General features: G+C 33.5%; 1 protein-coding gene and 1 long non-coding RNA gene across 2 annotated transcripts; one reads left to right on the top strand and one right to left on the bottom strand.

The window, feature by feature from the left end:
- The first annotated feature begins 37,292 nt into the window (after positions 1–37,292).
- Nlg3 (Neuroligin 3) lies at positions 37,293–111,825 on the top strand. Its single transcript, XM_070109392.1, has 11 exons — positions 37,293–38,850; positions 48,620–48,783; positions 90,677–90,904; positions 95,603–95,800; positions 95,865–96,251; positions 96,624–96,660; positions 100,850–101,062; positions 103,989–104,127; positions 105,508–105,659; positions 105,854–105,969; positions 106,119–111,825. The coding sequence occupies exons 1-11, from the start codon at positions 38,051–38,053 to the stop codon at positions 107,381–107,383; spliced, it is 3,699 nt and encodes a 1,232-aa protein (XP_069965493.1). The 5' UTR covers positions 37,293–38,050; the 3' UTR covers positions 107,384–111,825.
- LOC118683780 (uncharacterized) lies at positions 45,259–69,050 on the bottom strand. The gene is made up of 3 exons (XR_004979660.2): positions 68,778–69,050; positions 46,398–46,645; positions 45,259–46,304 (listed from the first exon to the last, which is right to left on the bottom strand). It is a non-coding gene; the product is annotated as an uncharacterized lncRNA (long non-coding RNA).
- Positions 111,826–144,179: the final 32,354 nt, after the last annotated feature.

Here is a 144,179-nt window from a genome sequence, read left to right as displayed (position 1 = left end):
CTGACCGCTTAGCTCAAAGTTCACTGTTATGTTGTGGAAAATTAAACTTTATAGTGAATATGCTTACAGTTGCCTCAACAAGAATACTTTTTAAACAGACAGATTTGTATATTTTTCAAAATTGAACGCCATTTATATAAGAACAAATATATAGTACACTTATCATGTATATATATAGTTATTATCACTTCTATATATATATATATATATATATATGACGTATTTTCTTAAGGCGCATACATAACATAGAAACTAAATATTTCATAAACTTTGATACTGTTTATTTATTTATAAATGTTAAGCAAACTCAAGTCTAAATGAAATACTAAATTTTAAGCTCTCATTTTGTCTGCCATTAACTAGCTTCTCCTTAACAATGTCATATAAAATATTAAGTTTCGTCGGCGTCAAAATAAAGCTATTTTCAAGATTTTCATATCAGCTGATAGCTTATAGCTTGTTGCAAAGTAGTTTAGCGACTACTAAATTTTATTTTACGACTCCATGCATGAATTCAACGACGCACACAACGATAGCGATTGCGTCGATCACACACAAATGTACACGCATAAAGTACCAAACAGTATGAGTGACTTAAGCGTAATCAAGTTAAAGTGAAATTGTTGGTGTGTTAAAAGTGGATTCATCTGATTGTGGTTGAGTGGGAAAGTGTACTTATGCTGTATTTTATAATTAATGTAGAACTAAACTCTGACTGACAAATATAATTGGTACGTATGTGCAAAACATTTCCCTATTGCCCAAATCTTTGCAATTATGTGAACGCCACAACTAAGAGCATTTCTTGTGGTCGTCTTAATTACTGCACCACACACACTCGAAGGTAACTGCCGTTGCCCATTCGCTGCCAAAATATTGAGCGCATTACCTAAGAGTATATGCTCGAGAGACTGCAATCAAATGTTATATAAAACGTATCTGTTGTTCTTATGAACTTTACACAATTTAACCACTAAAAACTTGCTTAATTGCTTAACCACTATGGCCAAAAGTTGCCGCTTTGATAATTGTATAAAAGCAACTCAAGTCACGAAAGGCTGTTATTGCTGTTTGTTGCTTGTCGAAAATGCTAGGTTGTGCCATTATAAACTTTCATACCAATTATTAAAGTAATTTCCATATAGAACTTAGCCTGTTTTATAAATTATTTATCTCATACCAGCAATCATATAAGAATTCAAAGATTTGCAATCGAAAAAGTTTTAACTCTTCAACTAATTGTCGATGGATTTCAAGGAGGACATTTTGCATATTACAAAATAGTCGGAAGATTCACATTGCTTTGCTAAGCAACGAACACTGGCAAAAGAGGGAAACCATTAAATATATGTTACTATATTCGCTTCTATAATTTTCGAAAACCTGGAAGTATAACTCATTAACCATTTATATAAGGCGTGCTAAATTCTGTACTCGCCATATGAAATATATAAAAAACCAATAAAATAAAAAATATTCATAAAATGATTTACGATGACGATGACTTACGAATGTATTGAGCTTATCGTTATCATGCCAAAACTCTCCGCTAAGTCATGGCTTCGATCTTAACGAATTAATTTTCCGAGTACTGATTAGAGCAGTAAAATAGTAACAACAACAAATCTATCGTCAGATCGGCTAACTCTGTCCTCCTTAAACCACAAACACCACAAACAGCTACAACAACTAGCTATATGAAATCACGGGGATACTTTCCTTAGTTTGATATAAAGTTTCGCCAGAACCTGAAGATATTTCTCCGCCTATGTTCCTTGCAAGTTGCAAGAGTATGAAATGTTCGGTTGCACCCGAACTTAGCACTTCCTTTTTGGTTCAGAGTTGTAAATTTACTCGCTTAAAGCGAAATATTAAAAAATGCCATGTTATATGCCTAGGAAAATAAATATGATTTAAGAACGGTTTTAAATAAAATTTCAGGGGGCGTCAACTTACGAAATAACGGACATAGTACCTACATACAAGTATTATATGTGCATTTCTTAAACTTTGTGACTTAATAGATGTATGGTTGTGATAATTATAATTGTTTCAGATAATCACAAATCAAAAATTGTTGTATTTACAAAATATACAATAATTACAACTCAAATGGCGAATTGTAATCCTCATCAAAAGGCAATCGCCTTTGCCTGTGACCACAAAATAATTCAGCAAATTTCTGCAAAATATTCACCGCGAATTTCGCCTTGCATTTGTAGTTATTTATATATAATGTATATAAATGCGTGCATGCATCAACAGATGCCGCAACCGCAAATCAATCACAATTCTATATATTTGCTTTATTAGCGAAAATACAAGTACTTCGGTGAAATTTGTGCAAACAGCAGGTCGTTGAATACATACTCACATTAAGGCTTATCGGTGGTAGTAAATGTTTAACACGGCGTATACTCATATGATGTGTACATACTTGCAAATGCAAAGTTTTTGTATAATAATTCCTAACCGTAATGGGCAACCGCAACATTTACTTGCGCTGTGGCTTTTATGTACACCACAAACCCACAAAAGGCAGCGCAACACCGCACTAAAACACAAATACACGCGTACCCGCATATGACAAGAGATATGCACATATGTATATGCACTAAGGCAATAGTTTAACCAAATAAATAATAGAAATGTGTACGTGTGAATTTGTATATAAATAGCTTAGCTAAATGCAGCAAAAATGATTGTATACTAAAGAGAAATTCTGTGGCAAGTACAGATAAATACCGCACCCTTTGCTGCATTACGCACATACAAGTACAGGGAAACAATTTGTATACAAATGCGTCTTAGTATGTGCACCTTTGGCTTATCGTTTGTGTCAAGCAAAATCAGTTATCAATAAGTACATGCATAAATATTCATGAATATCTAGTATAGCATATAAACGAAGGTGGTTCAATCATTATTTCGCTTATATAAGATGTACCGATTATTCACCTTATTTAACCGATATGCTCACCGTGAGAGTAAAATTTCTGCTAGGCTTAGAAACGAACAGAAATCGAATGCCAAATCTGGAAATTAAAGCAAATGTAACAGCCATTCGTAGCTACAATAGATCAATTTGCCAACGGCGCTGATGTTAGCCGATGCCCTGCTATGACAGAAGCGCCCTTTTTACGCCAAATGGAGTCTTTTTTTTGCCGCTTTGTGTCGAATTGGTCCACTATCTTGATCAGCAAGCAGTGTATGTTGATCACACCTTGTGAATCGCAGAAATCGTTGATCATCTTCCTTCCCGACTGATGGTACAGTCTTTGCCTTCTTCGGAGCAAGTTCGCTAAGTTAAGTTCACTGTTTCAACTGCTGCTTGATCACTAGTGATTACAACTCTTTTCCAAAAACAAGACTCGAAATGATGCGAAATTATAATTTTTAAAACCACGCGGTCGATATACAACTGCGTTATCGTTTCGACTAATATCACAAGATAGCGCTAATATCAAAAAAGAAATCTGTTATCGTGTAGAATTTTCTTATAGTAGACGATTGTGTCTTGTAGTAGACGATTGTTGAACATTATACACGATAGTAAATTTCTCTTGTGATATTAGCGCTATCGGGTGGTAAAGCCAAGTCATTATCGGACCGCCCTTTTACGTATGTACATATGTGTACCTTTCAGGTCGCAATTATGCGCAGTTTCAGTGAGCTTTTCAGATTATGCATTTGTGCGTTAATTTCGGGCATATTGTTCGCTCAAATGCAAAAGGCATTTTGTGCTTCACTAGATATATTGGCTAATAAACCACATATACTATAATTACCGATTATTAATCAATTTGCCTAGACCACTGAAATTAATTAAATTACGACTTTATTGTAATTAAACTTCCATGACGCAGTTATATCTTATTTTGATTAAATCAAATCTACTCAAAGATTATAATTTTAATGTTGCGTTTAAACATATTAAACATTACTCATCAACATGTTCCAAACAACTAATTTTGTTGTACCAATATCCATCAGTTTTTGCTGTAGAAACGGTCAATACTACTTATATGTTACACATAACATTTACCATAAATGCAAATTTTCCCAACCTTCGCAGAACATTTTTGATGTCTAGTCAATACATCACTAGTTTTGCAGCATGATCGCATCTCATTGCTAGTTGTTCTCTACTCATAACAGATAAGAATATTAGGTGAAATTCTGTGTTTCTTAAATACTCTTCATATGTTCATAAATGCGGAAATTTTAACTCGAGTTTCTGGTGAAACCTTCTTTTTTTTGAAGCCAGAAAAATGTATTAGACAAACTTGAGTTTCTTAGATATACAACAGATATTCATATATTATTATATGTGTATATTTAAATGATCATTATGATGAGAGGAGTTGAATTTTCGATGACTGTCCGTCCAACTGTCTATGCAAGCGATAACTTAAGTAAAAATTAAGATATCTCTATGAAACTTGGATTGGCGTTATCGAATTACTGCCACGCCCATATAATGCCTTTAATCGAAAACCTGTAAAGTGCTATAACTAAGCTCCAAATAAAAGTATAAAACTGTAAATTGATACAGGAGGTCGCAGTAGTGAGCAGCACCTGAGGATTACAAAGTTTTAAAAAGTGGGCACAACCCCACCCCCTAATGCAATATCTCTCCAACAATTATAGGTATTTCACAAAATTTGCTCGGCACAAATATTCTTTGCACCTCCTTTGACAGTGCGCAAATGGGTGAAATCGGATTATAACCACACCTGTTCCCCTAAACTCACTAAATAAGTACGTCAGAAGCATATTTATACCCCGAACTGGATATATTAAGTTTGTCACGAATTTTATAATATCCAGCAGGAAACATCAGAGAAATCATTAAATATATAAACAAATGTTCAGCGAGATAAACTGAGTTGATTTATCTCTGTCCGTCTGTCTGTATATACGTGAATTAGTCCCTCAGTTTTTGGACTATCGATCTAAAATTTTGGACACATCCTTTTCTCCCCAAGAAGATACTCATTTATGGGAACTGGCGATATCAGTAGCTATAGAATATAGCTGCCATATAATATTAACGATCAGTATCTAATGATTTTATGTAAAACTTTTTCATTTGTTGAGATATTTTTATAATATTGTAATCGTGCAATCTCCGAAGAAATTGTTCAAATCGAGTAGCTGCCATACAAACTGACCGTTCTTGTTAGAACTCGTTTGTATTTGTTAAGTATATTATGGCTTCGGTGCAACCGAATCTTATTTTATATATTAATGTTCGGTTACACGGCCACTTAGCGCTTCCTTATTTGTTTCCCTTATCTTAATGGAAATGTCAAAAACTACCTCTAATTAATATGTGTAAAATATATTATATATATATATTGCTAATAAATTTTTATTTTTAATATATATTTTCTCTGCTTTCTTTCAATTACAGAAAATATTTTTGATAAAAAGTGATTTAAAAAAATCTCTTATTCGAAGTGAGTCAAGGTAAATATTTGTATATATGTATATTGAAATTACAAAAATTTCCATGATTGCAAATACTATGATTTTTGAGATGATTAATAATTGGTTATGAATTTCTGGAATCTAGTAAGATGGTGAATGGTTTACTGGCATAAGACGATAGTGAATAATATAATTTCTGCTAAGCTTTATAAATGCTATAATAAGATCTTCAGTATGCATATTGTAAGGTTTTCTGTTAAAATTAGGTCAACTGCAATGCAATTTTCCTTTCAAATTTCTATTATCCTTAAACTTTTCGCCAAACATTGAATTTACAATTGAATTTTGAAACACTAATCTCAAAGCTATTCATAATTAAATTCACACTCTACACAATGTGAAAGTTATCAATCTTATTAGATAAAATCCACAAACATTTTCAAATTGCGGACATTTTTCAGGATTCAAAACGCCTTTCAATAGTGTGCGAGTAGAATAATAGCTTTTCGATAGCACGAAGAATAAATAAATTCATAAGCTTTTACACATTTGAATTTCAATTTCTAACTGTCAACTGTAGGGTAGAAAAGTGAATGCAGCCAGCACATATGGCAATCATAAAGCGTTGAATGGGAAGCAAAGTGGAAAATGTAAACAAGTGGCTGTTTGTGAGCAACTCGAAATGTGTTGTTGCTGCATTAGAATTGGATGGCATGCAATGTTTGTGTAAAGACGAACACTGGTAGCAACTGCCCCAATAGCAACATTACACACTGCGACGATACACGATGATTGCGAAATATGCGTGTTGCAAAAGTGGCACACAGCAAAACTTGATGTACAACCGACCGAGTGACACATACGAACACAAACGCACACTCACGCACGCGCATGTAGAAAAATGGTAAATCTAAATGCAAGCGCACTGAAACCAGTGTAAAAGAAAATTTTTAACAACTTGAAGATGCATAGCGGTTGAGCCAGTTGCTAACCCAATATTAGTGTGCGTGTACGCGGTTGTATATTTGTGTGTGTGTGTTTTTATACTGTATAGCTACACACTAAAGCAAGTTGGTCATATGAAAGGTAACAAGAGCGCATAAAGAGCAAACACTGTAGAGGGGTGGGTAGTCAGTTTGAGAAAAGTCAAGGACTAAGCCAGCACACACATGCAAATACAAACCTAATACACACATGCACAAATTTTCACATTCGTAGGGTACTGCAAAGGCCCCTAAAATGGCGCTAACCAACCGCAACTCACTTTAATTTAAACAGACAGTTTTACATCTTTTGTGGTTTTGTGATGTTTGCACGGTTGCTTTTTTGGGGCGGCTTGTGGCATAAAAACTTTGCTTAGCTTGTTTCTCTGTACATACATATGTATATATTTGCTAATTTACATACTTACAAAAGCGCTATGCTCGTTTATTATTTCTCTAAGTGTACACATGGAAATTTGAGTAGATTTTACTTATCTACATGTTGGCTTCTATCAACATGTTGTCATTATGTGCCAGAAAAGCTAGCGTCATGTGTACTTACACACATAAATATTTAGTCTATGCCCATTCATAATTTGTAGGTCAGGGTTTTCCTTTTATCATTTACAAATGAAAGAGCACAAAGTTCATTTATGTTGCCAAATGGAGTCTTTTTTTTGCCGCTTTGTGTCGAATTGGTCCACTATCTTGATCAGCAAGCAGTGTATGTTGATCACACCTTGTGAATCGCAGAAATCGTTGATCATCTTCCTTCCCGACTGATGGTACAGTCTTTGCCTTCTTCGGAGCAAGTTCGCTAAGTTAAGTTCACTGTTTCAACTGCTGCTTGATCACTAGTGATTACAACTCTTTTCCAAAAACAAGACTCGAAATGATGCGAAATTATAATTTTTAAAACCACGCGGTCGATATACAACTGCTTTATCGTTTCGACTAATATCACAAGATAGCGCTAATATCAAAAAAGAAATCTGTTATCGTGTAGAATTTTCTTATAGTAGACGATTGTGTCTTGTAGTAGACGATTGTTGAACGTTATACACGATAACAAATTTCTCTTGTGATATTAGCGCTATCGGGTGGTAAAGCCAAGTCATTATCGGACCGCCCTTTTACGTATGTACATACCTATGTGTACTTATCAGGTCGCAATTATGCGCAGTTTCAGTGAGCTTTTCAGATTATGCATTTGTGCGTTAATTTCGGGCATATTGTTCGCTCAAATGCAAAAGGCATTTTGTGCTTCACTCGATATATTGGCTAATAAACCACATATACTATAATTACCGATTATTAATCAATTTGCCTAGACCACTGAAATTAATTAAATTACGACTTTATTGTAATTAAACTTCCATGACGCAGTTATATCTTATTTTGATTAAATCAAATCCACTCAAAGATTATAATTTTAATGTTGCGTTTAAACATATTAAACATTACTCATCAACATGTTCCAAACAACTAATTTTGTTGTACCAATATCCATCAGTTTTTGCTGTAGAAACGGTCAATACTACTTATATGTTACACATAACATTTACCATAAATACAAATTTTCCTAACCTTGGCAGAACATTTTTGATGTCTAGTCAATACATCACTAGTTTTGCAGCATGATCGCATCTCATTGCTAATTGTTCTCTACTCATAACAGATAAGAATATTAGGTGAAATTCTGTTTTTCTTAAATACTTTTCATATGTTCATAAATGCGGAAATTTTAACTCGAGTTTCTGGTGAAACCTTCTTTTTTTTGAAGCCAGAAAAATGTATTAGACAAACTTGAGTTTCTTAGATATACAACAGATATTCATATATTATTATATGTGTATATTTAAATGATCATTATGATGAGAGGAGTTGAATTTTCGATGACTGTCCGTCCAACTGTCTATGCAAGCGATAACTTAAGTAAAAATTAAGATATCTCTATGAAACTTGGATTGGCGTTATCGAATTACTGCCACGCCCATATAATGCCTTTAATCGAAAACCTGTAAAGTGCTATAACTAAGCTCCAAATAAAAGTATAAAACTGTAAATTGATACAGGAGGTCGCAGTAGTGAGCAGCACCTGAGGATTACAAAGTTTTAAAAAGTGGGCACAACCCCACCCCCTAATGCAATATCTCTCAAACAATTATAGGTATTTCACAAAATTTGCTCGGCACAAATATTCTTTGCACCTCCTTTGACAGTGCGCAAATGGGTGAAATCGGATTATAACCACACCTGTTCCCCTAAACTCACTAAATAAGTACGTCAGAAGCATATTTATACCCCGAACTGGATATATTAAGTTTGTCACGAATTTTATAATATCCAGCAGGAAACATCAGAGAAATCATTAAATATATAAACAAATGTTCAGCGAGATAAACTGAGTTGATTTATCTCTGTCCGTCTGTCTGTATATACGTGAATTAGTCCCTCAGTTTTTGGACTATCGATCTAAAATTTTGGACACATCCTTTTCTCCCCAAGAAGATACTCATTTATGGGAACTGGCGATATCAGTAGCTATAGAATATAGCTGCCATATAATATTAACGATCAGTATCTAATGATTTTATGTAAAACTTTTTCATTTGTTGAGATATTTTTATAATATTGTAATCGTGCAATCTCCGAAGAAATTGTTCAAATCGAGTAGCTGCCATACAAACTGACCGTTCTTGTTAGAACTCGTTTGTATTTGTTAAGTATATTATGGCTTCGGTGCAACCGAATCTTATTTTATATATTAATGTTCGGTTACACGGCCACTTAGCGCTTCCTTATTTGTTTCCCTTATCTTAATGGAAATGTCAAAAACTACCTCTAATTAATATGTGTAAAATATATTATATATATATATTGCTAATAAATTTTTATTTTTAATATATATTTTCTCTGCTTTCTTTCAATTACAGAAAATATTTTTGATAAAAAGTGATTTAAAAAAATCTCTTATTCGAAGTGAGTCAAGGTAAATATTTGTATATATGTATATTGAAATTACAAAAATTTCCATGATTGCAAATACTATGATTTTTGAGATGATTAATAATTGGTTATGAATTTCTGGAATCTAGTAAGATGGTGAATGGTTTACTGGCATAAGACGATAGTGAATAATATAATTTCTGCTAAGCTTTATAAATGCTATAATAAGATCTTCAGTATGCATATTGTAAGGTTTTCTGTTAAAATTAGGTCAACTGCAATGCAATTTTCCTTTCAAATTTCTATTATCCTTAAACTTTTCGCCAAACATTGAATTTACAATTGAATTTTGAAACACTAATCTCAAAGCTATTCATAATTAAATTCACACTCTACACAATGTGAAAGTTATCAATCTTATTAGATAAAATCCACAAACATTTTCAAATTGCGGACATTTTTCAGGATTCAAAACGCCTTTCAATAGTGTGCGAGTAGAATAATAGCTTTTCGATAGCACGAAGAATAAATAAATTCATAAGCTTTTACACATTTGAATTTCAATTTCTAACTGTCAACTGTAGGGTAGAAAAGTGAATGCAGCCAGCACATATGGCAATCATAAAGCGTTGAATGGGAAGCAAAGTGGAAAATGTAAACAAGTGGCTGTTTGTGAGCAACTCGAAATGTGTTGTTGCTGCATTAGAATTGGATGGCATGCAATGTTTGTGTAAAGACGAACACTGGTAGCAACTGCCCCAATAGCAACATTACACACTGCGACGATACACGATGATTGCGAAATATGCGTGTTGCAAAAGTGGCACACAGCAAAACTTGATGTACAACCGACCGAGTGACACATACGAACACAAACGCACACTCACGCACGCGCATGTAGAAAAATGGTAAATCTAAATGCAAGCGCACTGAAACCAGTGTAAAAGAAAATTTTTAACAACTTGAAGATGCATAGCGGTTGAGCCAGTTGCTAACCCAATATTAGTGTGCGTGTACGCGGTTGTATATTTGTGTGTGTGTGTTTTTATACTGTATAGCTACACACTAAAGCAAGTTGGTCATATGAAAGGTAACAAGAGCGCATAAAGAGCAAACACTGTAGAGGGGTGGGTAGTCAGTTTGAGAAAAGTCAAGGACTAAGCCAGCACACACATGCAAATACAAACCTAATACACACATGCACAAATTTTCACATTCGTAGGGTACTGCAAAGGCCCCTAAAATGGCGCTAACCAACCGCAACTCACTTTAATTTAAACAGACAGTTTTACATCTTTTGTGGTTTTGTGATGTTTGCACGGTTGCTTTTTTGGGGCGGCTTGTGGCATAAAAACTTTGCTTAGCTTGTTTCTCTGTACATACATATGTATATATTTGCTAATTTACATACTTACAAAAGCGCTATGCTCGTTTATTATTTCTCTAAGTGTACACATGGAAATTTGAGTAGATTTTACTTATCTACATGTTGGCTTCTATCAACATGTTGTCATTATGTGCCAGAAAAGCTAGCGTCATGTGTACTTACACACATAAATATTTGGTCTATGCCCATTCATAATTTGTAGGTCAGGGTTTTCCTTTTATCATTTACAAATGAAAGAGCACAAAGTTCATTTATGTTCTTTATGCTGATGGGCAGTAGATTTTCGATTTAATATTAATTCTAATTTCAAGTTTTGTATGTCACATAGCAATTTTAAACGAACTAGATGACTAGAAGTGAAGTGATTTCAGTTTATACAAATGCACACAGCTTAGAGGATAAACGTATGCAGGCGGGTGGTGCAGCAACAGTTCTTAAAAGGTTTAAATTTTTAAATTAGTTTTCAAATAGCGTTTATGTGCTTTGTAGTCATGCCATGTTGTAAAACTGGTCCAAATAGCAACTCTCACCTCCCAAGCAACATTTGGTTGAAAACTCCTGTAAAAGTACAACTCGACCTAAAACCACGCTCTGTTTTCATTTTGCGTAAAGCCCTAGATATTCTTGCGTTGGCAATAGACGGTTAAAAAACAAACAAAACAAAAAAAAATGTTAACTTCGTTTGCAACGAAGCTACATAAATACAAAGGTTCATTACAAGAACTTGACTCCGATCGTTCATTTTGTACAGCAGCTATTTGCTATAGTTATTTGATCTATACAATTTTTTTGGAGATTATCATGTTGCTTTAAGCAATAACTCATGCCAGATTTCGTGAAAATATTAATTAAATGTTCGGTAAAAAAATAGCCACATGCACTGGGGTCAACACATTTGATGTCTGGGTCCCTGAAAATGTATTGTCTGTATCCGGCAATTTTTGGGCGTAAGATGATATAACGTGAAGGTTATTTTTGTGAAAAGTTTCACTCTGATAACTATATTCATGTTTGATTTGTATACTGTAAAAATGAAAAATAAGATGGAATTTAGATAGAAGAAGAAGAAAAGAAATATGGAAAGAAGGCATGGTTGTCATCCGATTTCACCCATTTTCACAGTTTGATAGGAATGTTTGCGTAACCGTACACACTAAAATTGAGATATAAAATTTTACCCAAAGGAGGGCGCTACCCCGAAACTCTATGAAATTTTTACACCTGTTCCTATAAAGCTTTTCCTTACCACACTGATTGTGAAATTTAATGCTTGTGGCGAATTTAGTTTTTTCTTAGCAAGTTTGGTTAAGTTAGCTCTAGCGGGTTAAAAGATATCTACATTAAACCAAATAAGGGGCTGGGCTATGCCCACTTTAAAAAAATGTTTAGCCAATTCGGGCCTTAATAAGGTGCCATGGAATATATGTACATAGTGTCATCAAGATTTCTCAAGTTTTACTCTAGTTATCGTTTGCATGGACGCCCAATCGGACAGACAACCACTCGGAATTTAACTCGTCTCGTCACCCTGATCATTTATATACATACTTACATATACAAATATACATATTCATCACGATTAATTTTAGAAAATATAAACAACTCAACAAATTTATTATATTCTATGCAACATGTTGCGAAAAGTTCGGCTGTTCGCAAACTTAATTACAAAATTAAAGCCTCATCGAAATTAGAGCAGATGACAGACATTATTATTATCTTGAAAATACTGAAGGTATATTTTTGATGAGTTACTATTTTGAATATTCAGAACAGTGATTATTTACTATGTTTGTATGTGTGTAAATATTACTACACTGATACACCGTACACATACATATGTGCCTATTAATTATGCAGTGAGGCGTACTCTGCACTAAGTGCAAATACGTTAAAGCGAATATATTAGTATTTACTTAGTACGCCTGTGTGTTTATCTGCCAGAGGTCGCCGCTTATTAATATTTACGTGCGCACCGGTTTCGATCGCGCTGCTTAAGGGGTACCATGTTTGTTATATGAGCCACTGACTCCCAGAACCACAGCGTATGATTTACGTATGGCAGTAATACATATCTATGCACGTCTTTATAAATGGTGTGTGTAAATTAAATTTTGAGAAATTTAGAAATATAGCTACTCATAATTCAGATTATTTTAGCTGACAGCTGATTTTTTATATCTTACTCGAGCAAAATAAACAACCCAGCTATTCCAGACAAACTACTTATTTTAATTTGAATTGTGCATTTTTTTTTAAATCAGAATCTAGATAATTACTATTTTTCCTCTTGCATATGTTCTACACATATAAAGAAAAATAAGGTTATCCGAAGTTAGAATACCCTTCTCATGCAAAGAAGTTACCATACAAGAACTTGATTTTGATCTTTCAGTTTGTATGGCAGCTATACGCCGTAGGAGTCCGCTCTAGAAAACTTCTTGAAATATTGTAATGTTGGTCTAGAAAGTAATCTATTGTATACAAAATTTCGTTCATTCTGGGTGTTGGAAACTTCGTGGCAAATTCAATATACCCGCTAAGGTTATAAAAATGAGATAGATATTCGAGCAATAGGAACATCAAAAAAAAATATGCATACAATTATATATCCGTACAATGAAAATCTTCCTTAATTTAAAAACAAAAAGGACTAGTCGGAAAACATGCTGTAATTGAAAGCTTTGCTGAAATGTCTACAAAGATAAATAAATCAAATTATAACAGCAAATATAAATCAATCAAGATAAATACACTAGCTTTAAAATTAAATTAACGTTGTGACATTTTCAGGGTCTGTATACGAAACTCCTATATTAATATATACCGCACATAGCTAATGTAAATAATAGCTCCACTCACATTTTAAAATTATACACAATCGTATGTGTAAGGCTTCTTGTATCAAATTGTTGCTACTTTCCTGAATCATTGAAAGTGCGTATTTTGTATATTATATACACATAAAACCATCAAGCAAAATACTTAAGTCTTCGAGCATAAATTAGAATTCAATGACTTGCACTGACAACAGCAGTGGCAGCCATTTAAGAACAACAAAAAATGTATATCGAATATAAATAGCAAGCGAAAATACAGATTTTGATATAACAAGTGTAGAACAGTGGGACACTTTGCTTCATAGTATTGGGTCGTGCGGTTGCCAAGTAGTGGCGTAACTTGATTGTATTCCGAACATGCCTTTGATAGCTACTAAACAACAATAATTCTTTTCACTAAAATATTTCGAATTTTGTGCCTGGAAAAGTATTTTTGCGTGGAGTTCTTTTGCGCTAATTTTATATGTAGAAAATCTCAGACGAAAGTCATCGTCTATTGGTAGAAGCATATGTATGGTGAACATGCTATTGCTAAGCGGACGTGCCAAAAGTGGCTTGCACTATTTGAAAGCGATGATTTTGGGTTTAAAGACGAAGACTGTGCTCGCAGACATTTTGTAAGTCACTCAAGCAACCATTTCAAAACGTACAAAAACAGCCGGATACATTTAAAAGTTAGGAAAATGGCTGCCATATTAATTGAAGCCAAGAGACGTTGAAAGACGATTTTGCAAGTAGAAATTCAGTTAGAACGCTGCAAAAAGAGTTGTTTTTGCATCGAATTGTGACTGTCGATAAAAAATGAATGACGAATATCATATGCGAAATCTAGCCAACCAGCCAAATCAACAGCACAGTCAAATATTCTTCACGTCTAGGTAATGTTGCTTGACCGTTTAAAAATTATTTGGGAAAAAGCGACTGAGAAGTTTTGCCTCAGCTGCCTTAGAGTTCGGACCGTGTCTCATGACTGTCGATGAAGAACGCACTTACTTGAATAAGGTTCACATTAAAATAGGATATCAAAAATTAGCTTGATTCATTCGGCATGGTCGCCAAGGCGGGTCAGTTCTTTTGGAAGGAAATTCATAAATTGCTAGAAATGTGGAAAAATTTTTATAGATAGATTCAGATAGGAAATATTTCGAATACATGTTTTTCTAAACAAAAAAATTTCAAATTGAACAAAAAATGCACGAATACGTAATACATAAAAATTTCTTCCGGAAATGACTTTGAAAAGGATTGTTACCGGTAATTAAGAGGACATACAGCTGAAAATATTAGTGAGATTTTTTTTTTTTCAAAACTTAATATCAAGATGATTTTTAAACTGGTTGAGAAAAGATTTCTTACGGAGATATCTTCTAGCAGGATTGCACGTGACCGGAATTTTTAACGAATCAAAGTAAATTATAAATTACTTAAAGAATTTTATAATTAACCTATCCCTATCTAATGGGTAATATTTATTTTATTTTCATATTTTTTAAATAATATATTCTTTATATTTTACCATGTTTTTATTTGTAAATGGTACATACCGAAAGTATTGAAATTAAATGGAATTATCCAAATAGATTTTTTCAAAGGTTTTTTAACTTTCCCAAAAATATCAATATGAAAAAGAAAATATGTCAACTTGGGTGCTAGAGTTCATTACACTGCATCTTTTTTCAGTAAAATCACCCACTGCACTTAAAATATATTACACATATACTTTCAAAGATGCAAACATATTTACACACAGTTTTTGAAGCTATTTACCGGTAAACGATTGATGACTTATCCGATCTTGACTCTCTCTAACGACCCAAACAATCATTTATATATGTATATAGTTATATATTATATACGTATGTAGGTACGTATATGCGTTGCCGCCCTATATCCAAGCACAATTAAATTGCATAATAAATATAATAATTTTGCTTTTCAGAGATAAATGATCGGATTTCAAATGCTACACAATAAGTCAAAGGCAATTGAAAATGAATAATTGGTTTAAATGATGACATGCCCTTAAACAATTTGGCTTATAAAAGCAAAGTGATTGATTGATTGAATGCTGAAACACATAGCGAAAATAAATTGACTTACACTTATTTCATATTAATTACATATCCCGAAATTTAATTAATATAAACTTTGTTCAAAAGAAACTTACACTGACGAACACACACAATTTGAGAAGTATGAGTGATTGTTATTTACTTTACTGCGCGAAAGGATGTGCTGTTGACGCTAAATGTGCAATGAATTAAGCTTCAATAAAAAAAAAAAAAAACGTTGTATTGTTGTTATAAAGATGGCACAATTTTCGCATTGTTCATAGATAAATTTGTTTTGTTTAACAACGATTGAAAATTTAGGTAAACTGTGATTATTAACTTAGCTTAGAAATTATGTCAAGAGAAATGGGAATATCGACCAGACCAATGTCAAAACTTATTCGGTTGAGAGCCTACCGTCGGCCCACTGGACATCTTCTGACAGCGCTGGAAAAGATTTTCACTGTTGAAAAAGTTTTTAATAAGCAAAACGACAAAATCTACTCAAAAACTTTCAAAAAGGCAAAAAATATTATTTTAAGAGTTCTACGTGGTCACATACGCGCTGTAAAGCCCTTACACCTGTTCACATCTGTTAAAACTGGGGCAAAAGTAAAACAGCAGGATTTTCGTTTAAAAATACCTCAATTATGTCTCAAAGACACTATTTGTCCAAAGTGTTGTCTTAATGTATTCTTTGTTGCTTGATTTTTGCACTGGAAAGTGAAAGAATCATATGGAATTTAAAACTGTGCTAGATAGGAAGTAAGCGTGGTTGTAATCGGATTTGGTCATTTTCATATTGTAAGATGGAACTATTAAAGATATTAATTAATTTAGTACTTAGTTATGGCGTTTTATAAGTTATCGATAAATAGCGTTTTATGGGCGTGACAGTGCTCCGATTACGCTCATTTACGAATGCGTCCTTACATTTTTGCCAAGGTCTATTTGCGGATACAATTCGCAGAGGTCTATTTGCGTATATAATTCATAAAATTTCGCTTTCGTATGCAGTGATTTTTGACACAGTGAAGCGTTTGATTACTAACTCGCGCAGCACGCATTTTGGACAAAGCTTTCGCATCCCAAATATTCACGAAGAATATGGCAGACACATGCCTTTCATACGTTTAGAGCATCAGCTATCATTTTATTGTACTTTTACATTTTAGTATACTCAGCCGCTATTGATAGGAAGTTCTCAGTTTGCTGGTACATTTTACAGTGAGCTTCTTGGTGTATTTGTAGGGAAAGCTTTAACGATTTTCCACATACATAAGGTCATACACATTTCTAGAGCCTCACGAAGCACTACTTTTTTCAATTGCCGGTTACTGCGCGCAAATATACACACTAGCAAGTTTGACATTGTCAGCTGATGGGCGACTGTTAGCATAAAAACTCTGTTATGGAATATTCCGCCTCGAATTAGATTATAACCCACAACAGGCAAACACAAACTTGAATTTTTTCTTCTTAAATGGATTCCATTGACTCGATTTTCCTAGCAACAAAATACAGTAAATACTTTCAAACTTCATTAAACTTTAAAAATCAGTGAAATAATTGTAAATATCTACGAAAATTCAAACTCAATAATAAATCTCATCAAAATTAATTGCAATTTCCCACAATGCCGAGTACGCATAATCGACAAACATTTATTTGGTTTTTAAGTAAATGTATGCATGCGGCGGCGTATAAAAAGCTGCCGCTGCCGGCGACATATATAAAAAATTTTGCACAAGCATTCGATGGTGTGGCATAATTTTTGCAAATTTACGCTTTGCATATATTATTTGGTTACTGCCACTGTGCTGGTAAAATTAATTTGCAGTGATTTTCACCTTCGAGCGTGTGCACACAAACACATACATACATGTGTCTACATACGTGCGCACATAGAAATTTCTTCAGTGTAGTAGTATATGCTGGTAGATATGTGCATGAGTATACATGGGTATACATATACATATATGCATATTTTCAGTTCAAATTATTTTCGCAACTTTGCTCAGACAGCAGTTTCAGACGTGGCACACCACAAATTTTCGCTAAATTGTAAATGTTGCAGACTTTAGCGTTCATACATGTGTGGATAATAATCGACTTAAATCTTTTAGTATGTGTGCATCTGTAATGCTTAAAATCTAATTTTTTTTCTATTATTTCTTGCCATCAACTTATTCCATTTTAAATGGGGAACATAATAAGCAGCTTTGGCTTAAAGAAATCTCATTAACTTTTTACACTTGTACATATTTACTCATATGCACCTCTTCTGCTGTGCTGTCGTAGTTTATTTTACTGTAATTAATTTCATTTACTTTACGTTAGAATGCGTCTTTCAGTTTAATTTCAGAAATTTAACTAAAATATACAGCGCTGTACGAATTATGGAAATCACAAAATGTTTCGACTGACATGTCGTATGAGTGACACCTTTTTGCTGTACGTCCTCAAGGCGAAGGCATGCATAAGCTGAAAACTTTTTCTTGATGTAATTTTAAATAAAATCTCCTTTTCCATTTATTCCTATTCCATTTATGAACAGGGTGTATTAAGTTTGCCATTATGTTTGTAACACCCCAAAGGAAAAGTAAGAGACCCTATAAGGTATATATTAATCTATATATATATATATATATATATACAATATATATAAGTCGATTTAGCCTGTCCGTCCGTCCCTCTGGTTTTAAGATATCAATCTGAACTTTTGCAACCGATCTTTTCTCACCCAGAAGCTGCTCATTTCTCGGAACAGCCGATATCAGACCATTATAGCAAATAGCTGCCATACAAACTAACCGGCCAAAGTTCTTGTAAGGAATCCTTTGTCTTTATGTAGGGTATTATATAGAAGTTAAAATTTTTTCTTATTGAAAAATTTAATTTTGCATCTGATAAAATTTTCTCCCATAAATTTCTCCCCATAATGAGACTCCGTATACTCCAGACCACCTTAGTATTTTAGCTTGTTTATATTTACGCCTATAAAAAAAAGAATCAATAAAATTTAATACAAATACTAAAAAATAGTACGGTTTCGAAATATCCAAACCCATTTACCTGCTTCTTTTTCACCTTATTGTACTTTATGTCATTACGTGTTGTGTTTTTATTTACAAGCTGTATACTATATTCACCACTACTTGCCAATATTCGATAAATCTACCAAATTTTCGGCAATTGTTCTGCCGTAGCAATAGTTTGTTGATAGAAATTCAACACAAATCTATGGCATGGAAAAACAGTTTATTGTTAGTTGGAGATTGCTATTTCGAATCACAAATTGGGCGCACAAAAAGGCAATCGAAAATCTCAACAATGTAAAAACAAATTTTATACGCAGTAAAACGTAAAAACAAAATAAAAGAGAGTAAGTAAAGCAGGCAACTAGCAGACCAAAAACATGTGTTAGCAACCACTTTTTCCTAACAATATTGTTTCCAGCAATTTTTTCATACCGACGACAATTTTTGTTTTTCAGATTTCTTTTAGTTTTTTATTTATTTTTTACGCTCGTCGACAGCAATAAAGATGGCGCCATGTTGATAAACACTGCTCATACCTAGTGCTTGGGAGTACACCACGCATACAAACACATGTTTACATGTACGCCTGTATGATCAGCATATTTGTGTTTTTGTAGATATGTGAGCGCTGAAGCCGCGTCTGCTTTTAATAACAATTTCAAACTGTAAAATGTTGCATGAGAGTAACAATGAAATGACCATTACGCGGAACTGAATGAGATAAAGAGGGTGGCGGAACAGGCAAGTGGTCATTCTTGATAGTGTTGATAGTGACCTAACAACGGAGCAAGCAAATGAGTTGAAATTGCGATAAAAAAAAAAAACGCAAACAAATTTTATGCGCACAAATAGAACGGAGCAAGTAGCAAGCAGTACGCTTGCATATTATTTTGTCTTTTGCTCAAACTCTTGTCCACTTCAATGGCAGTTGAAACTGTTGGCAAATATTTGCCCAACGTATTAAGCACATCCACTCATACCCATATTTTGGCTACGTTCATAGTCGATTTAGACTTGAAATTAATAACTATTCTTGTGTTGCTAGACAAACGCTTTCGCGAACATACATATATATATTATTGTATAGTTAAGCAAGCTGGAGCCGCGCGAATTGACTTTGAACCACAATTTCAGTTCTGGTAACGGTCAGTGATAGAATTCATTGCCGGCCTTCAGAGCGTAATGTAAAGTAAGCCTAGGAAAATGCCAATTAATTTAGAAAGTTTTAGTTTTACCACATTTCATTAGCACATCCGACAGTTGGTCCTAATCTAAATAAATACAAATATATTAATTTGTCCAGCGTTTACTTAACGTTATTGAAGAAATAAGCTAACAACTTCTACAGCTGCACACCGTTAAATCTTTCGCTTAATTAAAATATAATATTTTTACCCTATTCATGAAAATATTAATGAAAATGTCGGAGACCCTATAAAGTATATACATACTTACATATATAAATAATGAGCTTAACAAACTGCGTCGATGTAGCCTTGTGCCTCAGTTTTTAAGTCATTGATACATATGCAATTTTTCACACGCCCTATTATTTCAAAGAAGTTGCTTATTTGTCGGAACCAATGATGTAGGACCACTATAGCATATAGTACAAGTATGTGTCATACAAACTAACCGCTTTAGCGCTGCATCTTCGAGTATATTATTCAGTTCGGATTGTCACACTTATTATTACTCATTGCAACGTTACAGTCTCCGAACAAATTGTTCAAATTGAAAGCTATATTAGAAGCAATTAAAGTTTTTTCTAAATTTTGTTTTTTTATTTTTTTCACTCTATGCCTGATTTGTATGTAAAACTTTTATATAAACATACATTTAAATTGACGATGATCACTAGAGCGTGCACTCATTATAGTTGTTAGTGCTTCTGTTTTTTGTGAACATTTTAAAGGCAAGCAAAAGTTGTTATAGAAGAGCTCAAGATGTGGCAAAACTTTTGAATAACTCTTTTTTTAATTAAATGATGCACACACAACGTTTTCATTATTTTTTTAGAAAAGCTATAAACTACCTAAAGTTTTCTCGTTGCCAACAGACGCATTTATTTGCCAAGTAAGGCGGCCATAAAACTGTATTTTTACAAAACACATATATGTAAGTAGTTCTATGTCCGCGTATATAGGTATAAACATTAAAGCAAATAAGTAAATATATAAACATATATCTGTATATATGTATATAAATACATATATTTGCTAGTAGAAATTCTGTAATTTATATGCCACGTTATATATTCCGCAATGCATGTCTCTGCTCGTGATTTTTTGGACACCATTTCCCCCTTCAACGCATAGCAAATACGAGCGAGTAAGCAGCAAACTATTTTCCTGCTGTGCATTTGTTGAACTGTCATAATTTGTGCGCTAAAACTTTGACTTACGGCTATACGCTGCTGTAGCCGCATTTGCTGCTCTCTTGCATGTTGCAATATGCCAGCTAGTAGCGCATGTGACCTCACAGAAACCCTTGCTAGGCAAATACAAATACATAGACGAAATGCATTAGTACGCGTGGCGCATATCGGTACTTTGACTTCCGTTGTTATTTGACCCACATTTTATTACTGCGCTACCTTTTCACTGCGACGAAGTAAGTTCAAGCATTTTAATAAGTTTTCGTCTCACTAAATGCGAGTTGATATGAGAAAGTACATAAGTATATTGTTGGTACTCGAATGTTTTATAACGCATTGGAACGTAAATGCTAAGCTAATCTTTTACATTAAGGCTTATATGGTGTTATGCAACATTGTCATAATGTAAACGTTTTCTTAGAGTCTTATTTCAAGTTATCAATAACTCTTTTTTTAGTAAAAAAAAAAATTTAAATCAGTGAGTAATCCAAATTTACGCTTTTCATTATATAAAAGCCTGAGATTGGTAAAAGTTTTTCTTCTACCAATTTCTTTTATATGTGTAAATATGTCTGTCTGTAGCAGTAGACGTTAGATTAGGGTGTACACATAGTTAATATATGAAATGCATATGTGAAGGGTATTATAGCTTCGGTGCTGCCGAAGTTAAGGTTTTTTCTTATTTTAGTCTAAACACCTACGCAACATGCTAACATAATAAAAATTAAGTAAAAGTAGTAAAAGAAATATTAATGAAGGTCAAAATATAAACGAAAAGCTTAAAAATGAAGTGTTAAGCTAACTCACTATTAAAGCATACTCATTTATCATGCATATATATAGATATATATGTATAAATGTATATATTTACATATAGTGTGAAGAACGTGCAAGCCAGAAACAGAAACAAACAGCTCTAAGAGCCACAACAACTCCACAAATATTAGAAGATTTCAGCTAGATAAATTCGTTAGCAATAATACTTGGATGGAAAAATAAATAAACAATAACAACAAAAACAAGATGGCATGTCTAAATGTTCATATGCGCTGGTAGACATGCTTGTAGAACATTACTTGCTGGGCACAAAAATCATTGAGGAAAAAATAAACAAAGTAATCAAAATGCGACATTTAACCAAAACTACAAACAAAGCATGAAAGCAAAATTTTTTTTAACATTCCGTTAGTTTCTAACTTTTTCTTCACATACTATGATTTTGCTTCAGCAACGTAATTTGGTTTCAGCACTTCGGCGCTGTTTGCTAACTTGAGTGACTGCCGATGTTGGGGCGTGACTGAGATTTTTTTCCAGCGAACTTTTCGCTTATGCTCATTTTCTCAACGGAAAAGAAATTAAATAAGAGAAGGATACAAATACATTTAAAATGTTGGTGGAAACATATATATGATGCATGTATATGTAACACACGTGTACATATATATCGAGCATAAAATTATGAAATTTTGTGCGAGAAAAATAATGAACAGAGATGAATATAAATTTATAAATGTAACTCAAGTTCATTAGCACTATTTAACATTTATAACGTAAATATCAGCCTTGACATAGTATTTGTGAACACTAAAGTAATATTTTAAATTATTTTGAGCAATTGATATCTAATAAATAGGCTAGCTATTTAGGGTAAGTTACTCCATTATATTGTTATTCAAAGGTTTCTGATATTAAGAAGCATGTTACCCAAAGATCTCTGACTTCAAGAAGCTGAATATTTATAATAGAACAGTTGTCTAAATTGAAACGCAAAATATGTCTTGTTCACTATGGGGTGCTATTCTGTCGAAAGCAAACATTTCGCAATAAAAAAAAAACAACTTTGACTTACCATAACTTTAACCAAACTGACGCACATAACAGAGCCATAAATATCGTTTTTCAAGAACTCACAACAAATTTTAGTTCCTTAAGCATACTCAGAAGCAGAAATTTATCAAAATATTAGCGTCAGAAAACATAATTTTTCAAAAAGAATATTTTAAAATATATATAGTGTACATACTATTTATATCCCATTTTTCTTCTGCTTACTCAAGGAGACACACACGTTTTAGAGATTTTCTATAAAGATTTGCAGTGAATAGTAGATATAGATTTTAGTGTTTTACCAGTTTAGAATACTTTCTGTGTTTTTGTGCGTAGTGTAAGCTTGCAAAACTAAATCAGTATTGACTGCCACATATTTGCTAAAATCTAAAACATCTTTGGCAGCGCCAATCTCCTTGCAATAGTTATGGCCTATTTATCTTCTCAACCGTACATAAATAAAGTTATATAGTATATGAATATTTTGTGCGTATCACTTACGTAAGTGTGGCAACATCTATGCATATTCGTTTTTGTACATTAAGGTGACAATAAATTGTATAATTTGTAGCTTGTAAAAGGGTCGTAAGAAATTTCGGCTTAAGTAAAGGTAATTTTGCAGCTTTTTGAACACTTTCTTTCGACTTCGAAATCGGACTTATTTTTAATTATGGTATGTAATTACTTATTTATAAGGAACAAGGGGAAGAGCGTTTATATTTAAGTCGAAATAATTTAAGTCGGAGCAAAGTGAGAAGCGTATTGATTACTAATGCAAAGATTATCAATCTCAGTCGGAAAAAAAATTATCAGCGACTAAATGGTTTGATAAATCACTATAAGGGACCTTACAACAGTGTACATATATTGTAAAGATTCAGATTTTGTTTTGAAGTGCACAGGTATGTCTTTGACATACATTATATGTACTCGTAAATGTAGGTGATCTTGTTTGAAATGATTTAGCGATGGTTGTGTGCAACTGTTTGCCAAGATCATAAGTGCGACTGCGCTTTGTTAACTTTAAATTTTAAAAATGTACATTTTTACATTGGGTTAAATCTTTATCACTCTCTCGCTCTTTCTTTTTTTCTATACACTAGAAAGTTTTATCTTAAAAAAGATGTATATAGTAAATTTTTATATACAATATTAAGAAACTAAAATGCTTGAAATCAGATTTGCCATCCACCTGACCTTTTTCAACTAAAACTATATCAACTGCAAGAATGCCAGAGTTGTTTACATAATAAGTATACCAAGTTTTATTATTATGCTTAGACATTTCTTATGAAATCTATTCAATATTATTTGTATTTTTTTTTCTCTCTGTATACCTACAATAAACATGTCCTAATGACTCATATTTATTCCTTATGTTACGCACCAGCTTTCACAATAAACATCAACTAAGCTCAGGGTTGGTCCTTGGAGTTATGCTGCTGTTTACTTTTTTACAAAAATTATTAAAAAGAAAGGTACAACAAAATGTCATTTATATATTTCTATCGTTGATTTGACTAGCCTATTGTATTTATACCGCTTGCTTGTTCGATTTGTCATTCGCTATGCTGGGTAAATGTTTACAGCTCAAGATCAATTAGGTCATAATACTATTATGTTACTTGATTGAATAAAATTACGACCAGTTTAATTGAAGCATACATAGCGCGTAAAATAGAATTTCTCTTTCGTATATAACACTATTTATATTGCTTTAAAGCACTGCCAAAACTGCTCCGAAAAAGAACATCAGTGTGGTCAATAAACAAATCTACTTTACTTATGACATACATGTATCAATATATGCATGATGTGCGTGCACGCGTAAGGAAACTTTTGAATAATATATTTCCGATTTTGGCGTGCATTTGTTTGCGGTACTGTTTCTATTGCAGCTAAGACTATGGTGAATATATACTACAACATACAGACACATATTTACCACAGTCGTATAGTTTACGCGCATATATATACAATATATAAAATATAATGTAATTTATATATACCTATATATATATATATATATATAATGTAATTTTGTAACAGATTTGTGTACGCTTGTTCTCCACAAAGCCAGTGAGTATTTGCCAAAAGCATCTTATAGCTATTTGCGGAAACTTTAGCACGCAGTATTTGACTTGCTTATTTACTTTCATGTATTCTACAAAAATTCGCTGCGTGTTATACTTCTCTTTGTTGGAAATATTTGCGAGGGTGCTATGATAACTTTTTGACTTTATGTTTTATATATTTACTAGGTAGTGTATTTAGCCGCCCATACATATGTATGCCCCCCTGCTTCTGAGGACGTTCTCAGACGTAATACGATGTGTGATTAATCTTCTTTATACTATTTCCTGCGTTTTTTGCTATCTTTTCAGCTTTCTCGAAGTTACTTGAGTCAGGCGACCCTGAGATCCAGCTTTAAGCAAAAGATGACGGCGCACACTCCGTTAGCCATTTCTGATCCGTCTGTGTAGATGTTGTAAGTTCCATGGTTCTTAGCGCTCCCGTTATACAGAGAACACGGAGTTGCTGAATCCGCCCACACGGTTTTCTATATGAGACTTGGGTGACAGCGATCCATCACTCTAAAGCACCGTAAAGTAAGATTGGCTTGATTAACACTGTGTAACACCAATGCATGGCAAACTTGGCCAGGTGATTGGCACCATATAAGCCCTAGCATCTTTTTATGTGCATGCATAGAGGATACCATTCAGCCTCTTAAGCTTGTTAAATAGCGTTTTTTACGCTTTGAGATATTTTCCTGCTTATCTTCTTTTACTATAATAGGTTGTCTATTTAGTAAATTCAAGTGACATCAAGTCGAATGTGAGTTTTCCTAATCATTTGCTACACTAATATTCACAACTCCACTACTATATAAACTTTTCGTCCTCCCCTAGTTTGCTAGTATTGCATATAATATAAAGAGTAATTAATATTTCGTATTTCTAATATATATGTTTATCAATAGACTACATTATAAATGCCGATGTCCTTAGGCGTTGACTGATTAAATTTTCGGAAACACTTTAATGTAACGTCAGCTCAAGGGATGAGGAGGAAGATCTGGTCAGCTTGTGTGATTTACCAACGTCAATTCATGTTGGTTGTTCTGAGCTACAGTTGTGTATTTGTGTGTGTATTTGAAAGTCTGCCATGAATATCCCACCAGCCACTATTGCCCATACCAAAAACTTACAAAATAATCTCGCTTCTACTTGGTTAGTTACTTTGTTCTCGCACTTAAATCTAACCAAATCAATAAATGGGCAAGGCGCGTCTTCGGTGAAAGCTAAACACCATTTATATAACACCCATGCTCCCACTTGCTTTTCACACCAATACATATACATCGCCGCTTCGCTAGTTGCCTGTGTGCGTTTAGCTTCGTTTTCATTTCTAGATTTTAATGGATCTTAGCATAGCCTTACTTTTATCGAGATTTGCTTTCTGCTTATCTGGACATTAATAGTATGCTTTGTTGTATGATAAATGTGATAGGCAAGGCAGTTATACTTGTATGCGTTCCAAAGCGTAAGTATATACGATATATGTATGTATGTGCTATATAGTGGGACAAGTATATACTCGTATTTAGTTCTTAATGGTGTATTCGTGTTGTGTGCAAGTTTCTGTAATTGTGTGCCTTTTAAATGTCTGTTGGTTTTTCCTCTATTTGCCATATTGATTGTTTATGTTGGCATTTCCGCTCTGTTCGCTTGGCATTGTGCCATTGATTTTGCACACTTCATGAGCATTTCGCAAGCAATAAAGCCCAATGGAGGCGCCTATGCTGGCAACGATTAAATCTATTCAATACTTATTTATGGCATACCACATCCACACAAAATTACACACTAAAACAGGGTAAGGAAGGGCAAAGTTCGGACGTAACCGAATATTTTGTACTTTTGCAACTTGCAAAAATCAAAGCCGGCTAAATACCTTTAGGTGTTGGGAAAACTTAATAATGTTGCCAAAGAATTCAATATTAATTTTTCGACAAAATCGTGAATAAATTATAATCAAAGAGTAAATGCCACTAGATGTTTGAAAATTTTAGTATTCGTTATATGGGGGCTAGTGAAAGTATTCACCCGATTTCATTCATTCCAACTCACATATTGAAGGATATATGCGCTACAAAGTCAGCCGAAAATTCGAAATTTTTTTTTTATTAGGTAATTATTTATTGATAGGATTCAATCCATTTTCGAGACACAGGCATATTATTATCAGGAAATAATTCTCTCCGAATTTCTTTAATATATCTCAGAGTTTCACTGATATTTTCGATAAAAATTTTCCTATAGGAACTAAGCACAATTTTCAGTCACAAAATGGCACACTTCAGAGGTAATATTTGTGCAAAGTTTCCTCCCGTTATATTCATGCTTCTTGATTTGTAAACCGGAAAGTGAATGTAAATATCACATGGAATTTAAAATTGTGTTATATGTATAGGAAGTAAGCTTGGTTGTAGTTCAATTTGAACCATTTTTATACTGTAACATAGAAATCACAGTTTTATATTTCCGGCCGAGTTGAGTTTATATCAGTCGAGCAGGTCTCGGGATATGCGATTTCTTTTAAATCACCTAGAAAGCCTTATCCTATCATCTCAGGTGTGAAATATAATGCCTTTGATTCATTCATTTATAGATTTATTACACTGTAAGTACGTACGTACTTTTGGGCGTGGCAATGGTCCGATTACATCTGTCTGTAAACCAACCTTTTAATAGTGCCAAGAAACATGCGTACCAGGTCTATCTACAACCTTACATCTAACTCGATTATTTTTAGGTGATACAAACAACCGTTATATGAACAAAACTATTATACTCCATAGCAATATGTTGCAAAAGTAAAATCACAGTTACGATATTGTAATAGATTTTTGATCTATATATATATTTTACTTATATTATTTTAGGAGCATAATCAAAGTTTTATTTATAAACCATCTACATCATCCTTAGAATATAAGAGATTATTATACCCTAAAAACTACTGAGTTTGCCACGAACTTTTTTGGAGTTTTTTTAGCCATGTATGTCCATGAAGGTCCGTCTGTCTGTAAATACGCGACCTTGTCCGTCAGCTTTTCAGGTATCCGCCTGAAATTCTGCACACGATCCTTTCTTCCCAAAAAGTTGCTCGTTTGTCGGAACCGCCGATGTCGGACCACTATAGCATAAAGGTGCCATACCAACTGAACGATCGGAATCAAGTGCTTGTATTGAAAACTTTTCCATTTGATAAGATATCTTCACCAAATTTGGCATGGATTATTACCTGTGGCAAATATGAAATCTCTGAAGACATTGGACGGGTCGTAATACTATAGCATATAGCTACCATACAAACTGATCGATCGCTATCAAGTCTTTGTATGGGAAACTTTTTTTTGGTCCAAATATCTTCACGAAATTTTATACAAATAACAACGACGAAACCCTATAATCTTTGTATTAACTGACCATTTAAAATCAAGTCTTTTTTCGGAATATTTTGTATTTGTGAAGGGTATTATATATATCGCCGTATATTCTATATCGTCGGTGAAAACGAAGTAAACGTTTTTTAATTTTTTTAAATTTCTTTTTAATATTCCATCTACATCATCTTTAGGATATAAGAGATTATCTTAGTTACTAAACAGTCCAATGATGGTTTTTCATGTCTACGTATGGGCGTGCTGGATTCAAATGCTTATATGACAATGCTAACACTGCTCAAAATGAAAGTAAGATCGGCCTTTTCGAGATGGATGGCGCTTTTCCAAGAATTATAATTTGTAGTCTTCAAAGAGATATCTACCATATCAAATATTGATTATTCTCCACTAACGGCAATGTAACCGATTTCGTACAACTTATCTTCATTTACGTTATATGCAAAATATTTGTGAAAGTACATATATATAGTTGTATAATTGAAAATAACAGCTGTTGCCTACATTTAGGAGCATTGTGGTGTAACTTTAAGGTGCTTTAAGAAAGTTATACTACTTTCTATTAACAATCTCAACACATAAACTTAATATTTTAACCTACTGCTGATTAATATATACATATATATATTACTCCCACTAAATACATATCTACCCATTTGTGTAGCTATTTGCATGCAAAAAAACTCGACTAATTTAATTATTTACAAATCAATTAACAGGCAATTTATCGCGACATTTACACATGACATACACATACACACATATATGCATGAGAAAAGCAAATTTACACAGTCGTGTAAATCTGAACTTTTGTATGTATGATTGCGTCTACATGCATTACCACTACAAGGACAAACTTTTGTAAGTATGAATGCGTCTACATGCATTACCAGTACAAAGACAGGCTTATTCGCCAATTTATTTGTATTGAAAAATAAATTCAATTCGCTTTGACTGCATTTAAATAAGCTAAATCAATTACTTTGCGTTTGTAAGGTTGTTGTTTGGTACTGAAAACACCCTGTAGTGAAGAAATCAATGTGCAACACTATGTATAGTCGTAAATATTCCAGTAGGGGAAAGCCCAAACAGATTTGTTTTGAGTTTACTCAGACAAAACTTGGGTAACCAAACACGAGTTGATATATTTAATTAATTTCAGTTGCTCTCTCTTTTCTGTGGAGTTTAGTAATATTATTTCATCTAATGCTAGCCTATATTCGGAATTTAGACCTGCACTACGGACTTGTGTAACTTGAACCCTCTCATAACACTCTCGCAGGAAGCATTTCAAAGTTCTTAAATTTTGTTGCTATTTGATTAGAACGTCATAACCTAAAGTTGTTTTATTGATGGACTTGATTATCCAGTATAGTTTTTTTTTTATAATAAGAGGATCCTTTCTAACGTAACAGAAAAATTGGTTTGTTTTGAAGCTAAATCGATGCATTAACTATTCCATTTACTTGAAATCCTCAACATAGAGAATAGTAATGATATTCTTAGACTATGAGAGGATGAAAGCTGAAGTAATGCTCTCAGATAGGTCTCCGATTATATCGGATCTCCATAGCATATAGCTGTCATACGAACTGAACGATCGCAATCAAATGCTTAAATGAATAACTTTTTCATTTGACGAGTTAACTTGAACAAATTTGACTTGGGTTATTGTCCAAGCAACGGTGTAATCTCCGAAGAAATTGTTAAGATCGAGCCTTTATGTCAATTGATCAATGTAAGTACTTTTGGATTTGCTTAGGGTATTTTAGCAGCGGGTTTTCTTGTTTATAGCTTCTCCGAAATTTGCTTCTGGGTGTTAAAAACTTCATCGCAAACTTAATATACATACAAGTGTATATATTTCATGCGATTGTATTGAAGGTTACGCTTGTTTTTGGAAGCAAATTTGGAATGACTTATCTTTATTGATGATGGGAAAAATAAAGTCTATCCTTTGTTCATACATTTTACATCAAAATAAAGCTAAGTATATTAGTATGTTGCTAGAAGAAAAAAATAACTAGTAAACTTAAATTTCCTACAGAGAATGTACAACAGATTTTTCTATTAATCGCAGAAAAGAGGAGCAATTTTAAAGCATACAGTGAGGTTTTTATGTAAAGATAGGAAGAAAAAAATTTCATTGATATTGCATCTATGTCTGCTACGTTATTCCTTAGAAAAAGTTGTTGTTTTTGTTTAGGTCTTGTTGACGTTTTGTTACGGCATTATACGCAAACATGCGTTTTAACGGGTGGTTGTGCAGATCTGTATGTGGGCTGAAATTAGTATGCAACACATTGACTGCATAATTAGTTGCGGATTGCTGATGGCAGCCACTGCATGCTGGCGCCAACTTGGGCGACATTGGTGTAGCGCTGACTTAGTAAGGACGACACTGGCAATGGCATAGTTCCCATGACATAATTTTATATTAATCCGCACATACACACACACATAACTCACATTCAATACTTGAACTTTTTCAGTCACAATATTCCGCGTTTCGCTATAGTTTTAACTTTTTCTTGCGGTTACAATTTCAATTTCAATTTAATTTTGCACTTTCATTTCTGTGTTGCACTTGACAGCAGCCACCACATTGGCCAATATTTTGCATAAATTCTCATTTAAGTATGCGGCTTAATTAATTGAGTATACACCGACACAGTTGCTATTTATAACGGGTGATCCAAGTAGAGGTACCTTTTTCGATAGCATTATTAGGTATTTTATTGTGAAAAGTGTTACGTTTAAACAACGGTTGCAAATTGTTCAACCGACGAAAGTTCACGTTCTGTAAGGAATGTGTTTTGCTCGCTTCGCTCAACTTATGGGCAACATAATTGGACTACTGAGCGCAGTATTCGCCACACCATCACACATCTTACGACCCAGCATTCATTATTGGATAATATTCGACCGGATATACCACGTCCAGTACGCAGTGAAGAAAGTATAGCAATATTTGTATACCAAAGAATGTTCTTTCGAATGATGATAAATAAGCATTCTCTGCGTTTTTTTCTTTAAAAAAGTATGAAACCTTGAAATGGATAACCCTTTGCATTGGACATGTTTGCACTTTTTGCATTTCTGCATTTTCGGTTTTACTCTACAGCCGTTTATACTGTTTACGTTACCAATAAGTATTTGCTTCAAGCCACTTACTCTTTCTTTGAGTTAAAAATTTCCCGTTTGCCTTCCAGTGTTAAAAGCTGGCAATTTCAATCTTGTTCCACGCTTATTAAGCACACAGCGCCACAAGTCAAAATATTTGTTGGAAATTCGCTACCATTGCGCTTTGTTTCGTTTTTTTTTTGTTTTTTTTAATTTCCACTTAGCTTTTACGCGCATTGGCTCATTTCCATATTTTACAGCTTTTAATTACGCACAAAGTCTTTGCGCGCCACTTTTACTCGTTCAAAGTAAGTAGTAACTACTCGCTTAAAGATTGTGTGTAATTAATTATTCGCTTGCTTTTATTTGCATCTTTGTTATTGGCTTTATATCCTTGTGCCGTGGCTGCGCACCCATCCACGGACATATACCTATACATACCCCCACACTCAGATCCCATAAATTGCATCGCCCACCTACTCAGCGTCCAATGCGACCGAATATTGTGCGAGTGAAAAGTATTACAATTTGATAAAGTCGCTGCTTACACCGAGTAAATTACTTTGGTAAATAATTGCCAATGAACTACGAATCTTATTGTTTTCGTTAGGACTTTGTGTACGTTAGTAAACAATATTTAAATTGTTAATTGTCGCCGATTGTTGTGCGAAAGCAGCAATCTGATTTAGTGCCGTACACAATTTACAATTTTATTTGTATTTTTATTATCGGTCTGGGGCTAATAAACAAGAAATACAATCGCTTCTTAAGCCGCTTAATTGGCATTTTATTTATTTTCTTATTGTCTTTAAGTACTGGTTTTTGTTACGCGTTAATTTAGTAGACATTTAATTACCTAAGTTTTGATTTAAAAAAGTGATAATTTTCGTCTTAATTTGCTTTTAAAATTTTAAATTTTTGTAGTCTTATTAAAGAGTGCAATATCATTTAAACCTCTCTATTCTGCAATAAATAAAGTGAACCGGTGATGAAATTTGCTCAATTCGGTATTTATGGTTATTGAAACTAATTTATTATAGGGTACTTTTTAGAGGTATTAAATTTCTCAGAGGAAGAGCTAAGGAATTCTAGTTTAGAAGTATGCAATTTAAGTAATTTTTGAAGTGAAAAAGAAAAATATAAATTCATATTTTTACCTTCCTTTTTTTTTAGATATTTATTAACATTACAAGAATACAAGAAAAAATCAAAATTTAAAAAATTTGCAGCTGATGAAGTGGGGTTTCAAAAAATTACATATACGACCACGGTTTCAACACTCCTAGCAATCTTAAACCAAAAAATTATTAATATAGAATAATGTCACAAAGTCTGATACTACGGAAAAGTGGCAGCTATATGCCATAGTGGTCCGATATCGTCGGTTTAAATTAATGAACAGGTTCTTTGGGAAACAAGACTGGTGCTAAATTTCATATATTTCGATATATTAAAAACTGAGCGACTAATTCGCGAATCTATAGAGACAGACAGACGGATATGTTTAAATGGACTCAGAATCACCAACGTTTCCTTCTGGGTATTTCAAACTTGATGGTAGTTTTAATATACGCTGCGGGGAGTATAAAAATATCTATCGCATCTCAGTTTTAAATTAAATAGTCGCATTTCAAGTATCTTCAAAATACCAGTAAATTAATTTATTTCAAATTGAAACTCTTTAACATTCACTATGTCTTTCTGCGACTTAAATGCGCTAACGCATCACACTCTTTACACGCAGTCAAGTAAGAAATTCTTAAGCTTCAACTCAAGTAAGTTAATACAATTCAAATGCCACTTTTACGCCGCAATGAATATGCAGAAAAGTGCTTTTGCACATCAAGAAGCGTGCGCCAGCTGTACGCTCTGCAAAAAACGAGCCTAAAATGTTTTTTCAAATGAGAGCCACGCCAACACACACACATACGCGCATGCACGGCTTGCTATTGTTACTGACGTTCCGTTATGCTTATTGCATTTTTATTGTTGTCTTGCTAATGGTTTTGCTTTTGTCTGATATTAAATGAAATGCAGTTGGCAATGCCAACATCAACACCAACTACAACGACAATGGCAACGGCCTTGTCCTTGTTTGTTGCATGTTGCACACACTCCATTGGATTAACTGGCTCACTACGTACACACACGTATTGAAGAGCTTTCATCTTTACCAGCTTTTATACGAATTCAGTTGCTAGCGCATACCGTGACCGCCTGATAGTAGCGCATCTGTGGCATTCATTCAACAGTAAGGCGCTTATTACGCGCACAGGTGTGCCATGAGTGCGGTATGTACGAGGCACGTTGTGCGCAGGTATAAGTGATTATGCAATTCACAGTATTACAATTGTCGTTGTATATTCGCACGACACTTACAGTTTTTATCCACCTAGGCAAATGTACGTGTACGCGCCACAACACTGCAGAGAGCGCTTATATAAACCCAGCATTAAAAAGTAGTGTTTCTGGTATAAGGACGTGACCTGATTGGGTTGTTTACATATATTTCATCATTTAAAGTTTATGCTAAGCAAATATCTTTAAGTGACAGACTTCTAGACAGAAAGAAGAGGATTGAAAAACCTGCTGTGGATAGTAAATAATAACAGCCTGAGGTAGGACAGTGGAGACCTCTAGGTCAAAAGAACATTCTGGAGAAACTCGAAATTCTAACCGAAAATTGGTATGCAATTCGGACCATAAAGTAGCTGACATAAAGTTTGCGACTGCTTCGTTTGGCACTGTATCGGCCGTTTAATACGCTTTTCTATATTTTATATGAAATAAAAGTTCTACTTGTATACAAAAATAAAAACATATAGTAAGGTGATACATTAGATCGAGTGAAATGTTACCCTTACAGTCCAATTATAAATGTTACTTGTCCATTATGTATCATATCGACAATTTTGACATACATACATTTTTTGTATCAGACTGTGCTTACTCATATTATTTGTCATATTTCAATTGTCAATTAACATAGTTTTCAGATGGGCTACTTTTATCGCTTATGTATAGAGTATGAGTTTATGTACACTAAGGTAAGTCTGAATATTACGTTGTAAATAGTTGATATAGGAACTCAATGTCGCCTTTAGGGTAAACAGGTTGTATGACAAAGCAAGTACTCGTACAGCATAAAACAAAAGCTAGAAAAAAAAATATAAATACTGGTTTTCTAGACGATTTACCAACTGCCAATTTGGTTAGAATATCACTACATTGATATGTGATACAGGTAACTGAAATTACCACACGGCCACACCGAAGCTCTAATACCCTTCACAATTGCATAGGATAAAAGGATCTTATATTTGGAAAATAATCTTTGTCAAATTCGGTGAATATATCTTGTTAATTTAAAAGGTTTACCATACAAGGACTTTTCGACCGATCAGTTTGTATGGCAGCTATATGCTATAGTAGTCCGATCTGAACAATACTTTTGGTGATTGTAGCGCCGTATTAGAGAATAATTTTTGCTAAATTTCGTGAATATATTTTGTCAAATAAAAAGTGTGTCATACAAGGACTTCATTTTAACCCATCAGTTTGAGGGCAGAACTTACTCTGAGTTATGCGCTACAATCATATATGCCTACGTATGCATTTATAGCCCTTAAGCAATGTAAATGCTTTCTGACGATGCAAAAGAAAGTGTCGGCTGCAGGCGCATGCTGTTATTGTCGCCTGGGCTGTATTTGATGTTTGTTTTTTGTTTTCATGTTTTGTTGCTGGCAATGATCCGCACTACAACTGCACTTATTTCACGCTCAGCTGCCTTACGTTACGCTACTTTACGCTCGCACGGATATTTAAATCCCAGCCTAAGGACAATTGTCATACTACTGAAATTGTCAGCTATCATTGCTTTTGTTGTTCTGTTGTTTTCACCGCTCCTTTTGGTTGAGGCTGTTGTGTATTCCTTTTTAGTTGTTGCCACTTTCCTGCTATTTACCTGCATTCTTTATGCACTCATTCCAATCAATTTACATACAGCTCACACAGGCTTAACTTCCCTATTTGCAAGCCAACCCCACGGCGTATACGTAACAAATAACTACTCTACACGTTGGCATTTATTTTCAGGCCAAATTTTTTTGTTTCATATGCACATATGTGTTTATGAAGTGTTGCATATGCGCCTCAGTGCATTTAAAAACGTTTTGTTATTTTAAATGTTGTTCGTGTTATTGTTGTAGTTTTAACTACAATACTCGTTTTTATATATTTTTTATAGTGTTGCAGCACCTGCAGCGACAAATTAACACTGTATGAGCAGCTTGTGAACGCGTAACTGTTGAAAAGGGAAGAAAAAAAAAATAAAGCAGAGATTGTCACAAGTCGCATTTGCGCTGCATTTAAATCAAATATATTTTGACTACAAAAACACTGCATCAGAGGAATTTGCATTAAAATATATACAGCTTAACTCTAAAGTACAATTTGGGTTTTTTGTAAACGTTGTGTTGAATTTTGCTGTTGCAGAGGCTTTTTTTTAAAAACGATTTTTATGGGTAATGCTGCGTCATAGAGATGATCAAAGCTAAATAGGTTTCGGAAAATTAAATATTTTTTCGGTGTGTTTCCACCTTTTTTTTTGTGTAAATAAGTTAATATATTTTAAAATAATTTTAATATTTTATAAATTTATTATTATAAAAAAAAAAAAAAATCCTAGATAAAACTGTTATATTAAATAACAAGAGAAGAATATTTTTAAGAAATGTTTTAATTAAAAGGTATTTTTTCAAGAATTGTAGTCATTTGTTTCCAAATATCGTATATAAAAATTGCGCTGGGAAATATTTTAAGGACATTGTTGAGAAGAATGAAATATTCTAATTATAATATCACCTTTAGATTTGTATACCCTGAAGGACTTGTTTCTATGCAATTTTGTGAAGATAATTCACACAGTGACCGACTTATTGGGCACAAAGTCTGCTAGATGGAATCATTATAGCGCGCATATTGGGACTGATTGTTTTAACCATTGCCATTACTAAAGAATACGCAAGTGTTCTCGCTAACATGTTTTTGTGAAGATATTTTATACACTCTTCGAAATGTTGAACACAAAGTCTGCTAGAATTACAAAAATTATTGATATATACGTGTATTTATATTATTAAACTATAGTATATCCACAGTTATACGTTAAATTGATTTTCCTCAGATGACTTACATATTTAATGATCCACATAAACGCTATAAAGCTAACCGGAAGTTTAAAATTTTTACATTGAGTATATTTGAGCAAGTGGGCAGTATTGGCCCAATTTAAACAATTTTAGATATTAAGACATATCATGTTGTTGTAAAATTCTGATATTAGTTATATGGAAGCTAAAGAAAATTTTCACTTGATTTCATCTATCTTACCTACACTGCCTATGCCCATCTACAATACCGTCCTTGGTCAAATCAAAGAACACGTGTACAAAGTTTTAAGACGATATCTCCATTTTGACTTAAGTTGCAGATTGCACAGACAGACGAAAGGATGGACGGACAGACCGATCAACTCCGCTTGTTATCGTGATCATTTATACATATATAATTTTATATTTAACTCGTTCAGTTTTAAGTGGTACGAACAACCGTTAGGTTAACAAAATTATTATACTCTATAGCAACATGTTGCATGAGTATTAAAATCCGAGCGCTTTCTAAGTGCATTGTGCTTATTTATTACATGATAGTATATATCTAAAACAATATATCTAATAACTTAATAATATTCTCTTAGAATTTTCTATAGTCTGCATTCAAATTTTAATCAATATTCGACTTTTTTCTAGGCTAACTCAGTGAATAACGATTGAAGAGCAAATGTTGGAGAGTGCACTCGGTTACAGAAATACTTTTACGAATATTACGAAGCTCAAACACAAATACGAATGGATCAGCTAAGCTAAAAGACATTATTAACAAGAGGTTTAAGGAGAGTAAAGTATTTAGTAAACAAATACTAAATAAACAAAATTAAATTTAAAGACTAAAAAATGGATATTAACGAAGGAAGAGGTAAAAGGGTTTAAGCTTTGTAATAGTGAAATATGAAGAAAATTTAATGCTCTCTTATATTACAAAAAAAAAAAAACCAGAAAATATAACCTTGCAAACAATGAATGCACTAATTAGCATGGGAATTAGATCGAATTCTACGCCAAATTAAAGCAACTTATACATAATTAAACGAGGTAACTTTTGCAATTAGCACATGAAAAGCCATTTATGTAATAAACACTTGAAATTTTAAAAACTGCCCGCTATATAAAATTGTATGAATTCGTAAGAAAATGGGGTTTGGATCAAATACAACAAGAAGCACCATAAGCAGCAAATGCATGGAATAATTTTACTGCCATTATAAAAGGAATACGCCATTAAACGCAAACCGTTAGGTGCATAAATAGCAATAACAAGCATTTCATTTAGCGCCCAGCAGCCAAAGAGCATAGAGCGGACGTAGAAAGAGCCGCAGCAACGCCAATAGCGGCAGCATCATTAGCTGCACCAAGAGTCAGACATTTAGAAAGGCGCTACATAGCGTCATTATGATAATGTTACTACGTTACTTGCACTTGCTGGAAACGAAAACCACCGTACTTTCCATACTCTTCCTACTATTGGCATGTGTCGGCGATGGCGGCGGTAACAGTGGTACATTCGTCACAGCGTCAACAACAACGCATATCGCGAACAATCAAAATGCCAACACACGAAATTACAGCCGCAGCGGACGTGATATCACTGCTTATGGGGTCAGTAGTAGTAGTAGTGGTGGTAGCTCTTCAGCTGTCTTTCGTGCGCTTATCTCCGCCTCATTAACGGACAGCAACAATCGCCTACAGTCAGCCGCCGCATTAGCGGCTGAAGACAGCGGTTTGCAAATGTCGCTCGTATCCTCACCGATAACGACTGCCTCACTCACCGCAAATAATATATTTCTGGGTCCGTCGCTCTCATTGACAAGCAGTAGTGCCGCATCTGCTACCTCCGGCGCTGGCTCACTGCTACAATCCGCTTCATTGGCGGGTGGTGCCGGTAGCAGTAATAGCGGCGGTAGTGTTAGTAGTAGTGGACGTAGTAGTCGTCAAAATATCGGTGCCGGTATAACCAACAACAATGTCAATAGTCATACACATGGCGATCAACTGCCAGCGCAACTATCCTCGCGTATTATACACACACGTAACGGCGCCATATCCGGTGTTATTGTGCAACTTGAAGGTCGTCACTTAGATCCGGTGGAAGCGTATCGCGGCATACCGTACGCTTCACCACCTGTGGGCAATTTACGCTTCATGCCACCTGTTTCAGCGGCCATGTGGTCGGGCGTGAAGAAAGCAGATAGGTGAGTGCAAATTAGCGAATATTTTATGACGTCAGTACTTACGTACATTAAAGTTTATGGCAGGTTATCTAAGTAATTTAAAAGTGTAATGAAACTACGCAACAAAATATAAAAAATAAGAACGCTGAATATTTATATTAAGTATATGTAGTATTGTATATAAAAGTATTATCGAAATTTTCACCACAAAATAAGTTAAGAGCCTTATGGGCATAACAATCTCCTATCTCTAATGTATATTGACATTTTTATAGTACTGATTATACATACCTGGTTGTTATCCTGACCATGATAAGCAGGAAGGCAGAGCACATGGACATATTTACTTTATTAAAAAAAAATCTTGACTTAATTTCATCTTCAAGAACATAACTAATGCGTATAACAGATTTTTTTGAAAGCCTTATAACTAAAAGTTTATGAACTATTTAAATCAAAGCTCACCTGTCAAGGAATTACAAAAAATTTTGCTTATCTTTTGGCGCGCAGCGGTTATTCATATTTTTCCCTTAACCCATTAAATAGTTAATAAATTTCTTACAAACAGGATTGCTTACTAAATTAGAAAATTAAATATATACGTACACACCTCGTATAGGTATTTACACATATATATAAATATATATATATAACAATATTTTTCTTGCGATTTTCCAATTTTTTTTGGTTTAAAACTACTAAATATATTTACAATAATATTTTGCTTGCGTTGTTTTTTTTTATATATAACTATTAAACATATTTTTTTGTATGCAAATGTAAAGAAACAGTTCTTTGAAAGTTTAAGGCTCAGCAGAAACTTTACCGAAAGTTTTGCATTAGAAATTACCTATGTGCAGGTCAAACAAGATACAACTATAACTTCGATTGCACTGAAGCTATAATACCCTAATACACAAATACAAAATCTTCCTAACAAGCACTTGATTTCGATTGGCGAGTTTGTTGTACAGTAGCTTTATGCTATGATGATCCAATCTAAACAATTTCTTTGAAGACTGCACTATTGCCTTAGACTATAACTCATGCCAAATTTCAAGAAGAGATCTTCTCAAATGAAATAGTTTTCAATACAAGCATTTGTTTCCAAACGTTCAGCTTCTTAGTGAGAAAAGAACGTGCGCAAAATTTCAGATCGATATCTCAAAAACTGATGGAGTAGTTCGCGTCTATACAGACAGACAGACAGATGGCCATGGCTAAATCGAGAGTGTTCGTCATGCTGATCCTTTATATATGTATGTTATCTATAGTATCTTCAACGTTGCCTTCTGGGTGTTACAAATTTCCTAGCAAACTTAATACACGGTGTTCGGGGTATAAAAAAAGGTGTTGCGTAAAATATAAACGTGAAGCAAAACATTGAAAAAACACATGTGGAAGCAGAGCAACTTGTGACTAGCAGCGCATGCTATTAAACCGATGATTATACAAGTACATGGAAGATAAAGAAGCGCAAAAAAAATGATGTGATATCGTGATTGGAAAGAAACACAAAGAAGTAGCATCTTCTTTGCAGTTGCGTATGCTTGCATTGCGAGTAATCAAAAATGGATTTTCTGATGCGCAGCTTTACCACAGGCAGTTTATTTAACGAGTTCAGCTTGATGGCGGCCTTCATACGGCACAATAGTCTAAGAATGTGTCATGAGTTTTTCATCAAATGGTGGTTGCCTTGAACTGCTTGGCATTGAAAAGATCTTAATATTTTCGTTTTACACATCTTTTGTTCAATAAATCATGTGATGGAAAAACACACCAGTAAAAGCAAAATGTGTAAATCATAATATTCCGATGAGGTCACTGATATGGAATGCAAATGTTTGCGTTGTGATTTCGTTTTCTTTTGAGTGAAAAGTGGATTCAAATCCTCAAACGTTTTAGTTCAATAGCCGTCAACTTGCAAAGGTATTGTTAAACCTTTCGGTGAATTTCGAGTTCAGAAAAGTTTTTTCATAACTACTGTAGGATTTCACAAATTATTTTTTAGTACGATTTACATTTTGTTTGAAATAGTTTTCAATCTTGTTAGTTACATTTTGATATTCGCTGAATAGCTTTCTGGCAAGCATTTAAAGAAGAAGATAGTGTATAAGAAAGCCCAAAATATAAACTCATATGAACTTTTCAACCTACCTGGAACACCAAAACACAGATCCCAATTGAAAGACTCAAAGAAAAGTCAAAAATTCTTATGAACAAATTTCCGAATTATATCTCAATTGGTGTGATTATGCAACTCGTGCTATAAATAACTTTTTTTTTCATCCACACATACCCCTATGCACTGATTGCAATAACATAAATTTCGATACTAATACCTCTACCGTAGATTGTTTTATTATTTCGCACACCTGCATACTACCGTTACGCGCGCACATTTATGGCTGTTCTTACGAGCAACATATAACTCTCTGCCGCGCCAACATCGTAAATTGCGTTTGGCGTTAATGTGTTGTAATAAAAATATTTACCGGCTGGTATTCTCCATCGATATACATTTTTGCTGAGTAAACGAAAATTTTATGATTGCCAAATTGCTGCAACGCACTAAAGTGGCGTACACACAGATACTAAACATATTTGTTAACAAAAATGCTTATATGTACATACACACAAGGACATGCATGCGTTATGAGTGGGTGAAGGTATTTACAGCGTTGCATTAAAATTATCGAAGAAATTTCAATAAGTTACTAATATAAAATACTTGAGATTTCGTTCACCTACTACACATATATACATATATATATATATATATACAAGTGTATATAAATATATACATTAGAGTGGATCCAAAAAAAACTAAATACTTTTTTCACATGAGCCTCTAAGAAAAGCTCTCTAAGTATGAGCTCTTTAATGTAGCGGGATGATTATTCGCTTTATATTTTGCTATTTTTTTTCTTTGCTATCAGATAGAACTATTCAAATCTTGCTTAGAACTGCTTTAAACAAAATTTTGTTTCATAGGTTTTGTAGAAGATTTAATGTTCTACAAAAAACTCTATAACGATTTTTTCGTAAACCTAATAATTTAAAAATTAAAATCTGTGAAATCAAATTTTGTTTCAAGCAATTGGAAGAGCGATTAGAATTTTTCTATCTGATAATAAGAAAAAAATAGAAAACTATAGAGCGGAGGAACTTCCCGTTACAGTTAAGAACTCATAGTTAGAGAGCCTTTTTAAAGGTGGCTAAGATCCTATTTTCGGAGTAACAAGCGAAAAAGAAAATGTTTTTTCTGACCAACTCTAATATATATATTTATATATACGCACATACATAAACATAAAAGCAATACACGCGCACGTGTATATTTAAAGACAGCGTTTAAAAACGCTTCAAACTTTTATTACCACCAGCATAATGGGACAAAAGACAAACGGGATGAGCACACACATTTGTGGTAAACATACTGGTGTTGTTAAACGTATGTATGTATGCTTATGTGTATGTAATTCTGCAAAAGTTGACATAATGTTTGCGAACTTATATATTTACAAACGTAATGGTAGGGGGTCAGCAAGGTAGTGGTTGTGTGACATCAAACGCACACACAAATTTTTTCTGCAATAAATAAGCTTAGAGAGCATGCACGTGTATAATTTTATTTGTAAATAAAATTCTGTAGATGTATCGATTGTAGGTGTCTGTTATATTTTAACTGTAATTATGCTTAATACCCACAGTAAATTTTATATATGCTCAAATATAAATAATTGAGCAATTTTAATGCAATCGACTCTTAAGCATTTTATAATGTCAAGCGAGTGATGAAGGTTGGGATCAGTATTGGCGTAAAAATATATATCTTTAATATATAAGTGAAAAAAAAAATGTTAACTTCAGTGACACGGAAGCCACCCTTCACAAATACATAATTATCCTTACACTAACTTGATTTGGATCGCTCAGTTTGTATGGCGGCTGTATGCTCTTGTAGTCCGATCTGAACAATTTCTTCGTAGTTCATAACATGGGCATAGGCAATGACTCGTGTTCAATTTCTTAAAGATATCACGTCACATGGAAAATCTTTCCATACAGGCACTTTATTCTGATCGTTCAGTTTGTATGGCAGCTATATGCGATAGTTGACCAATATCAGTGGTTTCGACAAATAAACAGCTTGGGGAGAAAATTTGTTGTGCAAAATTTTAAATCAATATCATAAAAACTAAGGGACTATTATGCGTATAAACAGACAGACAGAAAGACTCCTTGATGCAGTGTAAGCTATATTCCTCTATTAGCTGAAACCTTAAAAAAAAACTCTCTAAAAGACTTTTGCCGTAAAATTGCTTACAGTCGCGAAAAAGTTGAAATTTTCCCAAAATTTCGTATTTATAAGAGAAAACTATTGAAATATGAAAAATTAAGAAAAATATGTTTTTCAAAATTTCACACTAAGTGTGACTTTTAACAGATATTCATAGCTCTAATATTATGATAACATCCTTCCAACCATTATTCGACTTCAGTGAGCTAAAAAATTGAACATTGTCGATTGGAAAGAAAGAGCAGTATACTAATTTGAAAAGGAGATGAACCTATCAGGCTACTGAATTGCCTTCAGTAGCAATAATGTGTCAGTACTAGTTGATTATATAATATATATTTTGAACAAATTAATAGTTCGAATTTCATCATTATAGATTCATATCTGAGCCAAAAGCTTCAAAAGCTGCGTTCTTTAACAAGGTCTTGGATATTTTCAATTTAAACTGAAGTTAGCGTCTTCTTTTAGATTTCCAACATAGGTGCTTCGTATGACTGCAATGCTTACGTTATGTCGATTTGTTACTTTTAAAGCCGCTCTTTGCATTACTATATAATTTAATGCTTAACATAACATCCCTAAATTGACTTGTACACCCGTATTTAGCGGATAAATATCTGAACTTTTCGTAGAAGTACCTGCAAAGGCAACACTCGTAACTAAATTGCCAGAGACAGTGGAACTAATAGCGTTATAAATAAAAAGCTTTTCACACTTAATCTTGCTTCCCCATTTAGTGTTCTTCCCAGTATCCTACTATGTCTAATGTGGATTATACGCAGCATTAGGCATCTCAATTACAAAATGAGTGTGGCAAACTTGAGAGATATGTACACACACTGTTTGTATGTGTGGCTTTCAGATTCTGCAAAATACTCATTTGGGGATTATGTCGCTGTCGCCACTACACATATACATAAACATGCGATTGCACCATATATTGTACATTAGCGACTGCTTTTCCACCTTTGTAGCTTTTGAGCAAACTGATTTAACATAAGAGATTACGAACAGACAGGGGGTTGCATGAATTTGAGCGCTGAGAAACTTGAACGCCATAGCTACCACTTAAGTCAAACGAACGAAATATTATAACGCTAAAGACCAAACATTTTTCACAAGTATGATTCTATAAGCATTTCAGTTTCGACTTCAGTGACCTTTCGACTACTTAAGTCTAATAATTTGGTATTATGGACAGACTAGTATTCAGAAAGTATGACAAATGACGTGTAAATAAACATGACGGGAAAGTCACTCTGGCCACAAGTTGGGAGTAAAACGAAATTTTGCAGCTAAGCGTGTAAGACAGAAATATGATTCTTACGTAAATTTTATACTTATCTAAGAATATAAGTTTGCTGTAAAGTGGTTTAGGTTATTATCAAAAATGGTCATTCTCCTGGGTTAATAGTTTTCGATTTATATCTTTCAGTCAAACCCTTGATTTCATCAACAAGTCCCGATTTTTATTCAAGGTTTTTAATCTTTTTAGATCTTTTTCCCCAAACTCTATTAAGTTTTATAAAGATAGTATCACACGCCTTCAAAACTTACAAATCTTAGGAATATAAATATTTGGCTTTCTCCCACTCTGATTTCCGCAAGAAAAATGTTTGCAATAGAATAGAGTGAATATATATATCTAGTCAAACACAAACTAATTATGTATGATTTGTAATTATCTAATCATTAGCCGCCACATCCATTAAAAATGATTTAGCTGATTAAATATACACTCAATGTATATGGTTTGCTCTTTGTGTAGCTTTCGCAGTTATATCTAGTTGCCACATTGTAGTGGCGTTTAAGCATTATAATCCATCAACGCAGCTGTATTTTCAAAATTAAATATGAACTAATATAAAACTCTGACATTTTTAAATTATAATTGAATTTGTTGGAGTCAGGCAATGTTTTTGCGGTAGGAAACGCAAATAAGCGCGCATTGTATGCATTTATGGTATTTACCATATCTTAACTAAACGGTGTTTTTTAGACCAGTTGTTTTTCAAGCGCATATAATTTCATATTATGGTCAAGAATTTAGCTTTATTATAAAGATAAGAGTTTGCTATTATATTTTAGGATTAATTTAGGGCAAGTGACCGCCGCGGCTGGCTCGAATAAGTTCCAGTTTCCGAGAGAACACATTTTTGCGGCAATTGGGGACGGAGATCAGCAGTAACGCGCCGAATATATTCTTCCAAGACGTTAATCGTTTTGAGCTAATCTATGTAGACAAGCGACTTCACATAATCCCACAACAGTCAGTCCAGCGGTATTAAATTGCATGATCTAGAACGGCACGCCGCAGGCCTACGGGGAATGATAATGTGCTCACCACAAGTTTTCCTCAAAAAATTTATTGTTTCGTTGGCTGTATGGCATGTAGCGGCATCTCAGCAATGGCTTGTTTATTATCATCACTTTAAATTCGACAATTTTTTATTAACATTCTCATTCAATCAAAAGTGAGCTTCATCGCGGAACGAAATTGTCTTGTGAAAATCGAGATCGGTGCTTATGTCATATTGGGCCCCTTCACCAAACGTGCGGCTATCATAAAGTATATGTGCACAACTTTAACTTTTACGCGCTCGACTCATTCGGGTCTTCTTCAGTACTCTGCTCCACAACAGCAATAGCGTCTTCAATACGCACTGAATGGCGTCTCAGAGCATGCGGATTATCTACTAGAATAAACGGGGTGCGAAACCAATTCATGGTTGCTCGAACTAAAAACTTTGCTGGGTGATTATGCCGACCAAATATGGGACTTAGAATTTGAAGCTTTATATTTTGATAACTTGCACCTCGTCATAACTAGTTCTGTATCTGTTTCAAAAATCTTCCCATTTTATCTAAGCATCTCTGAAAATCTTATTCAAGCAAACACGAAAACGTTTGTGATTTAAATTAGTTTAATATTAGCTGTTTAACTCCAATATTGCTCCATATGTACGTATAAGTATGTACATGCCTTCATGTAATAATATATTGTATATTATGTTTGTGTGTATACATACATATATGTATATAATAAATCCTTTCCTTTATGCCAGTATGGTGCTTTGTGTAACTTTTTAATAATGGCGCTTGCAAAGTCAGTGCTGTCACTTCCTCCTACACTGGCAGCCAATCTGTGGCATAGCGTAAAGCACTCACCGTACTGCAAAAAAAAAAAGGGAAATTAAGATTTTAATGCTGAAAAAATTTTCATTTCATTTTCGCTGAAACAGCGTTACCATCAACCAGCACTTACTTTCTATCTTGCTGAGTTCTTAACTTTAAGTTTAATGTGTACGTTTTACGTTGTTTGTGTTGGAAGACATTTTTGTTGCTATGTGAATTGCGGTTACGCGTTATGCCATATCCACGCTATACGTTGCTGTTGTTGTTGTTGTCGCCACTTAACTGGTGTGACGAGAATATAAACCCATTAACTGGCAAAGCGTGAGCTACTCTGGATTATATTAGAGTGTAATTTCATAGACCGTCTCAAAGTCTTCGCTGTTTTTATTAAAATTACATCAAGTCAAATGAAATTTTATATACAACATTATATGCTTTGAAGTATTTAAGCGTTTAATATAAAATAGTTTATGCAAAAAATCACGTTAGATTAGAAGGCGGATACACCAGAATAGTAACTAGAAATTTCCAAAACACATATTTGCATAATTTTAGGCGCATTGCAATTTCATCGGTCAAATATCCCACTCATTTTTGTACTTTTCCTCAATGAAAATGTATGCATACCTATATGTAATTTAGTTCCATGATGACAATGCTTTATCTATATATTGTATTATATTATATTTAAAAATATTATATACAAAAATTTATTTATAACTCATATACCGAGTTTTTATTAAAGTTAACTGCTTTAAAAACTATTGAATAACGCATTATGCGCTTCAAGATAAGAAAATAGGGATAATGAGTTTTTCGTTTATACACAGTTTGTGCTCTGTCCAATGAAAGAATCTTCATATTGGCTACAGTGCTTTTCACAATTTGAAGTATAATTTAAGGCAATTGCAAACATGCAATTTAAAGTCTCTTTCAGCAGAATATATTCCAAAGAATCGAATGTAATTTAAGTCACTAAGTAGTCTCTCTAAGTCTCTAAGTCTCTAAGAAAAATCTTCGGCTTTATTTTTATACCAGCATTATAAAATTTAATGCATAATTCTAACTCTATTTTTGATAGATGAGCGGGCCTGCCTGTTAAGTGCAATGAATTGTCTCGAGTTATTATCTATGTGCAAACTTTTGTTTCTCGTCTTCTTCTCTTTAGTTGGAAATTTTTGTTTATTGCTTACAGAAAAGATTACGCGTGTCAAGCGCCATTGAAAATTATGTAATGACATTATATAAAGTTAAAAGTGAGATGGTGGTATTTTTATGGAATTAATGGCCTTTTGGGAAATTGCGGAGAAAGTTCAAAAGTTAAGTTAAAAACTTTTTACTTTAAGTTGAAATTAGAAAAAAATTATATCTGTACACCCACCAATATGTCTTATTGCTCACGCAGAAGCTAAAATAGCGTTGCTTTGGAATATGTGCTGTAGCAATATTATTTGATAATTGCCGAGTGAGCTGAATGCTTAAACGATAAAGCAGAGCTCTTCGTCAATCTAAGCTTTAGGCTACCGAACTACCGTAGTGTGTTCCGGGCAGAAATTAATGCAATTAGGATGTCTTTTAGTCTATCCTCACTATAAATAGCTACTTCTCATTCATTGTCCAGCCTTTATAAGACTGAGGTTGAACATCTCGGCAGTCTTACCTTCGGTGAGTCGGGAGACATCGTCAAAACTAACATTAGGTGTCGAAGAGATATAGAAAATTTAGGTAACACAACGAACCGGCTTTTTATGCTGTTCAAGTAAGATCCCCGTTAGGAGCGACCTCATAACCTAGCTCAGTAAAAATATTTATCTGTTTTCTTAAGGATAACGTGAACATCTCACTTGGATGATGCTTAAGCTGGCACTATATGATACAAAGGATTTTCTGAATTTGTGACTAGTCGACAAATTATTTTATAAGTTTTCTTTTCTACTTCTAAAGATTTAAGGGTAATTTTTCGAATACATAATGCTCAATATTGGTTTTAACTCAAAGACAGTCATTTTTTGGTTACATAAAGGCGTTTTGTTGATGTTGAAGAGGAACTCCTTATACTCCTTATTAGACACGCTATATACTTTTATTACGCTTAAAAAATTACACCGTTTTCTTTTTTAAAGAGATAAACTCAATTTTGGACGAAGCAATATGAAAGTTTCCACTTAATTATATTAAATACAATTAATCAACCAAAATGAATAATATCATCAAGTAACGATCATTATTTTTACATTTTCCAACATGTGCTTTACCATACATAGACATTTTAGACATACCATGTTACTAAAAATAATAAATTTATGTATGAGTATATTTTTCTGCCAACTTTTTCTTTTTTTTCACGTACAGATTTAGTCCGGTTTGCCCGCAACGCCTGCCCGATATCGCCAACGAGACAGCCGCTTTAGAGCGCATGCCCAAAGGACGGCTGGAGTATTTGAAGCGTCTATTGCCATATCTGCAAAACCAATCGGAAGATTGCCTATATTTGAACATTTACGTGCCAATACAAGGTGAGTGCTATATATGCGCATATATGTAGTTTTAAATATAACGGTTTTGTGTGAACCCACACAGCCAACTTGGGACAACACAACTCTTTATATGTATGTGGGTATGTCTTTATGGGATTAACTAAATTTGCAAAATTCTACGATTTTTCCGATTTATGTGAATTTCTCAAGGGACTGTTTAACGCAACAACACCGCCCGTTTGTTGGAATTGACAGCTGTTGGTTACAAACTGCCAGCGGTCAAAATAGCGTATGGACTTATGGCTGTAAAAAGGGGATTGAGCGGGCGGCAGCAATGCAAAGTATTTGCTTTTTTACACATTAATAGAAAGGCGTGAAATAAATGGATAAGTTATTTATAAGTTTACTAAAAAACTGTTCGAGGGTATGATGTAATCATTTGGCCGAGAAAAAGCGGAGGGAGTAAGCACAAAATTTAACAACATTTTTGGAGAAAACTACGAGTACAGCGCCTTAAGTGTTGTGAGAAAGGCGAGCTTCTCAAATCAAAAAAATGTTTCAGTAGATAAAATAACAATCACTATAATAAAGGAAAGCAAATAAAAGCAGACCTGGAAAGGTTCACTTATTGAAGTGTTTGTGATGTTTATCCCCTGCACATGCAAGCGTCCTTTGGCACTTCAAACTTTCGACACGCCGTTTGTGCTTCAATCCATTTGACTTTTTGTTCGTTGTCTACGAGTAAAAAAGTATTGTTCTGCATGTATCCCCATAGCTTATAATCCCTTTCTTTTTACATCACCTTTTTTGGGTTTAATTTTTAGCCTGAGGCTGTAGTCTCATTTTACGTTATTACCCATAACAAAATGAAATTAAAATAGCAATATTAAACCGACCAAAATAAGGAATGACCTCAATTTGTTACTTAAAATTCTTGGTTGTCACATTTTTTAAGCAAATATTTGTATTTGAACTTTAGAGACGTCAAATGCGGTGTTTATTCAAAAGCTCGGAAGGGTCAGGACTACAAAAATTTACTTCCAAAATTTTTTTTAGTTTTTTGTTTTTGCCGCCAATCACTTGGCGCATATCTCTTAAGTATGGACTTTGCAACCACAACCTTAATTGTCTTTAAGCTTCAACCGAGTAGTGTGCGCTTGTCAAATGCGGTTGCTTCGCGGCAGTCCCGTCAATATTAGAGATCAAGCAGCTCATAGCCGAGTTCGCCACACACTTTGGTAGCAATTTTCGATATTAATTAATGATTGCTTTTTACTACTTTCGTAACATTTCGTCAACCTAAACGTCAGCCATATTATTTAGCTTTAAGCACTCATTAATAGCTACATATTTTCAGCACTCATACTACTAAAACTCTTCGTGTCATCGACTATACCGCATCAACCCATTTCCTGTCCTCCTTTCCTTTTAACACTGCGTAAACTTTCTATTACATTGCTTAAAGCACGACCCTTTTTTCAACATATTTGTATTTTCATTTAACTCTTCAAAACCAAGTGAAATTGCAATTATAAATAAAAATATTTGAAAATATATTATATCAGTTCAATTGAACCCTGTGCAACTGTTTAGGCTACGACAGAATATGCCTTAAAGATGATTTTTGTTAAAATTTCGGCCAAATAGTTATACCCGATGTGTAAAGGAAATAACTTGAGTTTTATAATTTAAAATTTTGCGGGTTCGGGGAGTCCAATTTCCAAATTTTTATCATGTTTATTTACTTGCCTCTGATTTACTGTAAAATTTGCAGCTGTATTCTTTCCTTACTTATTCTGTAGCAGCGGTAAGACGTTTTTTTATGAGCTTGGGGTCTATAAAAAACTTCGTTGCTTGTTCGTGAGTTCTTGGCCAAAAACAATACTGTAACGATGTAACAAAAGTTCAACCACCATAAAAATGTTCATTAACATGAACGTTCAGTTTTGGAAGCAATAAATAGTTTACCTAGACTGTATAGACTTTGTAAAGATTAATAGTTTTATTCATGACTATTTCCGGACATTAGCTGATGCTTTCACTTTGACTTTTGTAATTTAAGATTAAGTTTCGCGGTATATTAAATACTTTAACACACAATGAATGAACAAAAAGAAATATTCTTTCGTCGATGGCAATGACTAATCCTTAATTAGTTTTCCTTTAAATTATTATTATCTCACCCTTCTTTAATTTAATTTTTAAATTTTATCTAGAAGCAATAAATCAGAATACTAATGAAATTTTAACGCAACTTGCGGTGACAGTCAAAACGAAAAAAATTCCGAGTGTGTCCTTTGCATATTTTATGCTAATTGCTGCGGGATAATAGCAAATAAGCAAAGAAAAATATTACAAGTATATACATAAATAGCGAAAAACGTGAGATGAACTAAGATGAACGAATGAAAATACAAAAAGGAGGGTCGCTTGGCGTAAATAAATTAAAAGATTTTTGAAAAAAGTGACGTCACCTTTATTAGAAAAATGTAAATCCAACAAGCGCCCTTGCTTGCACACACCATCAAATGGAAATTCATTTAAAATATCTAAGTAAATAATAGATCAGCAGAAGGTATAGCTAACGGCGAAGTGTTGGTATGCAATGGAATGTGAAACTGTCGTGAAGTGAGTTACCCGCAGCAGGAAGTTGAGGGGGAAAAGCAAATTAGTCGGTGTATTGCTCGAAATATAAGCGCTCATTTAAGTGTGAGGAGTGGGAATATACTTGGGTTGAGCGATGGTGCATAGACAAGCTAAATGAGTAAATGATTTCATAAGGAAACACGTAAAAGGCGAATTTAATAAATGAAATACATATATCAATTTGATTGTGATAAATGGGTTAGAAAAGGGAAACGCTCATTTAATCTTGGACTTGTGGTTTAATACATAACTGTTTCGCAGCTACATTGGTTTTCTGACTCACACTATTTTACTTCCATTCTTGTAATACACTAGTAATTTATTTTCAATCATAATTATAATTATTATTGTTACCTAGCAGATATGCATCCAACCGCAGCTTTACCGAAAAAAAAAGAAAAAACAGAAAAAAACCTTTTTAGCTCCCGCTCTTTCTTTAAGCATGCATATTAGAATAATTTAATTTGTATTGTATTTTATGACAGTACATTTGTACTTTATTTACACGAAAAAAAAATTAATCAATGTGGATATAATTTTGTTTTTGCGGATTTCGAGACACCCAGTAATAAATCACGGTTGCTAACAGCGGTCAATTATTTGACAATTCATATCACAAGATTTCAATGTATCAGTAAAAACCCATTAAGTCAGCCCGTAAAGTATAGATGTTATGGGAAAATTGAGAGCAAAGCTGTCTGGGAGGTTCCAACTTGAACATGTTCATGTAGAGTATTGACCTCTCTAGAGATAAAATACCATTAGCAGCGAAGTATGCAGATCACTGCAGCTTGTGGTATCGCAAATAAGCAATATGAGTATTTTTTGACAGGTGAGCGATATTAGAGTACTTAGTCTACGAATAAACAACGACTGCAATTAAAGATAACAAACTCATCGCAATGATGTATCCGTGATGGGCATCCGTTGAGTCCAAGTTTGATGCTACACTTCGTGTGGAAATTTGGCGTAATTATTTTGTAATCTATATTTTTATCTACGACCTTAACTGAGACCTCAATTTGCATCTACCTAAATATATCGGAAAATCTAACGTTCTCCTGAGAGTTATTCTTCACCTTTTTTAACAGAAAATACCTATTATTTATTAAAACCCGTATGGAAACAGACGCTAATATAGGGCAGGTACTACTTTTATTTATGAATGACTACTTTAACTATTGAGTGAAGGCTGACTGTTATTGTGGAAGGCAAATAACACGCTAACCAGTGAGCCCTCGTCACTCTGGCTCTGACCTGTCATATTAGCTCATATTTGGAGCTAAGACCGCTAGTCAATGTATTCTGGTGTTTGGTAGTAATAGTTCCTAATTTTTATCGGTAACATTCTAAGCTTTCATGTCTCTCTGGTGGAATGCTTTCTTTAACTATTGCATCCGCAATATTATTTTATGTAAATAAACAGTATTCGAATACAGGTCAAAAAATGCACAAATCAAGATATTTGCTTTTCGTTTATTACGAAACGCTTGAGTTAATTTCTTTTCAATTTATCGTCTTTTATTTGATTTTATTTACCTGTAATCAACTTTTTGAACTAAACTGAAAATATTGTAAAGTAAAATGTTTTTTGGTTTTGTTTTTTGGGTTAATATTTGTTTTTAAAAATCGTCCTACAACTACTCAATGCCACCGTTTACTAACATTGCGAATATTTTTCCAATATACAAATAGACTTACTTTATTTTGAGTTGCCTTTACCTAAAAGTACAAAAATTATCGAATATTCACAGAAAGTTTGCAGCACAAAAAGGCCAAAGACAATGCAAACATAAAGTGGCAAACTTTTGCAAAACTTTGACTTGAGCCGACTGGGTAAATGGAGAAGAAAAACGAAAAGGCAAAATTTAATAAAAGGAAGAGAAAACATTAGCTTTGGTTGCACTAAATCTTGAATACCCTTCAGACATAAAAAAAAACCATAGTAGTATTAGATTGTGATCGTTCTGTTTGCTTAGCAGCCATATCCTATATTGATCCGATATGGAAAGTTTCTTCAGAAATAATACCGTTGCCTTCAATAAGAATTCATGCCAAATTTCGTGAAGGTATCCCGTCAAACAAAAAAGTTTTTCATACAAGAACTTGGTTTTGAACGTTTAGTTAGTACGGCAGCTATGTGCTACAATGGTCGGTGGTTCCGCCAAATGACAGCTTCTAGAATAGAAGAGGATGTGCAAAAAGTTTCAGACGGACATAGTCACATTGACTCCGCTCGTCACGTTGATCACTTATATATTTGTTTTATAGGGTCTTCTGGGTGGTAAACTAGATATACCCTATTAAGGGTATAAAATAAATATGTGTAAAACTAATGGAAAACAACAACGAACAGAAATGATAATGAAAGCAATTGTGTCACTAATGAGTGAAAAGCATAAAGAGCAAAAACAAAAATGTGGCGTATTCAGCAAGTGGAAAGAGAAGGCTATTGTATGTATATGTGCAGTGTTAAGTTTCAACACACAAGGAAATTTATAAACATGACGTTCTAAATAGTATGTACATATGTATTTACGTAGTTAAGAAACTAGAACACTGGTATATTGGCAGCGCCACCAACACACGCGCACACACATATACGCAAGTGTGTCTTTGCACTTCTTCGTAGTCATTTTCGACTACGAAGCAAACACTTTAGTTACACTTCAATAAGTTTGAAAAGACGCATTGATAGCATACATTAAAGTTCACATTTAACGCGTATGTGTATGCGTTAGACATAAATACACTTGCATATGTTGCATTGAATTCATGGCAGCGTATAAAGAAACACGAAAAACATTGTGTATAAACAAAAATTGCAAAGTGATAAGGTTTATCGGCGTGGGAAATCAGTGTAAGTTTGCTTTTGTTACACATTTGCCACCACGGTGGCGTGTTGTTCCTAATGTCCTTCATGGGCGCACAGGAGCTGCGCACACACACATAGTTATGAGCAAACATGGTATATGTGAGTTGATGCGTACCTACAAGTTGTTTAACATTGCAACCATGTAAGTTATAACCAAAGTTTTGCACAACTTGTGTTTGTGTAAAAAGATGTGTGCCTCTACATTTGTGGGTAACTGCACACAGGCCTGATATGTAATTTAGACTCGTTGGTTCATTTGGGAATTTCGATATGCATGTATTTTTGAAATTTAATTGCAAAGTACTGGGTAAATATTTATTTTAAAGTAAAAATTTTAAATTGTTCCTGAAAAAAAAAACAAAAAATTCTTATAATAATTTACTATACTTTTACTTAAGTGTTAGTATACATATGTATATGTTTGCATATCTATTGAGTGCAAATAATATATGCTTGAGAATATATATCTGTATATGTTGACATATTCACCAATATACTTAAAGCAAGTCCTTGGTGTTTACGCTCTATTTATTCTGAGTCTGTTATATCGTTCACTGGAATTCTAAAGATTTATATGTAGCATAGACAATGATTTAGACCACAACCGCTGTGTATATCCGTTAGCAATAAGAAAATGTGTTACATAAATTTTATTATTATTTTTTTTTAATTAAAAAATTTTTTTTTAATTAAAATTTATGTTTATAGGACTTTAGCGTCTTTGTAAGTAATTCTTATTAAAATATCTTTTTCCTGATATTAAAAACAAATTAACGGTCACCCAAGGGGTTGACAGCTGTCGTCAAAGTAGTCATTAGCGCCGTGTAAGAATTTTTCTCCAATATTTTCTGTGAAAAAAAATAGCATTAATAATTATAACTAGAGAAGATTTAAGAAGGACGAAGTGTTCGCGTTGATGTCTGAGGTCCTTAAGCAAAAGATAAAATGTTTTTGGAAAATATTAAGGTGATCTTTACCTTTGACTAAAAATCTTTAATTTTTCAAATTTGAAATAATTTAATCAAAAACAAAATCTTTCTAAAGCAGTTCAAGAAGCAAATTTGACCGAAAAATCCAACGGCAAATAGGGAAGAAAATATTAACATTTTAAATCTTGGTTAAAATTTGACCTCACGACCATACCTGTGATAAACTGTTCTAAATAGCATTCACAGACGTCAGTTTACTTTTACTTTTACATCAAAGGGATACAGATAATTACGGCTGAGGTACGAGGCGTATGAGTGATATTCCCTCGCGGATAAATATAAAAAAAAATGTGTGTCAAAATTTCGTAACAATTTTATTTAAATGCTGAATTACTATATAAACATGATCTCAGAAAGGACGGTTTCTCCTGAACTATCAATATCGGATCACAGAATTATAGAATTCTTCTCAGGTTTATCAATTGATATCGGTGAAGCCATTGGAAATCCTAGCAAAACGGACTGGGCAAACTATAGACCGCTGTAAGATCTAAATCTAAACAAAAATTAACTTATCAATAAAACGTAAAACTTCCAAGGACTGGAACAGAAAGAACCTAAATAATAGCATAATTGAAGCAATTTATTCCAGCTTCAGCCATTCAAGGCCAAAGACAAGACTATCAGCACTGAGAAAAGAAGTCAAGAAAATGTTTCAATAGTTCGAAAAAGAACGGTGGCTGGGAAGAGTACAAATATGGTACAAGCGTACCAGTTACAATGAGGTATTAGGGACGAAAAACGATCAAACTTCAGGAGTGTCTGTGAAGGTATATTGTTAATACGAGAGAAAGCTAGATTACACAAAGCACTCGCAAAATACACAATAGAAAATAAAATGGCACTAAAACGAGGAGATAACGAATACACAAATTATTAATGAGCAACAACTCTGTTCAAAACAAGATTTCCAAGTTTCACAGATAGTATTTTAAATAGTCATAATCAAACCCAACAAACGCCTTAGTTAAGTTTATCCTCAAAAAAGAATACACTACAGCCAAACCATTAAGACCAATAAGTTTAACATACTACAACTTAAGGTGAATGTGGATTAATAAAAACTATATGAAAACAGCTACTCTAAGAAATGTAACTCTGAGTTTTACAATCTAAAGTTATGGAACTATCACTGAAGAAACTCCTATTAACAATGATGAACGATGGTAAAGAGAAGGGAAAGTTTGTGTCAAGCAAAATAGCAACAGAATAAATGAAGTAATTATGCTATCCAAATTTAATGAAGAGGAAATGTCGAAGATTATAATTTTCCATTTTAAGTCCAGCATAATTTTAGGAGATAAAAAGTCGTGGAATCAATTCATCAATTCATATACATACATATCTATCTACTTCCTAATAACTTCCAAGCAAATTCATACATATTTCATATTCGATTGTACTATCAAAGTTTTGTGGCACCCTCCAAACAAAATAATGGGTAAATTTATATTAATACAAGATGTAGATGAAACAAAGAAAAGAACAAAGCTGTGTAACATAAATAGTCATATTTCTTTTGAACTATTTTTGTCAGTTCGGCAGACTCTTTTCAAAATTCTAAGCGCGTAGTCAAACCTAAATCTAATTTAGTCCAGTTTCTTTGCTTTATAATTTTCTTGCTTTTTGCGCACTTCATTTATTTTTTCGTTATTATTATTATAATTTTTTTTTTGCAAGCATAACCATAAATCATTATTTATGTGTCATCAATGTTAAAATAAATTATCCAAAACAACTAAGATTGTACAGCCGATGGGCGCACATCAATCCGGTGGGGATCACTCGTAAAAAAAAAAACGCCACAACAAAAAGTGCGAAGAAGGAAGTATGCAAAAGCAAAATTAAAGGAAAAACAAGTAAACAAATTTATATTAGCCTGCACGATTTCGCATGACTGTCTTTGTCCGCACATAAAATACAATACATAGTTATAAGTGGCTATGAAAATGGAAATCAAATACACTTTAGCGCATAGAAAGCATAAACCTTGAAAAAGATAACGTTTAATGTCTGCATTAATGCAGCAAACGTAAAATCATAAACAAACCTTTGTCATAACAAGAAGTCAAACAGCAATAACGAACGCACGAACAAAAAATGAACGGGAATAATGCTTACTAAGCACTTTGTAAATGAACTAGAGGATACCATAACGGTAATGATATATCACCATGGTAATGGTGGAAAAAATTTAGCTTCGCACAAGGCTTTTAAAATAAAAAGTGTTACATTTTTAATCTCAAGCAATCACTAATTTCTTTCGATGAACAAGGTGAGAAGTGAAGGAAACTCTGCCCAGAGAGAAAGTCGAGAATACGGATAAAAGTATTTGTTGTTTGCGTTGTTGCTGTAAATTTTATACTCCTGCGGCATGTTGCTACAGAGTATAATAATTTTGGTTACCTAACGGTTATTTGTATCACCTAAAACTAATCGAGATAGATATTGAGTTATATTGTATATGCATATATAAATGATAAGGATGACGAGATGAGTCCTTGTAACTGTCTCACCGTCCGTATGTTTGTCCGTCCGTGGCGATAACTTCAGTAAAAATTGAGGTATCTTGATGAAACTTGGTACACATATTCCTTGGCACCCAAGAGAGCTTGCCATTGCAAATGGACGGAATCGGACCACGTCCACAAAACGCCAGTAAACGAAAACTTTTAAAGTGGCATAACTAAGCACTAAATTCAGATATTAAACGGTAACTTAGTACAAGTAATCGCAGTAGGCATGGATAATAACCACGCCTACTCCCAATATAACGTTTATATTGAAAATCATTAAAAGTGCGATAACTCACTGCATAAATGCGCCACAAGAATGAAATTTTACAGTGATAATGGTACTGAAGGACTTTATAGGCTCAGTTGTAAAAATTGAGCATTGGCCGTGGCACCGGTTAAAACCGAACTTAGCTCTTCCTTACTAGTTTGATTATGTATTGCATTTAATGCGTGTGCTGTTATATAGAAATATCTATCTCTCTTATAGGGATTTTGTAAAATATTGCCCGAGCTATTATCAAATATTTTACGCTGAATGGATGTCCTTCCATGAGGCGTATAAAACAATGATCGAGGTTCAGGTCAGACTCGAAAGTTTTTTTGCTAATATGATCAGCGAGTTCTCTCTTTATTGTAGTAGAAGGAAGTGCTTCTACAAATAATGGCTTTTACTGCCAATATAAAAACTTTAACTATATACGTTTTCTCTGTGTATCAGCTAATGCATAGCAATTTAGCCACTCCGTATTAGAAAGTTAGAAAAAGTTGAATAATTCATGCACTTTCTATTCTCTTACCAAGGTTATTTCTTGCGTAAGCCAGTCATGCTGAGCTATAGTGGCCGCATAGCAACAATAGACTTCGTTAATCCGCTTGAAAACATGACAGTGGGTATTTGTATATATTATTGTTGAACTCTAACAACAACAATACAATTATTTAATACCTACTTTAGCTTGTCATATTTTCACAGAAATGCAGAACATTTTTGGAATTAGCTCACAGATAAATTTCCGTTACGCAATGGCAATACAGAGGTGCAGCTACCAGCTGACGAGGGATTAAATATAATATTTGCAAAGAATTAAATGAAGAAGTGCCTTTGCATAGAAATGCAAAATATTATAAAGCTCCTCTTATGACGGCAAAAAATAACTTCGCAGTAAATCATAAATATTTTATATTCGCATGCATTTGCATTGTTGACTCCTGCTAAGTGCCAGTCCTTTAATCCTTTTTTCCTTCACACAATTAAGCGTATATTAAGTAGTAGGCACTTAACTTATGACTTGATTGTTCATGACGATAACGCTACAGGAAGATCACAAAACAAAAAAAATTAAAAAAAAGAAACGACTTATTAGAAATTTCTTTTGTAACCGCGTGCAAAACTTATTTTTAAAAGATAAGGCTTACGTATACAATCTCATGTCGCTTTACGAACAGAAATAAGAGAAAATCATTTAAATAATTTGATGCAGGTTTAGCAGGTGTCAAACTCATAATTAATTGAACAAACTATACAACGCATAATCTAAAGCGGCAGGTGGAAAAAGTCTCAATTATGTGTAAAATATTATTTACTCATATTGAAGAAGATTAATGAAGCCGTCATAAAATGCAATTAGAGGTAAAAGTAAGGCGAGGGAAGTAGACATAATTATAGTTAGTAAATAGTTTAAAACTACCATTAAGTAAGTTTTAAGTACAAGGGGGTAGTTATAAAAGTATTGCTAATGTTAGCAATAATCTAAGTAATCATTGTAATTGATCAGTTATATAAAATTTGTTAGACCATCTATATCATTTCTATGCGAATTACTAGCAGACTCACTACAGGTACTTACCTAACTTTGAAACATAGCTCAGTGCTCACCCATATTCCTATATACGGCATAAAGTTAACCGCATTGACAATAAGATAGATATTCGATATATGGCCACATTTCATTCATTTTAACCCGGAAAATAGCTCAATGACAGCAAAATCTCAAAAACGAGAAAAAACGTTAACTTCAGCTGCACCGAAGCTATAATAACCATCACAACTCAGTTTGTATGACAGCTACATATATGCTATAGTATTCCAATCTGAAATTTTTTTTCGTGAAAACATCACGTCAAATAAAAAAAAATTTCCATACAAGTGCTGGCTTTTGATCGGTCAATTTGTATGGCAACTATATGCTATAGTGGTCGAATATCGCCTGCAAAATTTCAGAGCGATATCTCAAAAACTGAGAGAAATTGGACTCAGCATTTTTCGGTCGGTCTTTAACTCTGTATGTTTTGCATTATCACGAGACTTAAATATAAGGCTATATAAACTGCATACTACTATGTGCACGGATTCGTGACTTATGAGAAGCATAGCGATTTACAAGCAATTCACAGATTAATCGCTTAGTTTATAATGCCAATTTGTAATTGTTTTTCAAAATATGACTCCTTTTTGAAACTTAAGGATTCGAACTAATCAACTGTCATATTTTGATCCCACCTTTCAACTCATCTTTTAGGAGTGAAAACATTCAGCCATTTTCATTTCTTTGTCTTTCGTCTTTTGAAATTATTGCACCGATTCCTTCAATGATAAGTTGGAATTAGTGTTGCCACCTTAACTCATGTATATATTATCGACAATTTGGCAAGACTATTAAATATAAGATAATATAAATGTATCAATCTCTCAAACACATTTAAACAAATATATGTATTGTAGTATAGTGCATGTTTATTCTAAACTGTAATTGCTATCAAAAAACTACTTAATTTTCACACCTTGGGAATAGTGTAATCTGAGTTTAGTTTTTAAATGTGTTTGTAAAAAGCCAAAGTTTAATATAAAAGTCATGTTTTACCGTTAATTTTTGTCCGCAGGCGCTTGCTGTAAACAAATAATTACTGGCGAAGCTGTTTAACAAAAAATGTGAGATTAAAAGTTCGCTCATCATTGTTGCGGTTAACTAATTAAAATTGTCATAACTTTAAGCATATTTTTCGTTAGTTGTTGTGCTGAGTTTCAGAACGAAAGAAGTGAGAATGTGATGCATGTTAAACGAAGAAGGCTGAAGGCGAGAAAGCAGGGCGCGCCGGAGAACAAGGCACATGTCAGATGCAACGAACCTATGTACATATGTATACATACTCGTATAAAGCGTCTACCAATAGGGATGACGTGATTTTGACAGCTCGGGGCGGCCCTTTACGGATTTGTGTCAAATTTGGTCAGTGTGTTCAGTAAGTTTTGCTATTCCACCATTATGAAAATTGACGTTCTCCGACGATTCGCCAACGACGATTTTCAGCGAAATATCATCTTCTCAGATGAAGCCAAAATTTTCGCTATTGGGGCGAGTCAAATTCTAGTGTGATTCTGAAACGCATTGCATCCCCAAAAACTTACCGAATGGTGCGAAGGAGCGTTATAACACGATGTTAACCAACTTTTTTTTCCAGGAATGCGATGACATAGATGAGGACGATCTCTATTTCCGACAAGATTGTGCGCCGCCTTATGTTTCATGTTTAACCATTGAAACATTGTGATCACTATTTGGGGATTCGTTTATTTCGAGAAATAAACCAGTCTATTTTCAGTCTAATATCTCTTGATTATTTTCCCTGGGGATATATTAAGTCAAAGGTTTACGTCAATCAAGCAGCAACCCCCAAAGAGCGAGAAGAAACCATTTAGCCGAAATTTTAAATTTCATCAAATTTTTTCACAATCCCGTTTAGAAATAAAGCAATAATTGATATATCTGGATAAAACTTTGCACGAATTGTCCCTCTAAAGTGTGCCACCTTATGACCAAAATTTGTCCAAATCGAAACAAAACTGTTCAACCCGTTGGTACCGAATATGTGCACCCCAGTGCCTATAGTTGACAAGAGAATAAAGGGTTCGGTTACACTCGAGCTTAGCGCTTCCTTACTTATTTTAACATCACGTCGTTCTTGTTGATAGACCTTTTATATATAATTTCATATACAAGTATATAGAAATATGTATAACACATACATATGTATACGCATTCACTTGACGTAATGGAATTGCTTTTACATCACTGTCAAACTGTTATTTGAAAAAGTGCAGTGAGAATTTGCATGACAATTTTCGAAGTAATTTCTGTTGTTTTCCAACACATATGATCCTGCTTTTATTGTGTAGTTGTAAGGTTTTTTGTCTGAAGAAATATTTGAAGAAAACTTTTTGGAAAAGTTTTAAACTCAAAGTTGACAACTACAGTTAGGCAAATATTATCAAGAACAACTTGTAACAAGCAATAAAATATTGAAAGCCGAAGTAAATAGTTGTGAAGTTACATAACATTTATAATATAAATATGGTAACAGAAAAAACTTTACTTTGCTACATATTTTTCAAAACTTAAAAGTAATTCAAGTCTGCAGTAACAGCAATTAAATAACAACTTTGGAATTTTAAATATGCTACATGAACATGTATGTTAGGGTGGAGCTAAAGAAAATTTTTTTTTTGCTTAGTCTGAGGGTAAAAATTGTAGATTATAAAAAAAGAAAATATTTGCAAAACAAAAATTGTTAAACACCTAGAGGCGGCTCACTTTTAAAGTAAAGTTTCGAGTTAAAATTTTTACTTTGTACAAAATTTTTGATATGTGTTCCAGAAGCTGTGGAGAGTCCTCTTTCTAGCCAATTAAAAGTTATCAACTTAAAAAAAAATTGTGTAGTTATTATTGGAAATTTAAAAAAAAAGTCTGAAATGAGTCAAAAACCGTCAAATTCAGTAATTTTTATATAAATGTAAAAAGTTTAAACTAAAACGAATGAAATTGAGTGGGCTGCTAAGATGTTAAAACAAGTTTTTTTTCAGAAAATTTTATTTTTATAATCTACAAGTTTTACCCTCAGGCTAAGCAAAAAAAATAAATTTCGCAAAACAATAAAACAGAAGAAATAAGTAAGTTATTGCTAGTAAAGCATAGTATAGTACGTGTGGAATTTTACAGTTTAAAGCGTAGGTAAAATAACATATTTCTTCAAAGGAATGACGTCATGAAAAAATATACAACCTTTTTTTCAGATATTTCAAGATAATTGAAAATTATTTTGGTGATACAGCACAATAACAGGGCAAAACCGCGGCTTTCAAGGCTTATTTTATTTTGAATGAAAAAGATGACGTTATTGTATTGCAGATTATACGCTTATAGGCAAATTTGGGCAGCTACACTTAACTTTTATATTACCTTAAGATATAAGCAAATACGCCTATTGGTATATATATATATAAATATTTACCATTAACGGAAATATTATATGTATATTATGCGAATGTCGCAACTCAATTCTTGCATCTATGGTAACGAAACAAATAATATGCGCAAAATATTGAAGTATTGAGGGGAATGTATGCACATATATATACATAAAGTAGATATGTGTATACCCGCACGTAGTCATTTGTATACCCAGCAGCAAAACCAAGTACTTTTATGAACCGCAAGCATAGCGAGTACACCAAAAGAATTTTTTGTTGGCAATTAGCAAGACATCTTTTTTATGTGGTGTTTTTGTCAATTATACGCCAGTACAGTACTAGTACAGAACAAAAGGGAGCTGTTAAGATTATTAAATACTCGATATAGTAATTATAAATTGCATATTTTTCAGTTCAACCGTTTTTTTGTTCAATGCATACTGATTTGCTGACAGAAACATGCTCATAAACTAACTTTTCATTAAAAAAAGATATCAGCCTTATGCTTTACAGACTACCAAACTTTTATCAGCAAGTAGTACTTTATATTGGTATTTCTTTAGGCTACTTTTTTTTGGTAAATATAATTAACACATTACAAAAAAGACCTCGCTTGGCTGCTCTTTATTTTTAAAAATGTATGCTAAACACAAAAAAAATTTCTGCAAATATTTCACATTGAAAAAGAAACCAAAAACTCAGCTGCTTAACTCAACTGAAACAATTTCAAACAATAGTTTGCATTCTATGTATAAAACTGTAATTTGACAATTCGGAAACTATGCAGGGTAAAGAAGAAATTTGTATGTATACGAGAATATGTATGTTTGCAAACTAGTTTCGCTGAAGTTTTTTCATCATTCTTGCTGAAAATGCATTAATGAACTTTTGATGTGTTGGCCGTTGTGCATGAGCTGCATTTGGCTGCAGGGCTGCGTAAATGTTGCTGCACCCATAAAGGTGATTTTATTTACAAGCTTCAAATGAAATTTATGGTGAAAAATAAAATTATATATTGTATATTATATTAAAACCAATTGTTCTGTTATATGAATGGTGCTAGCGAGTCGTTTAATGCTTGGCATTTACATTGTTTTGATTCAAAATAGTTTATTTTATAAGTTTTTCAGCAATTTGGAGCTAAAGACTTATAGGATACTGTGTGAGCGCAGAACTTGGATCACAGCTCCGACAATTAATCAGCAGAATGTACATATAAATTATTTCTATTCTCCTAATTGTGTAATATAAATTAATTAAAAATATAATAGAAATACAAGTAAGGAAGGGCTAAGTTCGGGGTAATCGCACATTTTATACTCTTAAAACTTGCAAGGATCAAAGCAGGAAAAAAACCCTCAAGTTTTAGGAAAACTTTGTATTAAAAATGTTGCGAAACAATTCAACATTTCTTATTCGATGAAATTGTAAATGGGTTATAATAAAATTTAAAGTAATTTTATTAAGTTATATTATAGGTCATAGACACACTTAGTTTTATTTCGTTTATATTCCCACACAATTTTTAAGCAAACTTGTTCATTTAATTGTCACACATTTTGTCAGGTGGAAAGGCGGAAATTATGACTCAGGCCATATTTATTTATTTATTTATTTATTCCAGGATACAAAGTACATATTACATATAAAGTATGCACCTATAGAGGTGTTACAAAACACCTGTACATAGGCCTGGTAATATTAGTTTATTATAATTAAGTACTAATCTATTAATAACAAATGTCATTTATAATTGAAAAACAAGAGAAAACATAGTATTTTTAAATATTAGTGTCTACAATCCACTCAGTTATTTTCTTTTTTCTTGCTTTATTTTTAATATTTAACAACTTTAGACTCAGCGGTAACATATTGTAGTATTTAATTGCTAAATATTTCGAGTCTTTGTAAGATATATTTTTATTAATCTTTGGTAACTGTAAAGGTTTAGCTCTAGCCTTACCTTTATATTCATTAAATACCTCTCCACAATCGGAATAATGATAACATAGTGACTCAGAAATAAATTTCTTTTTAATACCCAGTACGGGTGTTCTCTCGTTTTTATTCCATAAATGATTAATTAATTTATCTTGTATTTTTATTAACAATTTTGTAACATTCTTATAACTATCTCTCCAGGCAATAATTCCATAGTTGACTATACTATCGAATAATGCGTAATAAATTGTTTTTAGTGCTTTCTTGTTCATTATATTTTTAAACTTTGAGAATATAAATAAAAAAGTTTTTTTTATGACTTTTTTGATATGAATATCCCATCTCATGTGACTATCAAAATATTGACTATCAAAATATTGGGGACAGAGAAAGGAAATTGAGTTAATTTTGACATTACTGAGTTATACTTGAGATCAAATTTTCAAACAATTTTACAAATATATAACTCAGACATTGAACGACATGTTTGGCATAAGGTTTGATAAAGTATCGAAAATCAATATACTCGTATGTAGTATTCATAGTAGGAGTTGAGGTAAGTCGTAGACTAAATTCACATATTTTCGGCATTAAATTATAGTATATCCAATATTATACGTTGAACTATAGTATATCCAATTTTAATCAGTTAATTTTGCTAAGATATCTTCTATATTGACTGATATATAATATATGGCATAAGGCCAACCGGAAGTTTGAAAATCTTATGTTAGTTATATAACAGATAGAGGCAGTATTGAACCGATTCATCTATTTTTGGCAAAACAACATACTACAGAATAATATGATCCCTGAGTTTTATTAAAGTGCCTCATATACTGTCACCAACATACATATGTGGAGTAAAATCAACCGGTTGTTTGTGAAAATTTGTTATATGAGAGCTAGGGCAAGTTTTCACCAATATTTACTTATTTTAGGCACAAAGATACACCGTTATTAGCAAAATACGCTCTCTCACTTTTATTGAGATAACTTATGTACATACTGGATAATAAATATATGCGGTATATAGTCACCCGGATGTTCGAAAATCTTTATATTAGTTATATGGGGGCTAAAGGAAATATTGCCCTGATTCAACCCATTTTTGATACTCAGACATAATATCATCAGGAAAACATTTGTTCCGAATTTCAATCATATACCTCACACATTGACCGATATTTACGGCAAAAGTCAACTATAGGTTGGGGGTCCACATATTCGGTACCTAGGGACTTGAACAGTTTTGGTTCGATTTGGATAATTTTTGGTCATAACGTGGCACACTTTAGAGGAACTATTCATGCAAACATTTATATCCATATATTCTTTGGTGCTTTATTTCTATACTGTAATGTAAAGGAATCATCCATTTTTGGACTGTAACAGGTTATTATTGTAAGAATGTTTTCTAATGAAATTAGTTCAAATCGGTTCAGCAAGTCCCGAGATATGTGATTGCACCTAAAAGTAGACAGTGCCATGCCCACTGTCCAATTTCGATACCGGCCGCTATAAAGCCATCTGGTGCGTCATCCTGAGGTTGATTGTCTCTGAAACATTTAGTTATTGGTTTATCACACTTTTAGTAGTTTCTAACCAAACCGGTATATGGTGAGTTCACACTTAGCACTGTGTAATCAAAAGGGTTACTAATTTTGTAAGACTTTATATATATGGTAACTCCGAGTATATCATATATGTCAAATTCAACTTTTTTTATATGCATCAAGTACGATAACATGTAGGGTAAATATATAACTTATTAAGCCACGTAAATGTCCTTTATAGAGATTGACAAAATTTATGCTAAATTTTAAGTGCTTTCGTCTAGGCCGCTGTCGTGAATCATTGTAAACGGTACTCAAGGCCATAAGTGCACTCATATTCAGCGACAGACTGTTGCCCTTTGCAACACATTGCTGCCATATCAATTTACAACAGAAATAAAAGAAAGCATTATTAAACCAATTCAGCGTAATGTTCAGCTAATTTTAATAAACAGTCAATGATATTCACACGTAACTTAAATTCAAAGCACATGTTGCTGCATTCACACACCGTGAGAAAAATTTTAAATAGCCGAAACTTTTTGGGTATAATACTAAATAAATTACTGTATAAGATTGTAAAAATATTTTGTACCCATTAAGCATTTTCTGCTAAAAGAACTTGCTTATATACACATATATCCAAACGATTCAGTCTGCTCTGCTTTATCGGTAGTTCTTTGTTATAAATAATACACACAAATTGTCTGGTCTTCAGCTAATATAAGAACGGCATTGCATATTACTCAGTGGTGATATTTAAATAAAGTTAAATTTGAGAGCCATTTTCGATCAACCAATAGGAAACAAAACGATCTGATTAAAAAGAATTCACCAAACCAACTTATGTTCTTTATTTAAGCACTGACATTGTAAAAAGTTTATTTTATAATTTAGATTATGCCATTTTTTTCCAGTGTAAAGATTCACCTGTAGTTTAAATTGTGGAATTATTTAAATTCAACAGACGTGCCATAAATGCATAAATGCGCATTTAGAACTATGGCCAAGAAAAGTATGTAGTAAATGATGTCATGTTATGGCTTTACACATAATAAAAGTAAACAAGTTGTTTACTACAAGTATAATACCACATATACTATGCGAACGAGACCGTGAACAAATAAAAAAAAAAGGGTTGTGAATACGTTCAGCCGAAAAGGCTAAAAGATTATTGTAAGTGGAAAAGTCAAATGTGTCTATAAGAATATTTTAGTAGCAAATGCAAGCAATCCTCATATGTGAGCTAAATAAATTTGATATACGGTAGACGGTCTCTAGGCGCCCTTGTTTTCGGCAAAATGTTACTGTTTGGTGTAGTTTTCATGTTGAATGAATTATTCTTTGGTTTCATATGTCAATATCGATTTCAGTTGAATAAGGCAAAATTCCAGCGATACATATTTTTATTGAGACTAATTATTTTTTTGGAATCGTATCAACACCCAGCGGTTTAATTTATATAGCCTTACCATCATATGTATAACAAAGATTAGATGGTGAGGCCAGATAAACCGCTCAGCCATCTTGTACGAGCAGGCAGAATCTACCTACCACGACTTAAACTTTCAGCTGACAACGTCGTATAGTATAGAATTATGAATCATGGGTACATTAATCCCAAAATAAAGTCCCAAGTTGATTGGCATTGATTTCTACTTGGAGGATCACAAGAAGTAAGCTTTGGATTTATTTAGCACTTTAGTGTGTCGGTTATATGTATCTACAAATGTTAGTAGGAATTTATAAACATAATTATATTGTTATACCTAGAACAGGGTATATAAAATTGGTCAGGAAGTTTGTAACAACTTTAAAAATATATATACATATGATCAAATATGATTTTTTGCAATCTCTTCCATCTCAAAACGCTGCTCATTTGTCGGAATCGCCGATATCGGACGACTATATTATATACATACATAGCTACCATACAAACTGAACGATCAAAATCATGCCCTTGTTAGGAATACTTTTTTTTTATAACAAGATATCTTCACAAAATTCGACATGATTTATTGCCAAGGGCAACGGTACAACCACCGAACAATTTTTTTAGATCTGAATACAATAGTATATAGCTACGATACAAAGTTACCGATCCAAATTAAGTTCTTGTAAGAATTATTTTGTATAATTGAAAGGTATTATAGCTTCAACGCGACCGAAATTAATATTTTTTCTTTGTTTTACCGTCAATATGTTAATACCTACCTATACACATACATTAACACTAAAAGCAAATCTTAAGAACTCACATACCCCTGCCTTTTGTGTAACCACAATCACTCGAAAAATTATTGTCTTCCGCCCACCTCCGGATATCGATGCATGCCTCTCAACGTAAGTCAGAGCACACGCGGAAACACGGTAGCTGTCATACTAGACTTTATACGTATCACATGGTTGCCTGCACATTCACGGCCCACTCTCCAACAGGTGCAGCATGTCAATAGCAGTCACGGCGTAAAACTACTGCAGGCGTTGTCACAAAGGCTGTGTGACTGCAGTTTTTTTTTTTTTTTTTTTTTTTTTTTTTTTACCTTAGGTAGTTTGCATTTCCATTCTTAATGTTTTTATGCAGAGATTTTTGCATTGACAAATTCCGCATGGTGTCGGTTTGCGCATCGGTTGCACACCTTTTACATAACAGTAACACTTTGAGCAAAAGGTATATCACTTATACGCGATGTCGTACCGCAGGCAAGTACGTCTTGCAAACATCTTCGTTGTTGGCATATTTTTCACACACGTATATGTAGATTGCATAGTTTTTATGCTTTACTGTAAGTTGGGTATAGTCACGCTAGAATTATTCTGATTGTGTTCGATTGCCTTCAAAGGCTAATATACATATATTTCTGCCTATACGCAACTGCGCTAATACAAAGTGCAAGAGGTACTGACTATCTGAAACGGAAAAACAAAATTAAAGAGACTAAAACAGGATGTATTATATTCTTTTTGAGAAAAGAATTTATGCAAAATTTAATAGCTTATAAAATGTTTTTTATAAAGTCAACTATCATTAAAATTTAAAAATAATTGCAACGCTTGGACAAATAAAAAAATTCATTACAACATCTCACAATTCATATTCAATATAATTTTAGTGGTCTATTCGGACAAAAATCCAGTTTTAATAGCCTGAACAAGGTATATTAAGTTAACCACGATATAAAGTATATATTTATATAAATGATCAACGTCCATCCGTCTGCTTAAATGTAAATTAGTCTCTCAGTTTTTGATATATAGATCTAAAATTTTGCAGACATTCTTTTCTCATCAAGAATCTGCTCATTTATCAGAACCGCCTCTATGGGACAATTGTAGCATATACATAGCTGCCATACAAACTGTACAATCAAGTCAAGTTCTTGTATAGAAAACTTTTTTATTTGACTAAGTATATTTTGGCGGCTAATAAAAGTTTCAATGTTGCTGTGTGGCCTTTCCAAGTTGGCTGACGTCATGGGTAGCGTACTCATTGAGCAAAAGATTGACTACGCCATATAACCATGAAAGTGCTTTTATTAGATTTGAAAAAGATATGCATTTTCTTCGTGGCGGTAATAATTTGCAACGACGTTGGAGCATAAATTTTTTTTGCATGAATCGAGAAGTAGAAATTTTATTTATTTAAGCCTTACTCGTTAAACTTAAATTTGGTATCTGATAAAACTCAATTATTTTCTAGCTTATAATATTAACATCACTTTCTTCCTACTGAATGTCAGCGCACTCTTTTTAAACCAACTTCCCTTAGAGCTTACCTTCAACAGCGTTACGCTTACCGTTATACCTATGTAAATAACATTGCGCCCTCAAGTGTTATTTTTTCCTCTCAACACACTTAAATTCCTGCCAGATGAGCAAGCAGACTTTCGCTGCTTACCCGCGTGTATAACAAGCACATGCACGCACACACATATGCGACGCGGTGTTTGTATACATTTTTATATATGTGAGTATGTACGGGTAAGTGGTGTGCATTTGCAGTACACCTGACTGCTTTCATTTTATATCGCTACAATATTGATGACTTTGCGTACGCATGACTCTGTACACGTTTTTTTTTATCTTCTACATATATACACGCGTACCGTTATACAATACTCCTTACAATTCAATGTTTAGTTATGTACGTTTGTAGCGAATACTTGTCTATATATCTGTTTTTAGTGTCGTTTGGTATCTTGTGGCATGGCTGCACACTGTCAAACACTACGTGCACATACACATGTATACATATACACATATATACATATACATATATGCTCAGCGGTTGCGGCTACGCTCTCTGTTCTGGGTGCTTTCATATGCACTTTTATTATATCTTGTTGTCGCCATTCTCGTTACTCAACCTGTAATCGCATTCGCTTGGAAATATGCAATTTGTCGTTAGGATTTGTGGCTTCTGCAATTTCGATGTATTATCGTTTAACAAGGTTATGTGGTGTTCAAGCGTAAAACTGCTTAGGCAAATTGCAACGACAAAAAAAAATAGAGAACCAACGGACGACGGTATTGAAAGCAATCGTTAAATTTATATGTGTATTTAAATATAAATTGATTTTGCGTCGTCGCGTGTAAGGTAAAAGGTAAAGCGAAACGTTCTTAATCATGGCTTCAGGCAGTGCGCATAATTTATGAAAAAAATATTTAAGTCAAGTGCTTTATGAAAACCATCTTTGCGGCACTTGTGGTACATGCTTAACGACACAAATCTTTCCTACGGGGTAATATTAAATTTCACGTGCGCTCAGGGATTAAGAGCATTATTGATGAAAACCAATTTTCTGCGTAAATATTTGATTTTACTTCCACTCTTATATTGTATGTATGTATATATCTAAATTCTATTTAGCTTAGACCATCATACCTATTTGCTTTTATCCCTACGGTGATGTTAAATTAATATATTTAATTTTTCAATAAAATAATGACAGTGTAACATGTATTCTTGTAATTTTTCTTATATAATTTTTCATTTAGAAATAGTACCGGCTCTGGAGCACAGCATTAAAATATAACAATCAGTTGTACAGTCTCTCAAAGCATAATTTTTTATAAATTCAACACAGATGAACAATGTCTTTCGCTCTATAAGTTAACAAAGTAGCATGAAAACTGTGAGTACTTGGTTACTCACCTCAGGTCTAAGCTCTCTGAGCTGATCTGGGCATCTACAATGAATATAGATGAGAGAGGACCTGACAGTCTTACCTGCAAAGGCAGACAATTAAGAAATTTTGATACAGCTACATCAGCAGCCTCTTATTCTCAAAGCAGTATAATCTGAGCCACTTACGCTATGAAAGTTATATGTCAACGGTGATGATAAGTCAATGAAATCAAAAAGAAAAACAAGAAAAAACGTTAACTTGCTATACGAAGGTATAATACGCTTATAGAACTGATTTCGAATTTCGTGCAAATATCTCATCAAATAAATAAGTTTACAATACAATCACTTGATTCCGATCGTTCAGTTTGTATGGCAGCTATATGCCATAGTTGCCCTATCTTAACAATTGCTTCTGAGATTATGTCGTTGTCTTAGGTAATAACACACACCAAATTTCTTGAAAATATCTTGTCAACTAAAGAAGTTTTCTATACAACAACTTGATTTTGATTAAACAATTCGTATTTTTTTTCTATATCCTATAGTAGTAGCTTGTGTAGAAAAAGGCGTATGCAAAATTACAAATCGATATCCCAAAACTGCGGGACTAGTTTGTGTATGTACACACGTACAGGTGGACATAGCTAAATGGACTCATCTGGTCACACTGAACGTTATAGGTTCCCGACGTTTTCTTTTAAATGTTACAAACTTCGCGGTAAACTAAATATATCCTGTTGCCTTCATGTCTGAAAAACAATGAAATACCTCTGTGGCATTTACTCTATTCACATACATATTTTGGGTAATTTCAATCCCTTAGTACTCAATATAAGCTTAAAGTAAAATAATAAATAAGCCGTTGGGAAAGGTATCAGTTAACATTCAAATATCAAGCACTGTCAATGTCTGCTGCAGATGCTAACTAGTGTAACTACTAATTCGGTATGACGACCCGTGTTCTTGAGACCAGTAATTGTAAAGAGCTTTTATATCCATTTTCGGACAAAGTTAAAAAATATAAAGGGTTATCCAAATAGAGCTACTTTTTTCAATAGCTTTTTTTTTTGACATATCACGCGTGATCCGTGTCAAGCTGTCATGTTATTTTTATTTAGTATTGTTTGGTATTTTATCATAGAAAAACTTACGCCTAAACAATGTTTACAAATTGCTCAATTTTAGTACGAAACTTCACGTTCTGAAAAGAATGTGTTTTGTGGGCTTCGCTCAACTTATGATCAACATATTCGGTTTACTGAGCATACTACTCGCAACACCATCACCCATCTTGAGACCCACCAATCATTACTGGATGATATTCGATCGAGTAGACCACGTCCAACACGAAGTTAAGAATATATAGCGGCCGTAGCTGGGAGTGTACACGTAGACCGCAGAGCGTCGATTCGGCGCTGTTCGCAGCAACACGGACTGACGCATGGAAAGACTTGTACCAAAAGGTACTCAACCAACTAAATCAGTTTGAAAATATACAAAGTTTACCTAACAACATAACAAACTGAACACCCTGTTTATTATCTCGCTTTTTTCCACAATATTGCCAGAAGGGTTAATATGTATGCTCTGAAATAAAATAATATGCCTTAGTGTTGTCAGCGATAATGTAATACCGACAGAAAGAATATAAATAATACTTTCCACGAAAAACATAAATAATCGCATTACAAAAGAAAAGATAAACGCATACAATGTGCTTTATGTAGCTCCGTTAATCTTTTGGCGATTTTTGCGGTTTAACTCAAAACAAGTGCATACACACATACTTATGCAGGATCATATCATAAATATAGATATATATATTAATATATATTTCTGAGCGTGGGTATTAACCCGAAGCTATGGGCGCAGGCGGTAGATAAATCTAAATGAGCATATAAAGATATACCACCGGCCGCGCTACGCAAGTCCAAATGTGTGCAAGGAATAGCAGACAAGCGTAGACAAAGAGCAGAATACATAAGTCAACGGATTTAAATGCGTGGCAGTTAAATCATTTTCGCTATCATTAATTTTCAACATGTCAGAAATTATAGCCAAAAAGGGAATGATCTATGTATGCGGGCATATATAAACACAAATCAGCTAATAAGGTCACCCCCAAAGCGGCGATATATGTATATAGCGTAAGTGTGGTTTGTTTGTTTTCGTTGCGAAAAAGCGCCAAAGGTTGAGGTTGTAAGCCAAAGAGTACGAAATCTTGACATTTCTTTTTTTCTACGTGTTTTTTACTTGTTTACAGCAGTATGCTGCTCTCCCGTTGGAACACATGCTTTCCGGGTAAATGTCTTGTGCTTGTCAAGCTGTTCCGGTACCAATTTTTCTAACGAAATATTTTTTATGTCACTGCACCGTATATAAGTATAAGCATATAGGTATACAGATATATATGTGTGTGTGAATCGACGTGTTTTCTATCGTTTAACCGATTCGTTATCTCTACGGCCGTACCCATATTGGAAGGATATCGTTAAGTTATTGGGACTAGTAAATAATAGTACTTGCTTCCTGCGTGTTTGAGGACGACAGCTTTATGCCGCTGTTGCTTTAGTTTTTTCTTTCGCGCATAACGGTTGGTTTGTAGTTGTGGCGAGCGGGAATTTGTGACAGTGGCTTACGTAAATTTATTGCTTTTTGGTGGCTGTGTTGCATTTACTGCTAGTTGAATAAAATTTGGGGTTATTTTTATTATATTTGCTATTTTAGCGTACTATTTCCTAGATTTTTATATTCAGTCTAAATTTGAGCTTTTTTATTTATTTTAATTAGATCAGCCTACGAATATACTATTTATGCTGGATCAGTAATGAGTAAATCTCATTAAAATGGAATGAATGGTTGCATTGGACTTTCCATGTGAGCGATAACAGCCTATATTCAATTCTTATGGAAGTGATAACTAGATTCACTTAAGAACTGAACACCTAACGTATTCAGACAGTGGGTATAAAAATGTTGATGCCACCAGAGTTCTTTCGATTTGTTTACTTATATCGCAATTTTTTCCTGTCTACTTTATTTTGCTTCCACTTTGACAGCTTTTTTTCGTAATTCATTTGAACTTAGTTTACGATTTCCCTTCGCACGATAAAGTGTCGTTCGTTAAGCGTAATTTATAACACGAACGCCGCACCATATGTCAGCGTCACCTCTGCGACCGCTGTTGTTTTACTTTTTTTAATTTTTATTTTTTATGCTACACGTACACCATTGAACTTCCTAATGTTTACATATAGAAATTTGCTTTACGAGTGCTCATTTGCCAAATCAGGCAAATAAATGGTGGGCCGCATCGCAGCATCGATGTTTTGCCGGAAGTGTTCACCGTCCTTGATGTATTGACTCAGCAAGTTGGATTTTTTTGTTTGCTTTTATTTTTTAACAAACATAAATAAGTTGTCAAGCAGTTATTTTTCTATCGAGTTAGAGATCGTTTTTTTCTACTTACTTATTTCCATAAGGCACACGCATACATACATACACTTGTTATGTTGAAATGTAAATTGTTTTTCAGTCTTTTATAAATAACTCATGTTGAAGTCAATTTATTATATCAAAGCTTCGAGAATTTATCGTTTGAGCTCTATAGGCGTTCGCACACTACACCACCGAAGAGCGAGTGAAAGTTTCTACTGAGTTACTTATATTTTGTTTAGTGTGTGTGTTTGCTTTTTTTTCGTAATTGCTCTTGATTATGATCAAAAATTTATATATATTCCGCACACGTGCCGATAGAATTTCAGATAATTTTTATGGCGTATTTTTCTCAGTCTGTTGTATGTACGCTCTCAGGTTATTTTATCTTGATAAAAGTTGTTTTAAGCTAAAACTATTTCGGACCGAAAATTCTAATATCATAAGTAATGTCTTGATCAAAAAAAGTTCTGTTTGTGTAGTCAATAAAAATATAGAACTGATTTATGTTGACATTTTGATTGACGATTCAAAGAATTCGAATTCGACATTTAAAAAGTAAGTATCTGGCAAGCTGAAACTCGAAATTTCTGATTTTAATTAAATTACAATACTTCAAGAAAAACGAGAATTTAGTATAAAACCACGGCTAATTGCCACACGTTGATGCTGCAAGTGCTAAATCATGTTCGTCTAGTTTATTTACATTGAATATCTGTGCTAATTGTGCGGATATTTTAACAAAACCAGTACTCATATTAGCCATTGCACAGGGCAACAATTTTTTTATTATATTTTTAACACGACTTAAATTGGCTTCAATCTTCATCAATCCTAAATTGGCGTTGCAAAAAATTATTATTTATACGAACCGTATACTGTATGTATATAATATGCCACAAATGCATACGAGTAAATGCCTACATTTCATTCTTTTTTTACCCTGAATAGGGTATAATAAGTTTGCCACGAAGTTTAGAAGATTCAGAAGCAAACGTCGGTTGCGTAACGTGCATTAGGCCCTAGTTTTTGCCATATCGAATAGAAATGTTCTACACGACCTTCCTCACCAAGAAACTGCTCATTTGTCGCAGCTGCCAATATCGGACAACTCAGAGTATACACAAACTAACCGATCCAACTAAAGTCCTTGTATGGACAACTTTTTAATTTGACGAGATATCTTTACGAAATTTTATGTGCATTATTGTTCACAGCATTTCTGCAATACTCGTATAAATTATTTAGATCGGGCAGCTATAGCAGTATGACAGCTATACAAACGTATTGGTGTAAGTCAAGTCTTTGTATGAAAATTTTTTTTGGTTGACTTGATATCTTCACAAAATTTAGCATATGATATAATCTCAAGTATCGGTACAACCTCCAAAGATATTGTTTAGAGCGGACCACTTTAACATATAGCTGCCATATAAGCTGAGCAATTAGAATTCCTTTTAAATTACGCTTTAAAAAATGCACATATGAAAGGTATTATAGATTCGCTTCAGGCCAAGTAACGTTTTTTCTTGTTAGCTATTATTTTATGAAACAGTAGTTACTACCGCTAGATATTGAAAACAATTTAGACGATTGCTGAGCTCCTTTGGGTTATCAAAGCTGTCTTAAATATCATATATTTATACATATATATATATCAGCCTATGTCGCATATACTTGTAGTATTAAATCTCTCTTACTTTGTATACACCCAGCAATTTATACACGATCAATTTAGGTATGATGCGCGTTTTCGCAATTCCGCTATCGGAAAAAGTATAAATTGCTGATAAATATTCCAATACACTGTTTTTAAACATACACCGTTATATCGTATGTTTTACTTACCTACACAAGCATATCTCTATTACAGCTATATTAATGCACATTCACGCCCTATTAAGCGGCAATTGTGGTAAAATTAAAATTTCGTTATGTCTTCTGCTTGAGTAGCTTAGAATAGCGCTCTATGTTATTGTTGCTATGAATATGCACGGTTACTGCTACTTCCGAATACCCATACCGAACACTGTCATATTATATAATATATTATACCCCAGTTATATGGTATTGTACTGAGTAAGCAAAACGAAGTGTCGGTAGGGAGCGACCGAGGCATTTTATGTCCTCATTTCATACTCTTCACATTGTGCTTTCCGCTTTTTTGTCTGTGGAAATATTGACAAAATGGTTTTATTGAACACTTAACAAAAAACACAAAAAAAAAACAAAAAAAAACACGACAGAAATGAGTATTCGCAACAGTAGCATCAATAAATATATACTATATGTATGTAGTGGAGAGAGTGAGCGACAAAGTGATGCAGCAACTGATTGTGAAGTGAAGCGTTGTGTTGTGTTTTGGTATTGGTGCGACATGGTTTAGAAGTGCTGAAGTGAGGTGCCAAGCAGTATCAGCTGCCATTGATATGATGATAGCGCAGGTTTATTTATAAGTTTCAATACATAATATATAAATATATTCCTGCATGTCAGGAAGTTTGCCGGCATGAATGAAAGTAGAAGCGACAAATGATGTAAAGCAATAGTAGAGTAATGTATGATATAAGGTAATAGTTATTGAATGATATGCCATTTTAAAATATTTTAAAGAACTATTTCAATTAACTTTGGCTAGTAGGTAATTTCAATCTACTCCGCTTAGTAAAAAGCTTTTGTTAAATAGTTAAAAACACTATATTGAATTAATTATCTTACATATTGATCGATATATAGGGTATAAAGCCAACTGGAAGTTTGAAAATCGAATATTAGTTATATAAGTTATAGGCGTAGTATTAAACCAATGTTATTTTTGGCATTACTACATATTATCCACAGAAACAGATGACCTCTGAGTTTCATTAAGGTACTTCACATACCATCAGCAATATATAAAAAGTAAAAAGTCAACCGAATGTTTGAAAATCGCGATATTAGTTATATGGAGGTTACGGCAAGTTTTCACCCGATTTTATTCATTTAAGTACAGAAACATTAGGTGGCACGCTCACTCAATTTCATTAAAATAACTCACATTTTAACCGATATTTGCTGTACAAAATCAGACGGAAGTTCGAAAATCTTTCTATTAAGTATATGTGGACTAATGGAAGTATTGTTACGATTCAACCCATTTTAGACATACAGACGTACCATAATTACTAACAGATTTTCTCCGAATTTCAACAGTATATCTCAGACTTTAACTGTTATTTTCGGAAAAAAGTTATTAATAGGCAATGGAGTCCACGCACTCGGTATATCTTGATAAATTTTTAATTATTGTTTTATATAATTTTAAGTATTTTTAACATAATCGTTATATAGGGAGTGGGCGGGGTTATCATTCGTTTTGATCTATTTTACACTAACGTATTTGACTTGCGCAGCTTTATTGATTTGGGAGATATATACATATATTAAATCTATTAGGGCACGGGTCACCCCCACTTTTTAAATAGTTTTATCCAAGAGGTGTCCCTCATTAATGCGATTCGTTGTACCAAATTATTAGCGTTTTTTGGGCGTGGCAAAGGTCCGATTATGCCCATCTACAAGGAACATATGAACCAAGTTTCATCACGATATTTCTACTCAAGTTACAGCTTGCACGGACAGATGCACGGACAGATAGTCAAACGTAATTCAACTAATATATATGGTATATGGCTGAAATCCGGGATCTCTGTAACCCTTTATTTTTTTCGATTAGTTTTAGGTGATACAAACAACCGTTAGGTGAACCAAACTATCGCTGTATTTACATGTTGCAAATTATTTATATAGTGTCCGATTTAGTGAACGAATTGTAATTTCTGAGCTCTTTAAGAATATTTTAAATATATTCATAGATGTATAATAATCCGCTGTTTTCTTGATGGTTTACTACCCAACTCTTCGTATGTTTACTTTCTTTAATTCGTAAATCCAGGATACGGAAGTGTTGGTTTAGATGACTCACACATGAGCTGTTTTCATTGACAGGTTTACGCTAAAGTATACCCATATACCTACTGTAGAAATAAAAATGCAACAACAACTATGAAGCTGAGTTTAACTTATCCAACAACCGACAAAAATTCTCGCCGCGTCAGTCTGATCATTTGATTGTGTGTACGCGTATACAGGCCTACTTCTCCCTTGACGCTCTATGTTCTTACACACAAAACAGTTAGGTGCACAATTTGCTACACTAGGCTATAATTATTACACGCGTCTACACGTATTATTTGCACTCGACAGACGTCGCTTTTATCATCCTTTTATGTTACAAACAATCAGTCTGTGTTGCCGACATGAAGGCCTGTGTTAAATGCGACATGCGAACACGCTGTGTGTATATGTATGTGTTTTGAATTGCAATTCAAGCATGTATTTTCCAACAACAAATGCTTTTACAAGTGAAAACAAATTTGTACAAATATTTGCGCATATTCGCTTATTCAAACCCTCATCTCTTTACATATTTCACAACCAGAAATTTCCAATTTCGCTTGTAAAATTGTTCACATATTTCCAGCATTTTCTATTTTATGCACACATGTCTAAGCTTACACATACGCTCACAACCGCATGCTTGTTGAGTATTTATTAGTGTGTGTGCGTATTGCGTGTGTAGATTTTTCCATAACTGGTAATTGCCTGCTTATATTGGCATTATCATTTGCCATACATAATTTCCAATTATATTATGCCATTTTGTATTCATTGTTGCTGCTGTTGCTTTAAAATCGTCAATTGTAGTTGCCATGAAATCAGGTCAATGACTTAATTGAATAACGTCAATGAAAGTTTATAAGTATGTCGCGTATATTATTTTTATATATTTGAAGTTGCGTTAATATTCCAATTGCAGGTATATAATTAAGCAACAAGTAAATAATAATTTCCATTATGAACTCAAACGTAATAAAGCCGTAGAATTATGCAATGATCTAGCTTTAAGTTGTGAGATTTATAATATTCTCAGATAGTGTTTAAAGACTATTTGCAAATCGTTTTGCACGTATCGATTACATTTGCTATCAATTTACCGCTCAGAATTTCACAGCACTCAAACAGTAGACACACTTAAATATTCTAGGACAAACTTGTGGTGTATAAACAGTTAGTCACTTGCTTTAAAGAAATTAGTATAAACTTTCTTGAGCCAAGAATTTAATCGAAATTGGTCTAGAGAATTTTTGTACCCTGAACTGGTTATATTATATTAAGTTTGCCACAATGTTTGTAACACCCAAATGGAAACGTCTGAAATCCTTTACTTTGTATATGGTATATACTCGTATATGTATACAGGGTGGCGCACGAATCGTGCTACAAAAACAAACCAAAATAACGTTTTTTTTTAGCAATGCATTACCTTTTTTTTAATTTATGGACCTCCATGCTCAACAACGCATATGCGATACCTAATTAGAAAATTATTCGTTGCAGCTTGAAGGCTTGAATTCGGTATTGACTCAATTAACGATTTAATGGACTGCTTTAATTTAATTAAATTTCTGGGTTTAGTTTTGTACAACTCTTGCTAGACATAACCCCATAAAAAAGTATGTTGCAGTCAGCTCAGGTGAAATTAGGGGCCAGCGGAAAGCGCAGTTTCTTGATATTAATTGATTTTAATATTTTCGTTAGAGCTCCGCAATAACCGGTCTGGCTATGCGTACAGTTGCTTCATCTTGCTGGAACCAAACGCTATTGAGAGGGATACGTCTTTGGCGCAGTTCCGGTTAAAAATACTCATTCAATAGTTTTAAAGAACAGCGCCTATTGACAGTTACTCTTATACCGTTTTCTTCAAAGATGTTTGGCCCGATAATACACCTTGATGAAACTGCGCACAACACAGTGTTCTCGTTCTGGCTAAAGTTCCGTCTTGTGGATTGATTTATTCCATTTTCGGAAACTTTGCTTTTATACTTTTCCCTTCAGATCAAAATGGGCCTCATCAGACATTAACAGGCAATTCATCAAGTTATTGTCTTCTTCGGCCATTTCAATTATTATTTTTGGAAAATTCCAGGCGGCTTGTTATTTGAACTTTGTACGAAAAGAGGTTTAAGTCATCATGAATTATGACGGTTATTAAGTAGTCTGCTTACTACCAGTTGCGCCGATAAGTTGCAAGTCGATCCTCTTGGATTTGCCTGAACCGACTGTGCAAAAAAATACATGGTACAAAGTCAACCTGTAAAAAGTGTGCGCTAGAGAAAGTTTTGTCCCGACTTAACTCGTTTCGAACAAGACTTTATTATGAGGAAAATACACCTTTTGAATGTCATAAATGTATTTTCGGGTAAGAGTCAGCCATGGGCAATGAGGTCGATATTTTCGCTATCGGACGGCTTGGAAGTGAAACACTTTTTCATCGTAGCAATATGCTCAGAAGTTTGCTATTACTATTTCTAACAATTTCATCAACCACAGGGGCTTCGTTAACTTTGTTGCATTTTATTGCTTGACCTTAAGACAAATAGGAATTAACGTAAAGCTTAAGCGTGAACTATTTTCAGAGGTGAATCTTTACTTCGCTAATATTATTTTCCTGGACAGCTGTCACATTTCTAAGTTGAACACGTAGATTGAATTATATGAATGCCCTACTCAAATCGCTGAGGGAGTACTTACTAAGAAAGCTAAAATGCAGTTATTTATGAAGTGCTTATAACTTTTTAATATTAAATGTTTTAACAAAGGCATAAAATTCTGAAAAATTGTTTACATAATAATTTGTTACATTCTTGGTTTCACTTAATGAAGCCACGCTATACCATTATATTTTTCAGTATAATAATAAATAAATTTATAACCATTACTCTTCTCATACACTTCCTGAACTGATGCTTTACAATTTAAATTTCACTTAAAAGTAATAACTACCAACAAAGCATCTTCAGCAAAAGTTCAAGCACAAGCAAAATGAAATTATCGAGAACCACAATAAAATCAAAGTGCTAAGTGCTTGCATATTTCATGCGTCCGCACGTAAACGCAATCAAAAGACCAAAAGCTTACCGAAAAGTTGGGTAAAGCAGTCTCCTACATTACGCTTGAGTTGCATATTCAAAGGCGTACACACGCATAAACACACCTAAATAAATAACCGCACTCATTGGTTGGTTTTTGTGCACGAAAACGTATCTTTGCGGTACAATGGGTGCGACAAAAGAAATATATACTTGTACACAGGAATGTATGTATGTATGTACGTATGACTGGCTTCTGCAGACATTTAAATGCCAATAAATCAACGATTTTTTTGTTGCTATTAAAATTCGTGAGCTATATTTCAGCGCCTTTAACGCAAAATTACTAACCTATTTTCCCATTTACTTGCGAAAGTTCGTTGGCACTTGCCAGCAAATGACAGCATATTTTAAATGCTCCCGCATTTACTCACGTTTTATAGACCGCAGAAATGGAATTTTTATTGCCTTTATGTGTTGTATTCGGCAAATTTGTCACGACATGCATATAAAATATAATATAAGGTAGTGCTATGAAAATACGGGGGAATCCATATAAAATATGTTAGCTGGAAAATTTATAAAATTGTATACGAGCAGTTTTATAATTCCAAACAATTTGGACTATATATAAGTCTGAATGCTTCATGAACTAAGCAAAACCTCCGAATTTGTGTTAGATGCTTAGATGTGATATTTCACTTTTATTTTATGTATTTGGAAATGTTTCTTAACAGAGAATAATGCATTTCCATTATCGTTAGTAGGTTTAAGATTAAAATGATGAACTAAGTTTGCTGTATGCAGCCTATACAATTTCAGTTAGTTAATAATAATATAACAGCTCAGATCTATTGTCGAAAAGCAAATTTGTAATGATAACCCCTTACCCACAGTTTAACTTAGTGAACTTTATTTGCTTAATTTTAAATAATAATTATTTTAATATCGATCAAATAATATATATTTTGACTTTCGTTGATTTTGTTGGTATTCGGTTATAAGGAATCTTAAATTGCACTTAGGCGTCATAAAATAACAAACGTGATTAACTTTTTACAAACTATGTATACAACTAAACAATAAAAATATCTTAAAATAAGTAAGAAAGCTCTAACTTCGGGTGCAACCGAACATTTTATACTCTCGTAACTCGCAAGTATCAAATCAAGGGAAATTACTTCAGGTGTTGGCAATATTTTACATTAAAGGAAGTATTGATCCGATTCAATCCGTTTTTGACACAAAGACATGCTATTATCGAGATTTTCATTTATTTTTTTTATTATATGAATTTCAATTATTTATCTTACACATTTACCATAGGGGCTTGAACTGCTTTGGTTAAATTTAGATAATTTTTGGTCACAAGGTGGCATATTTTAAACGCATTATTCACGCAAAGTTTAACACCGATACAATCATTGTTACTTGATTTGCATAGTGGAAAGTGAAAGAATCAGATGGAATTGAAAATGGTGTTATATGAGAAATAGATTTCGTCCAATTTCGCGCTGTAAAATAGAGATATAAAAATATTGTTATATACCAAGTTAAGTTAAAAGTACCAAGTATCATAAAGATATCTCAATTTTTACTCAAGTTACAGCTTGAACAGACGGACGGACAGACAGTCACCCCTATTTCAACTCGTCTCTTCATCCTGATTACTTATGTACACATAACACTATATCTAAATCGAATGGTTTTAGGTAATACAAAAATCCATTGTGCAACATGTTGCGACAGTATAGAAAAAATAAAAAAGAATGCGGTTACTTTTTAGATTGAACAATTCTTGTTAGTTGAAATTATTAAAAAAAAAAGTCAGAAATTAATTCTAAAAATCATACTTTTACACAAATAAAGAAAATTACTTAAGTACATTTTCACAATGCTTTTAAATAACTGCTATATCGCAAGTAAACATAAAAAAGCTTCATGAATATTTTGCATCACTCATACGCCCTGGTGGTTCATGAAATATTATATTTGTATGTTATTATAAAGCGTGAGGCATTGAAATTTATGAGCAGCTGCTGACTTAAATGATTTGCATATCTTTTTAAACCGTTGCCTTTGTGCAATTCATACGCTCACTTTTATTTATTTCATCTTTTATCAATTTGGTTGCTGCCAACATTAACTGACGAACGCAATGAAATTAATAGACTGCGAAAAGAGTACGTGTGAGCGTTTAAATTCTTTCTGATATCAAATTAATGTATAAAAGTCAGCGTATAATGCACTGGTGTGCTAATAAAACTCTGTAAGTTGCTGGGTTTGAGTGCATAAATCATTTGTTGACTGAGGCTGTGAAGTAATACCGCAATACCTAATTTTTCAACAGCTGCGCAGGGCAAATGAAAGAAATATTATACCCCTGCAGGCACATATACACACACACACACTTACACATTGTATTTCACACCAAATTGAAAAATTTTAATGCAAACGCGATTGGAGGTTATAACAAGTATGTATAATGCGGCAACTTCTTTCTCAACTTTGGCACGTATTTTATAGCTATTGAAGCGAGCTACGGCTGCAACTTGAGAAAGTGCTGGGAAAACAAAGCAGCATACATAAAATGAAAATGAAATGAAAACTTTTGCATGAAGATAAAAGAAATTTGAGTCATCGTCGCTGGTGACCGCTGTATGGCATGCCACATTGCGATGCTATAAAAAGGGTAATAAAAAATTACACTTGCTAAAGTATATAATATTTCCAACAACTTTCTTGCTGCTCCACTTTGTGACAGCGCAGGAAGTTACATTTTTTCTTCACTGCAAACTTTTATTTATTTTCTTTATTTTTTATATGCCAGAGGGCTTCGTATCTATTCTTCAGCGATGAGTAGCCGCAACGTAATAAAAAGCCACTAAAATATTGAATGCCAATATGTACTTAGCAACTGGCCAAGCTACCAATCCAATCGACCTACCAACCGACCTGCAGTCAAGCGAAATAAAAATGTGCCAACACAAGAAAAAAAAAAAGAAGAAAAACAGAGAAACAGCGAAGAAAAATTGAGAAGAATTGTAAAGAAAAAGAAATCAAGTCGGTTTTTCGGTCATAAAACAGTAGAGTAATGGTAGTTGGAATCCAGTGAACTAGTGTAGGTAGCAAACAATAGAGTAGCGATGCCCTACACTTGAAGACAATGAGCAAAGTTTTGGCAACGCGACGTTGAGAAGACATTAAAGCGCAGGAAACAAACACAGTTTGGAATATAGAAATTCGCAGAAGACTGCAGCTGCGCATAGCGTGCGACTAAAATGAAAACCGAAAGAGTCAGTGCGAAAAACTAGTAAAAAGTCAACTAACAGTGCATCGAATCGCGTGCGGCTAAATAAAAGAACCACATTTTTATGCAGCACTCAAATGAAAGAAAGCGTCAAAAAAATAATGGTTTCGTGGGAAAGCCAAAAATTAAGTACATAATTGTAGGAAGTGGTTGGTTATAAGTTCATATAAATGGTGGGCAGTCAGTAAGATATTGATGGGTTAACTAAGCATACAACTGCTGGGCAGTTGCTACGAGAGTGTAGCAGTGAACTGCGCAGTTGCATGTAAAAATTAAAAAAAAAAAACAATTTTTTTTATAGGATTAGTTTGCATATATGTATATAGGCAACGTTAACCTGTCCAGAATGTTGTAGAGTCGTTTAGATCAATATATTTTAAAAGCTTACACAGATTTGTATTTATTTGTATATTTGTATATGATATAGTTATTATTTTATTGCAGAAGCACTAAATATATGTAAAATTAATTGGATTATTTTTTGAAGTTTTTTAAAGTTTTCTATAAACTTAACTAAGAGCATTGTGGTCTGAGTGCGAGAGACGTACAATTAAAAATTAATGAATACCGCCACTTTAAAATATAACTAGCAAACAGAGGGGGTTGAGCTGATTAATGCCATCATAGCTTCAACGAACATAATAAAAGGAGAATAGTAAGAAGAAAATTGTCTTACCTCGAGCAGGTGAAAACCACTCAGAATGACTAAGAGCAAATATTAATCTTTTCGGAATACCACAATATTATCACTGCGCGTTGCGAATGTCTTGAGACGGCTGCCGTGCAAAAGACTGTTGAAAATGCAATAAGAGAAAGTAAGCGAAATAAATTTCAGCAAAGAAAGAAAAAATTTAATATAAACAAGAAAAGACGTTAACTTCGGCTATAATCTTCTTCACATGTGTACTTTTTTGAGCATAAAAGGGTATTGCAAAGATATATTTTTATTCTGATTTGGATAGGTTAATTTGGATAGCAGCTATAAGCTAATGTAATCCGATCTGAACAAAATCGTAGCAATGCCTTGCATAATAATCTCTGCTAAATTTCGTGAAGATATCTCGTCAAATACACAGCTTTCCATAAAAGCACTTGATTCCGATCGTTCAGTTTGTATGGCAGCTACATATTGTGCATGTCCGATATCGACAGTTCCGACAAATAAGCAGTTCCTTGATGAGAAAAGGGCGTGTGCAAAATTTAAGACCAATATATCAAAAACTGAGGAACTAGTTCGCGTATATACAAACGTACAAACATATGGACAAGGCTAAATCAACTCATTTCATTGCGCTGTTCATTTATATAAATACTTTATAAGATATCCGAAGTTTTCTTTTGTGTGTTACAAATATTATGGAAAATTTAATATACTCTGTTCAGGGTATAAAAACTTAGTTGGGTAATTATAGTTAAAGGCAAAGTCTTCTATCAGTCAATCAGTGGTAAGGATATAGTCTTTAATGTTTTGCCTAAGAATTTGAGCAATTTCATTTGCAAATGATACTTCTGTAGTCGTTAATTGTTTAAACATTCAGCATATGAATAAGACATCAGACTTAATGAGTTCATTCTAGCCAATCAACACTCAATGATTCATGGCTTTGTAAACTGACCACTGCTGTTTTAATTTTATAAAAAAATATTCTGTATATTTGCGTATGTGTTCATAAATACATATTTATATTTACAAAAAAGCACTTTTAATTAACAAGAAGTAATAATAAGCCAACTTTGATTTAATTTTGCTGCAAGACTTAAAATCGCAGTAATTTTAAGTATTTTATTACATAACTACAATCCAAGTTTTGATAACTAAACTAGTTCGAATAGTTGTGTCATTCACTTTGACGACTGTAACACACTTCCGTTCAAGACAGATGGCATTATTCTTTAAGTTTTGCAATTCTTTTTCATAGCAATAAAAATACTGAGAAGAAGAAACATAAAAACGAGAACATAGGTATTTTTTATTTTGTAATCGAAAAGAAACGGCGACAGAAATACTACGAGTGCGCTACTACAATCGATAAGGATCGAGTTCAATTGGAATGTAGCAACTTTGTTATGTGTTAGCAAATGCAATGTACAGAAGAAAATGGGAAATGAAATATAATTTTAAACGCAAAACTTACGGTTTTATATTGGCAATGTAAAGTTGTTTAAAGTAAAAGTGAAATATTGATATATTTTAAAGTCAAAGCCATTAAAAAAGCAGCGCGTAAACTGGTTGCATTAAATGATCAAAGATTAAACTATTTAAACAATGTGTACATATGGAAACTTACTTACCTGCTTAAATAAGAAAGCGTTAACAATCCAAATAAGAATAGTTTTATTTCCATCGATATATCAAATAGCATATATCGATTTTCGCTAAACACAATATAAGATATTCATCTGCAGCTTGTTGACAATGTCAAATGGAAAAGTTGGTTAGACTCCTTTATTGGTCGCCGCACACTCTCGCTTCAGCGCTTCAAACCGCGCAAAACCAAGTAAAAGCTTTGATTAAAAGTCTCTCCTCTTGGATATTTCTAATTACTTTCTTTGAACACCTAACGTTAAGCATGCAATCAGAGCTTTTAATCAGCTTCAAGCTATTGAAAAACAGTGAAACTCCCTCGATAATTAAGCACACCATTACCAACACACATTTTATTGGTGTTAAGAAAAATATTCTTAGTCATTGCAGCAATTAGGATCGAAAGTTCACTTTTAATGGAAATGCTACACTAATTGAAATTAATCCATCAACTATGCAGTCGAATATATTTACCAACACCTCAATATCTCGTTAGTATATATGTATGTCTAATTTCTACTTTATTTAAGCGTATATGTATTTGTGTCAATCACTGCGCCATTCATCAATAATCAACTGTGGTTGTAGATTTGTATAGCAACGTGCTAATTGAAGCAATTATTCAAAGATGCACTCAATTGCAGTTGCATCCATTGGTAGGCAACTGAGTGCCCACTAGGAATATGTAAACTAAACAAATGAATAAATGAAAAAATTAAGCCAAAAAGGCAGATCACCAGTGGAAGATGGAACTTTTATACAAAGAAGTAATTATTGGCATGATATATGAACTATGAAAGATTAGCGTACATTTTTTATGAATACTTGTAGTCAACAAATATTGTTTAAGCTGCTTAAATATTTCCATGTTCATTTTTACAAAAATTACTTAGGAGCTTTTGCTAGTAACAATATTCAATTAACTAGTGGCCGCAGGACTGCTGATGAAGGTTTTTCTTTTATCAGTGTGAGTCAAATCTGGAAATTTGGTTAGGCAGTCATAGCCATTCTTTTATAGCTTTATATTTTCAAAGAATTCTCGTGACAACAACTGAACATTGACTTAATTAACTAAGTAACAGTAGCAAAATGTTTCCAACCAGTAAAAAACAAGACCTTTACCATAAATTTACCGGCCGATAACGATTTGCTGCCACTAATTAGTTTTGTTTCAATATGGTACAGTTATACTCTTTTGGCTCAAATCCAAACACATACAGACACTTTTTAGTCATAGGGATCCACTCAGGGATTCAACTTAAAAACCAAAAAGATTTTGAAGCACAAAAATTTTAGCGAATATTTTTTATAAGAAACTTGTGTAATTTAATATTTTCGTTTTATTCCCTAAAAATGCACGCTTAAATCATAAGTTAACATTTATAGAATAGCGCATTAAATCCGCAAAATTGAAAGACTCCATTTTCACTCTTTTCAAAATCCTCTATCATACAAGTTAAAACATCGAAATTCCTTTATAACACAGCGTTAGCGGTAACGGTATATAATCCACAGTTACTACTTATATAGTGCACGAAAAGGTTGCACTAAAATTACTGTTGCTATTTATACCGCCTAGCTGCAGAGTTAATTAATGAGCTGATTGAATTGTTTGCACCTGTCCTTCAGGCTACATTAAAAGCTTTATTCCCACTTTTTCCGCACTCACACTAAATGCACGTTAACTACTTTTGGTCCATTCGCAAAAATTATTTTGTATTCAGCGAATCAACTCATCGGCTATAGTTTATTTGCTTTACCAATGGCTACACACATACTTTCGGTAAGAGTACAATGCAAAGCATCATTAATTTTGCGCTGCATTGTTTTTCCCATGCCGACATTGTTTTACCATAAAACCTGCTAACTGTTGCGAAACGCTATTGAGTTTTAAGTTTGGTGTGCTTACTATTCCTGTACGGAGTTTCTCCCGGTGAGCTTATGCCCGTGATTAATGGCTAGCTATGTAGTAATGACGCTAATTGTACAGCACGTCAATGTGAATTAATATCTATTAGTACATATATACACACATTCATGCATAAAAATATACACATATATATGCATACATGATTTCGATAGAGTAACAGGAAATTACGTTATTAATTTCATGTAAATACTAGGACTTGCCACTAAAGCGCTAATTGTTACTCATACCACACGTCGTACAGTTATATATTCGTTTGGCATACTCGTGCATGAGTTTAAATAAAGTTGTGAGTTAGAGTTTTTGAGCAATTGTAAGAAAAAAGTTTGAAAAAAATATTATTCACTTTTAGGCAAAGTTTATATAAATGAACACTGCTAATTGAGGACTATGCACTATATACTGAGTTAGCCTAACTAAGCAAATAATTATTAAAGAACTAAAACTTGTTTAAAATATGGTTTGCATTCATAGTTTATAGACCGAACAAATATCCGCATTCACAGTACCACTGACTATCAATTATGTAATTTTAGTTAGTAATGCTTCTGTTGTAATAAGAGCGAAGAGCGAAAATTTTTTTAACTTTGCTAAGAGTTAAGAATGGCTGAGTTGTGGTGGAGCCAACTGTAATAAATAGTACTGCCACCTAATTGACAATATATTACTGTGTTAAGCAGAAAGATGGTGATTCATCGTAGCAGAACGATTATATAAAATGGCAATAGGCAAGTCGAATCAACGCTTAAATACCCATGATCTGTCAATTTGCACTTTTAGTCACGAGGTCAAATATGAAGAACTACTCGAATGGTTAGCATAATTACAAAAGCTTAATACACTTGGCAGTAATCACCGAACTTTTTAAGGGCCCAATCGACGGTCCAGAAACGTAAATGTAATGGAAGTCTGGCCACGTGCCTTACTTCATATTAGAAACACTTTATTTAACAAATCTTAAATAGAATCCATTGAAATTGAAAATATTATAAGTATGCTTTATACATATTTAAATTTTATTTATTTTTCTCAACAAATGCAACACATTTTTAATTATACAACATATTTGATTTTTTATGCAGTTGCATCACGTGACGCTTCTGGCAGTAGCAGCAGCAGCAGCAGCGGATCAAGTAACAATGCTGGCAGTGGTAGTGGCAGTAGTGGTGGACCAAACAAATATCCAGTGCTAGTATTTGTACATGGTGAATCCTATGAATGGAATAGCGGCAATCCATATGATGGCTCCGTGCTGGCGAGCTTTGGACAAATACTTGTCGTTACAATAAATTATCGACTGGGCATACTAGGTACGTACATATATGGCATAATAATATTATATTATATACAATGAAGGTATTTTCGCTCACTTGTTCTAAAGTTTAAACAATGATGTACAACTAGTGCGCTACAATTGTTAGAGTGCAAAATTAACTCTGGGCTAGCGTGGTTCTACTAGGCTTCTACTTTTAGAAAATAATTAAGTATTGGTCATCTATATGATAGAGTTCACAACGAATTGTTGTCGCTTGCCCAAACAGCAGACTGTTGAACCGAGATAGCATTTAACACTTTCAATGCTCTAAAGTAATGCAAGGAAATGACGCAAAGTAATGCAAGGAAACTTAGAAAAAAAATTTTTATTCAGCTATTTGCTGAATGGTGTTTAGTTGGGGCATCCTTAGATGGCTTGAGTCAATATATTGTAAAGCCTTTATGCAATGCCAACAGCACTAGGAACTAATATTCGCTACGACTGTAACTTAGTATGGAAAATCAAACATGCAAATTTTTAATGAAAACCAAGTAGAACAGCATGCCTTTGAGCGCCACTTTTAATTTACTTAGCAATTTTATTTAAATATAAAAACTCTCTGCAAAACTGTTACCTAACTCCCCTCTATCTCTGTGAGCATATAATATTAATTTGCAGCAGTTTTCGGAAACAAAAGGCAATAAGAATAATATAAAAGGAATTTCACAATTTCAGTAGAGACCGCCAATAACACATTTTTTTCCTTTACATATATGTACATGCTAATGTGTATTTTAAGTGCGCCTGCTCTGTGTGGCACTTAAAATTTTATGCAAATATATGTATGTATATGCAACGCGCACTTTATTAAAAAGCACAATTAGCGCCCAGATTGCAATGACACAGTGGAGCGGTGTTAATGTAGCTACACACTTACACATGCACATATACTCGTAGAGCTGCACTTTAGCACACGCTTGCAAAATAAACTTTTACTACTATTTAGCATAGTACGTAGCTTTACGTGATATTCATTTGTTTCCTAATTTGCATATGAAATTTGCTTTCCAGTAACCTCACGAACTAGAAAAAAGAAAAACCGTTTTCCACGCTCAAATCGTATGCAAATGCGTTTGTGTGGAGGTGTGTGTGTACATTTTTGTGGCGGTGCGTTGGTTATTAGGTGCTGGTGTTGGAGTTGGTTATGTTGCATTGCCGCAGTTGTGGCTGCTGTTAGTGTTTAGCTGCTATGGAATTTATAAATGCAACTTTTGCTTTTATGAATTTTTCATGAGGCACCCGCACCCGCACCCGCATCTACACACCGACATACATGCATACGGGCAGTCAACTAAGCAATCCAATGCGATGATTCGTTTGCACAGCATAGCAATGCAAATTGTTTCCGCCCACTATGCGCACAAATGCGAATGTTGGCTATAAAATTAAATGAAATTTTTCATTCAAAAATTCAACTAAATTTCGAGTTTAGAAGGCTGATAGCGGCGTCAATGTTGGTGGCAAAAAGGCGAGCTGGCGGTGCTAAGCTGCAGCGTGGCTAGTTGTTAGTATTATTTTACTCACACTGAGTGCCCACTAGCGCATTTGACGCAGCGCAAGTGCATACAGAAGGCAATGCACTTGCTACTAAATGCAACTGCACGAACTCGAACTCAAATACCGACGCGCGACTATGCGTTGCAAATAAATGCGAGAAACAATGTCATCACATATAGGGTGCGAATAGTTTGGAGGAATATAAAAAAGTTGGGTATAGTAATAGAAGCGGCATTACCGAAATCTCGCTTTTTGGGAACTTTTAAACAATAATTTTGATTTGTACAACCAAATTGATTTCGTTATTTTTGCTTAACTGTCAGCAAGTTATTAAAATTATTTCTGCTTAAATGAAAAGAAACCGAAAACAACATTTAATGATAGCTGATATTCCAAAATAACTATGATTTTATAAAGTTATCTATGTAATAGGGGCTTCGAATTGACTTACTACATCATCATATTTGAATTTTACTACACCTTTATATATTTAAAATATTAAACCAAACTTCTTTAAGTAAATAAAACCACTTACACTTTTTTTATCGGCATTATAACGGAAATATTTACTTATAATTGTGACTTGTGTGTATGACTTGGTTCTAACAGTTTTATCTTATTTCTAAGGTGAATTTCTTATTATTATTCTTACAAAAAATTCTACCAACGACAGTTTTTGTAATGTAGAAGACAATTTTTTGTTTGTCTGAACCTTCTGCTCTAAAAGACGATTATATAACTTCTCTGGACTATAGAGAGCACAAGCTCTTTGTTTTCAATTTAAACCGTGCTAAAAATTTTTTCTCTTCCTATGTATATAATATGGAATTTTTTGATATTTCGTATTAAGCACGAAATGTACAACATTTAAAAAGTGATATTCAATTACAAAATTTTCCGCTATAAAAAAAGCTCTTAGTGATTTTTCCACAAAAACATTCCTTTAAAAGTTATACACAGTCAACATTGTAAATCAAAAGTACTGAGCATTCATACAAGTGCTTTACGAGCATATCTGTTGTGTTGCTCATACGACATGGTGTACTGTATGAATACAGCAAATTTGATGCATAATTTTAATTGCATATAACTTGTAAAGGAATTTTTTATGAAAAAAATTGCCAATACCTTTTTTGTATAGCAAACAATTTTGAATTTAAATATCGCTCCCTTAAAGATCTAGGTTTATTTGCTTTGGAGATAATAAATTGATTGCAAATGATCAACAAATTCCATTAATATAACAAAGAAATATACTTTAGGTACGGTGTGAATTTAAAATTTAGAGATTGTTTACATGGTAAAGCTTTAAAGATATAGTAAAGTTATAAGCTGTTCACTAATTGGTGATCTTCCGATTATGACGAAATTGTCTGCTCTTTTGCTTATTTTGTTTTAGTTAAGTTTGTATATTTCAAAGTAAACAAGTGTTAAACTTAAGAAAATATAAAGAAGCAATATAAATATAAAGTAATGTAATATTGTCGGGGATATTGTAATATATGATACTTAATTAACTTCGTTTTCAATTTATCTTCCAAATTTGGTATTAAAGAAGAGAATAGATTCCCTAAACTTTACCACGAATCGATTATAAAGCTTTGTAGCATGTCATACTCAGGTTACGCTCATGTCCTGCGCAAAATTTTGTTTTCCATTATGCTAATCCTTTACACTTACTGGAAACAATTATACCCTAATCACGAAGCAAATCTCAATAATTAATGTTTTAGTGTTGCATCAGAACATCAAAGAGTTAACAAGCTCAAATGAATAAGAACAGATAGAGATGTTTTGCAATAGAATTTAGCGCCAAATCCAAATGTTTTAACCAATATATCCCTTCTCGAAAAATCACAATATGCTCACCAAATTAATTTCGTTCATTTTAATAATTTTGCAACCAAACGTACCACCCGTTACACAACACATATGTATTTTATTTTAGACCTTACCCAGATTTTGCTAAAACCAAAGTTTATACGTGGCATGTGGCAAACGGCAGCGACAAAGGTAAATATGCACTTGTTTACCTGAATTGCAGCATGTTTTCATAGATATAACGGTGACAAAAAAATGTTGCGCTTACATTAAATTGCATGTGTGAATTTGTCATATCCGTATACCTCGCATGCACATAATGTATGCATGCCCCTATGTACCTATGTGGAAATTTACATGTGTATGTAGCTTTGATGCTTGCCACGGATTAAGCTTGTGGAATCCGCAACGTTCAGCACAAACTGCAACACGTTCCACTTATATAGACGCGGAGATATGCATGTGTGTGTGTGTGTGTGTACGGAGTTTAGGCTATAGTGCATTTGAACAGACCAAAGCGAGATAAACATGAGTGAACGCATCCGCACAGAGTCAGCGCAATGTTGACCTAAATGTAAACACTTACACATTAATACATACACATGTACATGTTGATATGTAGGCGTCGAATGCGCCAAGTGACTAGTCAAACTCGTTGGCAGACAGCGCAAGTCATGCACAAATAGTTTGCTTAAAACGTTGCTGCGATTGAAAAATCCGAACTTAATGGAATTTCGTCAGCAGCTGGCGTAGATAAGCTAAACGCGAAAGAGTGTGAGATACTCTAATTTAGGTATCCTTACGAGTGGTGTCGGACAAAGATTGAGTTTGCCTTCCTGCAATTAATCGTAAAACAGCTTGGTTGAGTATTTCACCTCGTGTATTGCACGCATCTGTTTTTTATCCATCAAAAGGAGGGAAACACAAATTTTGAATAATTTTTAGATGCTGGAATCTTTTCTATTTTCGATTGGTATAGCTTCGGTGCAGGCTATTTTTTTTGTTTTTATTTTATTTTATCTTTCAATTTAAGTGTTAATTTTTATGTATGCCTCTCGTCTTTCTCTTTTATCATCAGATCAAGAATATTATCTAATCGGAGTTAGAAACCCTTTTTGAGTTAAGGGATCTCACATTAAAGCTGTATAACATTGAAATTTTTGACCTGAAAACGTTGGCAGTGTTTGCCATCAGCGCACAACCACAAGAGCTTTATTGAACCTTTATACCTTTATACATTAATAATGTACACGGAATATACTATTGTAGAATGGAATGAAATGCAGGAGCTAATTGAAACTTTTTGTCAAATATATTGTATATTTATGCAAAATAATATTTTATAATAAAATATAATTCTTCATTTCCATTTCAGGTTTCTTAAACGCCAATACAGATCGCTACTCAAAACTGCCAGCCAACTATGGCCTAATGGACATCATTGCCGCATTACACTGGCTTAAAGAGAATATCGCGGCATTTGGTGGCGACTCGCAGAGTATTACGTTGTCGGGTCACGGCACTGGAGCAGCGTGTGTGCATTTTCTCATCTCCTCACTAGCGGTGCCGGAAGGTATAGACAAGTTGATTAGCAACTAATTATATATATTTAAAAAAAAATGTCAATATATCACTAGGTCTACTATTCAACCGCGCCATACTCATGTCCGGCTCAGGTTTGGCGCCTTGGTCGCTAGTGAGCAACCCTGCCAAATATGCGGCTATTGTTGCGCATCATGTCAATTGTGCACCTGATCTGTCACATGCACATCTCATGAAGTGTCTGCGCGACAAGACACTGGACCAGCTGCTGAGCGTACCCATACATCAGCCCGAATTTGGTTTCGCACTTGGTCCAAGTATTGATGGTGTGGTCATCGATGGTGGTGATTATGTACCACCAGCACCCGGTTCGGCTGCAGCACAAGCTCAAGCCTCAACTGCTGCCGGTGGTGGCCTCGGTGGTGGTGCCGGCATTGCGGCAGCGGGTGGTTGGGGTACGCCGGGACAATTGGAGAATATTGGTAATTATTGTAGGCTTTAAGTGCAAAAAACAAAATTTTCATGCAAAAATAATATGCAAAAGTGCTTGTATATTGATATGATGAAAATATAAATAATTGATTTCATTTGCATGCTCATTTTCAATTTGCAACATACACTTATTTAACGCACTATTTGCTGTACTTCCGTTGCGAACATATCGTTTTCTCTTCTTCACGGTATCGTTCAATGAAACACGCGCTGTATTTCAACGGGATTACAACACATTATCGACTTGGCTTCATCCACTATCTCCGATTGCTGTGGCTGCTTAACGCACGAATGCGCTTTTAATATCATCTTAAACTTCAATGGCGGCGGCTTTAATTTACCCGCACTTGTAATTAATTCAGTATTAATGAGGAAAACAGCCATTAACAAGTTGTCAAGGTATGTAAAACCTATAACCTGTGAAGGATTTATTTTTACACAGTTTTAATGCAAGAGTGAGTGATTTTAATTTCGGCGAAGTGTTCGTTGCAAGATTGAAATCTGTGAATGATTGTTATTACATTTTTACTATTTACACTTATCATTGCTCAATTGTTCACAGCGTCTCTGCAAGGATTAATTATACAAGTATTATTATTTAATGAAATGAAAATACGGATGGTAATTAAGTCGCTCTTGAAGCAAGCCACTGTAGTAAGCAGCTTGGTAAAGTCTCTCCGACTGCCTACTTGTGAAAAGAGGAACGTGAAATCAGTTTTACAACTACGATGCAAATATATTGGAAAAATCCTCAGAGCTAGTTGTTAATTCAAAAACAATCTTTTTTCCAGACTTTTAATGAACCCAAGCCAATTTATAGATAGATAAAAGTTAAGATTCATCCTGAGAAATTTTTCGCCATGACATACTTCTCTATAACAATACAAGTCTTAACGCCAAACCCATCCATACCTAATATAAGCAAGTTAATATGAAATAACTTTCTGTACAAAAAAAAGAAAAATCTTTTCTTTCGGTTATTCGTTGATCCGCCATGACTAAGCCCAATTTGATAAGCCTGATGCTTTTTGGACCAGTTCGATTTTATTCAGGAAAACGTATGTACTTATTAACTGGTATTTTCTCAAACTTTGAACTTTCCACAGGCTTTACACAATATATTATATGTTACAATATACGCCCAGCTGCGCACGGATGCAACTGACTATGTATGTATTTGTGAGAATGTATGCAAGCAATGAGTAATTTACATAAATTTGCGCTATACACTAAGGTGGGTAATACATCGATATTAGTAAATGATTAGCGGAAATCTTGCATTAATTAGTGTTAGTAGTTCAGAAGTGATGACATAAGTTTCAAGAAAACATGAAACAGCGCTAATGGTATACATGCGTATACGCAGCTAATTGGCGTTGACAGCTTTGTATAATATTTGGCCGATTTCGAATACTATTACGACGTCATTTGGCATTCGGCAAACATAAGCAGACATATTAAGTACTTAAGGGCTTTATAAGAAGACTCTTTTAGAAAGAAAGGCATACCGCTATCATCTTTTGATGCATGTAATGTGAAATTTTCCATAATTCATGCTTTGAACCCACAACACAAAGAATGGTATACATATACTCAACGCCGACGTAACTAAGGTAGCAACCATCTTTGACAAAGGCAAATTCAAATACATTCGTTTAGTAATTTCTATTTTACTAGCGGTATATTAACACATATTTATTAGGTTACATGCATAATAGAATACATATTTACAAAATTACTGAACGTATCTACTTGGCAATGTGCTCACATTTATAAACATGTCTCTATCTGCAACTCACTTCTTTGCGTCAGCTACTTCATCACTTTAACACACGTTCGTATCTGAGTTACTCATATAAACAGCACCTGGTTGCCATATGGCTTTTCATAACCTTTTAATTAGTACATTATTCCACACAACTTTATCTACTGGTTGCGGAGACTAACTAATCTTATACGTGTTGGATCGATATACAGCAGTGTAGAGAAAATCAAATCTCTCCACTCAGAGAGGTATAACCTTATCAGCAGCGAGAAAGAAATTCCTACGTCCTTGTCAGCCTAGAGATAAAAAAGTATCCCCACAGTTATACTCGGATGCAGATTGGTTCTCTGAATCTGATCTTTAATGCCTTTCAAGCTCCAACTTTGTATCGCTGCAAATGACTGTTAAGTCAAAGGGCTTAAAACTTATCGAGTTAAACAGGGTTATACAAGTATAGCCGAGATAACAGACCTTGGCCGGATAAAATCCGCTTCAATTCTGGTAACGTAGAACCTGTCGTGAGAATAGAGAAATGTAACGAACTGTACGAAGAAGTACATATTGGATCTTAATATCACAGTCGATGGCATCAAAATTACGACTGTCAATAACCCTTATATTTTTGGCGTTACCCTTAACAGCGTGTGCTTCCCTTGATGATTATAGTTATATTTTATAGTGACTATGACAGTTTTCTGCCGTAACTTATTACCTATTATACCTTGAACAAGGTATATTAAGTTTGCACAAAATTTGCCGCACACAGAAAAAAACGTCAGAGACCCTATAAAATATATACGTAAAAGATCAGCCTAACGATCTGAGTCGATTAAATAATAACCCTTTGTCTGTACATCTGTCTGTATATATGTATATAAGCGAACTAGTCTCTCATCATATAACTCAAAAAATATCGATCTGAAATTTTACATGCGTCTGATTAAACTGATTTTAGCACGGCAGGAATTCCACTGAAAATATATCGTATCAAGCAATTGATAATTTGTTCTGTCAAACACATAGCTATTATTTCTATGTTATTTCTTCTATTAAGAATATGTCAGTTTCTCTATGCACTTCGTCGTTTATTTTAAATAGAAAACAAAGTATTCATTTTCGGTATCTTTGTTAATATATACTACATGTTAGTGACTCGGACATATCATATATCTAAAGCAGTAAAAAAATTTTGTTTTTTCTAACTAGAATATAAAAGCGTTTCGAGAAAAAGCAACTAAAAAAAACTGAAAATATAAATACTACAAGAACGAATATATACATATAATTTTAAACGTAGCGCAAGAAACAATTGTTACGTTGGCATTGACCTATAGAGATGGAAACAGTAATAGTCGGCATCACGCTAACTACCCACGTTGATGGCATCTAGTGCAAAAGAAGGCAGCTTCACAAGGCTAGCTACAAAACTACATAGCCAGTTGCATACTTGTCTATGGCGTTGTAAATTCTTTTCGCTAAAGGCAATGCACATATATTGTTTTTAGAATGGAAATGAAAAGAAAATATAGAAGTAAATTCCAAAAACAGCAAAACTAGCACAAAAACTTTAAAAATTAAATGCAAAATAGTAATTTGAAATGGTTGTAGATATAAGTAATAATTTTTAGAGGCTGATTTCACCACGATTTTTGTAACAGCCAGAAGGAAACGTCGGAGACCCTATAAAATATATATACAAGTATATGCATGTAACTGATCAGCGCGATGAGCTGAGTCGATTTAGTCAAGTCCAACTGTCTGTGCGTCTATCTGTTTATCTTTACGTGAACTAGTCCTTCAGTTTTTGAGCTATCGACCAAAAATTTTGCACACATCCTTTCTTCATTAAAAAACTGCTCTTTGGTATGAACCGCCGTTATTGTACTACTATAGCATATAGCTGCCATATAAACAGAATGTTCCAACTCAAATACTTGTATGGAAAACTTTTTTATTTGACAGAGTATCTCCACGAAATTTATAATAAATTATTAACCCAGACATAGCCACAATCTACAAAGCAGTTGCTTAGGTCGGGGAACTATAGCATATAGCTGCGTTACAAATTGATCGGTCAATATGAATTCCTTGTATCTATTTTAAAACGATTTTAAATAAATCGTAAGTGAATCGCAGTAAAAGCGATTTACTCATAGACATTTGAATGTAGATGATCTTATGTACATATATATTATTTAGGCGTACACTTACATATGTATATGCTCTTAACCATTAATATTCCACAATTTCGTCAGTGCAGAGAAACGGTAATTTAACTGAGTTCATTTGTTTGCCATTTCCTGGCGCTTTCACATTTTGCATACGTCCAAACGGTGATGCCTCTGCCTGTAATTTTGAAAAGTACACGGAAAGAATATTAATCCTTTTTACTGCTGATAGGTCACATGCCACATATTGTGTACACTTTACTTACACCTACAACCGAAATGATCAACGATATTTTCGATTGTATGTAAGCTTTCCTTTACACATATATTTGAGCCGATTCTTACCCACGCTACATTTAAATGACACTCGTCTTACTTTCCTTCGCTTTTCTTGTACCACGTTTCTGCTTAAATCCAATTTACCTGTGAAAATGCATTAACTGTTTACTTGAAACCAAGCGCATGTTTGTGCGCACATATATGCAAAAATACACACGTTTGTATGGAGTGAAAGTGTGTGCGTGCTTATTTCTATATATACAAGTATATATATATATATATATATCGTTTTCTGACGCTTACCACAATCAGTTTTAATTTATTTTGTCTGCTTTTATCTTCCATTTCTTTGCTTGCCAAACAAACAAATACGCAGATATGACCTGTTGGCTGGTGTGACACGTGCCGAAGCATTTTTCTCCTTCAATTCCGGCGACGTACAGTACGGCATTGAGGCGGATCGTCGCTCGAAAATACTAAAGGCCTACGTACGCAATACATATACGTATCATCTGAACGAAATATTCGCGACGATTGTTAATGAGTACACGGATTGGGAGCGACCCGTACAGCATCCAATTAATATACGGTAAGCATTTTAAATAAATACAGACGCAAAGGCAAACAGGGTTTATGTATATATACGAGTATATATTTATATATTATATACATGCCTATATACATAAAACCTCACATAATGCTTGAAAGCGCGTAAAATTGCAAAAGGTTTATAAATTTGGATATGTATGTACAAGTATATTGTCGTAAGTGCGGACTATTTTTTAGAGCATGTTAAAACTTTTAAATCCGATATAATAGCAAAAAATATATTTTTATTGCAATTTTTTTGTTTAGTGTTTGTTTTAGCTAGTGAAGGAAAAGCAACAGAATGCACTCTTCTCTTACATAAAGTATAATAAGCTCGTTTACACCGAAAAGTACTTAAAAAAAATGTATTTTTTGGTCATTTGGTTTTCAAGAAGAAATAAAACGTACTACATAATTTAATATTATGGCCAAGAATTTAGCTTTATTATAAAGTTAATATGGACTAATGATTTCCTATGTCCATATCGATATCAAAATATATTAATTTCTAAACGGAAAAACTATCGAATTAAAAAATTCATTTCGCTTTAAAATTTCCTATCGACAGGTGTAACCCTCAACCTTAATATATTAGGCCAAGTAAAAAGTTCGTTCGGTTTTTATCTAAGAGATGGCGTTATTGTCCATAGTATTAGTGTTACGTGTCGCATCATGTCATACTATACAGCGCTGAAAACGTGTTTATTCGCGCTAAATTCGCTATATTTTAAAATTTTTTTCGATCAACGCGAAAAAGCTGCCAAAGCGGCTGAAAACATTAATATAGTTTATGGGCCCGATACTGTAAACGAACGTGTAGCACAAAAGTGATTTGCTAGGTTCCGTTCCGGTAATTTCGATGTCAAAGATGTACCACGCGTCGGGAGGCCTGTCGTCGAAAATTGCGATAAAATCATGGAAATAGTGGAAACAGACCGTCACATGAGTACTTATTTAATTGCTGAGGAACTAAAGATAAGCCAGAAAACCGTTTGGAACCATTTGCATAACCTTGGATTCAAAAAGGAGCTCGATGTTTGGGTGTCACATGAACTAACGCAAAAAACATGATGGACCGAATTTCCATCTGCGAATCGCTGCAGAATCGCAACAAAATCGACCCTTTTCTGAAGCGGATTGTGACTGGCGATGAAAACTGGGTCACTTATGCCAACATCGAGTGCAAACAGTCGTGGTCAAAGCTCAGAGAAGCGGCCCAGACGGTGGCCAAGACCGAACTGACGGCCAGAAAGGTTTTGCTGTGTGTTTGGTGGGATCGGCAGGCAACCATCTACTACGAGGTGCTCCCTTATGGCCAAACGCTCAATTCGACCCTTTACTGCCAACAACTGGACCGCTTGAAGGCAGCACTCATCCAGAAGAGGCCATCTTTGATCAACAGAGGCCGAATTGTGTTCCATCAGGACAACGCCAGGCCACACACGTCTTTGGTGGCTCGCCAGAAGCTCCTGGAGCTCGGATGGGAGGTTCTAATGCACACACCTTATAGTCCGGACCTGGCACCAAGTGATTACCATCTTTTCCTGTCCATGGCGAACGCGCTTAATGTGTTTCGCTCGTGTTTATATCACATACATATATCACATTTGAAGGTGCTTTTAATATAATTTTAGCTAATGCGATTTAAAAGTTAGCAATAAAACTGAATCTTAGCTTATAGATATATAGGTACATATCTTCTTGACGTATATTGCAAGTCAAGAAGACACCAAATTTGATTGTAATTTATTCATGATTTCATTGGATAGAATCGAAAGGAAACGTTGGAGATCCTTTTCGCAAATTTCGCATATAACCTTTTCTCAATAAGAAGCTGCTCTTTTATCGGAATGACCGATATCGGACCACTATAGCATATAGCTAACCTTTTCATTTATTGTCATAAAGCATTCGATTTAATAATCTGTTTTTTTTTTCCAAAAAATTATTTGTTGTAAGCAATTTACTTATTTCTATTTGATGCCTACTGATTTATGAACAATGAATTTATTTAAATTGAAACACCAATAGAATTGAACTAATTTCGATTTACATATTTAAAAATTTTAATTTTAATTGCGTATACATGTTATTATATATACATACTTGTATGTATATATATATATATATGTATATAGCAAGTGTTGCCAAATAGTTTGTTTGTAAAGGCAGCATGAATTTTTAAAACGGGTTAATTAATAGTAATGACTTATTTATTCCAAATCACTCTCGCAGCACTTCTGTTGTTATATTAGTTAGTAGGTAAATTGCATTTATACAATATTCATTATTCGACGAAATTGTAAATGAATTATAAGAAAATTTGGTAGCTTATAAGCTTTTATTATAGGTGGTAAGTAAAAATTATATTATAATCATATTCAAGTGAGATATACCTATGTGACATAAACTTAATCGAAGTGGCTAAATTTAATATTGAGTTGATATAAGTGATATGTGATTAAGACCTGGTCTAAGTCTAGATCAACTCCATTAATATTCTATATTAAACCTTTAATATAATGGAATATCTTTAAGAAAACTTATTCGCTTAATTTCATTAAAATATCACACATGTTGACATGTTGCTACAATCTTACCAATTTAAAGTCAGCTGGTAAGTCCAAAATCACTATGCAGGATATAATTAATACCTTCATATTCAAATGTTGATATGAGTATAAGTATGATTTTAAATATGAATATATATACTCGTATGTGGATAGGTATGGATGGAGGACAATAATTTTATGCAATATGGAAATGAACTCATATATAACATCATACCTTCACTCATAACTACAATCAAATATGAAGGTATAAATATATTTTACCCATTGCTTAGCAACAGCTGCTTTTTTTTATGTGAGATACACTATGCTCTGTTGTAAAGAGACTGTACAATTATCCAATATTCACTTTTGCAGTGATGAAACACTGGAAGCGCTTAGCGATGCACAAGTGGTGGCACCGGCTGCTCAAACCGTGGACTTACACTCGGCGGATCATCGCAATTCGTATTTGTACGTCTTTGACTATCAAACCAGATATGGGGATTATCCGCAGGTAAGTTTGATGCTTGTATCATTCTCACGTTCATTATATAGTATATTACAATAAGTGAAATGTGTATAGTGCAAATATTTATGTAAAATTCGCTCGTTATAAAGGCTTAACGTTTGACTTATAGAAATAATGCCTGCTTATTGAATAATTGAGTATTCCTATTTTTAAAAATGTGAGTAAAAAATGTCGCCATTTATATTTTATATGCGCTTTGGCTACAATTACATCATTTTCTGAAAAATGGAATACTGGATTCTCGTTCTGAGTATATTACGTAAAAGTATTTTGAAAACAATTTTAATATCGGCAAGCGACTTGAAAACTTCGAGTGAGTTCTTAGCGCCTACACATGTATGTAGCTATGTATATATTAATAAATATTCAGCTACAGCAGTTTAATATGAACCTCGTTGTATATAACTTAAGTCAAATATCTAGCTTTTTCAGCTGAATTCCAAATTGCAATTTTAATATTAACACTCACACACATTTTTTCTACTTTACTGAATGTAAAGCAAGTTTAGGCACGATGATATGAGCATGTATATATGTATGAAAGCCAACGAATTCTTAGAATTAAAATCGTTCTTCTCGTTAGACATTTATCCTACCACAGAAATTCACAATTGCTGCATTACTCAGATTTGTTTGCATTCAACCGATTGCAGTCGCGCAACCTTTGCTTGCTTCCACATCCGTAACGGGATTTACATATGTACATATATGTATGTATGCATATGAACTTATATGATTTTGTGCTAGGCAAGCATTTGAACTGCGGCATCAGTTCGGGGCACACATCTGCATATACAGTAAATATGTAGGTATATGCAAGTGCGAGCATGTAGGCCAGCAACAAATATTGAAGCAAACATTCAAACAACTTATGTAGGCAATTATCTGCAATCTGAGTGCTTCGAAAGCGGCTCAAGGCAAGCCAAGTACATTACGCGTTATGTCTGCACACATATGCCGTTCTACAGCGCTCAACTTAAGTGAGAGTTGAAGTGAGGTAATGCGTGCTATTCCAGCGATATACCCCCTAAAGGACATCAAGTGATCTAAAGCAGTAGCAAACTACACGCATCATTGGCATTTGCCTATAAATACATACATATTTCCATAAGAAAGCAAGCAAATGTGTTGAAGTGCGCTAATAGATGATGAGAACTCTTAGTAAAACTGTAATTTCTTTGCCACAATGCTAGGAAAATATTACGGCATACATGCCAAGTGTCTGTTTAGAAGAGAAATGCTAGAACTAGTTCTTGTTTAAGTATAATTTCTATAAGATCTTGCATTTCGCTTCTCAAAAACTTCACTGCCTGCCTTGAACTCTATATAATTGTCTAAGTCCATTTCTTTTTTATATATTTTCAGCGCCAAGGTTGCATTCATGGCGAGGATTTGCCCTACCTGTTTGGCGCACCATTAGTGGGTGGCTTTAGTCATTTCACACGAAACTATACCAAAACAGAAATCAATCTCTCAGAGGTTGTAATGCTCTACTGGTCGAACTTCGTGCGTACTGGGTAAATAATAACAATATGATCAGTAGTTAATGGCCTTATCAACACATATAATATATTATAAGACAAAGAAGCTCAGAATACTTTATTTGACGAATCTCTGATTTGTCATGATTTTTATTTATTAGACCCCGGCTTTCAGCTTGCCATGGTTCTTATATATAAAGCATATGTACTTTTCTTTTATACCTCTTTAGCAATCCGAATGAACAAATGGAAGGCGAACATCCCGGTAGTCGACAAGAGCGTAGTCGTTACAAAACGATTGAATGGACCGCTTACGAGAGTGTGCATAAGAAGTATCTCAATTTCGGTAAGTAGTCTGGAGCCAGGCGAACACACAGTTGTTACATATATTGTACATACAATACATACTATCATCATCAATTTATCGGATTTACTACTAAAATTTATGTGAGCACTTTTACGTAACTCGAACCCTATATATCTTCTTATATGCAGACACAAAACCCAAACTCAAGAATCACTATCGCGCACATCGCTTATCCTTCTGGTTGAATCTCATTCCCGATCTGCACAAGCCAGGCGGTGATAATGTGCCCGCCGCCCATCACCAACTGCTGGATGATTCCGATGATGACGTCGACAATAATATCGCACATGACGGTTCTGTTAAACCACTCAACCCACCCTATTCGCCGCATGCTGGCAGCGCGGCGCTCGGCAATTTCACACTATTTACTAATCAAGTATTCTCATTGCTGAATCTGTCGTCACCCTCATCGGCGCGTAATGGCTCACGTTATGGTAGTAAAATGTATGGCGGTGAGGAGAACGGTGAAGCGCATGCCGCCGGCAGTGGTTCGCCCCCGGAAGGTCAAGACGGTTTTGCTGCCTACTCCACAGCACTGAGCGTCACAATTGCGATTGGCTGTTCGCTGCTCATACTCAACGTGCTTATCTTTGCTGGTGTTTACTATCAACGCGACAAAACGCGCCTGAGTGAGCCGCGTGCGCAAACGAAACTAAAGCGACAGGAAAACGGTCAAATGCCGAATAACATTTGCGGCGATCTCGAAACCTTAACGATACACACGAAAAACGATCCGGCAACAATACTTTCACATCATCATGCGTTACAACATCAACACCAACTGCCGCCACCTGAATTCGCGGATATACCGCATCGTGCGCCGCCGCCGCCGAAGCATTTAAAATCGCTGCAAGATGCCACTAGCAACATGAATATGGGTGGCGCGCTCAATGCGACGGGTAGCGCGTCAAGCGGTGGTAGTATGGTAGGTGGCGGCATGGGTAGCAATGCTGGTGGTGGCAATGCTGCTGGTATTGGCGGCATGGGCAGCGCTAACGGGCAAAGTAGTAGTGGATCTAGTGGTAGTGGAGGCGTTGGTGGTGGCGGTGGCAGCATGCTGGGTCTAATGCCACCACCGCATGCGCTGCAAGTGATGGGCAATCAATGTGGCACACTTACCAAAAAGAGCTGCATGAAACAAACGCAACAGCAGCAACAACAGCAACAGCTAGTTGTTACACATCAGCAACATTTGCAGAATCATCATAATCAAAGCATGACGACGGCTTTAATGGGTGGCGGCGGTGGTGCTGTCGGTCCACCGCCACCATCCGTATCTAGCGCACAAGCGCACACACATGCAAATGTGCAGCAACAGCAACAACAACATCATCAGCAAGCACAACTACAACAAATTCAACAGCATCCACTAATGGATGAGTTGCGAGTGTGACATTAATTAACAGTGCGTTTCAAATGTGATCTCTAGCGGTGATTAAATGATTGTGATGTGAAATGACGTGGAAAGGGGCGACACACAATGCTACATAGCTCGATTTAAGTGTGTGTATGTATGCCGACATGTGTATTTATGTGCGTGTGGGTGTGTGTGTGTTTATTTGAGTGTAAGCGTGTAGTGTATATGCGTGTGCTATTGTTGCACATCCTTGCTGTTTAACAACCATTAGGTATTCGCTCTGTATGCGTCTATCCTTTTGTCAATGAGCGAGAACGTCACTGTATTTAGTAGCAAACGAAAACGGGATTACATGGCGTAGGCGCATTTTGTTAATTACATATAAATACATATTTAATAGTATTAGTAATAAATATAGAATTCAAGAATGGTATTTATATTAAGCCCCTAGGAAAATTATATATAAAGTCATGGTGCTTGGCACAAAACCGAATTATTATTTCCAAATGTTCTAACTATAACTGTATTTAATAGCAAGTTTTAAAATAAAGTTTTTGATTGTCATAAAAAATTTAAATTCAGCAATCAGATGTGTTGTACTTGTATATAGTGTAGCTAAGGTGATAAAACTCTAAAATATATTATATAAACTGAATAAGCAACAATTGGCGGCACAAAGTTGGTATTATATATAAGTTTAGTTCGCACTTTTACTAGCAGAAAAAATTAAACTTCGAAAAATAACTAATCTATAAATTTATTATGACTCGATTATTTTTAATTTTTTAATTAAAATATTTTGTGTTGATGTGTGTAGCGGCACAATTTTTACTAGCAATATCGATATGATTTTTTGGAATCAATAGGAAACTAGTATTGGTTGCCTAAAAATGGAAGCGCAGGTGCGCCAGACTGCAGGCAGCCGCTCTTAGGCCTTATCCAGCTGAATAATGTTTCTCAAGTTATAGCATTGGGAGCCGGCGAGCTGAATCTTAGGCATTCGTAAGACAACGTTCCAGCGTTTCATCGCAGAATACACTTTTCCAATTTTTTATAGGTAGGATCTTAAAGTGCCCAGTGAATATCCCTACAATATTACTAAGTTCCCTTTTGTCCGGAAATAAAAGCTTTGCGGTCTGTTCACCATCAGCACTACCCAAAGTAACTTTGTGCTATGCTCTATGTTGCTAATAGAAGTTAGGTATTCTTTTAGGGTCCATTGAAGGACCTGAATGGTCTGTGTCAGCTTTGGGGAGTTGTGTTCGCAACTGCCACTGAGCGCTCCAACTCTTCTGCCTTTTCGCTTCTTTCTATTATTATATGACTGGGTACCCAAATGAAATAACCGAGTTACCTACAGATAGTCTAGCTTTTGCCGCTTGCATAACCTAACGTAGCGAGCCTCAGTTTTGGCGCTACGTATACATTAATTGTCGCTTGGCTGTTCACTAGAAAGTTTATGGACTTGCTGCCTAGAGCAGAAGCCCACAAGGTGCCAGTGTTATGTCGACAATTTTGTACTAAATAACAGAGTTGTAGTTATTTACCTAGTTTGAAACTACCTTCTGCATATGGAATACTAGAGAAGAAGTCCGCCGCTGTTCCTATTGCACCCTTTCATCTGTCGTTGAATATGTATATATTTTATAGGCCGCAAATATAAGTGGACTGTCCCCGGTTAGATTATTTATATTATATTCACTCTGTAGCATGAAATATGTAGATACTATTACTTGTGATAAATTTTGTCTCAAATCTGATAGTGGACTATTAGTGAAGAAGTGTGCCTTTTCATATTGGTACATTTGCAAAATGTGGAGGAGACTAACCTTTATACATTAATCGTTTTTCCCAACAACATCTTTTAGAAATATATTTATATAATGTTTCAACTTCACTAACATTAGTAAGAGTTAATTTTGTGAATCCCTGCAAGAGAATAAGCTTTGTTACAGTTAAAAATATTCTTATTCTGTTAAGAAATGTGATATACTAATGGTACTTTACTTGAGCATAACTTTGTTTTTTTTTTTTTTCATAGAGGAGGAAGTACGTTTACATATGCCAGGCTAAGGTGTTTCGCTCTAGGTATGTCGGACTTGAACATTACTTGACTTGGTAACCTTGCTAATGTTAATACCGACTAAAAAATCCCCTTTCTTCCGGCCTCATATCCCCCCCGGAACCGCCGCTAGGCATTACTTCGTGGATAGTGTATTTAGCTACTGCTCTTTCTTCTGATAGCTTAGTTGAGCATGGCTCGTTCTAAAGAAATGCCGAGTTTTTACTTTTACGAATTGATTAATAGTTGCCACGAAATTTATAGAACTTTCTTATATTCATCTGCTCTTGGTAAGCAATTTCTGCGGCAAACCATTATCCGATGTTCTTTTACAATGGTTGTAACATGTCATGTGGCTGTTTAAGCAACGAAACGATATCTGGCCTAAAGTTCTTTGTTCTGTTATGTTATTTTGGGGCACTCAACAACTTTAGTCATAAACGCTACCGTGGTGATTATTTTCAGTAAGACACGATATTATTCCTAGCAAAGTAGCCCGAATATATATAGTCCTAAGGTGTAAAAGATAAAATCGCCTAAACTCACAACCAAACTTTGGCTAGCAAATCAAATCTTCTATAAAGTGTAACACATTATACTCTTTTGTGGATGTTGTGTCAGAATATAAAAAAAATGGTATTTAATACTCTTCAATCAAGGCCATAAAACAATTTTATTTTTAATTCAAGCGGATCTGTTATTCTGTGTATGCACATATGGCGACAGCATGTTGCAGTTGTAGCAGCTGAATAACTCAATTAAGAACATGTATTTTGTAAATATAAAAGAAGCCACCTGATCGCATCTATATGCAATTGAAGCCGTCAGCTTAATTGAAATCGGTTTTTACGTTTGCAATTTTGAGTAGTGTGAAAGTGTGAATGTGACAGCATTTAACATCCTCAACTTAGACTCTTTCCTGCACTGCTAGTTTAAGTCACCAGTGTGTTGCTAACAGCAACTCTGTTAAGCATTTATTTGTTTATTATAAATTCTACATTTATGCTTTAAAAATAATTAACTTTTTTATTCCATACTAGAAATTCACATAAGAAACGTAAAGTAGCTTTCGGTATTTGTATAAATTATTCTTCCAAAGACTGATTAAGTGTGTATATAATAATTGCCGTTAGTGTGCATCCAATACAAAATGAGTGTGTATATGTGTATTTACGTAGGTTTGTATGAACTAATATGTGTATAGAGTTATTTTAATGTATGTTAATAAAGAGATATAGCCGTAGTGTGAATATAAAATGAAGGTTGTTTGAAAATGTTCACAAAAATAAAATTTATACTTATGAATTGAAAATAAAACTTTAATTATAACAATGCGAAAATTATTAGAGATAGATTGAGTTGATACAAAACCAAAATTAAATATGTTTTTTTGCAACTTTAGTTTTTTTCAATTTCTTGTTGTAAAATACACTCATATCTTCTTTAAACTAAAAAAGCGGTATAAGGAAAGTAATAAGAGTAGAATGTAAGGGTTAGTAAATAAAAAAATAAAAAATTTTGTTTTACTAAATTATTTCCTCTAATAATTAATTTTTTATTCTTATTTCTGTCGCTTTGTTTATTATAATTTTTTGTTTTGTAAACTTGTGTTTTAAGATAAAATTTGTCCGGTAGCTCATTTAGAGTTGTGGTAGCTGCTAACTGTTAAAAAAGAAAAAATATATATTTTTAAACTCACTTATATGTTGACAATTGTTTTGTTCGAGTGTGTGCGTACGATAAGTTATGTCATTAACTCACACGACTAGTTAGCTTAGATTTAAGTTAATTTGGAGTAAGTAAACAAATATGTAAACTACAAAAAATTTATAAAATGCTTACAGAAGTTCGAAGAATAAACATATAAGCATATATAGATACTATATATAGTATAAACAAATATAGCAATTAACTAAGTTGATAAACTTAATGATAAGACAATTAAAATTGTATAGAAATAAAAATAAAAGTATATAATTTAGTTGTAATTAGTGAAACAAGCAAGCAACAAGAAGACTACATTGTAAGTGAAGAGATAAGTAGCAAATAAATAACTAGAAATATTTAATATTAATTATTAGTGCGTATAAAAATGTGCAGCATAAAAAGTACGCTATAAGTACTTAACCTACAAAAATCTGTGACACAATTGTATTTTTAGTGCTGCAGTTAAAATAGTAAGTGGTTACTAATTACTTGTCAGAGACAGCAATAACGCTGGAAACCGTGTTTAAAAGCTATAAGTTGACAAATTGTGCAATACAAGTATATACATATATAGAGAACTAGTTAAGTATGGAAAGAATTGTGGTAATATAAGTATGTTATATTATGATGAACGTACGAAATTTAAAATGCGTAAAAAATAAGGGATTAATAATGTATAATAAAACACAGAATTAATATTGTATACAAAGTGTTTTATATTTACTTAGAAATGCAACATGGTGAGTTTTCATACATATTGTGTTACTAGTTATTTATACCATAATTTGTTGTACTGGTTGTTGATATTTCATACTAAGCTTCATACTACTTTGGAATACAGTGTTATAGGATTTTTGGCTTAAATACGGTGGGGATAAATCATCAAGTTTTAAAAAGGGCTAAGTACCACAAAATGGGTAGGATTTTTGTATATTCTACGTTAAGCAAATACATCTACAACTTTAAAGTAGTGATATTTTTATACAGAATTTAACGCTCAATAAAAAGTGTCTGAATCAATTTTTTCAAAGAACATTCCTTTCAAAGTTATACCTTAATTCATACAGGTAAATTATACAATCCGTGTTGCTCATACGACATGGTGTGCTGTATGAATACACAGTACAATTGATGCATAAATTTATATGCGCATAACTTTTAGAGGAAAATTTTATGAAAAAAATTATTCAGCCTTGTTTTGTAGAATGAAAGATTTTGTAATAGAATATCACTTATTAAAAATTGTAGGTTTATTTGTCTTGGAAATAAAAATATTATTGCAAAAATTAAAAAAATCCCATGTAAAATGTATGGGAAAGTAAAAATTTTTAGGCACGTTTTATATTGGAACAAGGGCGTGTTTACATTGGATCGCCATTTTTTGGGAAAATATTGAAACTTCAGTGAGCGTTTGCAAAAAAAAAGCAACTTGGACACCCTAACGTACCACAGAATAGAAAACGATTACAGGTTGTCCTCTTTTTAAATACCTTCCCAACATTATTCGCAAATTTTAGGTCGTCGGTAACAAAAATAGAAAAAAAATATTTTGCCAAAAATTTCACCCTTTGAAAATTTCACAATTTCTTTAGATATGTTAGAGGTATAATATAAAAAATATTGAGGCCAAAATTTTCCCGCGATGGTTACTTTTTACAATTTTTTCGTTCTTTATTTATTATATATATTATACCTATATATAATCTCAGTGGTATAATTTTAAATATCTTATCCCAGTACACATTTTAGTTAACATTATATTACATGGCTTAGAACAGTTGTGAAAACTGCTGCTTCGCATGTTTAAGATATTTCGTGACGTTAAAGAATGTTCTTCAAAAGACAGCTAAATGCTTATAAATATTAATATTTTTCAATTTATGGCAAAGAATCTCTCTTTCACCACATGGCGTTTTATAACCAGTAGTGTTGAACGGCGAAGTATTGAGCATGGAAAGTTTTTTTTCTTAGAATAAAATATAAAAAATAATATTATTTTTAACAAGAGATCGTTGATAAAGAAAATTTTTGGCAATAAAGCTTTGATGAAATATTTAATTGACCTGTTATACATGATTTTATTTAACTACTTTCGCTGGATTTCAAAGGTATTACAGGAATGAAACCTTAAAAAAAAATCAGGAATTTCTCATAACGGTTATGCTGCCCAAAAACCAGCTTCGAAAGACTGTTTCGAATATTAACTTTCTTTTAGGTATTAGCAAAATATTGTGGCGTATAGCCTACATATTGCATTTCACAATGCAATTTATCTTCTGCAAACTAATTAAAGTATTCATAAATATTTTAGTAATCGATAGAATATTTTTAAAGCCTGACTTTCAACCGGCACTAGCGCAGTGGAGAATTTCATTGGGTTGGCTGTGACAGCAGCTTTATGTAGACATAATTAAACTAATATTTTTCTCTTGCATTTTTACTGCAAATTTTAAATTAATGAAATAAAATTTGTGCGCGTGGATGGCGTATGAGCAACTTCTTGCTTTCTGCTGAGCTACGGAAAATTGATTACTTGTAGCAGTGTTAACATAATATAAACATACAAATGTATATGGACTACTTGTACAAATTAATATACAAGTAGTTATAATTTATGCAAAGAAAATAATTTTATTATACTATTCCTGCTAAAGAGCACGCCCCTTACCATAAAATTTTTGCATAAAGAATATATATTTTTTTTTGCATATTTAGATGACTTTAGTTAAAGAATTAATATTTCAAATATTTCTTGAGTTACAGGGGCAAATATAATGTAAAATTTCTGAAAAATCAAATCATTTTTGCATATATTGATGTCTATACTTAAAAATATACTAAAACTTTAAATTAATATTTCAAATATTTCTTGAGTTACAGCCTTCTAAAGCACAGTTGTTACTCGAAAAATATCATTCGATGGCTTTAATACTTATACCATGAACAGGGTATATTAAGTTTGCCAAGAAGTATGTAACACGGCCGAGACCAAGCAAAGTATAGATACATGATTGAACAGCGTGATGAGCTGAGTCGATTTAGCCATGTCCGTCTGTTTGTCCGTCTGTATATATGCGAACTAGTTTCTCAGTTTTGAGATATCAACCAGAAATTTGATCACGTCCTTTTCTCACTAAAAAGCTACGCATTTGTAGGAACCAATATCGGAACACTATAGCATATAGCTGCCATATAAAAGAAAAGATCGAATTCAAGTGCTTGTATGGTTGTTTTCAAGAAATTTAAATAAAAAATAATAATGATACATTTTTAAAGCAAAGTAAAAGCAATTTGCATGTATTGTTGTTGATTATATGTTGTAATATGAAATTGATAGCTCTTGTATGTATATATGAAAACAAAATAACATAGATATATCAGTAACTTCTTGCTCATTTTCATAGTTATTGTGTAAAACTCATAAAACTTTTTCAATTCCACTTAAAAATCTTCTCTTCTGCGTCTCATTCATATATGCCTCAACGCTTACTTAACAGACACAAGTTGCCAAACAAGCAACGCACACTTGAAAAGTTTACAGTAAAAATTCAATTATACGCCAGTTCAACATAAAAATGACAAAGAAAATTTTATACGTATACGTTTACAGTATATAAGTACTTGCATAAACTAGGGTGGCTCTATATGTGTTGAGGTGGAAAATTCTTATTTTAAAGTTAAAGCAAATAATACTAAAATATTTGTTATCATTTATGTAATTTGTGTTACGCTTTAAGATTATAGATGGTAATTAATATTTTTTAGAGTAACCATTTCTTATAGTATCCTTGTAGTTGGTATAAAAGAACTTTTGAAACCGTATGAAGTTTAAAAATAAACCTGTTCACACGTGGTCTATATATAACGATATGCTTATGCTTCGCTTAAAGTACTGAGAACCCTGTGACTATAAAAGCTTTCTTACTATGTAAGGATTTCGAATGGAACCATGAGAGTGACGATACGCCTTTTTCGGTCGCGTGTTTAGGCTTCCATCTAAACAGCTCTTCCAACTTCTTTTAAAAAATAAAAAAGGAAATCTTATAAGTTTCCTTTTACAAAATATTTAATAAACCAACATAACAATCGCTGGGCTTAAAATATGATATATAAGTACGTTTCTGCTTACTACGTTTTTGTATACTTTGTGGCTGATTAGCCACTCTGTTGGCGCTTCAGTCGCATGGTAATAAAATTAACGCCAAACTTTTTCCATTACCGTAGAAAATACACTTAGCATATTCATAGCTACATGCATACTCATTATAAAGTAGTAAATAATTGAATGCAAATAAGATACAAATTTGTATATGAGTTCCTCATGTTCTTAAAGAACGAAATTTTCTTCATCGCATAAACGACTGGTTATCAAACGTCAAAGAAGTGTTCTGTCGACGAAAATTGGGTTGTTTACAAGTATGAAAAGTGCAAAAGATCATGATCTTAAAAGGATGATCCAGCTCAAACCACTAACAAGGCCGATGGTGACCAAAAAGGTTATTTTGTTTTTTATGTTGGACTTCAAAGTGATCGTTTATTTTAAGGTTTTGCCCAACAATACCACAATGAATTCTGAATGTATTGTGATCAGCTGGACAAATTGAGTGATGCGCTTAAACATAAGAGGCCAGAATTGATCAATAGAAAGGGTGTAGTATTCCACTAAGGTAATGCGAGACTTCATACAAATGTGATAACTCACCAAAAGCTTTTTGCAGCTTGAATGGGATGTTCTACCACACCCACCATATTCTTCAAACTTGGCATCTACGGACTATTATTTGTTCCTCCAAAAATTTTTCAGTTTTTGCCTGAAGGGATAAAAAATTTGATGAGCGTGGAATAAATCTTTTACCTGAAAGATAGCAAAGCATATTGGCTCAAAATGGAGGATATATAATTTCATAAAATGTTTTACACAATAAAAAAATATTTTTTAAGTTGCATTAAAAAAACGAAATTACTTAGTGAACGACGCAATTATTTAAAAAGAGACACGTATATCAGGTCATAAATGAATATATAGCCGTTACAAAAACACTGGACTTGATTTAAACATAATTATTGTATATTGTTAATGAGGGTACATCAACATAATCAAAAATCATCACAAAGTTCGTGTGAAAAAATCAGTTTTTATCAGTGATATTAGTGGTGTTTGTGAGACGTTTCTACTAGAATCTTATAGGAAGCTTTTCTTATTTCAAACCTATTGGCGGTAGCTTTTTCGCTAACATTAAAACTATCTATCGCTATCTGACATCATTCGCACTGTGTAAAGAGTATTTGCTTTTGTATGTTTTTTATATTCCGTTTCAACCTTTTTGCGAAACACATTCCACTTTAGAATTAGTGCATAAATTTTTTTTAAATAACAACCGAATAATAGACCACAATTGCAATTGAACTCCGAAAGATTGGTTGATGAGTCTAAAAATCGTCTTAGTGTGGTAATGGCCCAGATAAAGTTTTTCATTTAAAAAACCACCAGCTTCAACTATGCTAACATTGTGTTTGAGATGTGAGTTTACATATCGACTCGTGCATAACCACACAAACTCAAATTAAAACCGCCCACAAAAATGAAATCAGCCGAAAGTGTTAAAAAGTTAAGCAATTTGCATTAAAATTACGCCAACGTGCTAAAACAACAAAAGAGTCAAATGAGAAAGTTGTTATGGCAAATCGAATACTCCTTCGCGTTACTATGTATGTGTGTATGTGTATGCATATACCCAGTGCAGAGACAACGTGCCAAAGAAGAAGAGAAACAGCGTGTAGTAATGATTTGCGGTCTTCATATATTTCCTTTATCGCAAACACACTATAGACATATATAGCATAAGTATGTGTATGTATACAGGGATATGCCTTGTATGTATATGTGAATAATCGTAAATATATATGTATCTATCAAAGCATGTGATGTAATTTGATGGCTTTTAAATTTTTGAAGTTGCAAAATATAGAAATTCACACTAAACAAATACCGACCAACGCACACATACATATACATATATTATATATAATATACTCTTAATATATATATATATATACACTATATACCATGCAATACTTTTATGTATGTTTTACATAGCGGCAGCAGAGCTGGTAATGACTGCGGCAATGACAAACTCAACACAATTTTCGAACAAACACATTTGTTTTTGTAAAACTACTCAAATGCATGTACACATATGCACGTATGTGTGTGTGCTTGTGTGTTTGTAATATATGGTAAATTCGAAAAGCATTAACAAGCGCTGATATTAGCATATATGTATGCGCGTGTATGTGTGTACGCATTGGTCTTCGTATATGTGGAGAGTGAAATAAAAATCCATTGAAAATAGATTTATTATGCAAATTCCGTAAGCATAAGTGAATTGCAATCTCCACCCCCACGAAACTACTTATTCAAATGCTTCTTTTTCTAAGTCGCTACGCTATTATGGCCATTATAGGGGGGTAGCGGCAAACTAGCGCGGACTATATAGGACAGCATATACGTTTGAAAAACAGTAATGTAGGAAAAAGGATTTAAGAACATACATAGCAAAAGTGTATTAGTTTGTGCATATGTGTGGAAAGATAAATATTGGCACTGTTTATTTTGCGAAATTTCTGCAAGTCTCGAAATCTATTAAAATCGTACACATTTTTGAATTTATGCACAAAACGATATGTCTACAGGAATTAGCACTTTTTGAATATTCTAAATTTCTACTAGAAAATTGAATTAATATTGACACAGCAATTAAATAACAGCTGAACAAGTCACAGTGCGATGAAAGGCATATCCTGCTAACTATATTGTGCGTGCTTTTTATTAAAACAATTGCTGCATTAGTTTATATACTTAAAATAATTATAGGTAAAATTTACTCTAAGCTTGTACACTAAATCTATTACTTTTTATTTGTAAACGTGAGTTATAAAAGTTCTTTGTTTACTCTCATTGTAATAGAGGCAGTTAGGGAGTTGGTTGGGTTTCAGAGTTTTAAAAAAGAACAAATATATTTACTATTTTTTTCATGTATACAGTCATAAATTTTAATTTAAATAATACAGCATAACAAAATTAGATATTTGAACAGTATTTTGTTAAATTTTTCTTTAAAAATTACGAAAACTTAGCCGTTGGTACCTCTCTTCCCGGACGCCTCCAAAATATTGGTTTATCTAAAAACCAAGAATATTTCGTCAGTATATGGATAAATTTCGTTACTGGACGAAGGAAACAAAATAATTTATATAATATTTGAATTTTTGACAGACTTTAAACAATAACACACATTTTTATACCCTGAAAAGGGTATATAAAGTTTGCCACGTAAGAAACGTCGGGGACTCTATTAAATATTTACATAAATGATCAGCATGATGAGCTCAGTTGATTAAGCCATTTCCGTCTGTCTGTATATATGCACACAAGCCCCTTAGTTTTTAAGCTATCAATCTCAAATTTTGCATCTGTCTAAAAAAAATTGTCTTTTGAGATAAACGCGTTAAAGTGCAAAGTGTTGCACTAACGTAGCGTGATGGGCGGAACTTAGAAGGTATTTTTTTGAACATTTCTAGGATCGTTTTGAAATTTGGGATAATAGTTTAAATATTATTATACTATTTAATAGTACAACAAAAAATTTTTTTTAAGAAATTTCAAACCCATCTAACTTTTATACTGCTGTCTATCATTTTCTTTTAATTTCTATGTAGAGACAAGTCGCGAAAATAAAAATATAAATTATGCATAGTTCACGCGTTCTTTTTAGTAACTATTTGATAAAATTCTGGAAATAAAAATATTTGCTTAAAGCTGCAACTTTTCATAATATTTTTTATTATATTACTTATACGACACGGGGTACCGTCACTTGTATCACGATTATAACTACATCAAAGAGATGAATTCTTCCAGTCTAAATATATATATATATAATATAATATTTGGCATTTATTAAGTTATAGGTTAGAACCACGAGAATTCCAAATATTCGATTACACACGATCTACGCGCTACTTCCAATTTAGTCAATTAAATTCGACTAATACTAGCATGTATGTTAAACTACTAACAAAAACAAAAAAAAAAAAAAAACATGCAAACATTTGATGTTTTATATATACAACAACTAAATGTATATTTGTTTGCAACAGACGCACAAAGTATTTGTGAAACTTGTAAATTGACAGAGAATTGCTGACGCACACATGCAAACATATACAACTTTGTTTAACTCACATTCTCCGAAATATACATACATACATATGTGTATAGTCCATGGTCACGTCACATATGTGGTCAATTTTGTTCGAGAAATTCATCACTTACGGCTTAGCTGCTGCTGCTAAGACTAATGAATTGTGGTTGAAAACTGCCACAGTCATTTTCCGATGCTGCAAGGTTTTGTGTTGTTTTATCCAAAGAGATGAAACTAAAATTGGTTAAAAAACGAACAAATTTGTATCTCTACATTTGCTATGAGCAACAAAATAGTGACAATTTTCTGGAGATTTGATGAAGAAGGAGGCAAACTTTTTTTAGGTTAAGAGAAATTGAATGACATGCCAATGCAGATTGTGTATGCATATAGCAAAGCCAATGAGTTGAGATAAAGCTTTAAAATGAAACGCAAACCGAATAATAGATTAGATAATTTGAGATCAAATGTTCTTCATAGCAAACGAAAGCAGGAATAATGTAAAAGCTGCTAAACCATGTAAAAAAAAACACTAATAAATAAATAAAGAAAAAGTTGAAAAAAGTGCAAATAAAAAACAGAAAACTAAAGGTTTCAAAAAGTTCGTCAACTGCATCGTCGAAAAGTTTGGTGCTCTGCTCAATTAAAAACCGCAAACCAACTCTAATTATTTGGCATTATCTGATGCGCATGTGGTCTGGTATGAAAAAAAAACCGGAATTATCTGCTACTTGTTCATTGGCAGGAACCGCACGTCGCAGCATAGAAAAGCACAGCTTAAAAAGTTTTTCAGCTAGCAAACATATATCTACACGTTGTAATTGCGTTGCTTTCATTGCAGCGAAACTTGTCCTAATGGGAAAATGTTCCGGCTTTGGCCAGTTAAAATCTGCTGTTGACAATCACACATATCAAAGCCAAATTTCTGGAATACGTTAGAACTTATTATCTGCAAAGTTTAAGCCTTTAACTTGTCCCACAAATAAATGTTGTAAAAATTTTAGCTGTATTTACATATGTAGGTATAAACAGCCAACTCTAAATATTTTTTTACAATGTGGTTGACTTCTGACCAAACTAGTTCTATAATTTTTAAGAGAATTTTCTAGTATACCTATTAACTTTTACTGGCGAAGTACGATTTTCACAAAATTAAAAGAAAATTTACAAACATGCTAAAAACTGTAAACTCTAGGAATAGCCTTACTTACTATATTATTGCTTTCTGTGGTATGTAATTTTTCGCTTGCCCTATTTCAAAAGCAGATTCATTAGAACCCCTGAACAGGGTATACATTTTACGTTTTGCGACGAAGTTTGTAACACCCAGAAGGTAACGTCGGAGACCTTATAAAAATATATATGTAAAATATCAACATGACGAGTTTAGTCGATTTTGTCCATCTGTCTGTGCGTCTATTTTCTGTTAGTACATACATGACCTAGTTCCTCATTTTTTTTTTAGACTTTGATCTCAAATTTTCCACACGCCCTACTCTCCCCAAGCATATAGTGCATAGTAAATAGTTAGCATATAGTGTCCATACCAATTGAACAATCGGAATCAAGTTCATGTACGGAAAACTCTTCCATATTTATCATCTATCTTCAATACTTAAGGCAATAATGCAACATCCGATTAAATTGTTCAATTTAGAGCACTATATCATATAGCTACCATACAAACTGAACGATCGAAATTAAGTTCTTATAATAAATCGTTTGTATTTTTAATGCATATTATAGCTTCGGTGCAACCGAAGTTAGCATTTCTTATTGTTTCAGTATGCAAGATCTGATCGCGAATATTATAAGACTTTGTCTAAAACTCTGGTATTTACTATTGTGGAAAGTGTTTTTGCTACATAACTTATAAGAAATATAATTCACGCCTTTTCCTGCGACATCACGTGTCTCCTAATAAAGAATATTAATTTTTGAAGTTCGATGATATACAATCATTTCTTCCAAACAAATATCAAAACACAACAGGAAATGCGTTTCTGTTTAAAGAGGGCATTTAACACGGCATATCTGCAAAATGTATGGAAATTTTGGCTTTAAAATTAGAATTAAATTAAATTTTGGAAATTTTCAAGCTGTTGTATTTGTTGACCGAAGGCAGCAATAGTACAATATATAAAAGTTTATATAAGAAGAAGTATGTATATAAGTATATATATATATACTAATGATGTAGTGCATACATTTTTATTATACTACGCTGAAAAACTGTCATTACACTATTGTATTGTCTGTTGCTATTACAGAAATAGTTAAAAGTTACGTATACGCTATGTTGAGTCCACATAATTACTTAAATTGCTCAATAAAGAAAAAATATTTAATTATTCATGCAGATGCATAATAATCAACAAACTGTAAAATCTATATTCCAGGTCACATGCAATCTGTTAACATAACTGACTTATCCATATATCACTCGAAATTGCAATGATTGCAAGTTTTTCGTATTCTCATGCACATCAGTTTGTCACCTGACTCCGTTTGAATCTGTATGAATTGGCAAAAGATTTCAACTGTCTGCAAATTGGAGCTTTCACATGCCAAACTATTGTGAGCGTGTTGACTTGCGAAAGCAAGAATAGTGATGATGTGAAGCATGTGAAAAGGCGTAAATGCTAAAGTTGTTGCAAAAGTGAAATCTCGGGCAGGTTACACATGTCGACACTGATGCTAACTGCTTTTCTTTGTTTTTACCAAAAGTGGGATGAAACAGAAGCGAGCGCAGCTGAAATTTCTCAAAAACAGAAATTTTGCTGAAGTTTTGCTGCAATGCAAACCAAAAATGCAGCAATAGCACGTACGCCAGCTTTTGTGCCGACAGCCACTCTTATATAACTGGTTTTTTCATATATGCGTAGAGACGATGCTCAAGCTTGTCAATTAAATGCTTATACATTATTTCTAGTATAGACACATACACATGTATATAAGTGGCTGTAGTTGACAATAAAATTTGCAAATTAACAAACACACTAGTATCTATAATAAAGATATAGTTTTTGTTTTGTGGAATGTCGAGTTTAGCTTCAAACCGCAAATTAAAAATTACTTAAAGTGTAAGAAGTAGCTATCTTGCACTAACCAAAAAAGTGGTTATCTATTCGGTTTATATTAAATAATCCAATCAAACGCTCCACAGGTGTTACAACTGTGAGCGGAAGAAATTTGCTATAACTATCAGTTTAACACTTTTACGTCCTATCCAATACACATTGTCGAATTTTTAGAAAAAAAATTTTAGAATTATTTTGAATATAAAAGCGAAATGTTAGAACGATGCTCAATACTTTCAAAATGCTTAAGAAAAAATTGTTTTTAGTCTGTTATAAAGAAACATTTCAAAATTAATTGGCTCTTAATTAATAGCCAGCATCAATAATGTCTCAAATTATGATAATAAACAAATTTTACGTATTAATCTTTTTTATTCCGTATCCGAACAAATAGAAAAAAACTATTGCAAAAATTAGGTTATACAAGTAGACTGTAGTATATTTTACTGGCAGATGAAGACAGAAAATATTTTATAGACTGATTCAAAAGTTGATAAAAAAATACTACCAAAATGGTAAAATTACTAATATTTGGAAGCGTGGGTCAAACGACAGTACTAATCGCCGAATCGGACAATTGCACAGTTCCGGCATAACATTACGTAGCAATATTTGCTATAAACCATGAATTCGAATGTAAAAGAACTGCATTGGGAAAGAAAAATGAGATTTCGGCTTTCATCAAGGTTTAAAAGTTCTAACAAAACACTGAAAAATGCCGCTCACTTCTTCGATTTTGCGCAAACAGCGATACAAATACAATCCACAAGAACGCAGATATTAACACTTTGTTGATCGTATTTGTTCATTTTATTAATTTAATTTAATTAAATTTTTTTATACGGAACGAATACGATTGTCATGGTCTAGAACTAGAATAGCTGTCAAACCAGCTATCATAGAAAATACATATATGATATAGGTATATTTGTCACTTACATACAAGTACTGACCGTATGTTATGGGTAAGCTACCATGCAAAGATTTACACTTAAGCAATGTCTACAAAACACGGACGCTTATTTTTAAAACTTTAAGTATACTTGGGGTGAACTAATATACACATTTTTATCTACCAATCAATTTATGGGAAGAAAAATACCTCTATATATTTATAAGGTAATCAATTTCGAGGTTCCCTACTTTTTTATAGAAATCATTCGAAAGAACATTCTTTAGCGTTTTGTTTTTTTGAAGATTATCTCGTTCAAATGTTATTTGCTTGAATCTATTGGAATAATGCGATTGGAAAACAATAATATAGAAATTACATTAAATAGTTAATTTTTTTTTTGTTTTACTCTTAGAAATTTCATTATTAGATACATTTTATTACAGTAGAATTTGCAATATGACATCTGTTGCATAGTCTACAAAGTTCTGTTAAATCAATTTGCAAGAAAGTTTAAAAACTTTTCAGTTTATCGAGAATTGGTCACTTTGAACTCCAACTATTGCCAGTTCGTGCGACGCCCAAGTGAGCAACTGTAACTTTCTACTGCGAAAGTAGTGTATAACTTTGCATGCGCACAACCAAAGTGCACATAAATATATAGGTATATGCAAATTCTCAATACATATTTACATTATGTATCTTTAAACTTTTATCTGATTTTCGTAGAAAAATGTGTGTCTCTTTTCAACTTTTTGGGTTATCGTACTAGTTAGGGCTTGAAAGTGCAAAAGCAGTGTTAAACTCATTTTAATACACTCACGACGTGTTGCTACAAATAAAGTATTTTTTTCACCTATCTCAAGCTAAACGAGAAAAATATGGAGTTTTATATATCAAAATGATCAAGATGATAAGACGAGTTGAATTTCGTGTTACGGTCTGTCCATCTGCTCGCCTGTACGACCACTACCACTAGGTCCCATGTATCAGAATTCTAAGTAATATCTGTTTATTTTACTTCTCAGTATATACATATCTAAGCCAAGCATTAATGAAGACAAAAGTAACAAACTTTGCACAAATGCCTCCAAGTACATGTTGTGTTGTCATCTCTTACATGTAAATTAGACTATGAATTTTCCAACCGAATCAACCATGCAAATACCAAATATGTGGACAATGGTAACATATTATTTTTCTAAACAGAAATGCTCACAACGTATGTACATACATTCATAAGTTCAGGTCCGCTCTATAAGTAGTTACATAGCCCCTACAGTCACGAAAACCGACAATTTAATTCATAAAATATTTTAATACTGCAGAATTTTTGAGCATTAGAAACTCATAAAGTAGGCTTTATTATTAACTAAAGAAACTGCTTTTACCTAATTTTTTTTATAATAAAAGAACTCAAGAAGTTAAAACAGAGAGCGGCGTTAAGATTTTCTGTAAAATAAATTGCGATTACATCATTTAGAGTAAATGGAGAAATTCAAAAAAAGGGATGACGAAAACCACCGAATATAGATATAGTTGTAACTAGAAGTTAATCAGAAACATAACGGTTTATTCTTGATCGTACACCTCACCAAGTTTTAGCTAATAATAAATTAATCAACCAAATATGGCTTAGTAACAGCACAAGACAATAGGTGCAAAAAACAAACACCGAGTGTAAAATTGCTAGTGTAAGCCATAAGCAACATATCATATATGTATCTGTTAGAAATCTTTAAAATCATTTTTAAATAAAACAAATTACTTATGCTTTATAATTGAATGCATAATTTTCAGGTATTTAAAAACTAGCATATCTATAACGATAGCAAATTGCACAAACTATCCCATTGCAATATTTGTGCGCAATACTTGGCAAATGTTTTAACAAAATGCACTAATTGCTTTTACTTATCAAAGCAATTTAATCTCTACAATTTGCACATTCGCTCACGCATGCAAACAAGAAAGTGCGTAAAAAAACAAACATTTAGAGGGAGACTTAGAAAAGATGGAAAATAAATATACTCGTATGTATATTTGTATATTTAATTTAAATCTTTGGCAGAAAAAATAATTTATATTTGTATGTATATGTAAGAGTCGACTCCTTACAAATAATTTAAGTTTTTTACTCTACTCTATTGAGTATGCAAGTGTTTCAGCGGCGAACAATCCAGTGAATGCAAATTCGAAAAGCTTTGTAAGAAAAGTTTTTATCTTTATTTATTTTGACAGCTTCTATTTTCTAAAATTCAAATATGTGTGCTTAAGGTCTCCCGACCAATAATAGTTAAAATTTTATTAAATAATTGATACTATACCATACCATAGAAAATAGAAACAACATGGTTGATTAGAAAAATCCTCTTTTTCATTAAAAATATTTTCACTTTTTTGGATTCAAGAGGAATCATACCTGCATTAAACTTTCTTTTATTTAAATATTCAGTTAAAATTGTTTTTGTTCATATTCAATCTCTCAGTATCGCCACACATAATTTCATTAACCTTTCCCAGCAGTTCAACACGGTTACAAGCTTGGCTTGAAGCAAATAATGCTCAACAGATGCAAGCGGCCTCTCCAGTGGCACGCGGCCAACGGCCGTAACAGTTATCTTTTTACAAAACAAACAATTTTAACTGTTGAAGAAGGTTTTAATAAACAAAAAATTTTATTCCACGGGTTCAATGTGGTCAATATACAGCAGCTGTAATGCTTTAGTGAAGTATATCCTGTATGCAGTTACACCCCTTCACTTCTGTGAAAATGGGGGCAAAAGTTTACCAGCAGTTTTCTTTTTTTAGAATGCGTGATATACCTGTTAAACAATATTATTTTCGTTGGAGAGCATTGAATCATCCAAAAGCCACTCAGCAAACGCTTCAAAGCAATATCCATGGTTTCATAGCTGCAAATGATTTGCTTCGGATGCCCAAATTGTATTCCCCTGAAGTACAGTTTGTGATAAGAGTTGGTGAGCACGGCCTGTTGAATACACCACAGAAATTTGGAGAGTTTAAAAAACTTTGGTTCGAGCAACATCGTCAATATCAATAGAAACTGTGCATGCTGCTATTGATCAACAGCCAAATCATTTGAGTGCCTGTGGGAAAGTAATCGCTCACTAAATAAAATTAAAAAATACTTTATATTTTCATATTTATAACAGCATGAATTTGTAACAGAACTTATGGCATGACTAAGTAAAATGCTTGATTATGTTCGCTTTCAGCAATTAGACGATAAGCTGTGAACATTTAAGACAAGACTGTGTATAATTAAGTTGATTAAAGTCATTGAAATTTTGGCCTTTTAATTTATGCGGTATGAAAAATGTGTGTTGCTATTATCGATTAATATACAATTTGCATATTATAATATTTATAATATTTTTGAATATTTATGTGCTTACACATGTGCACAATCCATTTAATCCTCTATATTTGTGTAGGTTGCGACATTCTCATTTAGTTTTTCTTGTGACAAAGCTCGCTGACAACAATGATGACAGCTGTCACGCTCCTTAACCGTGCGCCATTGATAAAATACACGCCACACCTACATGACAATGTGAATAACGACCAGTGCATGTCACAAACCCATATATGTGTATTTACTTATATATACATTCATACACACACGTTCTCATACATACGTACATATTAAGGTGTCCGTTATATCCCAAGCTGGTTGCTTTTTTTGAAAACTCTCAACAAAGTTTCACTTTTTAAAATAAGAATCCATAGTAAATAAGCTCTTAATTTTTAATTGAAAACGTGCTTGAATCATATTTCTTTCCCATTTATTTGCATTAAGAAAATACGATAAATTTACAACTTTAAAAAATTGTTATTCTAATACAACGTTTTCCACTGCATAAGAAAGGTTTTGACGATTTATTTCTTCAAAACATTAATTTAAAAGTTATACGCACTAAATGTATATATCAAATGGTCTGATAATGCCTACAAGCGATTAATTTATTCTGTGTTGCTCATAGGGCATGGTGTACCTAAATATACGAATATATAATTTTAAATGGATATTACATCTAAAGGAATGTTTTTATGAAAAAACTTTTGCTGACCTGTTTTTGAGAGAGAAATACTATATGTATAGAATATCGCTTTTTCGAAGTAGTAGATTTTTTAGGTTTAGTGAAAAAAAAATTATTGCAAAAGATCGGTTAATAACACGGTTAAAATTTAAAACAAAGAGCTTGTTTACATTGCATATATGTTTTAGGGCAAAAACTGAAACGTAAGGGGACGCTTGCAAAAATGAAATCAACTTGAGAAATAACGAACACCCTAATATATCTATTATACATACCCTGCACTATAGGCTACCGTGTCGCAAGAACAATACAACAACAACATAAGAACGCTTGCACCAATGATCCGCAGTTACTTTTTGGCACATTTTTTTGTTGTATTTGACCGCATGGGTGTATACTTCAAACAACAGCATTATAAGCTAAGAATAACTAACTGAAAATGTTTACATACAGTTGTGAGTTTGTTTGCCATACAAATCTTGAGTTATTCAGGGAATTTTGGTTGCAAAACTTTTGAGCATTGCGCTTGAGTTAATGTTTTTTTTGTCTTCTGTTCAATATTTTCGTCATAAGATGCAAAAGATTTTTAATACAATAATAAACATCAAATATTTGAAGACGCGTGTGGCAAGTAAAAATATGTTATTTACATGATAGAGAAATCTGATGATTTGATAAAAAAAATTACTAGGTTCAATAATAACAAGAATAAACCGTTACCAAAATAGTTTTAATTTATTAGACATTACCCAGTGAAAAATGTGATCGTCTGCTTTATTGCTTTTAACCAGGTCTGCATGTCAAGTACGACAATCCAATAGAATTTTAGAGCATAGTTCTATATCCAAATTAAATCAGAGTAAGTGTATGAAAAATGCTACGACGTACACAGATCAAGTAGTGTTACTAGTATTGGTATTGTTAACAGTTAAACTCGATGAATCTAACCAAATGAATGAAAGTATGAAGCCAGGAAACTGAAGAATTCGACATCTCATTTGTTTGCTTTTTCGTACAAATGTGTATTAAGAGTAAGAAGAAAGCAGTTGAATTTCACATTGCTGCGCTGCACTTCAATTTGAAGAGGAGATTTTTTTGAAGCGGGAGACTTGAAGCAGATCTGTTGTAATCCAATAGTAATCCGACAGAACATATTTGGTTACAAAACAATCACTCGAATAAAGTAAGTCAAAAACTTTCTTTGCACGATTGACCACCGAAACTGGAATATATATCCATGCATCAAAGCGGCAACTATAACTAAGTGCGGAGAGCTCAAACTCCGACAACCTCGGATAGAAACAAGCCACTCACCTTGCTATTATTAGACACGGACGCTCATGAGGTTCAACTGGGGACTCTATGCACGCACGCATTCCTATAAACATTCAGATAATAATATACAATATGCAATGAAATTCTAATATCATCATTTTCAGTTTATTCTTATCAAGTTCTCACTTAAATTATCTACTTTATTAGCCTTATCGATTTTTATTATTTATAAAATTATTTGTAGCTTAATCTTTAACCGAAACTCCTACAAATTGGGGCAATCAAATTTATTGAGCTAATTTCATCTAGTGCTTAATTATTCTTAATTCTGCGTTATTGGCCACTGGTGACGACATAATATTTCACCGCAATGCCATAAAAGTCAACACATATGTACATTTGCATATGAATATGCCTAAAACTTTCGCCATTCATGTGAATATGAAAAGCAAACTAACGCTGGCACTAACTACAATTTCTTGGAAATCTACTCGTATATGCTCATTAAAATTGTTGTTTACATGCTACAATAGCATGTGCGTCTTATGCCAAAGGATATTGAGTACTGCTTTTTGGCTGCCTTTTAGCTATCATTGAGCAGATCTAATATCAAAGGCAGCAAAAATTATTGTATCTTCTTCTAATGAAGTCTGTATCCTCATATATCTTCATTTCACTCGGCTTGACGACATACTACACAACTAATTAGCTGAGACTCTTATGGCATAAAACAACACACAAACATATGCCTAAATCTGTAAGGAGATATGTTTCATGAAAAGAGACCAACAGCTAATAGCGGAAAGCCTGCCTGCGGCTGTGTGCGGTGGTAATAAATAGTTCAAGATGAGGCATAACCAACGGTCGTCGTTGCTGTGTAGTATCTTGTATATGTAGCCTTGCAACCGTCTAACGTTCCTTTGTTAGCTTATGGATCAAGCGTTTATTACTCCCTGCTATTATGTGTAGGACTTCGGCTTCTGTATTGTTTGACGATCGTTGTTGGTCATAAACAATATATAGTATTTGCAGCATTTTCGTTGTTGTACACCATTGAATAGTTGTTGCAATAATGACGAAGCTTACTAACACAAAAGGAATTTCGTATAGCATCAGCAGCCATTGTAGTAAAGCCGTTCGTTAATGTATACAAGAGCAGGCAGAGTATAATGTAGAGACCGTTGAAATTTAAAGGCTGTGTGGGATCGTTTGAAAAAGCCGAAAACAAGCAGCATATAAAACATATTATTAACTCAAAGTTAAGGCCAGATCATATATAAGAATTAGTTAATAAAATCTAAAACAAATTTAGTAGATAAATCCGATTGATCGCTTCTAGCATTAGCGAGAATATCACAAGCACACTTTTCCGAAAGTAGCATCTACTCGTGTTCTTAATTATTTAATATGAAGCAAATTACAAAATTAGAGGTCATTAAATATTCGGACACTTGGAACAAATTTCTCAGATCTTAAAAATTTATTCAAACTTCATTCCTTGGAAATAACCGGACGACCGCTGATATGAAAGAATTATTTGAAAAGTAGCTGCCAGGTATACGGTAATATAGTTAGCGGAATACTCTTATTAAAGATTTTACTTCATTCAGCAAGATCGGGTCGGTCTTAGGAAACCCCGTAATATAATATTAAAACTTTTTAACTTGAAATATCTAATCGTAAAGAAAATTCTTTATGTATCAGCCAAAACTATATAGTTGCTATCTATCTATTCAATGGATCAGCAGAAACTGCTGAAATTAAGTTCGCTCAAATGTTGTTTTCATTACAAAAGTCGTGATTCCATTTTATATAATTAGTATTATTAGTTACGTAGAGGTATCACAGAATCTCGAAACACCCTTAAGGGCTAAAAGTCGAACCTTCTGAAACGTTGATTGGTATCAAATGGCATAGGGAAGTTATTTGCAGTACCGATTAGTATGGTGTTTGCAGCCATTGATATTTAATAAATCTATATATTCATGGTAAAACCATTTCCAACATAGCAAACAAAATGCAGGTAATTTTCAAGAATTCAAAATCTGCTAAAAATGTGAAGTGATGGAGTACTGGTAAAGTACTTTTTTATTTAATTTAATAATTTTTTTTTTTTTTAATAATTTATAATACTTGTTTCGGCGCATAGTAAACTCTTTAAAAAAATCTTAAATCATTCTGGTACGTTTCCGCCGTCAACCCTATTTAGTTGACAAGCAGATTATATTTCCTGCTGGGTATGCGAAAACCACTACATTCACGTATATGCATGTCAATGCTTAAATAGTGTGTGTTTGTGGTTTTCCGTCCTTTTGTGGCGCTAATTTAAATTTATTGACGCCAAATACTTTAACAAACTATGCCTGTTTCGTTGTCATTTCGCTGCCGTGGTGCCAGCTCGACAACTCGTGGTGAGGGAAAGCGAGGCAAGCGTGTGATGTTGCTACAACAAAATGGGTTAAATATAACAACAACAGCAGTTGCATAATACAGGCTAAAGGTTAAAGACTGCATATAAACACACACATTGCTTAAGCTGCTGTGGGAGCTGGTGAAAGCAGCTACGCGCCCGAGATGCCAAACAAAAAAGCGGCGAAATATATTGCAACTGCTTGACTGCAACGAAAATGTTGCGCAGGAGCAGCAGTAGTAAATGGTGCAACTATTAAGGCCGAAAAATGAATTGCAGCTTCATGCCTGCTAGTTAAGGTTAGCTGCTGTAAGTGCTATGTGGGCGTACCGGCAACCGACTGCGGTAGCGTTAGTGGCAATGCACGTAAACAAATTTGGCAGAGTGAAAGGAAGCTGTGAAGAATTTCCATATATACGCACAACTGGAGAACTAACGGGTGCGGAATACCAGAGTGCTATGGGTGGCGCCTGCAAGTAGGCTATATATAGCGTAAAAGGCAACAAATATAATGATACAGATATGGGAAGATAGTGTACCATTTTACATTGGAGTAAAATTTCAGTAGACATGCGTGGTAAGCGCACTGCTCAGAAGTTAAACGTTGCGGAAAGCGTGGCACCACGCAGTGCGTGCGTAGAATGTGTTTCTCCATGATGATGTGCTGCTGATTTGCAATATGTATGGTAGCTGTTTGCCGTTTTGGGCTGCAGCCAACACTGCTGGTATGTGACCTCCTGGATTTCGCTAACGATTTTATTGCTTGGAAACTATGGTCTAAATTCACTCACTGCCACACAAGTTTTTTTTTTGCACATCTTATTGCGCAATGACTTTGGTGAATGTTGCCAAAATAGTTAAAGTGAATGAAAATTTTAGGTATGTCTACAACAAAAGATACGCAAAGTATATGATTGTGAAACTAGAAGTCGTGGTGTTGACGATATACTCGATGAACTTTCAAAAGTTATTTGCGAAAACTTGATGTATTTATCAATTTTAAAAACTCTTCCGTTGGCATATACAACGCGAAGTCTAAAGCTGTTGTCGATTAGAATTCAGAGGAACTAGCTGAAATGAATATGAGTTATGGCGTTCTCTTACTGTAGTCAAGCAGTAGAAATAAGATGCTCGGAAGTAACTGATAGTAGATGAGAGTGCGAACAAATATCTTCAATCCACTAGTATCTACTTTCAAAGGATCAAATCGTTTAGATTACTGCTATCTCAGCCGGCTGTAAACTAGATGAACACAGGTAGTGGTATCATAAAGGAGAAGCAGTTATAGGAAGTAGATTATATAATAAAATCTATAGCCTATAAGTAATATAATCGAATAGGTTGGCCAATTCAGTCTACTTGAAATCGGTGATCGTGTTTATACAAGAAAAAAAGAAATAATCACGTTTTTATAAGAAACCTGAAAGAAGCGATCTGAGGGCCTGAAAATTGAAGCAAATATAATAGTATTTATACTATGGCAATCGTACCATAAAGTTAGAAACAAAGTCTTTATATTTTATATAAAATTAAACAGATAAAAATTTTAAAGAAATTCTTATGGAAAATGCCTTTGGCAAGAAAAGCGTGCACTGCACCCCTGAGTCAATAGAAGTGTTAAAATTTGAATTTCAAATTTTATACATTATTCCATCACAGCTTGTTTAGCGAAACTTCAACTCTCAACAGCTTTCATTGTAAGCTTGTGCAGAGAAAGTGAAAAGGCATGACCCCTTCACAGCTGAGACGCAATGTAGCAAACAAACTTGGCAAGAATGTTGAATATGCTTGTAGTCAAGTATAAGTTACGGCAAGTATATACATTTCGTTTGGTAAACTACTGAATATAGATGCATACAGATACATAACCATATTACAATGTATTCATTTGGAACACAGACGCAAATGATACCATGCACAGCTTGGTTTGCCGTGTAAGTATCATCTCTGCAGATAAGGAAATGTCTTAATCATTAGGAAAATTTAAGCTAACAACAATTGCTTGTTGTACTCATAATCATTTGATATTCTACTCAGATTATTACTGCAGTTAGTTGATATCTGCCATAAACGCTAGCTAACTTTAATATAATGCTTATCAATGTAGAAGCTTGGTGCTTACGAGGCTTGTCCCACAAGTTTTTAAAAATATACGACCTAAAGAAAGGTCTTAAGCAAAGCAAAAATATTTGATATTTTGACTATAATAAATGCATCAAATGTGCAGGCAAGGCTCATAGCAGTAATATTATTATCGAAAAATTCAAACAAAATTAAAAAATTTGATCTCCATGGATCATGCGTTGCAAAATGTAATGATCTAGAAGATTTCCTAAATATATTTTCATTTAGCAAAAATTCAAAATCAATACAGTATATTTCAAGCAGCACGATTAGATGAAAATAAAATGCTCAAGTCAGCGCATGACACTTTGTAAGCGCTTATTGAATTATTAAGATTAAATATTTCTTAGGAACTTATATTTGATTTCTAAAGTATGGCAGAGCAAATTAGTTCTAGATTTTGATGAGATTTCGATAGAATCGCAGTCGGAAAATGTTTCTTTCAACAAATGCAGAAAATGTGTAACTGAGCATTTGGTTCTAAACGAAGCAAAAGCAAGTAAGGAAGTTCTAAGTTCGGATATAACCGAACATTTTATACTCTCGCAACTTGCAAGCATCAAAGCCCGGGAAATTACTTCAGATGTTAGCAAAATTTCATATTATACGAAGTATTGATCCGATTCAATCCATTTTTGAAAAACATACTATTATCAAGAGTTTCATTTATTTTTTTTACTATGCCGAATTTCGATCGAAATCGGTTAAGCAGATTCCAAGATATGGGTTTTGACCTAAAAGCGGGCTGTGCCACGCCCACTATCTAATTTTGAACGTGGTTCCTATAAAATCATCTTATACCACCCTAGAGATAAAATATAATGTCTGGCTTGTTTAGAGCTTGATTTATCGCGCTTTTAGTAGTTTTAAGTTAACAGTACCGTTATGTGGGGTGTGGGCAGCGTTGTAACCCGATTTCACCCATTTTCACGCTGTCAATGGAGGTGCTAAAGCACTTGTTCTCAGTGAATGTTGTTATTATAGCTTTAGCTTTAAGGAGGTATGCAAATTAAACCTATTAGGGTGCAGAACCACGCCCACTTTTTAAAAAGCATCTTAACTGCAGATGCCTCTCCTTAATGTGATCCTGAACTGATTTGTATGCATACTGAATACACACTCGTAAGGTTTCGCATTACAGCATTTCCTCTTGATGCAACTATACATATATGTCAGCTATTAGCTCAATGCTACAGCATATAGTATATTCCTTGCCACATATATCTGCCCTGCTGCAGCGCACAGACATATCACAGTTTACAAGAGTTAGTAAACTCTAATGGACTTGCATTGAGTGTAGTAGCTTTTGTTGTATTGTTATAACTATAAGCCATCATATATAGTTATTTTCAAATTAAAATAGTTGAATCTTTATTTGTATAAAAACTTAATTTAATTAAGCATTTATAGATTTGAAAATATTCTGAAAGCGCAAAATGTACAATTACAGGTAACATGCAATAATACATATGCGTATCCAAACATTCTAGAACTCTACTTATACGAAATAGAAAATACACTGAACAACTTAGTTTAAAGTGACAAGCCGTAGCGTAATGGCTTTTTGCACCACCTTTCTGGTAGTAACTGCTGAAGTATCGTAATTTTTACATTTTTCCAACCGAAATTATCGGCATTTTGTTTGTCGCTTAAAAGTCCCACACCGTTCGCAAACAAAGTTGCCGAGAGAGACGAAACCATTACGCTATAACCGGCTAATTAAAAGAACAACTGAAGTTACTCATACGCCAACGCGAACAAGCGGTAGTAATGAAATCGCTGAACAACAGCAAAGCCGCACAAAGAAGCCAAGCTCATTACAATGTCTACAGAAAAGCGATAATAACAAAGAAAACTTTAAAATTTCATTTAGCGCATAAGTTGCTCTTTCAGCATCTATATAAATTTTTATAGGCGCAAAGCTAAAGTCCCGCAACAAAGGCATTCTCAGCCGAAATGGTGCATGCAAGAAAGTTGTATGTAATTATTATTATTATTTTTTTTTTTTGAAGCTTTATATACTTGTATAGCATAACGCTATGCACAACATTCTTTTATGTGGAAGCCTTAAGAGACGCTAGATTGTAAGCCTAAATAAAATGTTAAGTAAGCATGCAAAACAGAGACGCACAAAATTTTATGCGAACTAAATAGGCAGAAATGCTTTGGCAGCTACTTAAGGCCAGTAGCATTAAAAATGTCATTATTTGCGCGTTAGAGTAACTGAAAATATTGAAACAGTCATACAATATTAAGGAATATGTAACAAAAAGTTTCGAATATAATATAAGGGAATTAGTGTATAAGTACATAATGTTATGTGTGCATTGAGACCCAGTAGGTATTCAAATGCGCTAACTTTTTGAGTAGCAATGGACTTTTTTAGACAATAAATGTTTTCTGTTTTTTGTTCCGTTTTCTTCTAATATTCTTAATTGTTACAAAGTTGATAACAAAGTGATAAATATAAGAGTAAATTGATCTGTCTGTACGCAACACAATTCTACTTTGTTGTCCGACAAAATACAGGTTTAACATTTAAAATTGTCGCATATTGTAAACTTTGTTTCATTTGTTTCAAGTCATAAATGCCAACGTTTACTTTTGCAGTCAATATGACAGATGTCACTTTAGAAAATTGTATTTGCATTTCTTAAATGATGATGAAAATCAGTAAAAAGTTTATAAAAATTAAATATTTATTATAAAAAATATTTCACAGATACAAAAGATTCCTTACAAAAACTTTATTTGAACGTTTAGTTTGTATGGCAGCGATATGCTATAATGACTCGATCTGAACAACTTTTTCAGAGATTGTATCGTTCCTTTCAACAATCGCGCATGCAAAATTTTCTGAAAATATCTCTTCAAATAATAAAGTTGTCCACACAAACACTTAATTCCGATCTTACAGTTTGTATGGTAGCTACGTGCTATAGCCTTCAGGCCTTGAAGACATCTCATCAAACGAAAAAGTTTTCCATACAAGCACTTGCTTCCGATTATTGCGTTTATACTATAGCTTCTTGTAGAGAAAATAGCCTGTGACAATTTTCGAAATGATATCTCAAAAACTGGAGGTCAAATTTGTGTATACGTATACATACATGGCTAACTGGACTCACCTCGCCACGCTGATCATTTATACCTATATATAATATATGGGATCTCCGACGTTTCCTTCTGGATGTTACAAAGTTCGTGGCAAACAAGGATATGCTAATTTGTTCAGGGTATAAAAATGCATATCAGCACAGTATTCAAATATATATTTTATACTATTACAAACGCTTAAATAATAAATTTTTATTTTCCAAATTCCAAAAATATAATAATTCACTCTTAAGCATCACCAAAACTAAACCGCCAACTTTAAATATTACCTTCTAATACATTTTATGCTACCTTCTGGTGTTTTAAATACACCATATAGTATGTAGTATATCATGTGATAAAAGTCGGTTCTATTAGTATGTAGAATGTACACACCTTACTTTTCAGTGAGAACTCTTTCAATTACATATGTATAAAGGGAGCACACTTTTTTACATATAGATCACTAACACACATGCAGTTATATATGAATGGCCAGCCTGTCGCAGTCATGCGTCTAATCATAAAAGGCCACCGAAATGTAGTCACAACAAAAAGAAACACTAAAGACATTTACTCAACTTTGCTTTTACAGCTTGGGCAACTCAGACAAAAAATAAAAAGACGTAAGGAAGCGATATGTGCTGATGTAACTAAACATTTTATACTCTTGACACCGGCTAAACACCTTCAGGTATTGGCAAAACTTTAGAAAGAGTTCAACTTCGAAATCGTGGATGGATTACAATCCAATTTATTATCATATTAATTCTGAATGTCATAGGCTCAGTTTAATTACAATATTTTACTTCCCGTCACCGAAAGTTATACTAAAATAATTCTCAAATGAGATATATGAGATACAAATTTAATATTAGATATGTAACACGTCAAACAAAGGATCGGTGTGCATTGTATTAGACTTAAGAGGTTTAGACTAAGACCAATTCATTTATATTAAGCGTAAACCATTAAGAAATGTGTCTACTTTATTTCATTAAAGGTGGAAAGTCGGAAATCATTACCATATATAGGATGGAAAAATGGAAGGGGTGATTATATTAATTTTATACATTGCTTATTCCACATTAGCCGATATACAATATGTGGTATAAAGTCAGCTGGAAGTTCGAAAATCTTCATATTACGTATATGGGGCTAAGGGAAATAATGACGCGATGCAACCAATTTTTGACACAAGGGAATTTTATCTGCAAAGAAACATTTTTCCCGAATTTCAATTTTGATAAATTTTAGACATTCCTCAGATGGCATACTTCAGTGACACTATTTGTGCAAACTTTTATCTGAATATACTCTTAGATTCTTTATTTGTGATTTGTGTGGAAAGTGAAATAATCAGAAGGAATTTTAAATATGCTATATGAGAAGTAGGCGTGGTTGTAGTCCGATTGTGTCCATATTCAAAATGTGACATAAGATCGTCAGGATGTTGTCTCGAGGTTTAGGTGATACAACCAACCGTTAGGTAAACAAAACTTTTATACTCTGTAGCAACATGTTGCAAGAGTATAATAAATCATCCATACAGTTTGTTGTTGTACTATCCACTTTAATTTTGCCGTACTTTTGCCATTTGCAACACGGACTTGTCTGTTTAGTTAAATATTTTTTTGCATGCCACTTTCGATTCTTTACTGTCCTTTACAAATTGACTTACTTTTAAACTTAGGTACTTTACCGTAAAAGGCAATAAAGCAGCATAAAAGGGCAAAAGAAATCACCAGCGTATAGAAGAAATGTTTACATGATTTTAGAGCTTGCGAAAAAGGAATCGACAATGCTCAGATAAAAGTTCTGCGGCAATAAAAAAGTAACTGGTTATAATAAAGTCTTGCATTTTGTGCTTGCCCTTTTAAAGTATCGCACTTATTTACTGTTATACACTTGTATATTTGTATGTATGTGTATGCTTACACGTGTGTGCAACGGTAGTACATAAATTAACATACTCGAGGATTTGTAGTGTATGCAACTTGTTTCGCCGATGTACTTTAGGGTATAAAAAGCTCTGATTTCGGCTTCGCTTATCATTAAAGTAAATTCATTCTAAAAATTATATAAGCAATTCTAAGATAATTTACTTGTCAGTTGAGGCAACAATTTTCCATGGAATATATACGCCTTCAACAGTTCCAAGAGTTCTTTCTAGGATTTGAAAATATTCTATGATTTTTCCGAGAAGAAGAAGAAGATTCGAGCAGCTGAGCAAGTTGAAATCAGAAAGTGCGCTGTTACTGAAGAGTAAAATTAAAAATATTTTTAGATGTTAGAAAAGGTGGAAAAAGGTAATGAGATAAAAAGAAATGAAAAAGTACTACGTCAAAACAAAAAGTGTTTGCTTCACTAGAAATTATAGGGTATAACATAACACATACGCAACTTTTGAATCACTTTGTCAATATTTTTCGAGAATCAGAAGCAAAAAGTATTGGAAATGGGTTGACACTTGCAGGGTACAGATGAGTTGAATAAGCTTAGGCAATTAGACCACCGAATTCTCTAGAACTCTTTGACATGACTAAAAGCAATTTAAATAATTTTCTCTATAATATACGGAATAGGGATTTGCGGTTATTACCTTTTCCATCTTCACTTTACTGAACGAACAGCGTTTGACAGAGTACAAATTGGGAAATTGAGTTGTTTGCCAACTTTAGAAGATATTACATAAAAAAAAACCTCGTACTTCGAGGCTTGTATATTTCAGTGGCAATGAAAAGAATTTTACATAGAGTATGGAATTTGTTACGCTAGAGACTGCGATATCTGCGCGCTTACCACAATGAATGAGCGCCATATATAGAATACTTCAAGATGTTAATTGCTATTTTATGAGACCGATATGGAAAGTAGTGTTTAGTCTGCAGTCCTATGGTTCGAACCTCAACCTTTACCATGCAGCTTTCGGTGCCAAATCGCAATCCAAGATGCGGTGCCAAGATTAAATTCGTGTCTTTAATAATTTAAGCCTAAAATGTTGTCAGATCCCCACATTTTGTAAAATCAGCAGTGTGTACCCAATTTTTATACCCTGAACAGGTTCGAACGCATTATAAAATATATATATATTAACGATCAGCATGACAAGCTGACATGTCGATTTATGCGCGAACTAGTCCCTGAGCTCTTGAGATATCGACCTGACACGTCCTTTATCTCAAAGACACGAAGAAGAGACATATATGTTATATACATATATATATATTAAATATTTTATATAGATATATACTTGTACATTCATGTATGTCCACATGTACAAATTTTGTATTTTTCAACTTCCTAATTTCATTTTGGTGCCAAATTGCGCAAAATTCTCCAACTTTTACCAACTTTTTAGTTACCTTTGTTGTAATTCCATATTTATATTTGTAATTTCAAATGGGAAAACAACTTTTCCATTTAATGCCACTGCAATTGATTATCGATTTCGGCATTTATTGTGCCAACAGTTGGCAGTAATTCTCCTAAAGCAAAAACTGTCGAAATTAAATTATTCCGTAATTCAATATAAAGTAAAAAAGCACTTAAGAAAAGATCAAAGTATATTACTATTAATCCGCAACTTTTCACATTGTGTAAACAAAATATATACATTTTCATACTTTAAATTTCGGCATAAAATTAATGAGTCAAAAAATAAATTAAATTTACCGCGAGAATTAATGCAATGCCCTCATAAGCCACACGCCAGTTGACGTAATTAAAAATTTCCCTTCGCTACCGTCAGCAAGTAGCAAAGTGTGATTTAAACATTTGCAAAAGTCAAATAAGCCGAGTTTTAATTACACTTGTTGACCATTTTACTTCAATGAGCACTTTTTCAACATAAAAATTTCGTAGGACTAAATCAAAGTAAAACGCCACAAAAATTCAAGTAAATGAGAAATTAAATAAGCTTTTAATTTTATTACGCCAATGCTAAAATGATTTGAGTCAGCAAGTGGTTCGTTCCATCAGCCCATGAAAATGCGTAGCTTATCCCTATTATATATATGTATATACTATTTCTGTATCTGACAGTTCATCCCCTAAAGACGGCTTTGGTTTTACCGAACTTATAGGCTCAGCGACATTGACGCCAAGCAGCGCGCACTTCCCGCTGTTGTAATTCAACACTTTCGAAAGTTGAGTGGTAGACCTCAAACGGCCAAACGCTGCAATATGAAAATGAAAATCTCCTGCATCACATTCCCAGCGGCAATTGTATTGCAAATAACATCTTTCGCCACCAGGGAGCTTATTAAATTATAATGAAGAACGAACACGTTGAAACGCTGTAAATACGCGGCTAGCCACCGCTGTCTGTTGAACGAATAGAATTATTTTTGGTCCTACTTATTTTTAGACCAACAGACTGATGCTATTAAAATACTATAAATTTGTGTGGACAAATGTGGATTTTAGAGAAAAGATTAAAATTTACGTATGAATTAATATTATAAGGACTATAGTAGCTTGCTCGATACTATGTAATAGCAATAGTACAATATACAGTTTGAGTTCCCTAGCAATTTTCTACGAGATTTATAGTTCATTCGTCTTCTTACTTTAATTACAATGAAAAAATACGACTCTAATGCAATACAATCCTAATAATTTCTGCTTCGTAATACCACTGTTGCAAGTCTGTCGCTTTAGGTCTTAGTTTTATTGTGAAAAGTTGTGTTCTTCTTCTAGGAAATTTTCTTTTTTGGGATAGTTATTTTTATATCTGTCCATGTTAATAAGAAATGTGACATATGGCAAAGTTGTTCTACATATTCACTTTTCATTTTGATTAGAGCTCAACCTGTGATATCTATTCAACAGTTTGTAGTGATGAAACCCGAGAAGAGTCTTAATGACTTCTGTTGGCATTCGCAATCTCCAAAAAACAGCAATGGCTGTCAATGAAATCTGAGTTGTAAGAAATTAAAAAAAAAAACCAAAATGGAGGGCTAAGTGCGGGCGTATCCGAAAATTTTATACTCTTGCAACTTTAAGGGATCAAACCGGGTGGAAATACCTTCAGGCGTTAGCAAAACTTTATGTTAAATGTGCATTAAACCTATCGAAGAGATGTATTAAATATCAGTTTTTAATCGTAATTTGCGGTTTAGTTATGGCAATTTATAAGTTTTCAATTAATCGCCTTTTGTGGGCGCGGCATTGATTCGATTACGCCAATCTATAGTACCGAAATTCTTATGATGGCAAGGAACAGCTGTACCAAGTATAGTATATCTTCATATACTTTATAAAAATAGCGAAAAATCTTGTTACCATTTTTTTGTAGATTAAAATCCAACCAAATACACCCGGTATCGCTATGTAGATTAAGGGCATCTTGTTAATGTTATGAAGAATATGGAAAGCATAAAATCTCTGCTAACTTTGTGTAAAGATGCGATTATATTTGGAAAATCCGAAACATACCACACTTCTTAATCAGACATTTCACCTATACATACAAAAAATTGTTGAGCAAATTTTTGGTAAATTAATTGATATCAAATGCAAGTAAAGTAACCCCCCTCCGCAATATTCATGTCTCTCACATAATCGCTCCATCATATTATATCCAAATATTGGTGAAACGCTAGAATATTAGTGGAGTAAAAGAAATATGAAATGGCAGTGACTCCAGCCCAGCTTATGGCTCTAACCACTTTTTCACACATAAACACGCGAATACAGTGGCATGTAAAGCGTTGAGAGCTACAAAATTGGCACATTGAATAGCGAAAGCTGGCATTTTGGAAAATATAAAATTTCGGCAACCGCAACCACGAAGAAAATTTCGCATTACCAAAGAGAACGAACTGAAGCTGAAGGCAAAGGCGTATGAAGTACTGAGCTGTTAAAATTTTTGGTTATACTCATATATTTAAACTGCACTTTGGCTTCACTACTCCTTGAGCGCCGCTTTTCTTCTGCATACGTTTTTTGCTGCAACTGAAATCTTTTGGATAATCTCACATTTGTATATGTATGTGTAAAAGTGGTAAAAACGGTTACGGTATACATGTCAAATGCATCAGTGAGCAGTAAAGCAGTCGATTTATAACGCAACATACACACACATGCCTACACAAATGCTTCAAAAATAATATGCACACTTTCAGCAATACTTTAACACTTTTTTTGTGTTTGCATGCACTTGGGCGGTCGACTACACACTGTGCACCCTGCGGTTGACTCAAGCGTGCAATTTGGCAACGGCTAAGTGTTTTGTTGCCTTTTCATCGAATATTCTGTTATAAACAAAAAATATTATATAAGAGGATTTTTAATGGGAAAATAAATATTAATAATAAAAGAACTTTTGTTTTCGCTTCTGTTAGCAAACTGTTATATGAAAAGCTCGCATTCATTTTATTTAACCTAATCAAAAATGTACTCAAACTTCAGGATCCCTACCGCATTAATTAATCTTGAGTGGAGAGAAGATAATTTTGTATCCAGAATCGGAATCCGAATTACCGGAATTAACATCGTTATGCAAACACACAAAAAGACTCTACATAGATGACATTCACCCTGCACCAAAAATTTTGTAATACAAGTAGACTCTGGAGAAGTCCATCGTTCCCATATATTTACTTATTCGAAGCCAATCTCAATATCATGAGAAATAATTTATATAGTCGATTTGTTTGAATACGGTATCCTCGTTCAGCTTATACAGATTTGTGTACTAACGTTGACACCAAGAGGATATTTGAAAGTAATAAGAACCTTTACCAGCGTCTATCTTATATTACGGCCATTTTTAGGTTCAGGGAAAACCTACGTTTAATATTTGTACACATTTGCATATAAGATAGAAAACAATACTAAAAACTTTGTTCATAACTACATCACTCGAGATCAGCGAACCCAAATAAGGAGTGAACGTTCGCACAAGTTTTTAATGATTTAAATATAACACAGTAGTGAGGCGTAAACAAATGTGGGGTAGAAAGTGAGAGAAGGCTTTATCGATATTTCATTGAAAATACTGCGAAACTGCATTTAAAACAAGAAAAAACGTTTACTTCTACACCGAAGCTATAATACCCTTTAGAGATCCATTTCATATAGCATAAAAAGGTATAAAAAGATCTTTATACTGATCTTGATCGGTCACTTTGTATAGATAGCATATAAGTAATCCAATCTGCACAATTTCTTCGGATATTGTAGTGATGTCTTAAAAAATAATAATATGTGTCAAATTTTGTGAGAATATTTTGTTAAATAAAAAAGAGAGAGCTACAAGAACAAGAGTTGCAACGAACATTTTGTATGCCAGCTATATGCTATGATTGTCCGATCTGAACCATTTTTATGGAAATTGTCAAAAACTGAGAAACTAGTTAGCGTAGCATACCTAAATCAATTCAGCTTGTCACGCTGATCTTTTATATATATATACTTTATAGAGTCTTTGACGGTTCCTTTTAAGTGTTACAAACAAACTTAATATACTCCATTCAGGATATAAAAAAAATTCTTACTTTTCGTGATGTTTGGCATTTGCAAACAAAACTGGTTTCAGGTATTTTAAGAATCAATTACTAATGCATGCTACCTTGTTGTGTTGCTCAAAAGTTGTTTTATCTGATTACATATATCCCTAACGTAGTACAGTTTTTTTTTAATAAAGTAACAAACTTTTATAATTTTCTATATTTTTTTTACAAAATAAAAACAATGTGTGTAAATGTCAGACATTGCTGGAGATCTCTGCTAAACGTTATACTGCTTTGGATTTTGAATGCTTTGGATAAACTGATTTTAAAGAAGCAAACAAACAAAATTAAAGTATGCACAATAATCTTTCAATTGAAAACAAATATTGTATTTTAGCTTTAAGCTTATTGTATAAGTAGAACATTTTTAGTGGTAACTTCAGAACCTAATATATCCTAGT

The sequence above is a fragment of the Bactrocera oleae genome, chromosome 2 (genome assembly GCF_042242935.1).
Source record: "Bactrocera oleae isolate idBacOlea1 chromosome 2, idBacOlea1, whole genome shotgun sequence".
In the NCBI taxonomy this organism is placed as follows: Eukaryota; Metazoa; Arthropoda; class Insecta; order Diptera; family Tephritidae; genus Bactrocera; species Bactrocera oleae.
Note: the sequence above shows the minus strand (reverse complement) of the source record. Positions and strands in the feature narration are given on the sequence as shown.

What these genes read in the sequence shown, in the direction of transcription:
- Nlg3 (XM_070109392.1), top strand. Translation starts at nt 38,051, where the DNA reads ATGATAATGTTACTACGTTACTTGCACTTGCTGGAAACGAAAACCACC. An exon ending in CTCACTAGCGGTGCCGGAAG is followed by an intron (nt 95,801 to 95,864) that starts GTATAGACAAGT and finishes ATATATCACTAG; the next exon opens with GTCTACTATTCAACCGCGCC. An exon ending in GGGACAATTGGAGAATATTG is followed by an intron (nt 96,252 to 96,623) that starts GTAATTATTGTA and finishes TAATTAATTCAG; the next exon opens with TATTAATGAGGAAAACAGCC.